This window comes from Bufo gargarizans, chromosome 1 (genome assembly GCF_014858855.1).
Source record: "Bufo gargarizans isolate SCDJY-AF-19 chromosome 1, ASM1485885v1, whole genome shotgun sequence".
NCBI classification, from domain to species: domain Eukaryota; kingdom Metazoa; phylum Chordata; class Amphibia; order Anura; family Bufonidae; genus Bufo; species Bufo gargarizans.
Window position 1 is genome coordinate 709,982,065 of NC_058080.1, and position 144,179 is coordinate 710,126,243.

The following is a 144,179-nucleotide window of genomic DNA, read 5'->3' on the forward strand; positions in this document are numbered from 1 at the left end:
GCAACTCTGCTGTCGTTGCGCAGGCACTGCAGCATGTAGTCGCTCATGTGTGCCAGGCTGCCCAGGGGTAAGGACAAGCTGTCCTCTGTGGGAGGCGTATCGTCATCGTCCTGCCTTTCCCCCCAGCCACGCACCAGTGATGGACCCGAGCTGCGTTGGGTGCCACCCCGCTGTGACCATGCTTCATCCTCATCCTCCTCCACCTCCTCCTCATCCTCGTCCTCCTCGTCCTCCAGTAGTGGGCCCTGGCTGGCCACATTTGTACCTGGCCTCTGCTGTTGCAAAAAACCTCCCTCTGAGTCACTTCGAAGAGACTGGCCTGAAAGTGCTAAAAATGACCCCTCTTCCTCATCCTCCTCCTCCTCCTCCTGGGCCACCTCCTGTTCCATCATCGCCCTAAGTGTTTTCTCAAGGAGACATAGAAGTGGTATTGTAACGCTGATAACGGTGTCATCGCCACTGGCCATGTTGGTGGAGTACTCGAAACAGCGCAACAGGGCACACAGGTCTCGCATGGAGGCCCAGTCATTGGTGGTGAAGTGGTGCTGTTCTGTAGTGCGACTGACCCGTGCGTGCTGCAGCTGAAACTCCACTATGGCCTGCTGCTGCTCGCACAGTCTGTCCAGCATGTGCAAGGTGGAGTTCCACCTGGTGGGCACGTCGCATATGAGGCGGTGAGCGGGAAGGCCGAAGTTACGCTGTAGCGCAGACAGGCGAGCAGCGGCAGGATGTGAACGCCGGAAGCGCGAACAGACGGCCCGCACTTTATGCAGCAGCTCTGACATGTCGGGGTAGTTGTGAATGAACTTCTGCACCACCAAATTCAGCACATGCGCCAAGCAAGGGATGTGCGTCAAATTGGCTAGTCCCAGAGCTGCAACGAGATTTCGCCCATTATCACACACCACCAGGCCGGGCTTGAGGCTCACCGGCAGCAACCACTCGTCGGTCTGTTGTTCAATACCCCGCCACAACTCCTGTGCGGTGTGGGGCCTGTCCCCCAAACATATGAGTTTCAGAATGGCCTGCTGACGTTTACCCCGGGCTGTGCTGAAGTTGGTGGTGAAGGTGTGTGGCTGACTGGATGAGCAGGTGGAAGAAGAGGAGGAGGAAGCCGAGAAGGAGGAGGTGGCAACAGGAGGCAAAGAATGTTGCCCTGCGATCCTTGGCGGCGGCAGGACGTGCGCCAAACAGCTCTCCGCCTGGGGCCCAGCTGCCACTACATTTACCCAGTGTGCAGTTAGGGAGATATAGCGTCCCTGGCCGTGCTTACTGGTCCACGTATCTGTGGTTAGGTGGACCTTGCTACAGATGGCGTTGCGCAGTGCACACTTGATTTTATCGGATACTTGGTTGTGCAGGGAAGGCACGGCTCTCTTGGAGAAGTAGTGCCGGCTGGGAACAACATACTGTGGGACAGCAAGCGACATGAGCTGTTTGAAGCTGTCTGTGTCCACCAGCCTAAATGACAGCATTTCATAGGCCAGTAGTTTAGAAATGCTGGCATTCAGGGCCAGGGATCGAGGGTGGCTAGGTGGGAATTTACGCTTTCTATCAAATGTTTGTGAGATGGAGAGCTGAACGCTGGCGTGTGACATGGTTGAGACGCTTGGTGACGGAGGTGGTGGTGGTGGTGTTGGTGGTACATCCCCTGTTTGCTGGGCGGCAGGTGCAAACGTTCCTCCAGAGGCGGAGGAAGAGGCCGAGGCGGCAGCAGCAGAATAGGCCGAGGCGGCAGCAGCAGAAAAGGTAGCAGGGGGAGCCTGAGTGACTTCCTTGGTTTTAAGGTGTTTACTCCACTGCAGTTCATGCTTTGCATGCAGGTGCCTGGTCATGCAGGTTGTGCTCAGGTTCAGAACGTTAATGCCTCGCTTCAGGCTCTGATGGCACAGCGTGCAAACCACTCGGGTCTTGTCGTCAGCACATTGTTTGAAGAAGTGCCATGCCAGGGAACTCCTTGAAGCTGCCTTTGGGGTGCTCGGTCCCAGATGGCGGCGGTCAGTAGCAGGCGGAGTCTCTTGGCGGCGGGTGTTCTGCTTTTGCCCACTGCTCCATCTTTTGCTACGCTGTTGGCTCGGTCTCACCACTGCCTCTTCCTCCGAACTGTGAAAGTCAGTGGCACGACCTTCATTCCATGTGGGGTCTAGGACCTCATCGTCCCCTGCATCGTCTTCCACCCAGTCTTGATCCCTGACCTCCTGTTCAGTCTGCACACTGCAGAAAGACGCAGCAGTTGGCACCTGTGTTTCGTCATCATCAGAGACATGCTGAGGTGGTATTCCCATGTCCTCATCATCAGGAAACATAAGTGGTTGTGCGTCAGTGCATTCTATGTCTTTCCACCGCTGGGGAAGGGCTAGGTGGATGCCCTTGGGAAACCCTGCCAGCGGAGTCTTCAAACAGCATAAGAGACTGCTGCATAACTTGAGGCTGAGACAGTTTCCCTGGTATGCATGGGGGTGATGTGACAGACTGATGGGGTTGGTTTTCAGGCGCCATCTGTGCGCTTTCTGCAGAAGACTGGGTGGGAGATAATGTGAACGTGCTGGATCCACTGTCGGCCACCCAATTGACTAATGCCTGTACCTGCTCAGGCCTTACCATCCTTAGAACGGCATTGGGCCCCACCATATATCGCTGTAAATTCTGGCGGCTACTGGGACCTGAGGTAGTTGGTACACTAGGACGTGTGGATGTGGCAGAACGGCCACGTCCTCTCCCAGCACCAGAGGGTCCACTAACACCACCACGACCATGTCCACGTCCGCGTCCCTTACTAGATGTTTTTCTCATTGTTATGGTTCACCACAACAACAAATATATTATTTGGCCCAATGTATTGTATTCAAATTCAGCGGGATATAAATTTGAGGCCTAGTATTTAGGCGCTGGGTGACCGGTATGGATTTAGTGACAGAATTAGACTTGGAAATGCACAGAAGCGTGTGTGTGAAGTTATTCTGAATGACCCAATGTGCACCTTGAATATTATATACCCTTTTTGGGATAGATTTCAAATAGCTCTGATATAGCAGGAACCACTAAATTATGAAATTGCTAAATTGGGAATTGTACTTCAACCCAGAACAAAAAATGTGCTTTGACGGGCACTAAATAACTTTCCCAGCTACAACAGGACAGCGGTAACGAGAGATTTAGAGGGATTTAAATTTGAGGCCTAGTATTTAGGCGCTGGGTGACAGGTATGGGTTTAGTGACAGAATTAGACTTGGAAATACACAGTAGCGGGTGTGTGTGAAGTTATTCTGAATGACCCAATGTGCACCTTCAATATTATATACCCTTTTTGGGATAGATTTCAAATAGCTCTGATATAGCAGGAACCACTAAATTATGAAATTGCTAAATTGGGAATTGTACTTCAACCCAGAACAAAAAATGTGCTTTGACGGACACTAAATATCTTGCCCAGCAACAACAGTACAGCGGTAACGAGAGATTTAGCGGGATATAAATTTGAGGCCTAGTATTTAGGCGCTGGGTCACCGGTATGGATTTAGTGACAGAATTAGACTTGGAAATGCACAGAAGCGTGTGTGTGAAGTTATTCTGAATGACCCTATGTGCACCTTCAATATTATATACCCTTTTAGGGATAGATTTCAAATAGCTCTGATATAGCAGAAACCACTAAATTATGAAATTGCTAAATTGGGAATTGTACTTCAACCCAGAACAAAAAATGTGCTTTGACGGACACTAAATATCTTGCCCAGCAACAACAGTACAGCGGTAACGAGAGATTTAGAGGGATTTAAATTTGAGGCCTAGTATTTAGGCGCTGGGTGACAGGTATGGGTTTAGTGACAGAATTAGACTTGGAAATACACAGTAGCGGGTGTGTGTGAAGTTATTCTGAATGACCCAATGTGCACCTTCAATATTATATACCCTTTTTGGGATAGATTTCAAATAGCTCTGATATAGCAGGAACCACTAAATTATGAAATTGCTAAATTGGGAATTGTATTTCAACCCAGAACAAGAAATGTGCTTGAACGGACACTAAATAACTCGCCCAGCTACAGCACTAGGGACAGATTTAGCTGGATATAAATTTGAGGCCTAGTATTTAGGCGCTGGGTGACCGGTATGGATTTAGTGACAGAATTAGACTGGGATATGGCCAAAAAATAAACAGACTATTGCTGGTTAAATGCACTTGGTGTGACAGCTTCACCCTGATGTAGGCTTTAGCCAAAAAACAACCACACCATTGAGGGTTAAATGCACTTGGTGACAGGCGCAGCTTGCCCCTGATTTTGTATATGGCCAAAAAATGAACAGACTATTGCTGGTTAAATGCACTTGGTGTGACAGCTTCACCCTGATGTAGGCTTTAGCCAAAAAACAACCACACCATTGAGGGTTAAATGCACTTGGTGACAGGCGCAGCTTGCCCCTGATTTTGTATATGGCCAAAAAATGAACAGACTATTGCTGGTTAAATGCACTTGGTGTCACAGCTTCACCCTGATGTAGGCTTTAGCCAAAAAACAACCACACCATTGAGGGTTAAATGCACTTGGTGACAGGCGCAGCTTGCCCCTGATTTTGTATATGGCCAAAAAATGAACAGACTATTGCTGGTTAAATGCACTTGGTGTGACAGCTTCACCCTGATGTAGGCTTTAGCCAAAAAACAACCACACCATTGAGGGTTAAATGCACTTGGTCGCAGCTTGTGCTGGCGCACCACAAGACACAAAATGGCCGCCGATCACCCCAGAAAAATGAGACTGACAAACGGTCTGTGCAGCCTAAAAACAGTGAGCAATTGAGGATCAGCAGCTCAATGATCCACAGCTGCAGATCGATCAGTTAATCAAGTCCTTTGGAGGAGTTAATCTGCCTAATCTCGCCCTACTGTCGCAGCCGCAACCTCTCCCTACGCTAATCAGAGCAGAGTGACGGGCGGCGCTATGTGACTCCAGCTTAAATAGAGGCTGGGTCACATGGTGCTCTGGCCAATCACAGCCATGCCAATAGTAGGCATGGCTGTGATGGCCTCTTGGGGCAAGTAGTATGACGCTTGTTGATTGGCTGCTTTGCAGCCTTTCAAAAAGCGCCAAGAAAGCGTCACAAAAGCGCCAAGAAAGCGACGAACACCGAACCCGAACCCGGACTTTTACGAAAATGTCCGGGTTCGGGTCCGTGTCACGGACACCCCAAAATTCGGTACGAACCCGAACTATACAGTTCGAGTTCGCTCATCCCTAACTTTAAAAAAAAAAAAAACCTTTGTAAAAAATCTAAATTTTTCTTTGCATTGCCATATTCTGACAGCCATAACTTTTTTATATTTCTGTCTACAGAGCTGTATGAGGGTTTGCTTTTTTTGCGTAACTAATTGTATTTTTTACTGGCACCTTTTTTGTGGTATGTACATCTTTTTGATCAATTTTATTACATTTTTTTGGGGGACAAGATGACAGAAAGATGGCAAATTGCGTGTTTTTCTTTGTTTTCCATTACGGTGTTCACCGCACACGATATTTTTTTTTAAATATTTTTATAGTTCAGTCATTTTCAGATGTGGCGATACCTAATATGTTTATTTTTTATTGTTTATATATTTTTATATGTAAAAGTGGAAAAGGAGGGCGATTTAAACTTTTAATTTATTGGTGTTTGTTTTGTTTATTTTTTTTTAACTTTTTTCACATTTTTAAAAAAAACTATTAGCCCCCATAGGGTTCTAGTACGTGGGATCTTTTGATCCTCTCTCCTGTTCACCCTGATAGATCTCTAATAGGGTGAATAGGATTTCTTCACTCTCCATTCTGAGCTAAAAGCATCTGAGACAAAAACATTGCAAGGGCAAAATAAGACGTGGGCAGGCAAACACAGACATAGGCACCACACCTTTATTGAACCACAGGAAGCGACATCACCCGATCCCATGGGGAAACAGAGGGGGCAGCCAGCCACCGCGGCAAGAGTTCCCCCCTTCTCCAGCCCCCCTTGTGGCAGCCAGGCCGCATCCACAACCAGTAGGTGTCTTTCACATCTCTCCTTTCCGCCTCTCCTGCTGAAACTCCTCCTACTCCGCTCCAATGTCAGCTATCAATAATGGAATATGTGGCCAGGAAACAACTCTACGTGCCAAGCAATCTGACGGTGCACAAAGCTAAATTCTCACCTGGCCAAGTTGCTGGCGATGCAGTTGGTGCCGTACCATTTAGTCGAGTCTGCTGCCTTTGGGGAGCTAATGGCGTACACTCAGCTCACTGGAAGATCCCTTGCAGCATTATTTCTCCCAAAAGCCTCCCCTGCCTTGTACTCCCATGTGTGGCAGACAAAGGGCCATTCCCTGTAATTCTCGCTGTGCGGTAAGGTTCCTGCCACGGTGGACACCTGGAGCAGCTACGGGCAGGAACACTAGTAGTACATATCTTTTTTCACATTCCACAGGGTCAACGTTTTTCCAGCAGCGGCGAGGCAGCACCCTGGCAACGAGGCTAGATCCTTTTAAACACCCCACACAATTTTGTCGGCCTGGCTTTCACACGAGGCACTTATCCGTCTCCTCCTCCATGGACACATTCCCGTCCCTAGCAGCAGCTTGGCACAGGGCCGCTTACACTACCACTCCTTCCTATTACGTGTGTCAGGTCAAGCATTGCCACGCCATGTTGGAGTGGATCAGCCTAAGAGAGAGTAGCCACACCAGCGAGCAGTTGCTCAGATACATCAAGCAGCAAACATCCTGCTGGCAATGGAGCAAGGTGGTCAGCGACAATGGACGCAAAATCCTGGGCTTCCTGAAGCTGGGTGAACTAACACATGCTCTCTGCATGGCGCATGTCATCAACCTATTGGTGCAGAGCAGCATTCTAAATAAGTACACTTGCGCAAGGTGTTGGCAAAGTCTAAGAGACTGTCCAAGCACTTCAGCCACTCTGACTTGGTGAGGAACTCTTGGAAACAGAATGGCCTACTGCTAAACAGCTTAATCCACGATCTGCCAACTCACTGGAATTCGACATTGCACATGCTCAAGCGTCTGTACGAGCAGCGGAAGGCTGTAAACGATTTTGTCATTCACCAGACAGCTTCAGCAGCAGGGAGGATGTGTTGCTTCGAGGTCAGGCAGTGGCAACTCATTCAAGACCTCTGTCAGGTGCTGATGTGCTTCAAAGAGGCCACTTAGTTTCTCAGCAAGGACAACTGTGGCATAAACAAGTCATTCCTCTCATTTTTATCTTAGAACAGATGCTGACGCTAATGTAGCAGAGGACCGCGGCAGAAGAAGATTAGCTGATGCATCTTACTGTCTGCCCTATAACTGTTGGGGACATACAAATGGAATATGCCATAAAGGAGGAGGATGAGGAACATGAGGATGAGAAAGATGAGGAGCTGCCACTGCAAGAGCAGGAGGAGGAGCAAGAGAATGATGATGAAGATGGCACCAGCCAAGACACCCAATCGTCTCAGTGGGGGGCGTAGGCACAAAGAAGTGGCTCCTCTGACACCTATATGCAGTGACAGATATATAGTTGACATCAAGCAGTCTGATGACTACTGGATAGCCATGCTTTTAGACCCTCGCTACCAAGGCTAAATGAAGGAATGTTTTCCTTTGGCAGAAAGGGAGGAGAAATTACATTATTACCAGGTAACACTGTCTAGCCGGCTTGCCGCAGCTTACGGCGAGTAGACACCTATCACCAGAGTGTCTGAAAGGGAGGACCCCTCAGCCTCCTGCAGAGTCATCCCCCTCCCGTTGCCATGAGCAGCAGAAGCTGCAGCAGCAGTAGCAGCATCCATTTCATTCTCCTCAACATAATGGAGAAGTTTTTCTATGTGCCACACCCAGCTATGGCCAATCAGCAAGCCGACAGCTGCCGCCGCAATGGGAGCTGTTGGCTCCGTTTCAGGTTCAGGCCTAGGCCTTCTTTAACTTTGGCCAGTCTCTGTTGCAGGCTGGAACAGTGGCCTGAACTGGCACAGTACACTCTATCTTCCTTCTTCCCCTGCCTCCAGTGTCGGTGCCCCATCTTGCCACTCTTGCTGTCTGTCTGCCTGCATACCCTCACGTTTTGTATGGCTGCTGCTGTTGCCTGCATCATGCCACTAATGCCACTTTCCAGCAATCAAGTTCCCCATGTTCACATTTTGTTTTTAATCTCATAACCGTGTGTGTTTAAACATCATCTGCCCCCAATCAGGGACAATTTTTTAATGCTTTGGAATATTAAAAGCATGAGACATGTACCGGCGTATTGTCTTTCGGTATGTTAACACCTTCAAATGTGCGTTTACCTATAGCTATGTATGTCAGTGTCACTCACACATCATTTACTATAGCTGTCATTGCGTTCCAGAGCTTGGGGAGAGGGGATGTTGGAGGGGAAAAAAATCATAAAACATTAACGAAAAGAGTTCAAACAAGTTTTCCTAAAATTATGAGTCCTAGTAGGCTAGAGAGGGTTATATATCAACTTTCAGAGCAATTGGAGCAACTTTGGTTCAGCCTGAATCGATTCGGGTCTGAACCAAACTTTTTAAAAAATTCGGCAAAATGGACCCAAAACAAATCTGGACTGGTTCGCTTATCTCTATCCTTATATGTCAAACTGTTCCTCAGGGCTGCATTTACCTGACAGACACTAAAACATTATCTTTTTGTCCTCCATCTGAGTGTCATCAAAAAGCTAAGCAGACTTCACTTTCTTATACAGCGGGCCATGGCAAATAATTCTATACCGCCTCTGAGGAAGCCACAAGTTGTGGAGATACAGTACGCGTGAGGCTTTTTAACATGGTGATCTGATTATGTTTCCCTCCATATGGGCATGCACAGAGCATTGGCCACTTTTCTTTCTGCATTAGATGCCACATTTAGAGTATTTATTAATTTTTTATTAAACTTTGATTATGTTTGAATTCATTATATTTTGATAATCCCAATACTTTTTGGCATACAGAATTTTCACCTTATTGGGGGTGATGCTATGTACAGGGACATGTTCATATTTATTGTCTCCTGAGAGTTGCTTCTTTGTTTTTAGATGTTTTAAAATTATCCATATTCATATTATCTGCTTCAATAAAGGATTATTATTATTATTTTGTATTTGGTGAGTTATGCCTCATGTATGTGCTGTCTATCTTTTGGTTCATGTACTGTGTGTTTCGAGCACATAGAGGCACCCCATAATTGATATTTAGTAAGTGGTGCCCACTTGGCTTTAATAACTAGGTTATACCGCATAGTATTTTTTTCAATTTGACTCCATGGTCAACATATGCTACTGTATGGCCATACAGTGGAATCCCTTGGAGCCTTCTCTTGGAGCTACATTAGGAAATCTTGCTGCCTGACTTCAGCCTTGAATGCAGTGCGGACAGAGCCTTAGATTCTTCTGTGGTGTGCACAAACCACAAAAGTAAGTTTTAGAATATTAGAAATTTTATCATTAATGATATACCCCATCTTTTTTTGAAATGTAGAAACTTGTTCCTCGAGGCACACACCATGTAGAGATACTGTAGCATGCTGATCTTTTATGTTTTGCACACAGATGGGTGCAGTCTTCTATTAACATTTGTAAAACTTTATAGAATAAAAAGACAAGTGTCTTGTAAAATCAATAACTGCAGAAAACAGATTCTTGAGAATTTTTATCTAAGAGAACAAATAGGCCTCAATCATTTTTTGGGCAGCACGGTGGCTCAGTGGTTAGCGTTGGTGCCTAGCAGCTCTGGGGTCCTAGGTTTAAATCCGACCAAGGGCAACATCTGCATGGAGTTTGTATGCTCTGCCCGTTTTTGCGTGGGTTTCCTCCGGGTACTCCGGTTTCCTCCCACACTCCAAAGACATACTGATAGGGACCTTAGATTGTGAGCCCTATTGGGGACAGTTGGATGCTAATGTCTGTAAAGCGCTGCGGAATATAGTAGCGTTATATACGTGCATAAATAAAAAAAAAATTTGCCCAGCACCCACTAGTGCAGTCTCCGGTCCTCAGGGCTCACCTGCCGGTCATGTTTTCAGGATTTCCTTAGTATTGAGCAGGTAATATCATTAGTGTCAGTGCCTCAGGACTTACCACAGGTGTCCATTCTGTGGAATATTCTCAAATCCTGACCAACAGGTGGGCCCTGAGGAATGGGGTTGAGGAACTCTGCACTACTTCACCCACTAGGCAGTGATATGGATAGTTCCATTGCATGCACCAAAGTATTGTTATGTGTTTATACAGCACCATTTATATAGCATTACATCATGTGTCTGTCTAGACATGGCACCTGTGCTTATAGATAGTGATGAGGGTTGGAAAGTGCAAAGAAAAGGATAGGTAAGGGAAATCACAGGCTCAAAACATTATTGAGAAACAGACATATAAAAAGGAGAGAGGATATGAAATGCAGCAAGTATAGATCTACTGTGTCACTGAATGGATTTGACTTGGGGCTACTCTAGACGCCACTGTCAAGGTGGTCCTATGGTATTCACCCTTTGTGATCAGGCTGAGGTCAGGACAGGCAGCACAAAATGAATACAGTTATCAGGCAAAGGTCAGAACACAAGATAAACTCACCTTTCCAGGACTAGACAAGCTAGGAAGGCCATATATATATATATATATATATATATATACCCCATTTAAGGCTTCCATAGACTGGGAACACATTAGTCCTTACAGACACTAGCTCATTAGGTGCTAATACAGGAGACAATATACAATATACTACTTCTGCATATTTGACAACAGTCCTGAATTTACAGGGACTGTGCCTAATTTCAGTGACACACCCTGCAAATTCCGGATGTCTCGGGCTGAAAATAGGTGGATTTTATGTAAACACTGCCCATAAATTGGCAGTCTCATCCTGTTTTGGGCGTTCCCTGGGGTCAGCATAATTCACACAATCTGGAAAAATAGGATCTACAAGTCTCCAACAATTAGCTTCTAACAAGTATTAAGGCTGATGTCAGCCTGTATTTGTGGGCAGGGCGTAAGTTCCCTATATATACCCACCACTCCTATCCACCGGTGGTGTGTCTCACTTACGTTTATAGGAGGAGCCACATCTAGCTGCCCAGCAAGCTTTATGTCTGTTTTTCTCTTCAGTGCGATTTGCTGCACAGCGCTTCATTCCTGAGAGAAGTCTTCGTTCTCAAATAAGTTCCTGGAGCACGGTGCTTCCGCATATTCACAGCCGGCAGCAGCGCTCCCCTCACGAATGTCCTGTGGTCCAAGGTGGAACGCACTCACTTCCGCCCGCCTCCCTCAGGCACTTCCAGTAGAGCACCGATCGTGTTTCCCTCCCACACATGTCCGCCGTTCCCTCCGGAGCCGCATCTGGAGACCGCACTTCAGTCGAATGAGGTATCGTGGTTCGACTGAAGTGGGTGGCTGTATGACTGCTCTGCCACACCATGATGCGTTTTGTCTGTTGCTCGCATCATGCGGATCTGGCAGACATCCAGAGGATGGGTTATAAATATCATATGTGGCGACGGTTTTACTTGTGCCTTGTCGTTGCAAGCCTGTGGACACTCACTCATATGGAACCTCACAGGCTGCGTCGCTTGGTTTTTGGTTCAGATAGATGAGGCCTCGGAGGAGTTTCTGTCACCAGCAAGATCCCAAGCACTGGGTCCCCCCCCTCCCTGCAGGTGGCCAGAACGCCCCACATGCCACTCCACACTCACCCCAAAAAAAACAAAACAAAGGCGTCACAGGGGAAGCAGGGTGTGCGCCGGGTGCCAGCAGCGAGTCGTGCGGTCGCAGCCCGGAGCTCAGCCTGTGTTGGTGGCAAGAATTAAGGGCTCATTCGGGTTGTTTTTGGGCTGGGGCTGCTCTGTGACATGGAGGCTGTGCCACGCTGGATCTGGTGGTTGTTAGGGGGGTCGCAGTGTCAACAGGTTCAGGGCTCCACTTACACGTGACTTGCTCCAGCGTTTTTTGCGGCGTGTGGCTTGCCTAAACATGAGTCAACAGTGAAGAGTGAAGGCAGTTAAATTGCTATATGCCATTTGTATTGTCACCTGGATCGCCCAGGCCGAGTTAAGTATCGTATGTCACCTGGATCGCCCAGGTTCAGCTCGCTCTTGATGCTACACTATGTCTTGTCACCTGGATGATCCAGGCCAAGTTACATGTTTGTGTGTTACCTGGATCGCCCAGGACGAGTTAAATGTTGTACGTCACCTGGATCGCCCAGGTTCAGCCATTTCAGTCACCATGCAATATGTCATTTGTCTCGTTACCTGGATCGCCCAGGTCGAATTGAATGTTGTATGTTACCTGGATCGCCCAGGATGAGTCAAATGTTATGTGTCACCTGGATCGCCCAGGTTCAGCCGCTGCTCATTCTACGCTATATGTCATGGTTTGTTATCAGGTTTATCTAGGCTAAGTCTTTTCACACGTCCCTTCAGTTTATTCAGGCTCAGTCTTTAGTTAGGAGTCTCCTGGATCGTCAGGAGATCTCGCGGTCCTCATCCTATCTCCACGGTTACAATATTGAGTCTACTTAAAAAAAAAAAAAAAGAAGAAAAACATCAGAGATGCGCAATGCAGCAGAGGCGGCACAGGTAAGAAGCAGTGGGCACATCGGGTGCCGGCAGCAAGTCAGGCAGTGGCAGCCCCCCGGCACCCAGCCTGTGTCAGGGGCAATTTTGCAGTTAAGGTTTATTTGGACCATGCAGGCCGGGGTTGCTTCATAATATGGAGGCGGAGCCTCACAATGCCAGCAGGTACCAGTGGTCCACAATTGCGCGTAATAGGCTCATCGCTTTCCAACACATGTCCTAGCCGGGAGGATTTGACAGTGACGAGCGAACAGTCTCAAACAGGCCCGTATGTTATCCGGTCCGTCCGAGTTCAGCCGCTGCAAATACCGGCTCTGTCATTTGTCTGTCGCCTGGATCGTCCAGGCCGAGTTTAATGTTGTATGTCACCTAGATCGTCCAGGCCGAGTTCAATGTTGTATGTTACCTGGATCGTCCAGGCCATATTAAAATGTTGTATGTCACCTGGATCGCCCAGGTTCAGCCGCTGCCGTTACCAGCTATGTCTTTGTCTGTTGCCTGGATCGCCCAGGCCGGATTAAATGTCATATGTCACCTGGATCGTCCAGGCCGAGTTCAATGTTGTATGTCACCTGGATCATCCAGGCCGAGTTTAATGTTGTACGTCACCTGGATCGTCCAGGCCATGTTAAATGTTGCATGTCACCTGGATCGCCCAGGTTCAGCCGCTGCCGTTACCAGCTATGTCTTTGTCTGTTACCTGGATCGTCCAGGCCGTGCTAAATGTTATATGCCACCTGGATCGTCCAGGCAGAGTTAAATGTTGTATGTCACCTGGATCGTCCAGGCCGAGTTTAATGTTGTATGTCACCTGGATCGTCCAGGCCATGTTAAATGTTGCATGTCACCTGGATCGCCCAGGTTCAGCCGCTGCCGTTACCAGCTATGTCTTTGTCTGTTGCCTGGATCGCCCAGGCCGGATTAAATGTCATATGTCAACTGAATCGTCCAGGCCGAGTTTAATGTTGTACGTCACCTGGATCGTCCAGGCCATGTTAAATGTTGCATGTCACCTGGATCGCCCAGGTTCAGCCGCTGCCGTTACCAGCTATGTCTTTGTCTGTTACCTGGATCGTCCAGGCCGTGCTAAATGTCGTATGCCACCTGGATCGCCAGGTTCAGCCGCTGCCGTTACCAGCTATGTCTTTGTCTGTTACCTGGATCGTCCAGGCCGTGCTAAATGTGGTATGTCACCAGGACCGCCCAGGTTCAGCTACTGCTGATATCATGCCATGCCATTTGTCTTGTCTCCTGGATCACCTAGGACAAGCTAAATGTTTGGGTGACAACTGGACCATCAGGCCCAGCCGCTGCTGTTACCACGCTATATGTCAAGTTAAAGCTGCCACACCCCACTTCAGTCTATCCAGGCTCGGCCTTTAGTTAGGGGGCTCCTGGACGGTCAAGGGGTCTCGTGGTCCTCATCCGATTTCCACGGTTACGTTATTCAGTCTTCTTAATATTCCCCTCAGATTCCTAGAAGTGTCTTCCGGCCACTATCGTTTTCAAATCAGACAAAGCCTCCACAAGGTAAGAAATGCGCAACAAGGGTAGAGGCCAGGGGCGTACATAGAAATCATTGGGCCCCATAGCAAAAATCTGAATTGGGCCCCCTAAATCCACCCATTACCCACACCTGGTCCCTCCCACCTCCTGCCCTGGCCACTCCCCCACCACACCCCAATTTGCCAATTCCACCCCATTTGGAATTGTTTGCCCGCTTACCACTACATTGTATGCCATATTAAAGTACAACTTGTTCTGCAAAAAATAAGCCGTCATGCAGCTATGTGAATGGAAAAATAAAAAAGTTATGGCTCAAGGAAGATAGGGAAGAAAAATGAAAATGAAAAAAATGAAAAAACCTCTGGTATCCTAAGGGTTAAAGGGGTTATCTAACCCCTATTATGCCTCCCAAAATGCCCGGGCACCGCATACAGATAATACTTATGCCTAGTGGGGGGTGCAGCCAATAGTAGGTAGTGTCGGAAATTAGCATCCCTAGTGTCACCCGCTATAGGAGGCTCGTTCCCATCGTGGCCTGCTATTGACTGCCCCCCACGTCGCTGGATGTTTTCATCCATGCGACAGTTTGGATGCAGTGGCAGCTAGGCGGGCAACAGAAGCGATGCGGGTATGTAAGGTGCCCGGGCATTTTGGGGGGCATTATAGGTGTTGGATAACCACCTTAAACGCCTTGCTGCTGATGCCACCAATCATATCCCCCCCCCCTTCCTGCAAGCTAACTGATGTGTTGGGGGGGCCCTGTAGGCTCAGAGGACTAAGGAGTACGGAGGGGGGTAAAGGGGGGATACGACACGGATACAAAATACGGTGGTGGGCATGAGGCCTTAGTATGGCTGTAATATTCAGTCACACTATGCGGTAGTAATTTGCCTGTTCTCAAATGTGGAAAAACTGGCTCTAGGTCTCACTTATCTGAGCAACGTGTTAGTGGAGGGAGAGGGGGGGGCGGTCTAGAGGAATGGCCAAAATCTAACACAGCATACACTTGCATCTTAATTTCCATTTAATTCCTTTTTCAGAAAAATTTGTGAATAGATGTAAAAACTGCACCTATGAAGCTCGCGTAGCACGGATAAAAGACCCGGACACGGTCATACCAAAGTTTCCAAAAAATTGTTGTTAAGTCCAGCTTCCCATAAAAGAAGTTCTTTATTGATATGGAATAAAATCCTGACATCAATTACATGTACAGTGTGTACAGTCTACGCGTCTCAGACCCCAAACATTTGGATCCTTCCTCATGACATGAAGAAGGATCCAAATGTTTGGGGTCTGAGACGCGTAGACTGTACACACTGTACATGTAATTGATGTCAGGATTAGAGTTGAGCGAACACCTGGATGTTCGGGTTCGAGAAGTTCGGCCGAACATCCCGGAAATGTTCGGGTTCGGGATCCGAACCCGATCCGAACTTCGTCCCGAACCCGAACCCCATTGAAGTCAATGGGGACCCGAACTTTTCGGCACTAAAAAGGCTGTAAAACAGCCCAGGAAAGAGCTAGAGGGCTGCAAAAGGCAGCAACATGTAGGTAAATCCCCTGCAAACAAATGTGGATAGGGAAATGAATTAAATTAAAAATTAAATAAATAAAAATTAACCAAAATCAATTGGAGAGAGGTTCCATAGCAGAGAATCTGGCTTCCCGTCACCCACCACTGGAACAGTCCATTCTCAGATATTTAGGCCCCGGCACCCAGGCAGAGGAGAGAGGTCCCGTAACAGAGAATCTGTCTTCATGTCAGCAGAGAATTAGTCTGCATGTCATAGCAGAGAATGAGGCTTCACGTCAGCCACCACTGCAACAGTCCATTGGCATATATTTAGGCCCAGCACACACACAGGCAGAGGAGAGAGGTCCCGTAACAGAGAATCTGGCTTCATGTCAGCAGAGAATCAGTCTGCATGTCATAGCAGAGAATGAGGCTTCACGTCAGCCACCACTGCAACAGTCCATTGGCATATATTTAGGCCCAGCACACACACAGGCAGAGGAGAGAGGTCCCGTAACAGAGGATCTGGCTTCATGTCAGCAGAGAATCAGTCTGCATGTCATAGCAGAGAATCAGGCTTCACGTCAGCCACCACTGCAACAGTCCATTGTCATAAATTTAGGCCCAGCACCCAGGCAGAGGAGAGAGGTCCCGTAACAGACAATCTGGCTTCATGTCAGCAGAGAATTTGTCTGCATGTCATAGCAGAGAATGAGGCTTCACGTCAGCCACCACTGCAACAGTCCATTGGCATATATTTAGGCCTAGCACACAGGCAGAGGAGAGAGGTCCCGTAACAGACAATCTGGCTTCATGTCAGCAGAGAATCAGTCTGCATGTCATAGCAGAGAATGAGGCTTCACGTCACCCACCACTGCAACAGTCCATTGGCATATATTTAGGCCTAGCACACAGGCAGAGCAGAGAGGTCCCGTAACAGACAATCTGGCTTCATGACAGCAGAGAATCAGTCTGCATGTCATAGCAGAGAATGAGGCTTCACGTCACCCACCACTGCAACAGTCCATTGGCATATATTTAGGCCTAGCACACAGGCAGAGCAGAGAGGTCCCGTAACAGACAATCTGGCTTCATGACAGCAGAGAATCAGTCTGCATGTCATAGCAGAGAATGAGGCTTCACGTCACCCACCACTGCAACAGTCCATTGGCATATATTTAGGCCTAGCACACAGGCAGAGCAGAGAGGTCCCGTAACAGACGATCTGGCTTCATGTCAGCAGAGAATCAGTCTGCATGTCATAGCAGAGAATGAGGCTTCACGTCAGCCACCACTGCAACAGTCCATTGGCATATATTTAGGCCCAGCACCCAGGCAGAGGAGGGAGGTCCCGTAACAGAGAATCTGTCTTCATGTCAGCAGAGAATTAGTCTGCATGTCATAGCAGAGAATGAGGCTTCACGTCAGCCACCACTGCAACAGTCCATTGGCATATATTTAGGCCCAGCACACACACAGGCAGAGGAGAGAGGTCCCGTAACAGAGAATCTGTTTTCATGTCAGCAGAGAATTAGTCTGCATGTCATAGCAGAGAATCAGGCTTCACGTCACCCACCACTGCAACAGTCCATTGGCATATATTTAGGCCCAGCACCCAGGCAGAGGAGGGAGGTCCCGTAACAGAGAATCTGTCTTCATGTCAGCAGAGAATTAGTCTGCATGTCATAGCAGAGAATGAGGCTTCACGTCAGCCACCACTGCAACAGTCCATTGGCATATATTTAGGCCCAGCACACACACAGGCAGAGGAGAGAGGTCCCGTAACAGAGAATCTGTCTTCATGTCAGCAGAGAATTAGTCTGCATGTCATAGCAGAGAATGAGGCTTCACGTCAGCCACCACTGCAACAGTCCATTGGCATATATTTAGGCCCAGCACACACACAGGCAGAGGAGAGAGGTCCCGTAACAGACAATCTGGCTTCATGTCAGCAGAGAATTAGTCTGCATGTCATAGCAGAGAATGAGGCTTCACGTCACCCACCACTGCAACAGTCCATTGGCATATATTTAGGCCCAGCACCCAGGCAGAGGAGGGAGGTCCCGTAACAGAGAATCTGTCTTCATGTCAGCAGAGAATTAGTCTGCATGTCATAGCAGAGAATGAGGCTTCACGTCAGCCACCACTGCAACAGTCCATTGGCATATATTTAGGCCCAGCACACACACAGGCAGAGGAGAGAGGTCCCGTAACAGAGGATCTGGCTTCATGTCAGCAGAGAATCAGTCTGCATGTCATAGCAGAGAATCAGGCTTCACGTCAGCCACCACTGCAACAGTCCATTGGCATATATTTAGGCCTAGCACACAGGCAGAGGAGAGAGGTCCCGTAACAGACAATCTGGCTTCATGTCAGCAGAGAATCAGTCTGCATGTCATAGCAGAGAATGAGGCTTCACGTCAGCCACCACTGCAACAGTCCATTGTCATAAATTTAGGCCCAGCACCCAGGCAGAGGAGAGAGGTCCCGTAACAGACAATCTGGCTTCATGTCAGCAGAGAATTAGTCTGCATGTCATAGCAGAGAATCAGGCTTCATGTCAGCCACCACTGCAACAGTCCATTGGCATATATTTAGGCCTAGCACACAGGCAGAGGAGAGGTTCATTCAACTTTGGGTAGCATCGCAATATAATGGTAAAATGAAAATAAAAATAGGATTGAATGAGGAAGTGCCCTGGAGTCCAATAATATATGGTTATGGGGAGGTAGTTAATGTCTAATCTGGACAAGGGACGGACAGGTCCTGTGGGATCCATGCCTGGTTCATTTTTATGAACGTCAGCTTGTCCACATTGGCTGTAGACAGGCGGCTGCGTTTGTCTGTAATGACGCCCCCTGCCGTGCTGAATACACGTTCAGACAAAACGCTGGCTGCCGGGCAGGCCAGCACCTCCAAGGCATAAAAGGCTAGCTCTGGCCACGTGGACAATTTAGAGACCCAGAAGTTGAATGGGGCCGAACCATCAGTCAGTACGTGGAGGGGTGTGCACACGTACTGTTCCACCATGTTAGTGAAATGTTGCCTCCTGCTAACACGTTGCGTATCAGGTGGTGGTGCAGTTAGCTGTGGCGTGTTGACAAAAGTTTTCCACATCTCTGCCATGCTAACCCTGCCCTCAGAGGAGCTGGCCGTGACACAGCTGCCTTGGCGACCTCTTGCTCCTCCTCTGCCTTGGCCTTGGGCTTCCACTTGTTCCCCTGTGACATTTGGGAATGCTCTCAGTAGCGCGTCTACCAACGTGCGCTTGTACTCGCGCATCTTCCTATCACGCTCCAGTGCAGGAAGTAAGGTGGGCACATTGTCTTTGTAGCGTGGATCCAGCAGGGTGGCAACCCAGTAGTCCGCACAGGTTAAAATGTGGGCAACTCTGCTGTCGTTGCGCAGGCACTGCAGCATGTAGTCGCTCATGTGTGCCAGGCTGCCCAGGGATAAGGACAAGCTGTCCTCTGTGGGAGGCGTATCGTCATCGTCCTGCCTTTCCCCCCAGCCACGCACCAGTGATGGACCCGAGCTGCGTTGGGTGCCACCCCGCTGTGACCATGCTTCATCCTCATCCTCCTCCACCTCCTCCTCATCCTCGTCCTCCTCGTCCTCCAGTAGTGGGCCCTGGCTGGCCACATTTGTACCTGGCCTCTGCTGTTGCCAAAAACCTCCCTCTGAGTCACTTCGAAGAGACTGGCCTGAAAGTGCTAAAAATGACCCCTCTTCCTCCTCCTCCTCCTCCTCCTCCTGGGCCACCTCCTCTTCCATCATCGCCCTAAGTGTTTTCTCAAGGAGACATAGAAGTGGTATTGTAACGCTGATAACGGTGTCATCGCCACTGGCCATGTTGGTGGAGTACTCGAAACAGCGCAACAGGGCACACAGGTCTCGCATGGAGGCCCAGTCATTGGTGGTGAAGTGGTGCTGTTCTGTAGTGCGACTGACCCGTGCGTGCTGCAGCTGAAACTCCACTATGGCCTGCTGCTGCTCGCACAGTCTGTCCAGCATGTGCAAGGTGGAGTTCCACCTGGTGGGCACGTCGCATATGAGGCGGTGAGCGGGAAGGCCGAAGTTACGCTGTAGCGCAGACAGGCGAGCAGCAGCAGGATGTGAACGCCGGAAGCGCGAACAGACGGCCCGCACTTTATGCAGCAGCTCTGACATGTCGGGGTAGTTGTGAATGAACTTCTGCACCACCAAATTCAGCACATGCGCCAAGCAAGGGATGTGCGTCAAATTGGCTAGTCCCAGAGCTGCAACGAGATTTCGCCCATTATCACACACCACCAGGCCGGGCTTGAGGCTCACCGGCAGCAACCACTCGTCGGTCTGTTGTTCTATACCCCGCCACAACTCCTGTGCGGTGTGGGGCCTGTCCCCCAAACATATGAGTTTCAGAATGGCCTGCTGACGTTTACCCCGGGCTGTGCTGAAGTTGGTGGTGAAGGTGTGTGGCTGACTGGATGAGCAGGTGGAAGAAGAGGAGGAGGAAGCCGAGAAGGAGGAGGTGGCAACAGGAGGCAAAAAATGTTGCCCTGCGATCCTTGGCGGCGGAAGGACGTGCGCCAAACAGCTCTCCGCCTGGGGCCCAGCTGCCACTACATTTACCCAGTGTGCAGTTAGGGAGATATAGCGTCCCTGGCCGTGCTTACTGGTCCACGTATCTGTGGTTAGGTGGACCTTGCCACAGATGGCGTTGCGCAGTGCACACTTGATTTTATCGGATACTTGGTTGTGCAGGGAAGGCACGGCTCTCTTGGAGAAGTAGTGCCGGCTGGGAACAACATACTGTGGGACAGCAAGCGACATGAGCTGTTTGAAGCTGTCTGTGTCCACCAGCCTAAATGACAGCATTTCATAGGCCAGTAGTTTAGAAATGCTGGCATTCAGGGCCAGGGATCGAGGGTGGCTAGGTGGGAATTTACGCTTTCTATCAAATGTTTGTGAGATGGAGAGCTGAACGCTGGCGTGTGACATGGTTGAGACGCTTGGTGACGGAGGTGGTGGTGGTGGTGTTGGTGGTACATCCCCTGTTTGCTGGGCGGCAGGTGCCAACGTTCCTCCAGAGGCGGAGGAAGAGGCCGAGGCGGCAGCAGCAGAATAGGCCGAGGCGGCAGCAGCAGAAGAGGTAGCAGGGGGAGCCTGAGTGACTTCCTTGGTTTTAAGGTGTTTACTCCACTGCAGTTCATGCTTTGCATGCAGGTGCCTGGTCATGCAGGTTGTGCTCAGGTTCAGAACGTTAATGCCTCGCTTCAGGCTCTGATGGCACAGCGTGCAAACCACTCGGGTCTTGTCGTCAGCACATTGTTTGAAGAAGTGCCATGCCAGGGAACTCCTTGAAGCTGCCTTTGGGGTGCTCGGTCCCAGATGGCGGCGGTCAGTAGCAGGCGGAGTCTCTTGGCGGCGGGTGTTCTGCTTTTGCCCACTGCTCCCTCTTTTGCTACGCTGTTGGCTCGGTCTCACCACTGCCTCTTCCTCCGAACTGTGAAAGTCAGTGGCACGACCTTCATTCCATGTGGGGTCTAGGACCTCATCGTCCCCTGCATCGTCTTCCACCCAGTCTTGATCCCTGACCTCCTGTTCAGTCTGCACACTGCAGAAAGACGCAGCAGTTGGCACCTGTGTTTCGTCATCATCAGAGACATGCTGAGGTGGTATTCCCATGTCCTCATCATCAGGAAACATAAGTGGTTGTGCGTCAGTGCATTCTATGTCTTTCACCGCTGGGGAAGGGCTAGGTGGATGCCCTTGGGAAACCCTGCCAGCGGAGTCTTCAAACAGCATAAGAGACTGCTGCATAACTTGAGGCTGAGACAGTTTCCCTGGTATGCATGGGGGTGATGTGACAGACTGATGGGGTTGGTTTTCAGGCGCCATCTGTGCGCTTTCTGCAGAAGACTGGGTGGGAGATAATGTGAACGTGCTGGATCCACTGTCGGCCACCCAATTGACTAATGCCTGTACCTGCTCAGGCCTTACCATCCTTAGAACGGCATTGGGCCCCACCATATATCGCTGTAAATTCTGGCGGCTACTGGGACCTGAGGTAGTTGGTACACTAGGACGTGTGGATGTGGCAGAACGGCCACGTCCTCTCCCAGCACCAGAGGGTCCACTAACACCACCACGACCATGTCCACGTCCGCGTCCCTTACTAGATGTTTTTCTCATTGTTATGGTTCACCACAACAACAAATATATTATTTGGCCCAATGTATTGTATTCAAATTCAGCGGGATATAAATTTGAGGCCTAGTATTTAGGCGCTGGGTGACCGGTATGGATTTAGTGACAGAATTAGACTTGGAAATGCACAGAAGCGTGTGTGTGAAGTTATTCTGAATGACCCTATGTGCACCTTCAATATGATCTACCCTTTTAGGGATAGATTTCAAATAGCTCTGATATAGCAGAAACGACTAAATTATGAAATTGCTAAATTGGGAATTGTATTTCAACCCAGAACAAGAAATGTGCTTGAACGGACACTAAATAACTCGCCCAGCTACAGCACTAGGGACAGATTTAGCTGGATATAAATTTGAGGCCTAGTATTTAGGCGCTGGGTGACCGGTATGGATTTAGTGACAGAATTAGACTTGGAAATGCACAGAAGCGTGTGTGTGAAGTTATTCTGAATGACCCTATGTGCACCTTGAATATTATATACCCTTTTAGGGATAGATTTCAAATAGCTCTGATATAGCAGAAACCACTAAATTATGAAATTGCTAAATTGGGAATTGTATTTCAACCCAGAACAAGAAATGTGCTTGAACGGACACTAAATAACTCGCCCAGCTACAGCACTAAGGACAGATTTAGCGGGATATAAATTTGAGGCCTAGTATTTAGGCGCTGGGTGACAGGTATGGGTTTAGTGCCAGAATTAGACTTGGAAATACACAGTAGCGGGTGTGTGTGAAGTTATTCTGAATGACCCAATGTGCACCTTGAATATTATATACCCTTTTAGGGATAGATTTCAAATAGCTCTGATATAGCAGAAACCACTAAATTATGAAATTGCTAAATTGGGAATTGTATTTCAACCCAGAACAAGAAATGTGCTTGAACGGACACTAAATAACTCGCCCAGCTACAGCACTAAGGACAGATTTAGCGGGATATAAATTTGAGACCTAGTATTTAGGCGCTGGGTGACAGGTATGGGTTTAGTGCCAGAATTAGACTTGGAAATACACAGTAGCGGGTGTGTGTGAAGTTATTCTGAATGACCCAATGTGCACCTTGAATATTATATACCCTTTTAGGGATAGATTTCAAATAGCTCTGATATAGCAGAAACCACTAAATTATGAAATTGCTAAATTGGGAATTGTATTTCAACCCAGAACAAGAAATGTGCTTGAACGGACACTAAATAACTCGCCCAGCTACAGCACTAAGGACAGATTTAGCGGGATATAAATTTGAGGCCTAGTATTTAGGCGCTGGGTGACAGGTATGGGTTTAGTGCCAGAATTAGACTTGGAAATACACAGTAGCGGGTGTGTGTGAAGTTATTCTGAATGACCCAATGTGCACCTTGAATATTATATACCCTTTTAGGGATAGATTTCAAATAGCTCTGATATAGCAGAAACCACTAAATTATGAAATTGCTAAATTGGGAATTGTATTTCAACCCAGAACAAGAAATGTGCTTGAACGGACACTAAATAACTCGCCCAGCTACAGCACTAAGGACAGATTTAGCGGGATATAAATTTGAGACCTAGTATTTAGGCGCTGGGTGACAGGTATGGGTTTAGTGCCAGAATTAGACTTGGAAATACACAGTAGCGGGTGTGTGTGAAGTTATTCTGAATGACCCAATGTGCACCTTGAATATTATATACCCTTTTAGGGATAGATTTCAAATAGCTCTGATATAGCAGAAACCACTAAATTATGAAATTGCTAAATTGGGAATTGTATTTCAACCCAGAACAAGAAATGTGCTTGAACGGACACTAAATAACTCGCCCAGCTACAGCACTAAGGACAGATTTAGCGGGATATAAATTTGAGGCCTAGTATTTAGGCGCTGGGTGACAGGTATGGGTTTAGTGCCAGAATTAGACTTGGAAATACACAGTAGCGGGTGTGTGTGAAGTTATTCTGAATGACCCAATGTGCACCTTGAATATTATATACCCTTTTAGGGATAGATTTCAAATAGCTCTGATATAGCAGAAACCACTAAATTATGAAATTGCTAAATTGGGAATTGTATTTCAACCCAGAACAAGAAATGTGCTTGAACGGACACTAAATAACTCGCCCAGCTACAGCACTAAGGACAGATTTAGCGGGATATAAATTTGAGGCCTAGTATTTAGGCGCTGGGTGACAGGTATGGGTTTAGTGCCAGAATTAGACTTGGAAATACACAGTAGCGGGTGTGTGTGAAGTTATTCTGAATGACCCAATGTGCACCTTGAATATTATATACCCTTTTAGGGATAGATTTCAAATAGCTCTGATATAGCAGAAACCACTAAATTATGAAATTGCTAAATTGGGAATTGTATTTCAACCCAGAACAAGAAATGTGCTTGAACGGACACTAAATAACTCGCCCAGCTACAGCACTAAGGACAGATTTAGCGGGATATAAATTTGAGGCCTAGTATTTAGGCGCTGGGTGACAGGTATGGGTTTAGTGCCAGAATTAGACTTGGAAATACACAGTAGCGGGTGTGTGTGAAGTTATTCTGAATGACCCAATGTGCACCTTGAATATTATATACCCTTTTAGGGATAGATTTCAAATAGCTCTGATATAGCAGAAACCACTAAATTATGAAATTGCTAAATTGGGAATTGTATTTCAACCCAGAACAAGAAATGTGCTTGAACGGACACTAAATAACTCGCCCAGCTACAGCACTAGGGACAGATTTAGCTGGATATAAATTTGAGGCCTAGTATTTAGGCGCTGGGTGACCGGTATGGATTTAGTGACAGAATTAGACTGGGATATGGCCAAAAAATAAACAGACTATTGCTGGTTAAATGCACTTGGTGTGACAGCTTCACCCTGATGTAGGCTTTAGCCAAAAAACAACCACACCATTGAGGGTTAAATGCACTTGGTGACAGGCGCAGCTTGCCCCTGATTTTGTATATGGCCAAAAAATGAACAGACTATTGCTGGTTAAATGCACTTGGTGTGACAGCTTCACCCTGATGTAGGCTTTAGCCAAAAAACAACCACACCATTGAGGGTTAAATGCACTTGGTCGCAGCTTGTGCTGGCGCACCACAAGACACAAAATGGCCGCCGATCACCCCAGAAAAATGTGACTGACAAACGGTCTGTGCAGCCTAAAAACAGTGAGCAATTGAGGATCAGCAGCTCAATGATCCACAGCTGCAGATCGATCAGTTAATCAAGTCCTTTGGAGGAGTTAATCTGCCTAATCTCGCCCTACTGTCGCAGCCGCAACCTCTCCCTACGCTAATCAGAGCAGAGTGACGGGCGGCGCTATGTGACTCCAGCTTAAATAGAGGCTGGGTCACATGGTGCTCTGGCCAATCACAGCCATGCCAATAGTAGGCATGGCTGTGATGGCCTCTTGGGGCAAGTAGTATGACGCTTGTTGATTGGCTGCTTTGCAGCCTTTCAAAAAGCGCCAAGAAAGCGTCACAAAAGCGCGAAGAAAGCGACGAACACCGAACCCGAACCCGGACTTTTACGAAAATGTCCGGGTTCGGGTCCGTGTCACGGACACCCCAAAATTCGGTACGAACCCGAACTATACAGTTCGAGTTCGCTCATCCCTAGTCAGGATTTTATTCCATATCAATAAAGAACTTCTTTTATGGGAAGCTGGACTTAACAACAATTTATTCTGAAAAATGTACAAAAAAAAACACTTTCCTATACTCACACACATCATAAGGCGTGTAAGGGGCTTAAAGGGGTATTCCAGTGATAAGTTATACCCTATTCATTGGACAGGCGATAACTGCTGGGAATGGTGTGGTCACTGATCACCAGAATAGGGTGGGGGATTAGCATGTACCCTGCAGCTAAATTCAAAGTCACCAGGACCCACATCCGGGACAATTTATTACTGGAATACCCCTTTAAGTTTAGCAAACCTCTGGGCCATGCATCTGAAGCATAAGCATACAGACTGGAGGGTGGTGGGCTGCAGGTGTCCGTGTAACACAATGCCAGTGGGCAAACACACATCTTTGGCATAGGTCTGCACTACAGAAGACTATAGTTACACTACAGTGTATGGCTGGATGCTTCCTTCTGTACACAGCGACATCCCTGAGGTAGTGACAACGCTTAGTGTGAACAAGGAATGGCCAGATATACTAGTTTCTGTTCAAATACGGCATGCAATATCCCAGAGATGTGCCCAAAGGCTTTCATAGCTATATGTGCCCAGTCAACAGGGCAGGGCCAGTTCTCCCCTGTGTACAGCCCCCTCGCCCAGACAACACTTCCTCCTATAAGCCCAACACACAGGCATACCTCTAGAACAGCCCAGCTGTCAGTCTCCCGATACCCCCTCATCATATGCAGGCTTATTCTGCAAGGCACTGTCATGATAGATGCGGCTCATCGTGACAACGACTCACCGCGCTCAGGCCGGAAATAGACAGCGGTCAGATACTGGAGGGAGCAGGGTCAGGAAGTGGCCGGGGCAGGGGCGTACATAAAAATAGTAGGGGGCGGGGCCATGAGCTCCAGGGCCGATTGCGGAAGAATAGCTGGCTCATAAAAGCAGAGCAGCCGCATAGCGCTATAGGCTGCCATGAGTGGGCGGGGCCAAATAGTGTGGGCGGGGCCTTCTCTGCGCTCCGGGCCCCCCAGTGGCGTGGGCCCCATAGCAATGGCGTGGTCTGCCTCTATGGGCGGTACGCCACTGGTAGAGGCGGTTTCAGCAGCGAAACACCTCATAAGACAGTCGTTAGCTCCAAATACGACCAGGAATTACAGAGCTGGGTTGAAAGCGTTCGATAGTTCAGACTTCTCTATACTCAGGGCGGCTGGGACGAAATATCTTACATATTGGCGTTCATAGCTTTCTGTCTCTCCCAACAGAAGCTTTCTTACAATGCCATTGGATTGTGCCTAGCAGGCCTCCAACACCCACTTCATACTTAGTAACCCAGGTCGCTCTTCCATTTTGTCCAACCAGGCCATCAAGGCGGCTCTCAGGGGAATCCCAAAAAAAAAAATGCAAAGCAGGCTTCCACCCGCAGACAGCCAGTGTCCAGCGAGTCGTTCAGGGAATTGTATTCTGCACTGGACGGCAACCCTTTTGGGCCCTTTACCAGCAGTAATTCAAGCGGCCATGTTCCTATGGCTTCCTCCGGCTAGGAGAGTTCACTAGCAGCTCTCTGGGACACGGCTGTCTCCGCATAGAACAGCTGTCTTGGCATAATAACTACTACATGCTCAGTATCCCATTGACCAAGACAAGCCAGACGGGGCCGCCCACGGAAATAAAATATTTCCCCACCCAGAATAACTGGTGCCAGTCCAGATCCTCAATAAATTAATGTCCCTGTTGCAAACAGCACCTCCTGACAGTCCTCTCCTGCCCTTCAAGAACAAGCCATTCTCTTCAAACCAATTCACATCCCATATCTGCTCCCTGGCAGCAGGTCTTGGGTACGACCCAAGAGTCATTTCGGGCCATTCATTCCACATCGGGGCAGCATCGTCAGCTTCAAAACACCAGGTCCCCGCTCATGTTATCCGATCAATGGGGCGCTGGAGATCGTCTTGATTCGGCAAGTACGTTCCCAGTCCACACAGAGAGATCTCCCAGGCTTTTCAGTTATTGGCGTTATAGGTCATGCGTGTTGGAAAAATACGAATAAATTGGTCTAGTCAACATAGTGTCCTTGACTTTTTGCCCTCTCCAGGCCTACCCACGCCCGTGGCTCCAGGCACAACTCAGCCATATAGTTCAGGTTTTGCATGCCTTACCCACGACCAATACGTGTTCAGCCCTGCCCATAAGTATTAAAGCTGATGTCAGCCTGTATTTGTGGGCAGGGCGTAAGTTCCCTATATATACGCGCCACTCCTATCCACCGGTGGTGTGTCTCACTTACCCCTCCCTCCCATCCCTTTTTTCATACACTCCAATAGGGTACGCTCTCTCCAGGCCTACCCACTCCCGTGGCTCCAGGCACAGCTCAGCCATATAGTTCAGGTTTGGCATGCCTTACCCACGACCAATACGTGTTCAGCCCTGCCCATAATTTGTATAGGCTCCAGCACTTCAGCATGTAAAAACGTATGTAGAAGGTCAACAGCTTCAGGTGTAGCTGACCAAGAAGAAAACCAAGCAAAGCTTCCACCCATGCTGTATCCACCAATGTACCGTTTCCTCTGCAGCGAGCCTTGGTCTAGATACAAAGATCCAAATGCATAGTGCAGACAGCTTCCAAATAAATTCTATTAAGGTATGACCACATGGTAAAGTTTTCTGATGCAGTTTTGGAAGCCAAAATCAGGAGTGGTTATTAAAAGAAGAGAAAGTGTAAAGGACAGATAGGCCTCCTTCTATTCACTCCTGGTTTTGGCTTCCAAGACTGCATCAGGAAACCTGAACATGTGGCTGCAAACTTAAATTGTACCTCCAGTTACAAACAAGTTTTCAGAAATGAATAGTACAGATAAATATAAGAAACTTTGTAATATATTGTATTAAAGAATTATGCTTCCCCTGCTTCTCAAGCTGCTTTCGCACTCTTTTCCCCCCATCAATCACAAGAATTAGAGTCCCTGATTCCCCTAAATAAATAGAGCCAGAGTAATGTGACTCCATTCCATTCTCTCAGGGGATTAAGGGACTCCCATTCTCATGACTGCAGGCATCCAAGCAGTCGGACCCCCACCTATATAATGCCTTTCAGCTATCCTGCAGATAGGTGATATGTTTTTATGATGGAACAACTCCTTTAAGTACCGGAAGACCCCTTTTTACCACTGTCCCTATATGTATTTTGTTCAAAGCAAAACTATTATAATGATTAGGGGAAAATGTTAAATTAACTCCAAAGAAAAGTGACAAGGGATAAAAAATAACCTTAGCTCATGTCCCATCGCTGCCTGACTGCGACCTTGAGAATAATAATGGCATCTCAGATGAAATGATCATAATCTTTAGGACAGCAGGAAAAAGGGAACGGCTAGGTACATCTGTCGTATTACTGGGCTGTCTGAACAGTCAATGAAGCAGGGCCAAGCCATAAGAGGTTCGTGCAGTTTAGCTCCAGCATCCGGCTACAAGGAGCATAACTCATTTATCTTTATTTACTAAATTCTGCATTTTGTGTTTGAGAAAGGCTGACAGGCTGACAGAGCAGAAGCTGGCCATGCCTGCTCCCCTGAAATAAATGTTCTGCCAGCACAAGGACACGGGCATGGAGTGTGTGTCCTCTCTGCGGCTCTCCATCACCATCATCGCTGCAGAATTATAAACATGAACGCTGCTGATATTTAACAGATAATTGGGGTCTTATTATAGCAAATAAAATAAGATATACTGTAAAGCTATACAATTGTGCTCAAACCTCTGCTTCCAGATTTTACTAATAATTTTATGCAGGAACAGAAAAAAATTCAAGAGAGATTTATCCAAACTGGTGTAAAGGAAAACGTACTTAGCTACCCTTAGCCAGCGGTGCACCCACGTAGTCTTTTTGCTGCCAGAGGAAAATATTGATATGGCGAATATATCCCCCTTCCCATGCCGACCTCAACCTAAGGGCTCGTGCACAAGCCCATTGCTCGGCCGTTCCGTGCATTGTAGACTGCAATTTGTGGTCCCCAATGCACAGACAACATCCGTGCGGATTCCACAGGCGGATCCAGACCCATTCAACTTAAAGGGGTCTGTGATCTGTCCGCACCGTAAAAATATAGAACATGTTCTATTTTTTTTTGTGCAGCAGAGGGACAGACAGAAACCCCATGGAAGCATTCCGTAGGACTTCCATGGGGTTCCGTGCCTCTGTTCCGCAACGCATCTTCCGGATTGCGGGTCCATTCAAGTGAATGGGTCTGCATCTGTGAACGGCCAGTGCCCACTAATTGCGGACCCGCTGTTTGTGGGCTGCAATACGGGCATGGCCGGGGAACGGCCATCTGCATGAGCACTAAACCTTTGCCTCTGTTAAAGACATACTGGGAAAACATTACAACAGTGCTACTTAACATACAGGGTAATATAGCGCCACATACCTCTTACATCCAGTGATGTCTCCTCTGATGCAAAAGTTCTCTTTCGTCATCTTCTCCATTTAGAGCAGACCGCCATCATGATTTCTTTTAGCCATCTCTTATCTCTGCAGAGTTTGACAAACAGACATCTTAGTTTACTACTTTTCCTTCATTGTCCCAACCTTCTGGAATCCCCATCCTGCCACCCCCAGTACTGTGCCCGCTGTGCTCCCCAATAGTATACTGCAGAAACAGATAATTCCTCTGAAAATATATATATATATATAAATATTGAAATATTGGCACCAGTGGCCTACAAAGAGAAGTAAGGGCCCCATAGCAAGGATCAAACCAGGCCCCCACACAGGACAGAAGGGTTTCTGCCTAAACCCTCTTCATTGACACTTGGGGCATTTTTCCACAGCCTTGTTTGCTAAAAGTTGTTCCTTTAGAGGGTAGAGTCCTGACCAAGTTTTCACCTCAAGTAGAGGAGGAGATGATCCCAACTAAGACTGGGCCCCCTCTTGCCCTGGGCCCCATAGCAGTTGCATAGTCTTCCACTATGGTAGTTATGCCCCTGATTGGCACACAGTGCCCTCAAAAATAACAGCGACCAGCAAATAGTGTCCCTCACAGTGTCATAAACCTATTGTCCCCAAAAATAATTGTGCTAAGCTGAAACTGTGCCAATGTGCCCCGCGCAATAACAGTGCTCCACACTCCCTTTGAAATCTGTCATTTCTCAGGTACAGATTTGTACTATACCACCAACGGGGATTTAAACATATGGACTGGTAGTATGTTTAAATTCCCGTTGGTGGTATAGTACAAATGTGTGGTACTGTGTCTTCTAAGGAAGGACTGACAGAAGATCTCTGAATTGAATGCAATTAAGGACTGTATGTATCAAAAATCATCAAGGACCTCTGTATATTGCATTATGCAATATAAATAGGTTGACACCATGGGCCAGAGTTAGCATTACATTGACATCTTACTCCACTTTTACATACTGTATGTCCAAAGTCACTTTTGGCTAAGTCAGATTTATTAATGGTCATTTAATACTGTTATAAATGTGGTTTGACGGTAGCAATTTATCCTTTACAAAAGTTGCACGTCTTTACGATAAAAGTTGCATTTTATATTAAAAAGTCGCATAAGATAAGCATGGTCCTCACTGGAGTAAACTGGTGGCATTTTTTGCTCAATTTTTTTGCGACTTTTTAAAAAGTCGCAATAGTAAATCTGTCTAGAGATTCATTTACATAAGAAAACACGCCCACTTTCAGAAAACTGGCGAGCATAGCGCAGAGCCAATAAAAGTCACAAATAAATTATTTAAAAATCATACAATGTGATATCCTGAATTGTTATTTTATTCTGTCTCTCGGAGTGGGAATGGACCTACAGTACAATGTGAATTTCAGACCCCTCCATGATTTCTAAGTGGGAGAACTTGCAAAATCGCGGGGTGTTCAAATACTTCTGTTCCTCACTGTAACTTAGTGAACACATAGAGACAGATTTATCATTAGCTCAAGTCAAAATAATGGAGTGAAAGTTGCAATTTTTTGCGCAGTTTTAGCGATTGTGCAGAAATTTGCGACTTTTTCATTCCATTACTTTGACTTGAGCTAATGATAAATCTGGGGCCAGATTTATCAATAAATATAACTTGGACAACCCCTTTAACACTACCCTTATAGTGCCTCCAATAGTAATAATGCCCTCATAGTGCCCATTGTAGTAATCATGTTTTCCATAGTCCCCCAGTAGTAATATAGGCCACTATAATGCTTTCTAGTAGTATTAATTCCCCTTCTAATGTGTGCCTGTAGAAAAAGAATGCCCCTTTATATGTGCCAGTACAAAAAATACCCCATTACAATGTAAGACAGTACAAAAATACCACCTTATAATGTGTGCCAGTACAAAATACCCCCTAGTAATGTGTGCCAGTACAACATATACCACCTTTTAATGTGTGCCAATACAAAAAAATACCCCCTTATAATGTTTCAGTACAAAAATACCCCCCTTATGTGTGCCATTCCAAAAATATCCCCTTAATATGTGTGCCATGCAAAAAATGCCTCCTTATAATGTGTGCCAGTACAAAATAGTCCCTTATAACCTGTGGCAGTACAGACATTGCCCCCTTATAATGTGTGCCAAAAATGCCCCTTTATGAGTGCAAGTACAGAAAAAATATGCCCCTTGTGTGTACCTGTACAGAAAAAAAATATGCCCCCTCATATGTGCCTGTACAGAAAATATATGCCCTCTTATGTGTGCCAGTAGAGAAAAAATCGGACCCCTTATGTATGCCAGTACAGATAAAATCGGACCCCTTATAGTGCACCAAGTAGAAACAATGTCCCCATAGAGAAGCTCCCCCATAGTGGCCAAATGGTATGCTGTCAAAGTAAAATAAACTGAAATACTTACCACCATGTTGCTGTCTGCGATGAGGTGCAGGACATAGGCATCTTCTGGCTTCAGTACTGAGTTGCATGCTGCCCGGCTCAGGTGGCGCGATGATAGTGATTTTTGGATGTATTGTGGATATCTATCTATTTATCTATCTATTTATTTAGGCATCTTTTGATCTCTTTACTTTAGAGAATTACTTCTTAACATTTGAAACCTATCACTCAGGGATCCATGCACACGGCATTATGGGATGCACTAACCTTGTCTTGTATGGCAACACACAGTGTCCCTACAGTCACTTATTACAAAGCCATAGACGTGGGGCTCTTGCAGGGCATCAGTGTGGGGCTCTTGCAGGGCATCAGTAACAACAATCTTGGAGGTAGAATATGGGACCGTAAAAGGATAACGGATGCCCTATTATAGATGTACATAATATAGATTTATAACATAGCAATGTACATCAGGTCTTAAAAGGGTTGTCTCCTCACAGACAATGGGGGCATATCGCTAGGATATGACCCTATTGTCTTATAGGTGCACGTCCCACCACTGGGACCCGCACCTACATCGAGAAAAGAGCCCTGAAAGTGTTGGAGGGCACAGTGCGCATCCGCAGCTGCCCTCCATTCATTTTCTATAGAGCCGCTGGAAATAGCCGCGTGCAGGCTCGGCTATTTCCATTGGGTCCATAGAAGTGAATGGAAGCGGTGACCGGTAATGCGCAGTGCGTGCCCATTCACTTCTATGGGGAGCGCGCTTGGTGGTGGCCGGACCAAAGTCCTCCAACCACCACCTTTGCGGAACTCCATTCCGGATATAGGTGCGGGTCCCAGTGGTGGGACCCACATCTATAAGACAATGGGGACATATCCTAGCGATATGTCGCCATTGTCTGTGATGAGACAACCCCTTTAAGCCATGTAACTATGTATGTGTTCTCCACAGTGAGTGGGGCTTATCCCTGCCATACCCCTCTGACAGCAGTTTATCTTGTCTGAGAGTAAAACGATTGAAATCTGTGGCCAACCTCTTTTTCCTCCAACATCTGCCATGGGGTCAAGACACCACCACACACATTACAGCAGGTCCTTCTGAAATTGCAAGGTTCATCCGGTATTTATCTAATGTGCATGACCACCGTTAGGCTAGGTTTTACCATTTTTTATTGAATATTTTTTTTATTTTTTTATTTAGTGGAGGGAATTGTAAATGTTGGGGACACAAAGTTCAAGTTTATTTTTCAAAACTTGTGATCTGAACCCATCTAAAAAAATATATTTTTATATGTCTTGAATGCTCCACATATAAACCTGCTTCTATGAGATTAAGATTCTAATACTTCTATTTTTTAATCTTTTGCCTACAGTGTATTCATCACGTCTCTCCATTACTCATAATATTGAGATGACTTTCCCTCAGAATTGAAGGATTTGGTTCTGCGGAGTAGAATAATGGCGGGTCATGAGCTGTTGCTCTGAGACAGCTTTTTTCCCCGTTAACCAATAGTTGCTTTTTATGCAAAACAACCAACTAATTACGTCGGTGTAGTTCTTCATTCTCCGCGGAAACTTTTATCCTCTTAAGCAGATTAGGTATACATGCAGAGACATTCATTTTCAGCAATTAATTTGAGCCCCAACAGTGTGAAGATAGAAAGGAAAGGACATTATCAAGACTAGATATTAACTTAATAGCTGCTGAAACCGACTTCATCAAAAAGCCTGTAGAAAACATCAAAGAGATAGATATTTCAGTTCTAGTACATTGCTCAGCTGCATATCATCAGATCTGCTTACATGGGTCATAAAGATTATTTGTACATTAGATAGAAAGTATTCATCAAATTGACTGGAAAGGGGAAGCATGCATTTATCAATTATACAAGTATTCCATATACAAGTTTCTGTGAAGTCTCCGAGCGTCTTCAAGGTAAGATTGCTGGCATGGGCCTGATTTTCAACATCATTTTGCAGGTTTAATCTACTTACAATGAGTTATAATGTGTCCTTCACTCAATTGCTGCATAAAAAAAAATATATGTTCTTTTCCTATTGACTCTGAGCTCACATCTTACCATAGCCCCTGCTGATTCGGTGTCTACATTGAACATAATCTGTTATGTTGCATTATGGAGATTTTCAGGCACGTGTTTCAATGGCATTGTCTGGATGTGTATGTAAAATTGACATTTGAGCATGCCTATGACATATCCCTTAAAATGTATCATGATGATTAATGGAAAATGTCTCGCTTACTACGAAGCTCTTGTTGCAGCAGTGGGTGTGGAACCACTGTGTCAACCAACAGATTTGACCTTTGCCTAATCCTAAGAGTGTTATCCTGGGAGTCCTCTGGTTTTCACCTTTTAACTCCTGTACAGGGATCTGGACTTCACTGCAGGGGAACCACCAGGCTGCTACCTCCTAGAGAAGTGTCTCTGATCAAACATTGACCTATGGTGGGGTCAAAAACACCAGTGCAGGGCACTGATGGATTAGGCAAAATCGTAGTCATGGACAGGCTGAGATCAGGATAGGCAGATTACGTGCTACACGATAAACAGTATAAAGTCAGGGCAGGCAATGAAGAGTCAGTATAGAGGTCAGAAACAGGTCAGACAAAATCCAGTTAATGGGCATATACTGTAGTAGGTACACAGACAGACATCTGAACATAGGTTGTCTGCACACTTGGAAACCTATTGCTCAGGCAGCCTCCCACAAGGGAAGGTGCTTAAGTACCCCAGGTTTTCTAGCCATTGGCTGTTAAAGATTAGGGTGTGTGCATGATGACCCTTTAAGGGCTGGAGGGAGTGCATGCACACCCTACAGGTAGAGGAGTAAAGGCCTTGCCGGTAAGCGAACCAGAGCCTGCATGGATGGACAGTGCGGACCCACTGGAGAAAACAGCAGGAGGATGGTCTGGAGTGCCAGGCAGAGCAAGCGGGGCAGCACCATTGCTGTAAAAACTCTAAGCCCTAATTTAAAAAAACTATTGTTTATAAATAATAAATCTAAGTCATAGATACACATACTTCTGTTTTAAAACACTTTATTAGGGGTAGCAAAGAATTAAGTCCAGCTTTAGAGGAAAATTAGAAAGGACCAAAGGAGAACAAGAAACTTCATCCTGCTTCATTAATGAAGTGGGAGGAGCGTGACTGACTGAGTGACGTCAGTCACACGCTGGCTGGACCGCACGCTGCATTCATAGTGATGACTTAATAGGATGGAAGATAATTTCAGTCATCCACTAAACCTTCCCTACTAACTACCCTTCCCCAATAAGACACAGGAATACCTACTTGGATAAAGAGGCCTACTCGGCCCAATTTATTAAACATTTACATAATTCACCAAATAATAAAACACAGAAAACATATCAAAAGCATATCAAAATACATGACAACATTCCAAACTTTGAAATACTAATAGGATCCTAGAAGGCAACAAGGCAAGCCATTCTCCTCACTCTTCCCTCCATTTTCATACCACCTTACCCTTGGCCGCGGTCACCGACCCAAGGGCACGAATCCGCCAATTCTAATTCCATCTACCCCTGTGGCCCATTTTGCCAAACAGGGGCCCCAACCACCAGCTTACCGATCCTCATGCGATGCACGCTCCAACTTGTCATGCACCTATTAAGCCTTGAATTGCCTTCCAGGACCCTCCGGTTAACCTGCCCATAAGAATACTCCCCTAACATAATAACAGGGCGGGTGGGCGGGAACCGTGACAAATCCCTGCACGCCGGTGAAAGGTGACTCCTCCCCCAGGCATATATAATGCCCGCGAAATTCCTAACCCAACCCCTAACCCACCATAAACCTTAACCCTTTGTCTGCCTTCAACTTCCCCCTAAGTCAAGTTACACTGCGCTATGCTGCGCCCCGCTCCGTTGCTCTCATGACTTAATAGGATGGAAGATAATTTCAGTCATCCACTAAACCTTCCCTACTAACTACCCTTCCCCAATAAGACACAGGAATACCTACTTGGATAAAGAGGCCTACTCGGCCCAATTTATTAAACATTTACATAATTCACCAAATAATAAAACACAGAAAACATATCAAAAGCATATCAAAATACATGACAACATTCCAAACTTTGAAATACTAATAGGATCCTAGAAGGCAACAAGGCAAGCCATTCTCCTCACTCTTCCCTCCATTTTCATACCACCTTACCCTTGGCCGCGGTCACCGACCCAAGGGCACGAATCCGCCAATTCTAATTCCATCTACCCCTGTGGCCCATTTTGCCAAACAGGGGCCCCAACCACCAGCTTACCGATCCTCATGCGATGCACGCTCCAACTTGTCATGCACCTATTAAGCCTTGAATTGCCTTCCAGGACCCTCCGGTTAACCTGCCACCAACGACCTTAGGTGAAACCTCACCTATGGGCGTCCTGCCACACCCTCAAAGCTGTCTCCAATCCCTCCTGAAGCCCCAGGGCCCACATGTCGATACCCACATCATTGAGATGAACCCCGTCATCCCTAAGGAACTGAGGCGAAGCCGCCTCCAATTCTCGGTGACGCACCACTATGCCGCCATGCCGCCGCACAAAGCGGCCCACCTCCTTATTCAGCTTCGCCCTAGCCTTATTAATCCGGACAACCGACCGCGCCAAGCGCCAAACCCTCCGAGCAACCACCTCCGACCACACCACCAACAGCCCCGGAAAATCACACCACAACCGCAACAAATCCAACTTTATATCCCGAATCACTTCCCTAGAACTACGCACCCCCAAGTCATTGCCCCCCACATGCAAAACCAAAATATCCGGTGCCCTGTCCAAAGCAACTGACGCATGGAATTCTTGAAGAACCCGTCCCCATAACAACCCCCGCAAACCAATCCACCGAATTTGCAACTCATCTGATAGAAAACCCAACTGCCTGCCGTTCCTTCTCACATCCGCACGCATGGCTCCCCAATGAACGTAGGAATGTCCAAGAATCCACGCCAAACACGGTGAAGCACCTAAAAAACAAGACGATCAGACTTGCCGACTAGAAAACAACATGACAAATGCCAACAATCACAACCACAGGTTACAACAGGTGAGGACGAATATACGAACGATAACACGCAGATTCCCACCTCCCTATCCGCTTGATAGCTTCCTCGCCCAAACCCCACCTAGCCGCCTCAGTCGCCGCGCCAATCCTGAAAGAATGAGACGCAAACTCCAGAGCAGGGAAACCCGCGGCCGACAAACATTTCCGAAAAACAGCCACAAATTGAAAACGAGACAATGCCGAACCATCCCTATGCATCAATAAAGATCCCGGAACATCAGGCCGAACCCGCAAAAATTCCTCCACACACGTCAACGGACACAAAACCGACCCCCTCAATGCACGCAACACAATCCTCACCCCTTTGCCCCCCTGGTCAGTCTTAGACCTGCGCAACACGCAACACAGCCCATCCTCACAAAAGGAAATGTCTTCGCGTAACAAACCGCCCCCTAACAACCGACTCCTAGACACCAACTCCGAGACCCGAAAAGCACCAAAAAAAGCCAAAGAAAAAGCAGCCCTAAACAAACTCACTTCAAAAACAGACGAACACACCACCCCCGCCTGTTCCCACAACTTCTGCAACACCGCAAATGAAACCGGACGACGAGCATCCAGCCTCGTAACACTACGCCGGTACCCTTTTAAAGCCTGCCGCACCAAAAAACTCCTAGACACATCCGGCTGACCCCGCAAGCGCAACCAAAAAGCCACTGCTGCCACCCGCTTAGAGGCTACCGAAAAAGACACGCCCGAACTGAACGACACCCCCACATAATACAACAATAAGGAGTGAAAATCCTCCAACTCCCCACAGCCACCCACTTGCTCGATTAACCTCTCCCACTGAGACCACACAGACGCATATGCCGACCACGTACCCCTACTCACAGACCGCCCGATCAAATCTGAGGAGACCCCAAGGCCACGCTCCAGAGCCACTGAGGACAAGAAAGACCCTCCGCCTCCGCGTCCGGCACCAGCCTGCGAAAACGATCCCACTGAAACCGAGAAAGTGAGTCAGCAATAGAATTTTCAACACCAGGAACATGCACAGCTACAAAACAGGCATTCAGCCGCAAACCCCGCAGAACCAAATGACGCAGCAAACGCAACACTGGAGGGGAATTAGCCGACTGCCTATTAACCGCCTGCACAACGCTCAAATTATCGCACCAAAATCGCACTCGTTTGTTCAAGAGCAAGCCCCCCCACAATTCCGTAGCCAACACGATTGGGAACAATTCCAACAAAGCTAAATTGCCCAATAAACCTGCCGCTCTCCACTCCTCAGGCCAAGGGCCCGCACACCACTGCCCCTGGCAAAATGCTCCATAACCACATGACCCTGACGCATCAGTAAACAGTTCCAAATCAGCATTAGACACAGGGCCTTCCATCCACACTGACCGACCATTGAACTCGCCCAAAAAACGCTCCCAAACCGCCAAATCCGCCCTCACATCAGCTGACAAACGCAAGAAATGAAAAGGCACCGAGACACCCGCCGTAGCCATGGCCAAGCGTCTACAAAAAACACGACCCATTGGTAGGATTCTACAAGCAAAGTTCAACTTGCCTAATACGGACTGCACCCGCCGCAACTGTACCTTCCTAGCCCTTCTCAGAAAAACCACCTCACACAACAAGTCCGCCACCTTATCCTCAGGCAAGCGACATTCCATTGCCACACTATCGATCACAATCCCCAAAAACTTGACCGTCGTAGCCGGCCCTTCAGTCTTTTCAGGCGCCAACGGCACACCAAACTTGGCCGCCACCCGCTCCATCGTCCGCAACAACATCGAGCAAACCCTCGACCCTGCCGGTCCCAAAAATAAAAAATCGTCAAGGTAATGCAACACCGAAGTCCAACCCGCTTCCTGCTTAACTACCCACTCCAAAAAGGAGCTAAACGTCTCAAACAGCGAACATGAAATAGCGCAACCCATCGGCAAGCAACAATCAACATAAAACTGTCCCTCCCACTTAAAACCCAGCAAATGAAAACTATCCGGATGAATGGGCAACAAACGAAACGCAGCCTCAATATCCGTTTTTGCCAACAAAGCCCCTTGACCGAAGCGACGTACCCACCGTACCGCCTCATCAAAAGACGTATACGACACCGAACATAACTCCTCGCTAATACCATCATTGACTGAACCCCCCGCGGGAAACGACAGGTGATGAATAAGCCTGAACTTGCCCGGCTCCTTCTTAGGGACCAACCCGAGAGGGGACACCCACAAATCCCGCAAAGGACATTCAGAAAACGGGCCAGCAATTCTCCCCGCAGCCACCTCCTTACCAATCTTCTCCGCAACCACCTCCGGTCGCCGCAAGGCAGAAGACAAATTGCGAGTCGCCACCTCAACCCGAACTGAAGCACACGGGATTACAAAACCGTCCCTAAAACCCCTCAACAACAACTCCGCGGCCTCCCTATTTGGGTAAATCTTTAGCCACGGGACCATCTCTGCTACCATCACGGGAGTCGCCCCCTTGTGCGCAACCTCAAACCCTCTGCCCTTCCCGCGCTTAAAACACCGAGACAGACTGTGGGACCCCCCGCAACCGGAACACTCGTGCTTGAACTTGCAATCGGCAAGGTACCTACAGAAACCTTCATTGTACTGCCAACAACACCCCTTCCTATTTCCACTGGAGACATCTGACGCCGAGGAACCCCCGGCAACGGACCGAAAGGGCTGGCCAACACCCCTTGGAGCCGACATAAGCCGCATCCACAAACCAATATCCTTATGGTCCCACCGGATACTCGTTCGCACTGCCTTTCTCTGCCTAAACTGCTCATCATAGCGGAGCCAAGCCACCCCGCCATATGTCCTATAAGCCTCCCCAATCGCATCCATGTAACAAAATAAAGCCGAACAATTCTCCGGCGCCTTCTCCCCCACCACACTCGCGAATATCGCAAAAGCCTGAAGCCAGTTCGAAAACGTCCGCGGAATCAACCTATACCGCCGCTTCTCCTCCTCCTCCTTTTTGCTTTCCTCCGGCCTACCCCTCTCCAAATTAAACTTCTCCAACGGCAGCAATGAGAATATCTCAACATACTCCCCCCGCCAGATCCTTTCCCTGACCTCAACCTTCAAATGCGCCCCCAAAGGCCCTTCAAAGCAAACATACACTTCACCTTTAGCTGAATCCGCCATCCTGACATCATCGCACGCCCGGCCCCCACCACCACCAGACACCGCCGTCTCCCCCACCAAAGCACCCGCCGTGACAGCCGGCGCGCTCTCAACGACCTCCGCCCTAGCACACACACCCCCTCCAACCACCGGCGCAGGTGACCACACCGCCGCCGGGGACGTGTCAGCACCCGAACCCAAACGCGCCACCAGCGATAGCATCCCCGACATAAAATCCCGTACTAAACCCTCAGACCCAGCCAGCCCCCCCCAATCACCCCCTGACCCCGACCCGCAAAGGGTCCGTTGCTGACACGAAATTTGCTCACCTGGCTGTCCCTGGGACGACCCCCCAGTAGCCGCCGAACGTCCTGCAGATCCTGCCGTCCACGAACCGGTCCGCGTCGATGCTGAGGAAGGACCGGCACCCGCCGGATCGTCAAGGCCGCCGTCCGCCTCCCCTTCGTCCAAACTCACTTCGCCCTCCTCAAAGGCACCATAGTCCTGGGGGCCACGACCAGCGTCCACCTGACCTGGCCGCAAGTCACCGTCCACGCAGCCGCCCGGCCCACCTCCAGATGGCCGCCTGTTCCGCGCACCTCCACCAACAGGACATAATTCTGACCGTCCAGGCCCGCCGGGAGGAAAACCGGCAGCCGCACCTAGACCTGAAGCCGCCGTCACACACCTCTGCTGCACCATGGGGGGCTCGAACCCAGAATCCACAGCCAGCGCTTGTGAAACTGCTTGACCTGCAGTACCGCCGCCGGCCACCGGTGTCGCTGTTTCTCTAACTGCTAGACCTGCAGTACCGCCGCCGGCCACCAGTGTCGCTGTTTCTCTCCTTGAACTCCTCGGCTGAGCAGACGCAGACTGCCGCCGGCCAGCCGATGCAGGCCGCGGCGCCCCCACATCCCTCACAGCAGCTGCGCTCCTGGACAGGCCCCCACCAACCGCCGATGAGGCCGCACACTCCGCTGTTCGCCCAGATCGGACCCTACCTGCGGGCCGGGAAGGTAAGATCCGACCGCCGGCTCGCTCCCCACCAGAACGCACTGGGGAGGGAGACACCGCTCTGGAACTTCTCCCCCTCTGTCGCGCCGAGGACGAGGGACACGGAGCAGCATGTCCCTCTCCCGCCAGTGCCCGGCGCCGAGCAGGATTCCTCCCGCTGCGCCGGCAAGGGGTAACAGCAGCAGCCCCAGCCAGCACCAGCGGAGGGTCCCTAACGGGGCTCCTTAAGCGCCGCCGCACACGGGGGGTAGCCTCGGGGCTCAAGCGCTCCGGAGGCGCAGATCTCCTGGCACTGAGCCTGACTGCAGGTGCCGCAGGGGGCCCGGCCGGACCCGATAAAGCCACCCTCAAACAATCCTGCAGCCAGTCATGCCCATGCCTCTCAGCCGCAGCCCTCACAGCCAAAACTAAATCCTCCACAGAAGCCATAATGCGACTAACCGTGACAAATCCCTGCACGCAGGTGAAAGGTGACTCCTCCCCCAGGCATATATAATGCCCGCGAAATTCCTAACCCAACCCCTAACCCACCATAAACCTTAACCCTTTGTCTGCCTTCAACTTCCCCCTAAGTCAAGTTACACTGCGCTATGCTGCGCCCCGCTCCGTTGCTCTCAGTACTGATGCAGGCGATTAGGCTAGTTTATCAATAGGAGAGCGATTGATTCAGGAATAAAGACAGACTTTACATACAAAGAGATTTCTGTGCGTGGGGCCCAGTGTAATACAGTGACTGCACCGGGCTCCGCTGTGAGTTGCCTCCAGCCCCTCCCCGCACTGTAACTGATGTATCGACGGCCACGCTGTGCAGCATAGCGGCCGGCGATATATCAATGTCAGCTAGTTCATAAAAAGGAGAGCAATTGATTCAGGATTAAAGAAATACTTTACATACAATAAAGTACTGTAATGCTGCGAAACATAGGGCCATGAGGAGGACCAGCATAAGATGCTATATGTGTGTCATCCACACATATAGCATCTTATGCTGGCCCCCCTCATGCCCCTATGTGTCATAGCACACATCCCCCATAACAGTGCATCATCCACAGATTCCCCCCCCCCCATAACAGTGTGTCATCCACAGATCCTCCATAACAGTGCGTCATCCACAGATCCCCCATAACAGTGTCATCCACAGATCCCCCATAACAGTCCGTCATCCACAGATCCCCCATAACAGTGCATCATCCACACACAGAGCCTCCATAACAGTGCATCATCCACAGAGCCCCATAACAGTGTCATCCGCAGATCCCCCATAACAGTGTCATCCCCAGACCATTAGTTCAAAATCCACCAAAAGCACCACTTTTGGTTCAAAAAAAAAATGTCTTATTATTTTTCTCCTCAAAAACCTAGGTGCGTCTTATAATTAGGTGCGTCTTATAAAGCGAAAAATACGGTAAATAAAAATGGAAAACATAACATAAAATAAAAAAAATTATAAAAATTACATGAACATTACTATGATTCACCTAAAAATAAGTACACACTAGGTAATTAAAAATCTTACATATATAGGAGTCCCCAAATTCTTATCTCACTACTTATTATTTTCACCTAATATAATTTATAAACACATGATCATAAATTATATTGGGTGAAAATAATGAGATAAGTAGTGAGATAAGAATTTGGGGACTCCTATATATGTAAGATTTTTAATTACCTATTGTGTACTTACTTTTGAGGAGAATCATGGTAATTTTTATGTCATTTTTATAATTTATTTATTTTATGTTATGATTTACATTTTTATTTATATGTTTCTGTATTAATAAAGTCTTTTGATCGTACATTGCCTATCCTATTTTTTTTTATATTTTACATACACTACGTACTTGGACTGGGTGATCCAGTAGATAGCGAACCCCCTACTATCCATTTCGTCTCTTCGTGAGCCCCTAAGTGCAATATAATAACTTTTTTGAATATTTCGGTTTACAGAGCTGTATGAGGGCCTGTTTTTTGCATAATAAACTGTTTTTTGGTACAATTTTTGTAGTAAATACTACTTTTTGATCACCGTTATTCAATTTTTTTGGGGAGAACGGTCACTAAAAAAGGTAAATGGCATGTTTTCCATTTTTTTTCCGTTACGGCATTCACCGGACAGGAATAAAAAAATATTTTTTTTTCAGACGCAACAATACGTAATATTTTAATATTTTTTATTCTTATTATATTTTTTTATGTAAAATTGGGATGCATAGCTTAGTATGGAGATTGCCATGACAGGCCTGGATCGCTTCAGCAGCATGTGGGCTGCCATGGCAACTGATCGGAGTTCCGATCGGAAGCAGAGGGAGCTGCACTCCTCCGCCTTCACTCACAGGTGCCACGATCAGCGTTGATTGCGGCACCTGAGGGGTTAAATGATGTATTATACAGCCGGCACCGAGCGCTTATGGAGTCAGCTACAGAGGCCCGCTCCATACATCCCCTGCACCACTGCAACGTACCGGTACATCACGGTGGTTGAAGGGGTTAACCTCCTGTCCACATTGTGAAGTGCTGTAATGTAATATATTGCCAACATCCCGCTACAACAGCCAATCAATGCCGTTCATGGCATTTACATGGTGCCTTACGCTGTCACTCCATTTGTTACCCAGCAGTGCTGTATTCCCCATGCCTGCCATGTGTATATGCCTGTGCCCTTAGGTTTACATCTAATAGATTGTCTGTCAGTATAACACTGACAGGCACAATATATACAGTGGTATTTCAATGTATTATAGAAGTGATTACAGGATCACCAGATCTTAAATACCCTAATGGGCCTAAAAAAAAAAACTAAAAAAAACTGTTTATTCAAATATAAGTGCCGGAGTAAGGATGAGTGAATCAGCTCTACCGGGAAGATACGAGATGTGCAGCACCTGAAACTACGGATACTGGAAGCCTGTGCTAGCATTTCTCCTGCGGTGTTGTGAAGAGTGGAAGAAGAGAGTTGCATTGACAATCCAACACAATGGGCAGCACATTGAACACATTTTATAAGTGGTCAGAAACTTGTAAATAACTCATGAAAGAATAAAGTTACGTTAAAACTAAGCACACTATTGTTTTTCTTGTGAAATTCCCAATAAGTTTAATTTGTCACATGACCCTCTTCCTATTGAAAAAACAATCGTTGGATTCAAAATGGCCGACTTCAAAATGGCCGCTATGGTCACCACCCATCTTGAAAAGTTTCCCCCCTCACATATACTAATGTGCCACAAGCATGAAGTTAATATCACCAACCATTCCCATTTTATTAAGGTGTATCCATATAAATGGCCCACCCTGTAGATCTGCTCACTCCTGGCCTCAAGTCTCACATCTGGCACACACGCAGTACATGGCTGGTGACTGCCGAGAAGATGCGCAGAGAAATTTCATCCAACCATGTACTGTAAGTGCGCGCCGAACGCACTGCTATGAGACCTCAGAGCCAGGTGTGAGTAGGATTACAGTGCCTGGCCGTGTCGGTCAAAGCGGTAAGGACATGTCTGGCAGGGAAAATGAGCGTAGCCTCTGGGTGCAACAAGGTGCAATGGCAATGCCCTTGTTGCACCGAGGGGCTAATTTGCATAACATAAAGATGCTTTTTTTGTCTCCGGATAAGCAGCAGTTAATGAGATGGATCAAATATAATTAGAATATGCTGACAAGCGCTCATCTACAGAGGCTGATGGCTTTAGCTACAGGTTTGTGGTGGTGAGGTGGGCGGATGCCCCTTCTGGGGAAAACTGCAATTTTTTCAAAGGTGGAGAAAAAAAAGTTGCAAATAATTTTGTAAATATGAAACGGGGCCTCCAGTCGGGGTGAAGCACACAAGCATAAAAATACTAAGCAAAGCCTAAAGATCAATGACGGTTTATTGCCGAAAGTGCTGAGCAGAAAATAGATTATTTTCTTATTATATCTCTCAACTTCTTGGAAACATGACATTTTAATAAATACAAACATCTCATGAATCATGTGCTGTCTCCCTCCCTGACCTTTTCTCCTTTCATTTGCTGTCACATATTTTAGTGTTCTGGTTTTAAAATTTGATTTTATAAACCACACTAATGCTCGCCCTCCTTCATCAGGTGCCCATCAATTTCCTTTCACCTCTGTAACCCGCATTTCTTTAGAAATTGTAGCAGCGGCCTCCATGCAGACATCCCCTCATTATTCTATGCTCCACTCTGCAAAGCACTGATCTTAATGTGTGCGCCTCACATTGCAGCATTTATCTAATTGATAATCCATGTTACAGGGAGACATCTCCCCACAACCCATTTGTTATTACTGAGATTGACAGTGTATCCTGCAGAGGCATTGCCGAAATATACAGCACAACTCATCACCGCGCCATTATCAGGAAGACGAATGCAGCTCTGGAAAATAGCATTCCTTGTGTCAAAGGTAGCAGAGATAGATAGATAGATAGATAGATAGATAGATAGATAGATAGTTAGATAGATATGAGATAGATATGAGATAGATAGATAGATAGATATGAGATAGATAGATAGATAGATAGATATGAGATAGATAGATAGATAGATAGATATGAGATAGATAGATATGAGATAGATAGATAGATAGATAGATATGAGATAGATAGATAGATAGATAGATAGATAGATATGAGATAGATAGATATGAGATAGATAGATAGATATGAGATAGATAGATAGATAGATAGATAATTGATAGATAGATAGATAGATAGATAGATAGATATGAGATAGATAGTTAGATAGATAGATAGATAGATAGATAGATAGATAGATAGATAATAGATGGACAGATAGATAGATAGATAGATAGATAGATAGATAGATAGATAGATATGAGATAGATAGTTAGATAGATAGATAGATAGATAATAGATGGACAGATAGATAGATAGATAGATAGATAGAAAGATAGATAGATAGATATGAGATAGATAGATAGATAGATAGATAGATATGAGATAGATAGATAGATAGATATGAGATAGATAGATAGATAGATATGAGATAGATAGATAGATAGTTAGAAAGATAGATAATTGATAGATAGATAGATAGATAGATAGATAGAGATCAGTGGCGTAGGGATAGCCATAGCAACCATAGCAGTGGCTATGGGGCCCTACGCCACTGGGGGCCCGTCCCGGACTGCATTATTATTATTTTTTTATTTATTTTTTTACACAGCCGGGCAGCCAGGTGGGCGGGGCTTGGGCGGGCCGCGGCTGTAGTGGGCGGGGCTTGGGCGGTCCGCGGCTCGGGCCTGGCTGGGGGGGAAGCCAAGGAAGCAGAGGAGTAGTCAGGTCAGGACTGGAGTAGGCGGGCCCGAGGCGCACTGCTGCACCAGCAGAAGATGAGGTAGGCCAGTGAAGGGGGCATCTGTGGAGGACACTGAAAGGGGGGGATCTATGGAGGACACTGAAAGGGGGGGGATCTGTGGAGGACACTGAAGGAGGGATCTGTGGAGGACACTGAAGGGGGGATCTGTGGACGACACTAAAGGGGGGATCTGTGGACGACACTAAAGGGGGGATCTGTGGACAACACTAAAGGGGGGATCTGTGGACGACACTAAAGGGGGGATCTGTGGACGACACTAAAGGGGGGATCTGTGGATGACACTAAAGGGGGGATCTGTGGACGACACTAAAGGGGGATCTGTGGACGACACTAAAGGGGGGATCTGTGGACGACACTAAAGGGGGGATCTGTGGACGACACTAAAGGGGGGATCTGTGGACGACACTAAAGGGGGGATCTGTGGACGACACTAAAGGGGGGATCTGTGAACGACACTAAAGGGGGATCTGTGGACGACACTAAAGGGGGGATCTGTGGACGACACTAAAGGGGGGATCTGTGGAGAACACTAAAGGGGGGATCTGTGGACGACACTGAAGGGGGGGAATCTGTGGACGACACTTAAGGGGGGGATCTGTGGACGACACTTGGGGGGGATGTTGGGGTGGGAGGTCCTGGAGGGGTGTTTGGGTGGGAGCTCTGGAAGGGGTGAGAGGTCCAATAGGTATGTGGGGGTGGGAGATCCGGGAGGGGGGGGGCCCATAATTTTTTTTGCTATGGGGCCCAGTCATTTCTAGCTACGCCCCTGATAGAGATATTCCGCCCAGGAGTCCCAGGAGTAAGCAGCACTAAACATGAGCTCCTGAGTTTTCACCAATTTATACCTTGTAATGAGCAACCTGTAAGACAAAAGCTGGAAAATACTGACTCCATGGATGACAGAAACAAGGAGGACTAAATATCTCCGAAAATAAGGACAAAGAAGAATAAAAACTGGATTTTATTGATCAGACAAAAACTCTACCTATAATACAGACTACAAGCAACTGGGAGCATCAGACAGAGCTGAGCATCTGAAGGCATCTAAAAGGTAAGAGCATCCAGCTCTTAGACAGGCTCCATCACCTGTCTAATAGTCCTTCTAGAGAGCACACCCCATAGAAGTAAAGAATATGGAGAGCCTCCAGTAAATGGAAAACTACAATTCAGAGAATGATAATTTAGAAAAAGAAAGCTCCAAGATTATAACTGACCATAGGATAGAGCTGGAGACTGCAGCCTCAGACAGCAGGGGGTCAGGCACCCAGGAGATTACATACTGTGAAGGCCACAGAAGCATTCAAGCGAAAAAGACAATAAAACATGCCAAAGTTAGAGAAAGACCAGAAACCCTTTTCAGTGATTTTACCTTAAAAGAAGAAGAAAAGAGAAAAACAAATGTGCTTTTCTACAGCGAGCAGCCCACCGCCTCGCACACAGCCCTGTGCAGGCATTATAAGAATATCACCAGGTGTGGCATCAACAAGGGCCGACAGATCAGGATTAGAGTTGAGCGAACACCTGGATGTTCGGGTTCGAGAAGTTCGGCCGAACATCCCGGAAATGTTCGGGTTCGGGATCCGAACCCGATCCGAACTTCGTCCCGAACCCCATTGAAGTCAATGGGGACCCGAACTTTTCGGCACTAAAACGGCTGTAAAACAGCCCAGGAAAGGGCTAGAGGGCTGCAAAAGGCAGCAACATGTAGGTAAATCCCCTGCAAACAAATGTGGATAGGGAAATTAATTAAAATAAAAATTAAATAAATAAAAATTAACCAAAATCAATTGGAGAGAGGTTCCATAGCAGAGAATCTGGCTTCCCGTCACCCACCACTGGAACAGTCCATTCTCAGATATTTAGGCCCCGGCACCCAGGCAGAGGAGAGAGGTCCCGTAACAGACAATCTGGCTTCATGTCAGCAGAGAATCAGTCTTCATGTCATAGCAGAGAATCAGGCTTCACGTCACCCACCACTGTAAGAGTCCATTTTCATAAATTTAGGCCCAGCACCCAGGCAGAGGAGAGAGGTCCCGTAACAGACAATCTGGCTTCATGTCAGCAGAGAATCAGTCTTCATATCATAGCAGAGAATCTGGCTTCCCGTTACCCACCACTGGAACAGTCCATTCTCAGATATTTAGGCCCCGGCACCCAGGCAGAGGAGAGAGGTCCCGTAACAGACAATCTGGCTTCATGTCAGCAGAGAATCAGTCTTCATATCATAGCAGAGAATCAGGCTTCACGTCAGCCACCACTGCAACAGTCCATTGTCATAAATTCAGGCCCAGCACCCAGGCAGAGGAGAGAGGTCCCGTAACAGACAATCTGGCTTCATGTCAGCAGAGAATCAGTCTGCATGTCATAGCAGAGAATGAGGCTTCACGTCACCCACCACTGCAACAGTCCATTTTCATAAATTTAGGCCCAGCACCCAGGCAGAGGAGAGAGGTCCCGTAACAGAGGATCTGGCTTCATGTCACCAGAGAATCAGTCTGCATGTCATAGCAGAGAATCAGGCTTCACGTCACCCACCACTGCAACAGTCCATTTTCATAAATTTAGGCCCAGCACCCAGGCAGAGGAGAGAGGTCCCGTAACAGAGGATCTGGCTTCATGTCACCAGAGAATCAGTCTGCATGTCATAGCAGAGAATCAGGCTTCACGTCAGCCACCACTGCAACAATCCATTGGCATATATTTAGGCCTAGCACACAGGCAGAGGAGAGAGGTCCCGTAACAGACAATCTGGCTTCATGTCAGCAGAGAATCAGTCTTCATATCATAGCAGAGAATCAGGCTTCACGTCAGCCACCAATGCAACAGTCCATTGTCAGATATTTAGGCCCAGCACCCAGGCAGAGGAGAGAGGTCCCGTAACAGAGGATCTGGCTTCATGTCAGCAGAGAATCAGTCTTCATGTCATAGCAGAGAATCAGGCTTCACGTCACCCACCACTGTAAGAGTCCATTTTCATAAATTTAGGCCCAGCACCCAGGCAGAGGAGAGAGGTCCCGTAACAGACGATCTGGCTTCATGTCAGCAGAGAATCAGTCTGCATGTCATAGCAGAGAATGAGGCTTCACGTCACCCACCACTGCAACAGTCCATTTTCATAAATTTAGGCCCAGCACCCAGGCAGAGGAGAGAGGTCCCGTAACAGAGGATCTGGCTTCATGTCACCAGAGAATCAGTCTGCATGTCATAGCAGAGAATCAGGCTTCACGTCACCCACCACTGCAACAGTCCATTTTCATAAATTTAGGCCCAGCACCCAGGCAGAGGAGAGAGGTCCCGTAACAGAGGATCTGGCTTCATGTCACCAGAGAATCAGTCTGCATGTCATAGCAGAGAATCAGGCTTCACGTCAGCCACCACTGCAACAATCCATTGGCATATATTTAGGCCTAGCACACAGGCAGAGGAGAGAGGTCCCGTAACAGACAATCTGGCTTCATGTCAGCAGAGAATCAGTCTTCATATCATAGCAGAGAATCAGGCTTCACGTCAGCCACCAATGCAACAGTCCATTGTCAGATATTTAGGCCCAGCACCCAGGCAGAGGAGAGAGGTCCCGTAACAGACAATCTGGCTTCATGTCAGCAGAGAATCAGTCTGCATGTCATAGCAGAGAATGAGGCTTCACGTCACCCACCACTGCAACAGTCCATTTTCATAAATTTAGGCCCAGCACCCAGGCAGAGGAGAGAGGTCCCGTAACAGAGGATCTGGCTTCATGTCAGCAGAGAATCAGTCTGCATGTCATAGCAGAGAATCAGGCTTCACGTCAGCCACCACTGCAACAGTCCATTGTCATAAATTCAGGCCCAGCACCCAGGCAGAGGAGAGAGGTCCCGTAACAGACAATCTGGCTTCATGTCACCAGAGAATCAGTCTGCATGTCATAGCAGAGAATGAGGCTTCACGTCAGCCACCACTGCAACAATCCATTGGCATATATTTAGGCCTAGCACACAGGCAGAGGAGAGGTTCATTCAACTTTGGGTAGCCTTGCAATATAATGGTAAAATGAAAATAAAAATAGGATTGAATGAGGAAGTGCCCTGGAGTCCAATAATATATGGTTATGGGGAGGTAGTTAATGTCTAATCTGGACAAGGGACGGACAGGTCCTGTGGGATCCATGCCTGGTTCATTTTTATGAACGTCAGCTTGTCCACATTGGCTGTAGACAGGCGGCTGCGTTTGTCTGTAATGACGCCCCCTGCCGTGCTGAATACACGTTCAGACAAAACGCTGGCTGCCGGGCAGGCCAGCACCTCCAAGGCATAAAAGGCTAGCTCTGGCCACGTGGACAATTTAGAGACCCAGAAGTTGAATGGGGCCGAACCATCAGTCAGTACGTGGAGGGGTGTGCACACGTACTGTTCCACCATGTTAGTGAAATGTTGCCTCCTGCTAACACGTTGCGTATCAGGTGGTGGTGCAGTTAGCTGTGGCGTGTTGACAAAAGTTTTCCACATCTCTGCCATGCTAACCCTGCCCTCAGAGGAGCTGGCCGTGACACAGCTGCCTTGGCGACCTCTTGCTCCTCCTCTGCCTTGGCCTTGGGCTTCCACTTGTTCCCCTGTGACATTTGGGAATGCTCTCAGTAGCGCGTCTACCAACGTGCGCTTGTACTCGCGCATCTTCCTATCACGCTCCAGTGCAGGAAGTAAGGTGGGCACATTGTCTTTGTAGCGTGGATCCAGCAGGGTGGCAACCCAGTAGTCCGCACAGGTTAAAATGTGGGCAACTCTGCTGTCGTTGCGCAGGCACTGCAGCATGTAGTCGCTCATGTGTGCCAGGCTGCCCAGGGGTAAGGACAAGCTGTCCTCTGTGGGAGGCGTATCGTCATCGTCCTGCCTTTCCCCCCAGCCACGCACCAGTGATGGACCCGAGCTGCGTTGGGTGCCACCCCGCTGTGACCATGCTTCATCCTCATCCTCCTCCACCTCCTCCTCATCCTCGTCCTCCTCGTCCTCCAGTAGTGGGCCCTGGCTGGCCACATTTGTACCTGGCCTCTGCTGTTGCCAAAAACCTCCCTCTGAGTCACTTCGAAGAGACTGGCCTGAAAGTGCTAAAAATGACCCCTCTTCCTCCTCCTCCTCCTCCTCCTGGGCCACCTCCTCTTCCATCATCGCCCTAAGTGTTTTCTCAAGGAGACATAGAAGTGGTATTGTAACGCTGATAACGGTGTCATCGCCACTGGCCATGTTGGTGGAGTACTCGAAACAGCGCAACAGGGCACACAGGTCTCGCATGGAGGCCCAGTCATTGGTGGTGAAGTGGTGCTGTTCTGTAGTGCGACTGACCCGTGCGTGCTGCAGCTGAAACTCCACTATGGCCTGCTGCTGCTCGCACAGTCTGTCCAGCATGTGCAAGGTGGAGTTCCACCTGGTGGGCACGTCGCATATGAGGCGGTGAGCGGGAAGGCCGAAGTTACGCTGTAGCGCAGACAGGCGAGCAGCGGCAGGATGTGAACGCCGGAAGCGCGAACAGACGGCCCGCACTTTATGCAGCAGCTCTGACATGTCGGGGTAGTTGTGAATGAACTTCTGCACCACCAAATTCAGCACATGCGCCAAGCAAGGGATGTGCGTCAAATTGGCTAGTCCCAGAGCTGCAACGAGATTTCGCCCATTATCACACACCACCAGGCCGGGCTTGAGGCTCACCGGCAGCAACCACTCGTCGGTCTGTTGTTCAATACCCCGCCACAACTCCTGTGCGGTGTGGGGCCTGTCCCCCAAACATATGAGTTTCAGAATGGCCTGCTGACGTTTACCCCGGGCTGTGCTGAAGTTGGTGGTGAAGGTGTGTGGCTGACTGGATGAGCAGGTGGAAGAAGAGGAGGAGGAAGCCGAGAAGGAGGAGGTGGCAACAGGAGGCAAAGAATGTTGCCCTGCGATCCTTGGCGGCGGAAGGACGTGCGCCAAACAGCTCTCCGCCTGGGGCCCAGCTGCCACTACATTTACCCAGTGTGCAGTTAGGGAGATATAGCGTCCCTGGCCGTGCTTACTGGTCCACGTATCTGTGGTTAGGTGGACCTTGCTACAGATGGCGTTGCGCAGTGCACACTTGATTTTATCGGATACTTGGTTGTGCAGGGAAGGCACGGCTCTCTTGGAGAAGTAGTGCCGGCTGGGAACAACATACTGTGGGACAGCAAGCGACATGAGCTGTTTGAAGCTGTCTGTGTCCACCAGCCTAAATGACAGCATTTCATAGGCCAGTAGTTTAGAAATGCTGGCATTCAGGGCCAGGGATCGAGGGTGGCTAGGTGGGAATTTACGCTTTCTATCAAATGTTTGTGAGATGGAGAGCTGAACGCTGGCGTGTGACATGGTTGAGACGCTTGGTGACGGAGGTGGTGGTGGTGGTGTTGGTGGTACATCCCCTGTTTGCTGGGCGGCAGGTGCCAACGTTCCTCCAGAGGCGGAGGAAGAGGCCGAGGCGGCAGCAGCAGAATAGGCCGAGGCGGCAGCAGCAGAAGAGGTAGCAGGGGGAGCCTGAGTGACTTCCTTGGTTTTAAGGTGTTTACTCCACTGCAGTTCATGCTTTGCATGCAGGTGCCTGGTCATGCAGGTTGTGCTCAGGTTCAGAACGTTAATGCCTCGCTTCAGGCTCTGATGGCACAGCGTGCAAACCACTCGGGTCTTGTCGTCAGCACATTGTTTGAAGAAGTGCCATGCCAGGGAACTCCTTGAAGCTGCCTTTAGGGGTGCTCGGTCCCAGATGGCGGCGGTCAGTAGCAGGCGGAGTCTCTTGGCGGCGGGTGTTCTGCTTTTGCCCACTGCTCCCTCTTTTGCTACGCTGTTGGCTCGGTCTCACCACTGCCTCTTCCTCCGAACTGTGAAAGTCAGTGGCACGACCTTCATTCCATGTGGGGTCTAGGACCTCATCGTCCCCTGCATCGTCTTCCACCCAGTCTTGATCCCTGACCTCCTGTTCAGTCTGCACACTGCAGAAAGACGCAGCAGTTGGCACCTGTGTTTCGTCATCATCAGAGACATGCTGAGGTGGTATTCCCATGTCCTCATCATCAGGAAACATAAGTGGTTGTGCGTCAGTGCATTCTATGTCTTTCACCGCTGGGGAAGGGCTAGGTGGATGCCCTTGGGAAACCCTGCCAGCGGAGTCTTCAAACAGCATAAGAGACTGCTGCATAACTTGAGGCTGAGACAGTTTCCCTGGTATGCATGGGGGTGATGTGACAGACTGATGGGGTTGGTTTTCAGGCGCCATCTGTGCGCTTTCTGCAGAAGACTGGGTGGGAGATAATGTGAACGTGCTGGATCCACTGTCGGCCACCCAATTGACTAATGCCTGTACCTGCTCAGGCCTTACCATCCTTAGAACGGCATTGGGCCCCACCATATATCGCTGTAAATTCTGGCGGCTACTGGGACCTGAGGTAGTTGGTACACTAGGACGTGTGGATGTGGCAGAACGGCCACGTCCTCTCCCAGCACCAGAGGGTCCACTAACACCACCACGACCATGTCCACGTCCGCGTCCCTTACTAGATGTTTTTCTCATTGTTATGGTTCACCACAACAACAAATATATTATTTGGCCCAATGTATTGTATTCAAATACAGCGGGATATAAATTTGAGGCCTAGTATTTAGGCGCTGGGTGACCGGTATGGATTTAGTGACAGAATTAGACTTGGAAATGCACAGAAGCGTGTGTGTGAAGTTATTCTGAATGACCCTATGTGCACCTTGAATATTATATACCCTTTTTGGGATAGATTTCAAATAGCTCTGATATAGCAGGAACCACTAAATTATGAAATTGCTAAATTGGGAATTGTATTTCAACCCAGAACAAAAAATGTGCTTTGACGGACACTAAATATCTTGCCCAGCAACAACAGTACAGCGGTAACGAGAGATTTAGCAGGATATAAATTTGAGGCCTAGTATTTAGGCGCTGGGTGACAGGTATGGGTTTAGTGACAGAATTAGACTTGGAAATACACAGTAGAGGGTGTGTGTGAAGTTATTCTGAATGACCCTATGTGCACCTTGAATATTATATACCCTTTTAGGGATAGATTTCAAATAGCTCTGATATAGCAGGAACCACTAAATTATGAAATTGCTAAATTGGGAATTGTATTTCAACCCAGAACAAAAAATGTGCTTTGACGGACACTAAATATCTTTCCAAGCAACAACAGTACAGCGGTAACGAGAGATTTAGCAGGATATAAATTTGAGGCCTAGTATTTAGGCGCTGGGTGACAGGTATGGGTTTAGTGACAGAATTAGACTTGGAAATACACAGTAGCGGGTGTGTGTGAAGTTATTCTGAATGACCCAATGTGCACCTTGAATATTATATACCCTTTTAGGGATAGATTTCAAATAGCTCTGATATAGCAGAAACCACTAAATTATGAAATTGCTAAATTGGGAATTGTATTTCAACCCAGAACAAAAAATGTGCTTTGACGGACACTAAATAACTTTCCCAGCTACAACAGGACAGCGGTAACGAGAGATTTAGCAGGATATAAATTTGAGGCCTAGTATTTAGGCGCTGGGTGACAGGTATGGGTTTAGTGACAGAATTAGACTTGGAAATACACAGTAGCGGGTGTGTGTGAAGTTATTCTGAATGACCCAATGTGCACCTTGAATATTATATACCCTTTTAGGGATAGATTTCAAATAGCTCTGATATAGCAGAAACCACTAAATTATGAAATTGCTAAATTGGGAATTGTATTTCAACCCAGAACAAAAAATGTGCTTTGACGGACACTAAATAACTTTCCCAGCTACAACAGGACAGCGGTAACGAGAGATTTAGCAGGATATAAATTTGAGGCCTAGTATTTAGGCGCTGGGTGACAGGTATGGGTTTAGTGACAGAATTAGACTTGGAAATACACAGTAGCGGGTGTGTGTGAAGTTATTCTGAATGACCCAATGTGCACCTTGAATATTATATACCCTTTTAGGGATAGATTTCAAATAGCTCTGATATAGCAGAAACCACTAAATTATGAAATTGCTAAATTGGGAATTGTACTTCAACCCAGAACAAAAAATGTGCTTTGACGGACACTAAATAACTTTCCCAGCTACAACAGGACAGCGGTAACGAGAGATTTAGCAGGATATAAATTTGAGGCCTAGTATTTAGGCGCTGGGTGACAGGTATGGGTTTAGTGACAGAATTAGACTTGGAAATACACAGTAGCGGGTGTGTGTGAAGTTATTCTGAATGACCCAATGTGCACCTTGAATATTATATACCCTTTTAGGGATAGATTTCAAATAGCTCTGATATAGCAGAAACCACTAAATTATGAAATTGCTAAATTGGGAATTGTACTTCAACCCAGAACAAAAAATGTGCTTTGACGGACACTAAATAACTTTCCCAGCTACAACAGGACAGCGGTAACGAGAGATTTAGCAGGATATAAATTTGAGGCCTAGTATTTAGGCGCTGGGTGACAGGTATGGGTTTAGTGACAGAATTAGACTTGAAAATACACAGTAGCGGGTGTGTGTGAAGTTATTCTGAATGACCCAATGTGCACCTTGAATATTATATACCCTTTTAGGGATAGATTTCAAATAGCTCTGATATAGCAGAAACCACTAAATTATGAAATTGCTAAATTGGGAATTGTACTTCAACCCAGAACAAAAAATGTGCTTTGACGGACACTAAATAACTTTCCCAGCTACAACAGGACAGCGGTAACGAGAGATTTAGCAGGATATAAATTTGAGGCCTAGTATTTAGGCGCTGGGTGACAGGTATGGGTTTAGTGACAGAATTAGACTTGGAAATACACAGTAGCGGGTGTGTGTGAAGTTATTCTGAATGACCCAATGTGCACCTTGAATATTATATACCCTTTTAGGGATAGATTTCAAATAGCTCTGATATAGCAGAAACCACTAAATTATGAAATTGCTAAATTGGGAATTGTACTTCAACCCAGAACAAAAAATGTGCTTTGACGGACACTAAATAACTTTCCCAGCTACAACAGGACAGCGGTAACGAGAGATTTAGCAGGATATAAATTTGAGGCCTAGTATTTAGGCGCTGGGTGACAGGTATGGGTTTAGTGACAGAATTAGACTTGAAAATACACAGTAGCGGGTGTGTGTGAAGTTATTCTGAATGACCCAATGTGCACCTTGAATATTATATACCCTTTTAGGGATAGATTTCAAATAGCTCTGATATAGCAGAAACCACTAAATTATGAAATTGCTAAATTGGGAATTGTACTTCAACCCAGAACAAAAAATGTGCTTTGACGGACACTAAATAACTTTCCCAGCTACAACAGGACAGCGGTAACGAGAGATTTAGCGGGATATAAATTTGAGGCCTAGTATTTAGGCGCTGGGTGACCGGTATGGATTTAGTGACAGAATTAGACTGGGATATGGCCAAAAAATAACCACACTATTGCTGGTTAAATGCACTTGGTGACGGGCGCAGCTTGCCCCTGATGTAGTATATGGCCAAAAAATGAACAGACTATTGCTGGTTAAATGCACTTGGTGTCACAGCTTGACCAACCACACTACTGAGGGTTAAATGCACTTGGTGACGGGCGCAGCTTGCCCCTGATGTAGTATATGGCCAAAAAATAAACAGACTATTGCTGGTTAAATGCACTTGGTGTGACAGCTTCACCCTGATGTAGGCTTTAGCCAAAAAACAACCACACCATTGAGGGTTAAATGCACTTGGTGACAGGCGCAGCTTGCCCCTGATTTTGTATATGGCCAAAAAATGAACAGACTATTGCTGGTTAAATGCACTTGGTGTGACAGCTTCACCCTGATGTAGGCTTTAGCCAAAAAACAACCACACCATTGAGGGTTAAATGCACTTGGTGACAGGCGCAGCTTGCCCCTGATTTTGTATATGGCCAAAAAATGAACAGACTATTGCTGGTTAAATGCACTTGGTGTGACAGCTTCACCCTGATGTAGGCTTTAGCCAAAAAACAACCACACCATTGAGGGTTAAATGCACTTGGTCGCAGCTTGTGCTGGCGCACCACAAGACACAAAATGGCCGCCGATCACCCCAGAAAAATGTGACTGACAAACGGTCTGGGCAGCCTAAAAACAGTGAGCAATTGAGGATCAGCAGCTCAATGATCCACAGCTGCAGATCGATCAGTTAATCAAGTCCTTTGGAGGAGTTAATCTGCCTAATCTCGCCCTACTGTCGCAGCCGCAACCTCTCCCTACGCTAATCAGAGCAGAGTGACGGGCGGCGCTATGTGACTCCAGCTTAAACACATGGTGCTCTGGCCAATCACAGCCATGCCAATAGTAGGCATGGCTGTGATGGCCTCTTGGGGCAAGTAGTATGACGCTTGTTGATTGGCTGCTTTGCAGCCTTTCAAAAAGCGCCAAGAAAGCGTCACAAAAGCGCCAAGAAAGCGACGAACACCGAACCCGAACCCGGACTTTTACGAAAATGTCCGGGTTCGGGTCCGTGTCACGGACACCCCAAAATTCGGTACGAACCCGAACTATACAGTTCGAGTTCGCTCATCCCTAATCAGGATAAAAGACCCACAAAATGACAATAACGTCACACTCACCATCAACGTGTACAATAATGGCACCATAGTCATCCAGGGCACTGAGGACAACCTTGGCCAGTTTGAAGATATCTTCCCTCATATAAAAGTCCAGGCCCAAACCTACAAAGAACTGACTAAGAGCAGTGATGGTCCTAAATCTACAGAGACAACCACCAGAGACCCCCTAACCCCTACAGAGAAAACCACCAGAGACCCCCCTTCAGCCCCATGCCCTAATTTATCACACCCCTCCCTAGAGATCCTCAGAGACTGCTTATCTCAGCTAGAAAGAGACTTTATACACTTTAAAGAGAAGCTTCAAAGAAATTCTGGTGACAAAAATGCAAAGGACCAAGTAGCTGAAGAGATAACCAGACTGAAGTGTGAACAGGCCTCAGCCCTGCAGGAAATAAGAGGTAAATTACAAGAACTGCAGCAAGAAAACACAGAGCTGAGACGAGAGATAGAAATACTGAAATCCCAGACTTATCCCCTAATCAAGGAGAGGAACCCAGGGAAAGAAGGGGGTGAGAACCAAATGAAAGCCAGCAGCCATGACACCAATACATCAATGAACTGCCAAATGGAATTAATAGAAGATGAGAGAAAAGCAAAGAACAGCAGAGTAATACAAGAGGGGCCAGAGCTGACAACCCCCAAAACACAACCACAACAGACCCCAACAACAGAGCATACCATTACCAGAATCCTAACACAGCAGCTTCCTACAAGAAGCCCGAGCAGCAGGCCGGACACGGACATGAGCAGTAAGCCACAGTGCCCTGATACTGTTCTGATTATAGACTCCAATGGTAAATACTTGAACACAAAGCGACTTTTCCCAGGAAAAAGAGTCCGTAAAATTCGCTGCTATACTATCGAACAAGCAGCAGCCATCATCAATAATCCATATTTCATCAAACCCAACCACATTATCATACACACGGGCACCAATAACCTCCAGGACCAGCACCAGCAAATAGCAGGACAACTGAGCCAGCTAGCAGGGACCGCACAGCAGAAGTTCCCCAGCTGTAAAATCATCTTGTCATCTCTGCTCCCAAGAAAGGACATCCCTGAACACATCATCCAGAGCATCAACACAGAGCTCGCAGCTAAAATCAGCGACATGCCAGACATCACCCTGGCACAACACCCCTCCATAAACCATCATCACCTATATGACAATAAACACCTCAATAACCAAGGAGTCAGCCTTCTAGCCAAAGAATTCAAAGACCTAGTGCTCAACAGAGACCCCCGGCCCAGACCCCACACAAGACAAAAGCCTATGGAAAAGTCACCAACAACAAATAGACCTGAAACCTCATACCCTCCTCAACAAACTGGAAATGGTGACCTTTACCCAAAATATGGCCATCAGAGGCACAAACCATGGAGGAATCCACCTGCCTCACATAAAGTAATGCAGAGCAAAGACATTGAGGAGATAAAGACCCTGCTCAGCACTCTGTGCAGAACACTGACTGGACCAAACTGCTAGAATATGGCCACCAGTCTATAATCCAGCTTGTCCTACACAGGGCAGCTCATTACAAGGTATACAGACAAAAAAATGACATCTCTTATTATCAGCAGCTGGAACATTCAGGGCCTGAACGCTTCAGCCTTCGGATGTAAGACACACGATCCAGACTTTACCCAAAGACTAAAAAACATTGACATACAGATCCTCCTAGAAACGTGGACTAAAACAGAGACTAATTCCATGGTGCCCACCGGATACAGGGAGATCTCTGTCCCTGCTCTAAAAAACAAAAATGTCAAGCTGGGCCGGAGCTCAGGAGGAATATTAATCTGGTATAAAGAGGAGCTCCATGAGCAGATCAGACCAGTAAAGAGAGGAGACAGACACATCTGGGTAAGGATAGCCCGCTCCATCCTCACCTCTCCGGCTGACATCTACCTCTGTGCAGCATACATAGCTCCACCAGAGTCTCCATACTTCAATCCCGACAGCTTTGAGATCCTACAGAGGGAAGCCGCCCATTTCCAGGCCCTGGGCAATGTTCTGATCTTTGGAGACCTCAATGCAAGAACAGGGAGGGAGAGAGACTACCTGACAACTGATGGAAATGTCTATATATTCGGAGCAGACACTGACTGTGACAGCTCAGTACACACCGAGAGGAACAGCTATGACAGCACAGTAAACAAAAGTGGCAGAACATTGCTGAACTTATGTCGAAGCCTTGGACTTCATATTCTCAATGGCCGCACCAAGGGAGACTCTCTTGGTAGATATACCCTAAACTCCTATGTAGGCAACAGTGTGGTAGACTATGCCATCACAGATATGGACCCCAAAAATGTTAGTAGCTTCATAGTCACCCCACAGACACACCTGTCAGACCACAACCAACTGCTCCTATACATAAAATCCACAAGTAAACTACCAGCACAAACATCTCAGCAGACCGGCCTCTTAAACCTACCTCCATCTTTTAAATGGTCCAAGATGTCAGCCCCAAAGTATATGGAGACCATAAACAGCACAGAGATCCAGGAGATGCTCCATAACTTCCATAGGAAAGTGTATGAGCTGAATCCAGAAGGAGTAAATCTCGCGGTAAGGGACTTAAATAATATACTTTGCACCATGGCGGAAATGTCTGACCTCAAAAGATGCAACAGAAGGCCAAAAAAGCAACAACCCAACAACTGGTTTGACCGGGAGTGTAAAGATATAAGGAAGGCGCTAAGAATGGCCTCAAATAGGAAACACCAAGATCCGAACAACCCCAGCCTGAGGGAAGCCTACAACAACATACAAAGGCAATACAAAAATACCCTCAGAAAGAAAAAGCAAGGCAACATCTCAACCAAGCTCCTCCAACTCCAAGACGCTCTCCAGGACAACTGCTTCTGGGAACTATGGAAGCAGATGGACAAAACCAGCAAGAACACCAACCTCCACATCCAAAACGGCAACATCTGGCTCCAGTACTTCAAGGACCTGTACAAAGCCATTTCGAGGGAGGATCAAAGCCCAGAACAAAAAGAAATCACGAAAAAGCTGAAGGATATGGAGGAAAAAATCAAAGATTTCCAAAACCCTCTAGACACACCGATCACGCTGCAGGAGATAACAGAGAGGATCTCAATGATAAAGAGTAAAAAAGCCAGCGGCCCAGATGGGATTCTTCCAGAAATGATCAAATACAGCCCGCCAGGTATCCAGGTCGCATTAGTAAAACTCTACAATGTTGTGCTGAGTGCCGGCTACTTCCCCCAGAGCTGGAACCAGGGCATCATCACCCCCATACACAAGGGCGGAGACAAGTATGACCCAGCCAACTATAGAGGGATATGTGTCAGCAGCAACCTGGGAAAACTCCTCAGCAGTATCCTGAATAAGAGGATCCTCAGCTTCCTCACCCAGCACAACATCCTCAGCAGAAGCCAAGCAGGCTTCATACCAAACCACCGCACCACGGACCACATCTACACCCTGCAGAGCCTCATCAAGAGCCATGTCCACAATACAAAGCAGGGAAAGATCTATGCCTGCTTTGTGGACTTTAAGAAGGCCTTTGACTCAGTGTGGCATCCGGGCCTATTCCTGAAACTTCTTGAAAGCGGAATAGGAGGAAAAACATATGATGTCATCAGAAGCTCCTACACTGAGAACAGATGCAGCGTGAAGGTAAATGGGAGGAGAACGGCTTATTTCCAGCAGAACCGAGGAGTCAGACAGGGCTGCAGCCTCAGTCCAACCCTGTTTAACATCTACATCAATGAGCTGGCGGCGGCTCTGGAGTCCTCCACAGCACCTGGTCTCACCCTCCATGACACCAAGGTGAAATTTCTCCTTTATGCAGATGATCTTCTGCTACTATCGCCAACTGAGAAAGGTCTACAAGATAACCTGAAAATCCTGGAGAAGTTCAGCAACACATGGGCACTGCCTATCAATCCAAAGAAAACCAACATCATGGTGTTCCAGAAAAGAAATCGAAAAGCAGCCGGGCGTCCTCCCTTCCTGCTAAACAACTGTCCAATTTCAGAAACAGACAGCTACACCTACCTGGGCCTAGAAATCAGCCAATCAGGGAATTTTAAGAAAGCCATGGAAATACTGAAAGACAAGGCGAGCAAAACCTTCTATGCCATCAGAAGGCGTCTGTATCACCTTAAAGCACCAGTGACCGTCTGGCTTAAAATCCTTGACACCATCATCGCCCCAATCCTCCTGTATGGCAGCGAAGTCTGGGGCCCAGACACATACCCAGACCGGGCAAAGTGGGACTCTGGGCCAACAGAACTATTCCACCTAGAACTCTGCAAACACTTTCTCCAGGTCCACAGGGGCACCTCAAACAGTGACTGTCGAGCAGAACTGGGCAGATTCCCACTCTACTTTGCTGTACAGAAGAGGGCGCTATCATTCAGAGCCCATCTACATAGCAGCAGTCCCAGCTCCTACCATCACAAAGCCTTGCTACACCAAGAAGCCCCAGAAAAACAAAGCACCCCGCAACAAGTCACCCAAACCCAGCCTGCCCAATCCACCAACCAATATAGCCTGACAAAGGGCGGAATCCAGAGGACGATACACAAGTACAAAGAGGAGTATATTAGCGTCTGGAAAAACGACATAAGAACATCCCAGAAGCTGACAGTATACCAGAGCCTGCAGAGGGAGTACAAACTGGCCCCATATCTGGAGAAACTCCCCAATCCAAAAGACAGACAGATCCTGAGCCGGTACAGACTGAGCGCCCACAGCCTGCTCATTGAATCCGGGCGTCATCGACAGAGGTACATGCCCAGGGAGAGCAGACTGTGCCAGCAATGCGACCAGGAGACCGTGGAGGATGAGGCTCATTTCCTGCTGCGGTGCCCCAAATACTCAGCAGTGAGAGAGACTCACTTCAGGAGACTGTCTGATCTCTGCCCAGACTTCACCTCCATGGAGGAGGAAGAGAGACTCTCCATACTGCTGGGGGAGGAGGAGAACACAGCGGCCATAGCAGCACAATATATTACTGCCTGCCATGGACTGAGAGGAGCCTGATATACTATGGACTCCTATACCCCCACCCTGGACCTGTCCCCACCCCCAACCCTACCCAATTATTTACCACTTGCTTTGGCAATGCTAAAATGTATTTAGTCCTGCCAATAAAGCTGATTTGATTTGATAGATAGATAAATAGATAAAAGAAAGATATGAGATAGATGAGATAGATAGATAGATAGATAAAAGAAAGATATGAGATAGATAGATAGATAGATAGATAGATAGATAGATAGATAGATAGATAGATAGATAGATATGAGATACAGTTGCAAGAAAAGGTATGTGAACCCTTTGGAATGATATGGATTTCTGCACAAATTGGTCATAAAATGCGATCACAACAATAGACAATCACAGTCTGCTTAAACATATAACACACAAAGAATTAAATGTTAGCATGTTTTTATTGAACACACCATGTAAACATTCACAGTGCAGGTGGAAAAAGTATGTGAACCCTTGGATTTACAAACTGGTTGAACCTCCTTTGGCAGCAATAACTTCAACCAAACGTTTCCTGTAGTTGCAGATCAGACGTGCACAACGGTCAGGAGTATTTCTTGATCATTCCTCGTTACAGAACTGTTTCAGTTCAGCAATATTCTTGGCATGTCTGGTGTGAATTGCTTTCTTGAGGTCATGCCACAGCATCTCAATCGGGTTGAGGTCAGGACTCTGACTGGGCCACTCCAGAAGGCGTATTTTCTTCTGTTTAAGCCATTCTGTTGTTGATTTACTTCTATGCTTTGGGACGTTGTCCTGTTTCAACAGCCATCTTCTGTTAAGCTTCAGCTGGTGTACAGATGGCCTTAAGTTCTCCCGCAAAATGTATTGATAAACTTGGGAATTCATTTTTCCTTTGATGATAGCAATCCGTCCAGGCCCTGACGCAGCAAAGCAGACCCAAACCATGATGCCCCCACCACCATACTTAACAGTTGGGATGAGGTTTTGATGTTGGTGTGCTGTGCCTCTTTTTCTCCACACATAGTGTTGTGTGTTTCTTCCAAACAACTAAATTTTGGTTTCATCTGTCCACAGAATATTTTGCCAGTACTGCTGTGGAACATCCAGGTGCTCTTGTGCAAACTGTAAACGAGCAGCAATGGGGTTTTTTTGGGACAGCAGTGGCTTCCTCTGTGGTATCCTCCCATGAAATCCATTCTTGTTTAGTGTTTTACGTATCGTAGATTCACTATCAGGGATGTTAGCATATGCCAGAGACTTTTGTAAGTCTTTAGCTGACACTAGGATTCTTCTTCACCTCATTGAGCAGTCTGCGTTGTGCTCTTGCAATCATCTTTACAGGACGGCCACTCCTATGGAGAGTAGAAGCAGTGCTAAACTATCTCCATTTATAGACAATTTGTCTCACCGTGGACTGATGAACAGCAAGGCTTTTGGACATACTTTTATAACCCTTTCCAGCTTTATGCAAGTCAACAAATTTTAATCGTAGGTCTTCTGAGAGCTCTTTTGTGCGAGGCATCATTTACATCAGGCAATGCTTCTTGTGAAAAAAAAAAAAACACAACTGGTGTGTGTGTGTTTTATAGGGCAGGGCAGCTGTAACCAACCCCTCCAATCTCATCTCATTGATTGGACTCCAGTTGGCTGACACCTCACTCCAATTAGCTCTTGGAGATGTCATTAGTCTAGGGGTTCACATACTTTTTCCACCTGCACTATGAATGTTTACATTGTGTGTTCAATAAAAACATGGAAACATTTAATTATTTGTGTGTTATTAGTTTAAGCAGACTGTGATTGTCTATTGTTGTGACTTAGATGAAAATCAGATCACATTTTATGACCAATTTGTGCAGAAATCCATATCATTCCAAAGGGTTCACATACTTTTTCTTGCAACTGTAGATATATATGAGGATATAGATAGATAGATAGATAGATAGATAGATATAAGATAGATAGAAAATAGATATGAGATAGAAAGATAGATAGATAGATAGATAGATAGATAGATAGATAGATAGATAGACGGAAAAATAGATCGATAGAGCGGCAGAGCCGAGGAGTCAGACAGGGCTGCAGCCTTAGTCCAACCCTGTTTAACATCTACATCAATGATCAGGCGGCGGCTCTGGAGTCCTCCACAGCACCTGGTCTCACTCTCCATGACACCAAGGTGAAATTTCTCCTTTATGCAGATGATCTTCTGCTACTATCGCCAACAGAGAAAGGTCGCCAAGATAACCTGAAAATCCTGGAGAAGTTCAGTAACACGTGAGCACTGCCCATCAATCAAAAAAAAAAACAACATCATGGTGTTCCAGAAAAGTAACCGAAAAAGCAGCCGGGCGTCCTCCCTTCCTGCTAAAAAAAATGTCCAATTTCAGAAACCGACAGCTACACCTACCTGGGCCTAGAAATCAGCCAATCAGGGAGTTTTAAGAAAGTCATGGAAACACTGAAAGACAAGGCGAGCAAAACCTTCTATGCCATCAGAAGGCGTCTGTATCACCTTAAAGCACCAGTGACCGTCTGGCTTAAAATCCTTGACACCATCATCGCCCCAATCCTCCTGTATGGCAGCGAAGTCTGGGGCCTAGACATATACCCAGATCGGGCAAAGTGTGGACTGTGGGCCAACAGAACTATTCCACCTAGAACCCTGCAAACACTTTCTCCAGGTCCACAGGAGCACCTCAAACAGCGCCTGTCGAGCAGAACTGGGCAGATTCCCACTCTACTTTGCTGTACAGAAGAGGGCACTATCATTCAGAGCCCATCTTCATAGCAGCAGTCCCAGCTCCTACCATCACAAATCCTTGCTACACCAAGAAGCCCCAGAAAAACAAAGCACCCAACCAATATAGCCTGGCAAAGGGCGAAATCCAGAGGACGATACACAAGTACAAAGAGGAATATATTAGCGTCTGGAGGAACAACATAAGAACATCCCAGAAGCTGACAGTATACTAGAGCCTGCAGAGGGAGTACAAACTGGCCCCATATCAGGAGAAACTCCCCAATCCAAGAGACCGACAGATCCAGAGCCGGTACAGACTGAGCACCCACAGCCTGCTCATTAAATCCGTGCATCACCGACAGAGGCACATGCCCAGAAAGAGCAGACTGTGCCAGCAGTGCGACCAGGAGGCCGTGGAGGATGAGGCTCATTTCCTGCTGCGGTGCCCCAGATACTCAGCAGTAAGGGAGACTCACTTCAGGAGACTGTCTGATCTCTGCCCAGACTTCATCTCCATAGAGGAGGAAGAGAGACTCTCCATACTGCTGGGGGAAGAGGAGAACACAGCGGCCACAGCAGCACAATATATTACTGCCTGCCATAGACTGAGAGGAGCCTGATATACCCCCACCCTGTATATGTCCCCATCCCCCAACCCTACCCAATTATTTCCGACTTGCTTTGGCAATGCTAAAATGTATTTAGTCCTGCCAATAAAGCTTATTTGATTTGATTGATTTGATAGATAGATAGATAGATAGATAGAGGGATGGATAGATAGATAGATAGATAGACAGATAAACAAATAGATAGATAGATAGATAGATAATAGATAGATAATACAGTCATGTGATAAAGTATTTGCCCCCTTACAGATTTCTTTTGTATTAGAACATTTGTCACACTTAAATGTTTCAGATAATCAAAACAATTTGAATATCAAAGAAAATCTGAGTACATACAAAAATGTAGTTTCTAAATGATTTAATTTATTATGGGAAATATGCTATCCAAACCAACATGGCCCTATTAATAATTGCTCCCCCATTAATTAACTGTCACCGGGATTTTGGGTATAGAGCTGACGACATGGGTTGTTAGATGGCCGATAGCACATCTGCAATACCCAGTCCCCATAGCTCTGTGTGCTTTTATTGTGTGAAAAAAACGATTTGATACATATGCAAATTAACCTGAGATATGTCCTGTCCCTGACTCATCTCATTTCTCGATCAAATGTTCACGAACCGCGCATTCGAGGTGGGCCCCATTCACTGTAATGGCAGGCGAACCTGAAAAACCTTCAGGTCATATGTGCAGCCAGCAAACACTTACTAGAAGTGCACAAATAGTCCTACAACATGGACAGTGACTATACCAGAGGGGGATCATTGGCAAAAATTCCCACCAAAAATATGTATTTTAATCAGGGGTCAGTCTTAAAGGGAAACTCTCAAAAATGTGCCCTGCTGGAGCCTAGAATTTTTTTTTTTCCTATCGGTTTGATGTATACAAATGTGCAGCCATCCACGTTTTTGTATCCTGCAGAGTCCATTAAAAAAATGCATACGTTAACGTAATTTTTTTTTTCTACCATGGAACTGTATGGTGAACGGACGCCACTGTACGGCATCAGTCTGAGGCATCCGTTAACGCATACATATGTGGTATGCATTAAATGGATGGCAAAAATAGGATGTGAACCCAGCCCTAGTGTCAGAATAAGCACCAGTACACAGCGGAGCAGCGTGGCGGAGAGGGGAGGCTGCCATGTACTGACAGAGCGCTACCTGGTCCTGGTGGTCAGGGATGAGGACTGTGTTTCCCCAGGATAATTTTCTACTGGGAAATACAGGACAAGGTATAATAGACTAGAATCTATATAATATAAAGATATTAGCCCTACCTCCGAATAATAATATAATTAAGTGGTCATTTATTATATAGAAATAAGTCTATGTTAGGCGTATTTCTGACACAGATTGTGGCACAAAGGTCCTTAGCAGCGCAATCTGCATATTTTTCCCGTTCATGCCAGATCTAAAAAAGTATGGAGTGGGCAGGGAAAGGGATACAGTTATGGCGATCCAGTTATTGGATACCACCGCCATACATTGACCGGATAACACCTCTGTACAGTGACCGGATAACACCGCCATACCGTGACCAGATAAAAGGGTATACGAGGGAACAGTACAGGGAATGACTAGGGCACTGCATAGGGTGTGGTAAGAGGGCACAATTCAGGGTATAAGGGGGCACAGTACTGGGTGAGAAGCACAGTATGCGGTGGGGGACACAGTCACATGACCCTGTGACATTAGAAGGTCCTTATTGTGAATGTGGCTCATACGCCTCTATAATGAGAGTCAGAGGAGTGAGACAAGGGTGTGATTATGTGGCTAGAGATAACATTTTTTACTGTAGGCCAGTATAGGCCCTAAAAATTAGGCAATAGGCATTCACCTGACAGCAAAGACCTTTGGATTCTGTCGCTTGAGGTGCATTAGGTGGTCTCAGGATAAATATGTAACTCTCAGCCAGTACAGGCCCCAAAAATTTGGCATTAACCTGACATAAAAGGCCTTTTATGCCGCTGTATATACATAAGGCAAGGACCATTCTTTGTTCTGGGTGGTGGCAGATATGTGTGCTGGAATGAGGACATTTAATTACACGTGGTCATCACAGGTGTTGAATTCCTCCAAGATCCTCATTAATTTTTAATGGGAAAAGTTCATTTTTGTGGAAAAAGTTATATAGCACCCCTCAATCAGTATTTGGAGGAAACAGGTATATGGCACCCCTCAATCAGTATTTGGAGGAAACAGGTATATGGCACCCCTCAATCAGTATTTTGTGGAAGCAGGTGTATCGCAGCCCTCAATCAGTATTTGGTGGAAGAAAGCACATCAGAAAGTCCACATCTGAATGGCTTAAAAAAACAAAAACAAAGTGAAGTTTTTTTTAGTGGCTTAGTCAAAATTTGAATCTAAATCCGATTTAGATGCAGTGGCAGGACCTTAAACAGGTCGTTCACGTTTAAAAACCAATGTGGCGGAATTAACACAATTCTACAAAGAACAGTGGGCATGTGAAAGACTCATTGAAAGATAGATACACACACACGTTTCATATAGACACACTTATACGTAGAGTCTGGGTTTTCCAGTGCTGACTAGTTTCCCCCCTCCCATCCCCCGCACAGGGGGGCAGCACATTCTTATTTATTGATTAATTGCGTAAAGAAAGTGGAGGTTATTAATGTGGGAGGTGGAAAAGTCTTTTATTTTTAAACCCAAGCATTAAGGAGTCAATAAATTACTGACATTTGCGCTAAATCCTCGGTGGTTCCCATAGTATGTCCTGCTTAAGACACATATAAGAAATCATTTACAGGATAATGGCCAATTATGCTACATTGTCATGTAAAATGTATCTGTGCGCATTTGACACTGGTTTTATCCCTTTTACCAATATTCAATTTTAACCCCTTAAGTACCAACCCACTTTTCACCTTAAATCCCAGGCCGATATGTGTCACTTTATATGGTAATATAAATACACTTTTTCTTACCCAAGCCATTCTGAGATTGTCAATATGTTTTACCTTTATTTATTTTAAAAAATTCTGTATTTTCTAAATACCAATTTCTCTGCTTTTATGGCAGATAGTGACACCTCACAAAATAGTTATTACTTAACATTTTCTATATGTCTACTTTATGTTGGCACTATTTTGTAAATGTCATTTAATTTTTTTAGGACGTTAGAAGGCTTAGAACTTTAGAAGCAATTTTTCTAATTTTCAACAAAAATTCAAAAAACATTTCAGTTATAAAGTGATTTTGAGAGGCTTACGTAATGGAAACCATCCATACATTACCCCATTTTAGAAATTACACCCCTCAAATTATTCCAAACTGATGTTACAATCACCATATAACCTATTTTAGTCCCTGTCTATTCCAACAGTCCCAGCCTATTTGATCTGCTGCCAGCACTGATTGTTGACAGTCCTGCTTCCCTCTACCTCCCAGCATGCCCCTGGTTAGTTTGTAAGCGCTAAGAAGATAGAGGGGAAATGGGCTTCTAGCGATCAGCGCTCACAATAAGCATATTGGGGGCCATTTATTAAGACCGGCTTTTTAGACGCCAATCTTAATAAGCCGTGCATTGGCGGTGTATCTGTCAATATTATGTAGGGGCGCCGGCCTCTATATAACTTCAGCGCTTCCACCGCCAGTCTAAATCTTCGTAGCTCTCTTTCTGGCGTAGATTTAGGACATTTTCTAAGCCTAAAATTGGCGTAGAAAATGATAACTTAGATGGGTCTGCAGGCCTGCCCATGCTATGCCGCCTTTTTTAGACCCGCCATGAGCAAATAACCTTTGAGCCGCAATCTGCGACAGATATACACCAGAAAACTGGCGCATACTGTATCTGACAGTAATTTACCCCCACTGTATTCCTGTGGGTAGCAGTACCAGTTAAATAAGTTCCATATACATAGGGAGCCGGTGATTGGGGTAGGGAGAGGAGAGGCAGACTGAGAAGCCTGGCAGGTACTTCTCTTCAGTGCACAGTACCCACTGAAGCCAGATTCTCCTTACTAATGCTCAGATGCTACTAAGGGGACACTTTTCAAGCTGTTTTTTAAATAAAAGTTTACATATTTTCCTGATAAAGTACCTTACAAAATCACTTCAATTTACTGCCCCTGCACAATAAAAAATTGCATTGACACATTAAACTTAGAAGTAGACTTTGAATATTTGTTTTCTCTTATTGTCTAATGCACACAACCATATTTTGGATCCGCATCTGTTTCACATTTCTTGTGGATTGCACTCAGACCCATTCTGCACCTGTATGTCCATTCCTCAAGTTATATAACGTGCCCTATTCTTGTCTGCTTTGTGGACAAGAATAGTCATTTCTAGTACAAAATTGTGGAATGCACATGGCCAGTATCTGTTTTTTGCGGGTCCATGGTGTCCTACCTTCATCAAATTATACATCATTAAATCAAGATGATGCTTTAGCGGGGATAAAAAACCTTAATGTCTCCCCACAAAGACAAAATAGGTCTCATAAAAACAGTTTCAGAGGATCAATTAAAAATGGTGAATTCACTATGGGCATGCCATTTCCATTTATAGGCTCAGATAAGTTGATTTTAAGAGGTCCTGTTGGGATGTTCAGGTCCTGTTGGGATGATCAGCAAAAATCCAAAGCTTCCATGTAATGCATTAATGGGAATAGTCCTTCAGTCTGGGGGTCACTTTTGTCTGTGATCTCTGTACTGGCTTATAAAGGGGTCTCACAGAGGGTCCTCTTCCAGGATTTGACTGATCTACCAGAAAAGCAGTGGATCCGCTAGTGGGCTTAGGTGTTATACAATACTGGGCCCCTAATACAACAGTGTCAAGTGTTGACGTACCAATAAGCTAATACACTTTCTTGACCATGTCCTGTGTATGCAATTATTACTAATAGAAGAAGATTATGAAAAAAAAAAAATTGGAAATGCTCAAGTTCTGTATAAATATTGGGCCCTGAAAAGGGAATGTCCAGATCCAATGACGCTGAGTGGGAGTGCCGGTAAAATCGAGTACTGCATGTTCCCTGACTCACTGTCTGACTGTGGTGTTACTTAGGACTGCATCTAACATCTACTACATTTCCTGTACTCAGAGAGTTATCACTGTGCTATCTGTGGTGTTACATAGGACTATAGGACTGCATGTAACATTACTACACTATCTGTACTCAGAAAGATATAACTGTGTTATCTGTGGTGTTGCATAGGACTGCAGGTAACATCTACTACATTATTTGTACTCAGATAGTTATCACTGTGTTATCTGTGGTGTTACATAGGACTGTAGATAACATCTACTACAGTAAATTATCTGTACTCAGAGTTATCATTGTGTTATCTTCGTATTGCCTGTGAACATAAGTATGGGAGTGCCCATGTTTGTGGTGGATGTACTGGGCTGAAGGAGGGCCCACAACTCTCATACAGCCTGGGGCCCATGGTACCCTTAATAGGCCCCTGTTTGTAAGAAACCTAGAAAGTTGTCATAGCACAGAAGAACAGCTTATTTAAAGCAGTTGTTCAGCTTTTATAAATCATTAGCTGATTGGCGGGAGTTCTAAGCCAAGCATTCCCAATGATCAACTGTTTGGGTGTAGCATCAGTACTAGAAGTCAGTGCTGTAACTGCATGGCACCATCAACTGTGTAGTGGAGGGAGCTAGTTACTACATCGTTACTCCTTCTGAAGTCAATAAGAGTTGACGGAGCTGGGTAGTTGACTTCCAGCTCTAGTACTGCACTCAAACAACTGATCGTCAAGGGTGCAAAGGGTCAGACCCCTAACGATCAGCTAGTGATGGCCTATCCTAAGGACAGGCCATCACTTAGTAAAAGCTGTCCAACCCCTTTTAAGCTTTCATTTTGTAACACACGGTAATGGGGGTAAAAGGGCATTGGGTCAACAAACTTTTTGTCTCCCTTCTAGAATTTTTTGTTAATGGACAGTTTTGTAAATGACATCATCCACTAACATTCTTTTCCTCCTTTGGATTTTCTTTGAAGACAAATAGTTAAAACTTTCGAAATGATCAATGAATAACAACTCAAGCACTAAATACCAAAAAGCCCCGTCATCATCTTCCGAAAAATGCATTCAGCTCGTGCTTCACTGTAATGCAATGTAATATGAACTCAATTCTAAATGGAGATGGTGAAGTTCATTAGGATTTTTATACTGTCACTAGACTGAATCGTTATAGCCGGCAACATTGTAATTCTTTAGTGCTTCATTTACTTATTGCTTATTAATATAAGAAACTATTATAATTTAATGTTCAAAAGGGCATTCAGTAAGTATTGTGTAATGAGTTTAGGACTATAACAATGCAGAATGCCCTTCTAGCGTATCTGTTCCAACATTAAGTTGCTACACTTCATGAATTTTACTTCAGAACAATCTCTTTTGATGTCAGAGATCCATTCGATGTATCCACATGGCTTATCAAGCATTACGATTGTATCTAAATATTTGGCGAAATTACTCTTAATCTTTTGAACATATAGTTTTTTCGGATGAACGCACCAGGCAATTATTTTAGTCTGAAAAAGTTATTATCGTTTTTTTTTTTGTTTTTTTTTAAAGAACCTGAATGTTCCAAAAACATATAAATGGCCTCTGCCTTTCATTTGATGGTTTTTTTCATTGATGTTCATTTGCTGGTAAAATGAAATTTCAGAATAAATTATAATTACGGAAAGCATTATTATCATCAACGTGATGTGAATACAGATTGATGGAGGACGAGGGTTTTTTATGAAATTGCTTGTTTGGTTGATTATTAGAACAGTGTAAATCATTTGATGTATGAAATTGTAGTATGAAGAGGTTATTGTGTTTGGTCTGGGCATTCTTCTATAAAAGGTTTTATTAGGGAGGGCAGTGTCTTGTAGACCACGAAGAACCAGGGCTTGGTGGTTTAGTAATGGAGTCTGCAAATCAACATTGCATTGCAATCTCAAACCGTGACAGATTATACCCTCCACCCCGTATTCTGCCAAAAACACTCATAAAGCTACCACAAAGTAACCCTTTTTTGCATGATATTATAGACAATTCCCCTTTTGTGGTCCAAATAATGGGGCAAATATTTGAAGCTGCTATACTGAGGCAAGGTTGGGTTTCAATTTCAACGACAGGGCCTTCAACCTGGAAGGATACGTTTTGACTATCCTAGGGTCAATTCAGTAATAGCAACAATGTGGATACCAAAGAAAATGTCCCTTCTCCCGAATTAACTAACATAATATAGATAATGAAATTATAGCTAAAAAAAGTCATGATGGCAGGATAAATAAGTGCAAGAGCATTTCTTATGATTTTTCACCCTTAGCCAGTTGGATTACCTTTGGACCATTCACTGTACTCAGTTTGCCTTGTTGTAACTGTGAACCATAAGGCAAAAACGCAGTATGCCTGCTCACTAGTGTTGATTGAGCACCAAAGTGCTTAGGTAGAACACCTTGGGATGCTCGGGTGCTCTACAGAGCACCCTGGAAGAACCCAAGCATTAAACCAGGCACCCCCTGTTCTGAAGAGAGCAGGGTGCCGGGTCCCACTGAGGTCTATACGGAAGATCGCTGTACAGTGGGGGAATCCCCCAGTGTGAGTCCGTGCTCTGACTCCATATATAGCTATGTTTGTATATGGAGTCAGTGCTTGGGTACACCCAGTGTATTTAAGTCTAATTTAGCCTCTATTTCTGGAAAGTTTCTGCCAGGATTTGAACTCACACCCTTCAACATTGGAGCCAATAATCTTAACCACTACACTATAGAGCTGCATGTTAACCTGCAGTTAAATATAACGTGATAATTCTGCTATATAGGAATACTTACTACATGAGAAACTACTATGAGGTTTTTCTAACACAGTTTATCATTCAGCTTTATAGCTGAGTGGTTAAGGTTCTTGCTTCTAATGTAGAAGGTTGTGAGTTCAAATCCTGACAGAAACTTTTCAGAAATAGAGGCTAAATTAGATTTAAATACACTGACTCGAGCATTGCACTCAAGCACACACAGTGTTCGGCCGAGCATTGCGATGCTCGAGTCAAAATAGTGTTCAGCTGAGCATGCTCGATCAACACTACTGCTCACATGAATGAATGCCATTAAATTCATAATTAATGCTCATCTTACAAATCTTTTGACAAATAAAAAAGACAAATTCTCGCAACATCTGGGGTTTGTGGATCACTCATGCACGTCCAAAAAAGCCTACGTCTCTTACGATGGGCTAACTTCTCTCCATTTTTTGTCTGTCTTTTTCTTCCCTTCTACTTTATCCCATTCTCACATTTAAAATCATTCCCATTCAATGAATATTATTATACAGTCCTGCTCAAAAGACCACTTGAAAAATGGCAAAAAATCATATTTAGCATGGCTGGATCTTAACAAGGTTCCAAGTAGAGCTTCAACAAGAATTAATGGGAGTGAGACAAAACATTTTTTGAGCATTCAATTTCCATCTAATGAAAACAGCGAATAAACTGAAACAGGCTGTTTTTCAGCTGATCAAAAGTTTAGGACCACACCTCCATAGAAAAAAAAAAAAAAAGAAATCGAACTTCCAAACATGGAACTCAGTAATAAGTAGCTACGCCGTTATTGTTGATCACTTCAAAAATTTGTTTCGGCATGCTTGATGCAAGCGTTTCCATCACGTAAGTGGGAACATTTCTCCAAGTGGCGAAGACGGCCGCACGAAGGCCATCTACTGTCTGGAACTGTTGTCCATTTTTGTAAACTTCCCTTGCCATCCATCCCCAAAGGTTCTCAATTGGATTTAGATCAGGGGAACACGCAGGATGGGCCAAAAGAGTGATGTTATTCTCCTAGAAGAAGTCCCTTGTCCTGCGGGCATTGTGTACTGTAGCGTTGTCCTGTTGAAAAACCCAGTGCTTACCCCACAGACGAGGGCCCTCAGTCATGAGGAATGCTCTCTGCAACATCTGGACATAGCCAGCGGCCGTTCGACGCCCCTGCACTTCCTGAAGCTCTATTGTTTCACTGAAGGAAAAAGCACCCCAGACCATTATGGCACCCCCTCCACTGTGGCGCGTAGAAAATGCCTCAGGTGGGATCTGCTTGTCATGCCAGTAACGTTGGAAACATCAGGACCATCAAGAATAATTTTTTTCTTATCAGAGAATAAAACTTTCTTCCACCTTTGAATGTCCCATGTTTGGTGCTCTCTTGCAAAATCCTAACAAGCAGTTCTGTGGCGTTCAAGGAGAAGAGGTCTTTGAAGACGTTTTTTTGTTTTTGAAGCCCTTCAGTCTCAGATGCCGTCTGATGGTTATGGGGCTGCAGTCAGCACCAGTAAGGGGCTTAATTTGGGTCGTGGATCGTCCAGTGTCTTGATGGACAGCCAATTAGATCCTCCGGCTCAATGTTGATGAAATTTTTTGGGGTCTTCCACTTGACTTTTTTGTTCCATAACCCTCAGGATAATTTAAGAAATTCCAAATGACTGTCTTACTGTGTCCCACCTCAGCAGCAATGGCGCGCTGTGAGAGACCCTGCTTATGCAGTTCAATAACCCGACCACGTTCAAAAAGGGAGAGTTTTTTTGCCTTTGCCATCACAACGTGTGACTACCTGACAGAAGATGACAATGAATCCACATCTTTGCACAGATTTGGCCTTTTAATGGCATGTGGTCCTAAAATTTGGACCAGCTGAAAAACAGCCTGTTTCCGTTTAATCGTTATTTTCAATAATTGAATGCTCAAAAAATGTTTTGTCTCACTCTCATTTCTTCTTGTCGCATGTTAAAGCTCTACTTGGAACCTTGTTAAGATCCAACAATATAAAATATGATTTTTTTGCCATTTTTTAAGTGGTCTTAAACTTTTGATGAGGACTGTATCATTGTGTTTAATTAATTACTGCATCAGTTGTCATTTTATTGAGAATATTTTACCTTGTATTCTAGTAAAGCATGCAATTTCTGGTTGATCCAGTTTAATTTCTACTGCAGATAGGAGCATACAATTGCACTTTATCAATTTGATATTCCGTATCATTTTGGTCCATGTATCAAAAGTTAAGAAAAGGTAAAAATAATGAAATAATTGTGATGGTAAATATGTATTGAATGTGCGATCACATCATATTTTTTAGAGCACTCCAGTCAATCAAACCACAAATGAGAGAGCTTTAGAAGGTGAGCCTTAAAATGTCCAATAATTTAAGATTAGTTGCCATGGTTAGGTATCACTTTTACAACAGGACCTTTCAGACGGGTCTCTTTTTGTTCCTCACTCAGTTTAGTAAGTTAGCAGGATACAGAGAGCTAAAGATCTTTGCAGTCACTGCGAACATGTGTTGTCTCCTAGAAGAAAAGAAGTGCTATAAAGTCAGTCATTCAACCCAGTGGCATAACTACAACTGACTGGGCCCCAAAGCAACTTTTTGAATGAGCTCTCCCATCCAGCAACTTCTCTGCAACCCCCAACTCACGTGCAACCTCCACTACAAAGCCTAGTCAAGTTTGAGCTCTTAGACAAGGCCCAGTAGCTGCTCCATCCGTTTCCTACAGTGTCACTGTATATAATGTCATTGTAAAATACTGGCGAGGGGGCTGTGACAATAAAATCTTTTGATAAGCTTTTAGTCTTCCTACTGAAGGGGCCCTTGCGGGTCGGGGCCCCAAAGCAGCCACTTCCCGTGCTTCCTCTATAGCTACGTCCCTGATTCAAACAGTTTAGCTATTCATTGTAGTTCAGACAGGGCAGTAGCCTTTACAATTAAAGAGGAGAAATTTCCACACAATGCGTGCTCCTGGCTTTGATAGACTAGAGATATGATCTCATGGATGGGCACTGTATTCTGGGGTTAACAATGTCGCCTCCTGTAGAATGCTGAATGGAGTATTTTTGTAACACCACTTCCACCCTACCTTGACAAACAAAATGGCTAACCGCAAGGGTTCACAAAAATGGGGGTTTGATTGGGTATAGGAGCATGTGTTCTGAATACTATGTTCAAATCAGCTATGCTTTGGCCAGAAAACTGTAGGTAGACATCAAACTGAAGTCTTGCCCCACATGAATGGTTGTCTATCTGGGTCGAAAAGAATTTTTTTCAAGAGTTGCTATAGCACCTACATTACTATCAGATATATAAAAGAGAAAACAATTAATATGAATCAGTAGATGGAATGTCTGACCATCACTGAATTTATAATATAAAAAAAAATCTGAAAAAAGTTTCTTCAGCAGTAGCATATTATTAGTATCTCCTAGAAGATAAATATCCGGTTTTAATATGGAGATCATGGTCTTGTCTAACTGATGCCAACCTTAGATCTTTCTGCACGCAATCTTGAATCCCAGGACAGACCATTATCTTTATTCAATCTGAATTCTGTTTCCGTCTACCCTGCTGTGATTGCCATTACCATGAAACCGTTCCTCACCAGCCACCACCAATGCCAAGGTTAACAGCAAATAAATTGTGTTTCTTTTTCTGATTGCAATGACCCTTAGTCTGCAGAAGAAGATAGAGCAAGTCATTTTTTCATAATGTCTCTAATAATGGCGTGCAGTTTTCACCTTTATTTCCAATCCTATGGGGCATCTGAGGATTTATTCAAAACCATGCAGCCCCTAAAATAATCATTATCTCCCGTATAATAGATACCATTATACTCGATGCACTTTCACTTGCAGCTATGTCTGTCACAAGCCCAATTTTCCAGCCTTGCAGCTCATATGGCTCTTTCTTACTCACAGTGACCCAAAATGGAAACGATTTTTCTTTTCATTACGAGCTGTCAGTTTTTCATCTTGGCAGAATGATGATAGACTTTCATTCATCTTCTATATTACCTTACTGGGGACTTCTGACACCGAGTGACACAATGCAAAATGCAAGACATTCCCTGGCATATGCTGACTCTCTAAAGAAGCGAGGGCTCCTGGATCCTATAGAAGAGGCTCCAAATATTTGCAGAAAAAAATGCTAATAAGATAGAACGGTCTGAAAATAGTTTTGTTACCTTATCTAAAATTGACCAGGGACCTTACAGAACTGATTCATAAAGGAAAAAAGTCTTAGCTGAGAAGCTGAGAAGGAGGTTTGTTTTTAGTCAAATTATGGGGTTTCTGGAGATTTAGAAAATTCTAAAATTACAGGATATGTATATTAGCAAATATTATATATATATATATATATATATATATATATATATATATATATATAGCATCTTAGAGGGCTTATCTATCGAATGCCATGGAAAGATGTAGCAGAGCGAATGTGATTATTGTTTTGGCTGAATTGTGATATAACACAGTAAGCTAACTTGCAGTCCTACATGGATCCATATATAACACCTAATGAGTCGTAGTTAGGCTTGGGGTCGGGGAGGGAAGGACAAACCTACCTTTTGCTCCGCTTTTGTTATCAGGAGTATTGTGAATATGAACTATTATTCTGCAGTGTTCTTCTCCTACAAGTGACCAGGAGGTGGAGCGTCACTGTGAAGTGCTCTCTACTATATACACTAAGTTGCCTCACAACCCCTCCTCTCTTCTCTGAGTACCATCCAACCAGGAGACCATTACAGCTGTCACTCAGAGCATATGGATGGGGCTTTGAATTGGCTCAAAGAAGAGAGCACTTCACAGTGAAGTGCTGCCTCCTGGGCATTTGTAGTAGAAACTAGCAGAATAAAAGTTTATATTCACACTACCCCTATTAAAGAAAACGCTACAATTGGTAAACTATGTTTGCTATTTTTGCTATTTGCTATTTCTTGCTTTGCTTTGTATGGTGAAAAATGCTGAAAAAAAAACATTTAAATGACAATCTCAGCCTCACTACAGCTATCCTATGTAACCTGTATGGACAAAGCACATAAAAAAAAGTTTTTTTAGAGAAAAACAGACTTTTAGATACTAGTAATATTGGCCCTTGAGCATTGCAGACCCATATTTTAATGCTATTTACAGTCCTTTTGGACCCTGTCTATGCTATTTTTCTCAACAGACCCTTAAACAGTCATGTCAAATTTAGAAAAACATTTAGAAAACATGTCTTGTTTTACTGTCAGACAGTAGTATAGACAGTCAGTATAGGTAATATATTTGCCATATAAATTGGGAATATTAACTGATATTCTATGCAGCTGTAAAAGCTACAGGCCTCCCTGTACTTACTACCCACTATATATATTCTACTAAATTCATACTGCCTAACTAAGCTATATAAGTGATGTAGGCGTAGGGACATGTGACCCACCACAAAGCATTCTGATTTGATTTTCTGGGTGATAAATGAATTTACACATTTATAAATCTAAAATTTTACACAACAAAGGGAAATTTAACCATTTGTGCAAATGAGAAATGTGCATACTTTCAAGGAGATCCACATTACTACGCTTAGAAATGATCACTTTCAGATTTTTGAAGGTCAGTGCTCTACTTCCCTGGTATACAGTACTGTCAACTAGTAAGAGAAAACAATTCTGTTTGTCTGCAGCTAGGGGGACCTGAATGAATTCAAGTATATACAACAAGCTGTGTACATTTTTGTAAGAAAATATCCCCCCCTAGTGGTGGTTGCGGGCAGACAGAATTGAGATAATACATTTTTTATATTGTGTTTAAAAAATTGCACTAAATTTCAGGCTAGAGGTGCACCGGGTATTGAAGTATCGATACCTAATCAATACTTTTAGACCCGGATCGATACAATACCGGGATTTACTATTTAACTATACTAGGCTGCGCTGCTGCACAGCCTAGTATTTTTTTAGAGAACATGGCACGCGCCACTCTCAGCACATGCCATGTTCTCTTCAGCAGCACAGTGGAGAAGGAGGAAGTCCCTTCCCCCCTCCCTACTGTGCCGCTGCTGCCGCTGCCACTGATGGAGACTTAATACTGAGGAGGAGGGGCTGTGGCCACTGCACCACCAATGAATGTAATTAACACATTTATTCAAGTATAGGCAGCGGGTACTGGCGGCGGTATCACATATATACTCAGCACCCAGCCTCAATAACAGGGCATAGCAATCCCGCAAACTGCGGCAATTAACCCCTCAGGTGCCACACGGGGATCGCAGCACCTTGTCATAGAGGCCGGGTGTTGAGATTGTGATACCGCCACCGACACCCACTGCCTACACTTAAATTCATGGGTTAATTATGTTCATTGGTGGAGCAAGCCATCACATATTGTACTTCATGACAGTGGTAAATTTGATTCAAAATATTTCATTTTTATTTATAAAAAATATCAAATTTACCAAGAATTTGGAAAAATTGTCAATTTTCTCAATTTCAATTTCTCTGCTTTTAAAACAGATAGTGAATTAGTGATACCTCCTAAAATAGTTATTACTTTACATTTCCCATATGTCTACTTCATGTTTGGATCATTTTGTAAATTACATTTTATTTTTTGGGGACGTTAGAAGGCTTAGAAGTTTAGAAGCAAATCTTTTCCAAAAATTTCCAAAAACCAATTTTTAAGGACCAGTTCAGGTCTGAAGTCACTTTGTGAGGCTTACATAATATAAACCACCCATAAATGGTCCCATTTTAGAAACTACACCCCTCAAGGTATTCAAAACTGAATTTACAAACTTTTTTAACCCTTTAGGTGTTCCACAAGAATTAAAGGAAAATGTAGATAAAATTTCAGAATTTATCTTTTTTGGCAGATTTTCTATTTTAATCAATTTTTTTAACCGCAAGGGTTAACAGTCAAACAAAACTCAATATTTATTACCCTGATTCTGTAGTTTACAGAAACACCCCATATGTGGTCGTAAACTGCTATACGGGCACACGGCATGACGCAGAAGGAAAGGAACGCCATATGGTTTTTGGAAGGCATATTTCACTGGGATAATTTTAAGTTGCCATGTCACATTTGAAGATCCCCTGATGCACCTCTAGAGTAGAAACTCCAAAAAAGTGACCCTATTAACTACGATAGCAGTTTTGTTGCTACTATATTATGGTACATATGATTTTTGTTTGCTCTATATTACACTTTTTGTGATGCAAGGTAACAAAAAATAGCTGTTTTGGCACTGTTTCTATTTTTTGTCACTTGTTTTATAGCGCAGGTTGTTATGGACGCGACAATACCAAATGCCTACACCTAATAACTTTCATGTGATCTATAAGTGATATGACTTGCTGTTGTGATGACCCAGCTCATGCCCAATTACCTGCCAATGCATATTTGCCAACAGTCCTGAATATCCTGTAACCGCCCCTGTTTTTAAGGGAAACCATGAAAAACATTTGCCCTACTTGCACTGGAAGCAGATTATGAAATATAATACATGCAATCATAAAAACTGTAGAGTAATATTTTGAATAAAATGTACCTTATATTCTGGCAAACCCCACCCATGGCAAGCCCCATCCTGTAACAAGCTATACCCTTATAACCATGCCTTTATATTCCAGATTTCACCCTTTGGTCCCCCCCCATCCCACACAGACACACACACAATTCTAGGTACAGTACCATAGATACTTCTTTGCCTCAGTAGAACTGTGGGGGTCCCAAATGTTATCTCTGGAGCTCTACATCTGTTTACCGGCTTATGCAATGACCATTATCAGATTGGCATGCTTTGGGCAGCCTTAAAGAGGACCTTTCATCGGTCCAAACATTGTGAACTAAGTATCCTGACATATACAGCTGCGCCCAGGGATCTCACTGCACTTACTATTATCCCTGGGCACCGCTCCGTTCTCCCGCTATGTCCTCCGGTATGTTCAGGGACTTGGTTATAGTAGGTGGAGTCTGCCCCTGTTCTGCTGGGCGTCTCCTTCTCCTAGGCTGTAGCGCTGGCCAATCGCAGAGCAGAGCTCACAGCCTGAGCGGCGCCCAGGGATAATAGTAAGTGCAGTGAGATCCCTGGGCGCCGCTGTATATGTCATGATACTTAGTTCACAATGTTTGGACCGATGAAAGGTCCTCTTTAAGAAACTGTTTGGAGGGCTGCAGTCAGTCTATAGAGAACATGTTCATGCTTAATTGTAATCTCAACTGTTATACTTGTCCTGTAATAATGTCCTGTAATAATGTATTATCTTGTAAGTTAAGTTGTCTTGTGTGACTCAACCCATAAGACCTGTTCCAAGGAGCATATAAGTTCTCCAAGCCAGCTTCACCTGGGGTTGTCCTACTGTTCCAAAACCTGGGCCAACTGGAAGATCCTCTGGTATTACGGCGGGCCTGTTAAACCCATACCTGGACAACATGATTGTTTGCCAACCAGTGCTTCAGACACTTCCTAATGACTCTGTCCATAAAGTAGTGTCTATCGATGGAACCCCAGTCTACATTCCAGTGCTGTAACACACAGGAATAGCATTTCTTTTTTTCCTTTTGCCTGCTGAAGTTAAACTAATCCTCTAAATCTTTCATAAAGAGGCTCCTTTATCCGCCTGTTAAATATTTTTACTTCCAGCTGTATCCACGAATAAAGAGACATATCAATACAGACTAAAGATGATATTGAAGGCAGAAAAACATCAGACGATACATTTCACCGTGCTCTAAAGTATGATGACTTTTTTATGCAGGACTATTTACTGTCTGTTTCTTACTCGGCAGACTTTATTACCTACTGTATATTTTTACAATGACTCAATCACGATACACTGACTTTTCCAAATCACAAGGACATTGAGAATATAACATATGCTTGCAGCATATTTCCTCGGTGGCGGGGAACTGTTGCGCTCGTCCCATAAACGCAGACGAATAAAGAGGAATCCTGTTGCCTGATGCATAGATAACATATTGTAATCAACTTGTATGTTCCTTTCACAAGCACATTAGACAGACGATTTCCTTTAACTCGCAGCATGGCGTTGTGCCCCAGTGATATATGGCTACCAATAAAATGGAAAATGTCTGCAAATGGCAAACAACATTCAAACAATAAGTTTACTTTTAAAGCATGTAAAGTGCTTAAGTGTTTCTGCTTCTCCTTCTTTATGAAGTCATTTGTACAGGGAGAATCATGGCTTCTGCTGTCTGGCTGCCTTGTTGAAAATGGACGTGCCGATATAGCAGAGCTGAATGTGTCATTTATAATGGTTTATTTTGTGCATTTCACTAAGTTAGGCTGATGTGGAAAGTTTCCTATGGAAGTCTATAATAACAATGGGGATAAACAGAGAACTTCCCAGACCTGTGAAGGTAAGCCTATCTGCTTCCTGAAGCTGACTAGCTACTCCTTGTCTTCCCGGCCTGAGTGGCTCAGTTGTGTTCACATCCAGTTTGACACCACCTGTAGCCAACCACTGGCTGCAGGGGTGACCTTCGCTCCTTACTTCACCTCAAATGGTCACATGATGCAAAGGGAGAGGTTGTCGCTGTGACCAGGGATTGGCTGTAGCTGTAGACAAACCGGATGTTTAAGGCTAGGTAGCCCAGCGGAGCAACCCAGGCTGGGAAGAGGAGCAGCAGGTATCCAGCACTGGGAAGCAGGTAAGTAGGCTTCCCTTCACAGTTCTAGCCAACAGGGAGGGTTTGCCAAACCTCTCCTCCCTCCAAACGTACACAACCCCTTTAATTCTGCTACACCTGACAGCTCGGCTCTGTTTCATTAAGAAGGTAGACTTAGATACTGTATAGTATACAGCTCCTTGGATGCTAATGCATACGCTGAAACCCTCCCAATGGCTGGACTTCTGTTCAGGAACTGTGTTTAATGGGATTGTCTAGGATTAGAAACACATGACTGCATTCTGCTAAAAACAGTACCACACTCATCCATGGGTTGCATCTGGAATTGCAACTCAACTCCATTCACCTGGTAATGAGCTGCAAAATCTGACACAGATGTGTTGCTGATTCTGAAAGAAACTAACCATGTTTTCCTTAGCATGGATAGCTCCCTTAAAACTGGCTTCTTTACCCAAGAAAAGAAGGATCAGGCATGTTGAAATCAAACTGCCCTATCTTTCACTCTTCTGACATCTGCCATAGGGTGAGAGTGAGGAGGTCCCCTATAAATTAGATGGTCAGCAGGTCCTGGCCAAATTGTAGGTTCAGCCAACAATAACCTGAATGGCTTAAAACAGACCCAACAGGTCTACATGCAATTCTGTAAGGAGGCTGTCGACCGCCTTTGCTAAGTCTGCAGATGCACAGAGACCATGCAGTTTCAGAAGTGAGATGCTGTTTGTCAGGGACAAATATATTGTTAATAGAGTAGGTAAAGTAAGGTTTAGTTTTGCCCTGCTCTCATAATTGTTTTATACACAGCATCAAATGAGTATTGTGTATATAGTTCAGGAGGCAGCCAGCATTGTTCCTGCTCCCAGCCCGACATGATCGCCAGGTGTCAGGTAAGAGCTTTTGGGTATTAGAAGACCCAGATTAAGGGTAGGGCCACATGGTCAGGTTTCTGAATCCAGTTTTGGAAACCAAAATCAGGAGTGGATCATAAAAGGAGAGAAAGTATGAAGGACAAATATGACATCGCCCATTTTATTTTTTATTTTTTTTACATTCACTTCTGGTTTGGGCTTTAAAAACTGCATTGAGAATCTTGACTGTGTGTCCGCACCCTAATCCTGCGGAGGGTCTCCAAATGCTGTATTCCTCAGTCACTGGGGCTAATATACAAAAAAAAAAGAGCAAGGATTTTTTCAAGGTTTTTGTACAAGTTGCAGTAGGTTGGGGAGAGAGGTACTGTTTTTGGGTTATTGTAGGCTCTAATTGTTTATATTGTTTCAGAAAACCCTCCATATATGGACTTTAGGAGACGTGACGCTAATTGGTTAAGCCAATTGGGATCGGTATTTGGAGATAAAACACCATCTGATGTGGAGAAACAAGATATTAAGGACTTGAAGCAAAAAATCAGAGAGTCCCTTAGGAGGCGTACTAGATTGTGGTGGAATAAAGCGGCATTAGAAAATTATTTACAAAAAAATATTATCCCGAGGGGTTTACGGATCCAAATCTTCCCGACCTTGGAGATTGAGGATCCAACATTCATAGGCAAGTGGGAGGAAACCCTGACCAGGTGTTCTCAAACCTTGGTAGAATTGCTGATTGGGGCTGACCGCAGATCCCTTGAAATTGTAGAGAGGGAGATTGACTGCCTGAAAGAGAAAATCCAACAAGCCTTAACTAAGGAGGAGCTGGATGATTTTGATAAAATAGTAGAGCAGGATTTGCTCAAATGTGAGAAAGAGATCCAAACCACCAAAGCCACAAAATTCCAGCGTGACCTAAGAGACTACCAACAAAACAAGGTCTTTAGGTGGCAGAAAACGTGGGATAGGAGACGCTCTGTATCTAGCAATTCGGTTACCTCTGAAGAAGAATGTGGACAATCTTTTTTAGGAGAGCGTCCAAAGCCTGGGCGAGGCCCAGACGTGGACAAAGAGAAGTACAACTTACGTACCCCATCTCAGAAGAGAACAAATGGGAACAACAGCGACAAGAACAAAAAATCCAAGAACTGAAGGTAATGAATTTATCTAGTATTACCCTTAGTGTTCCCCAGATACAAGTGTTACAAAAAGGCCTATCCTTTTCCCCTGTTGCGAATTTTGACTTCTTTGAGGCAGTGAAAGATTTAGAACTTTTCTCCCGTAAATTATTGTTGAAGAAATACTTCAACAAGAAGGATGATAAATCAGTACCTATGAATGTAACTGAACAACAGGCAGTTCAGGATCTCATGTCCCTCTTAGAGGAACAGGAGAGCCAGCCTGGTATGCCAGCCCCCGTGCACCTGCATCGGCGATCACAGACGTTCCCCCCTAGATCACTCTGTCCAGTGGTGGATATATTTACCAAGTTGGTGAAAGAGGATTTTAAGAAAATCTCCCCCAAAAAATACAGAGACAATCTAACTCCACCACAAAGGAAAGCTTTGAGGGAATTAAAATCTCTCAAAGAGGTGGTTATTAAACAGGCAGACAAGGGGGGTAATAGTCGTGATCTGGCCGGTGCAGATGTACGAGCGGGAGGCCTTCAGGCAACTTAATGATAAAACATGTTATATGCGCCTGGATGGCAACCCTTCAGTTAAATATCAGGCGGAATTATATATGCTACTGGAGGAGGCAGTGACCCATAATGTTATCAGCTCCAAAATGATGGAAGGGTTGATGGTGGAGTCTCCGGTCAGCCCCACATTATACTTGTTGCCCAAGGTACACAAACACGCCACCAATCCACCAGGACGACCCATCGTCTCGGGGATTGGTGGATTGTGTGCCAATATTGGGAAGTTCATTGACTTCTATCTTAAGGGCTGTGTGGAGACCCTGCCATCCTTTGTGCAGGATACATCTGATATGTTGAGGCGAATGGATGGCTTGTGCCTTGATGTTGACATGCTTTTAGTCACCTGCGACGTGGAGTCCCTGTACACGTCGATATGCCACGACCAGGGCCTGAGGGCGTCTAGGTACTTTCTTACAATGACGAATCTGGACGATGATCTAATTGAGTTAATTTTGAAGTTATTGGAATTCTTATTAACTCATAATTATTTTATTTTCAAAGATCGCTTCTTCCTACAGCTCCAGGGGACTGCAATGGGGGCGCCTTGTGCGCCCTCGTATGCAAATTTGTTCCTGGGGCTGTGGGAGGGAGAAATCGTCCAGAATTCGGTGGGTTTTGATGCGGCCCAGCTCTGGTCGAGGTATATCGACGATGTGTTTTTCATCTGGCAGGGCTCCACGTCGCGGTTGGATGACTTCCTGGCTGCCCTCAATGTTAATGAGTTTAATATCAGGCTCACTTGGAAGTACAGCCCAGTTGAGGTGGACTTCCTTGATATTATCATTAAAAAGGAGAATGGGGGGATGGTAGCGACAGATGTGCATAGAAAACCCACTTCGGTGAATGCATTGTTGCATGCCACTTCATCACACTACCCCAAGGTAATACAGGCCATACCGAAAGGCCAATTTATGAGGATGAGGCGTATATGCTCCAAGGAGGAGAGGTTTGAACAACAATCTTCAGACCTCACAAAACGCTTCCTAGACAGGGGATACCAGATAGGGGTGGTGACAAAGGGCTATGAGATGGCCAAAACCAAGACGAGGGAGGCCTTACTCTGTAGAAAACAGCCATTTGATAAACCTAAAGATGGCCCAGTTAGATTCATCACTCCCTTTAACAGTGAATGGCGTAGAATGCAGGAAATAATGAAAAGGCATTGGTCAGTGTTGATGACTGACAGGGATCTGCGGTCATCCCTACCCAATTACCCCCAAATCACTTGGAGAAGGTCTAGAACCCTGAAGGATATGCTGACAAGGAGCCATTATGTAGCAGACATTCCCAGGGGAATCTTTGGGGGCAAAGGTCCTCCATGGGGTTCGAAAGCTTGTGGGAAATGTGCCGCATGTATGTACATGGAACGTTCCACCACTTTCTATGACGTCTCTGGGGACGCAGAATTTAAGATCGTTCACTATATAACCTGCACCACTGAGAGAGTCGTATATTGGCTAACTTGTCCGTGCCGATTGATTTATATCGGCATGACAACAAGAGCTTTGAAAACTCGGATATTGGAACATGCCAGCAAAATCCGCACAGCCTCACAATGTAAAGACCAGGACGTGGACGAATTACAATCTGTTCCACGGCATTTCCTCAAGTACCATGATAGTGACCCGAGTGTCCTGAGGGTAAGAGGTATTGACAGAGTTAGGTTGGGGGTGCGAGGTGGTGACGCAAAGAAGGCGTTACTACAAAAAGAAACTAAATGGATTACTGTGCTCAATACAGTGGTTCCAAGTGGGTTAAATGAATATAATAGCTTCAAGTCCTTTTTGTAAGACGTGAATTTTACTATGGGCAAATAAGTTCGTTTATATGTATGTGTCTAATTGTGATTTTTTGTTTAGATTTAAGATGGAGTAAGATTGGATGGTAGATAACCACGAACTATAAGAAAACCTGTCAATTGCATGACGTGATTTGAGAGGGAGATATGGGGTATCTTCATATTGGACCCCCCCTTTTTGAACACTCTTCATGGGACTGTCACTCATCATCAGAGAAGAAGCAACCTGTACATTTTCTTGGCACTATCATGTTCATATGTTATATATTTTTATTTAATAATTTTTTATTTTTTGTCACATTGATGACCAACATAGATCATGTATTGTATACACTTTTGATGTTTTCACAGGACGTACGTCCCGTAAGTATGGGTGGTTCAGTCCGCCCTTAGGTGGACAGCTGACCCATACATTTGTTATTTTTCATGCGGCTGTGGTATAACCCACCCCCCACTGCGCACGGCGGACAGGTCAACTCTGGTTCGTGGATTGGCTTCTCTGCTGTGCCCACTGGGAGGTGGGTGCACCAGCAGCATTGTATTCAGCACCTGTTTGGGGAATCACAAGGCATATTGTCCATCTGATGGGGGACTGGGCCACCTTATGGGTGGGTCTGTTCCATCCTCATTTGGACATGTACCTCAATCACTTTGAGTTGGGACGGATCTGACCCACCACTGGCGGTTGCAGCGCGGCTGATTCCCAATTTTCCCTGGGATCAGTCGCCCTGCAGCCAGCTATTGGGGGTTGGATCCGCTCACTATGTAATAAATTTTTTATATTTTGGTAATAATTATTGACATCAAATGTCATTGTGATCATATAAGCTATTTGAGCACACATGCACTTTCTCTTGCACGTAGGTTTTGGCTAAATGTAAAGATTATGTATCCATTTAGTGATTTCGATTTTTGCCTTCCCTGTATGAATGGATGAGTGGATGGTCACCCTCCCCCCCCTTTCCTTCTCCCTACAATTTAATCATGGTAATTTAAAGATATATTTTACTATGAAATTGAGATTATATTTGTATTTCATGAATTTACCTATGAGCTGAAATGAAGATAATCGAGAGGTATGCTGAGTTATGGATAGCTAGCTTTAGCTCAATGACTGGTAGTTATTTACTATAGTTGTATTCAGGACCTGGGAGTACTTTTTAGCTATATCTCAAGGACCTAGGAGATGGTCACATGTCCATGATGCAGGACCATGTGACCAGTGAGCGATCATGTGATTGGGGGATGATGCGGCTGGAGCATGCTCTGTATGACTGCCACCCGGAAGTGCTGGAATCAGGTCGCATTTTGATGACCAGGGAGCGCTGAAGGAGGCAGTCTTGCAACATGGGCGGTTCGCGCCGGAACACACCCCCAGTACAGATGACCATGGTGAGTGATAATTAATCCCTCCTCTTTAGCCTTTATATGCCCAAGTTTGTCTTAGTGTGTTTATACCTCCTGACGAAGCCTACGTGGCGAAACACGTGTCGAGGTTGAAACAGTGGGGGAGTCGTGTTACCATTCTACAGCAGCAACATGGGTAGGTAACTTGGTAGCTGGATCAGGGTGGGACGAGAGGTTTGCAGTTCATTGTTATATGCCATCTTTATTAGTAGTACTGCACCGTCCATTGACACCTCACAGCATCCCCGGACAGAGGTTGTGAGCAATAGTCAGTAGTTGTTTTATACTAGGGGATCAGCATTCGCACCCGCAACTACACTTTTGCTCACGGCCTCTGGTATATTGTTGTTCTCTGCTGGGTATGGTCACATTATCCCCCATTGTGATTCTCCACATTGTATAGCCCCTTGTGGCTCAGTCTCCATGTCCTGTCCCATTTGAGCAATACCTGTAATGATCATGTGATTTATATTGAATAAAATGAGATTTTTTACCTTGAAAAAATCCTTGCTCTTTTTTTTTTGTACAAGTTGCAGTAGGTTGGGGAGTGAGGTACTGTTTTTGGGTTATTGTAGGCTCTAACTGAGGCTAATATGTCAGCCCCTGGCACAGGAGAAATCATCAATAAAAAGTCATGTAGTATTGTATTCTATGACGTCTTTCGGGACATAAAGGGTAAAATAAAAAGAAAAAAAAAGAAAACACACACAAAATTAAAATTAAAAGAACAAAAAAAACACACAATTACTACTGGACCCCATACCACAGCTTCTCACCCTGTCCCTGGCAGATGTAAAACTATATATTTAATATCTAAAAGTGACTGTAAAGAAAAGGGGACACTTGTACTTTGTGCCATTAAAAAAAGAAAATTGAAAAAATGTGAATATGGGCACTTTTCATTTTTATTTTTGACATTTTCTTGAGTATAAATAAAAATAACGAAAATAAAAATGGCATAAAAATGAGGTCCCTTGTATCACTTAAAAGATGCCGAAATTATTTAAATAATTGAACAAAAAAAAAGTTGCTTTAAAACCCACAGGTAAACAATAAAAATAAAAATAAATGTTTCTGGTCTTGAATGGTAGGTTCTAGCAATTAATTTAGGGGGAGATGTTTATTTTCCCACAAGCAACACTTATCCTGTATCCACATGATAGGGAACAAGTGCCTGATAGGAAGGAGGGGCTCCCGCTGTGTTCTCCCTTTGAATGGCAGCCCCATAGAGTTGAATGTAGGAGTAGCAGACATGCCAGACCCCTATCCCTGGGCCCCAGAGGTCAGACCCCTGTCAACACAAAATTTATGCCGTATATTGTGGATACTGGATGAGTGTTGTTGGGGAAAAGAACATTTACATGAAATCGTCCCCTTGTTATTGATCCTCTGTAACTTGATTTGACCTCATGGAGGGAATTCAACCGTAGAATGGAAATGACCTTTCAAAAATGTAGTTCATAGGTGGTCAACATCCATCGTCTTTTCACATCATTGTTAAATATGTAATTCTGCTAACTATCATTGATTTAAATGACCAACCAAGTCCGGATCGGTCTAAGCTCCTGGAGCAGAAACCTTCAATATTACAGTTATCTATCATAATGGCTTCCCAGGGACAAGTGAGCCTTAATTATAGAACTTGGAAGCGACTCAGTCAAAGACAGCCATGTTCCCCTGAGCGGCGGATTGAAGATATTTGGACCAAGTCCAAACTAGTTTTCTCATCACTATTTAATGACTCTTTTGGAGTTAAAAAAAAAGGAAGAAGAATTGATTACAAATAAATAGATCTCTCTAGAACGTATTTCTACATTGGGAAAAAAAGTTGGAGCATTCCAGATGCTTGCCTGCAGTAAGTGTTTCTGGCTGTTAGCTCGACTAGGTCATTACTGCATTAATTTGGTGTTTAATGAAATGCCTGTTCAACAGACCATTTATTTGTTATCTAATATTAGTTTTACTTCTTATCAATTAAATGCCAGCTGAGGGCTTGATTCACTTACTCTTTATGTCTTGCTAGTACATCTTCTTTATAAACAAACCTTTTCCCACGGGACGCTACAAATGATTTATAAACTATTGTTTCCCATAGTGGGCTTGTATTATGAGCAGATACGGCGGCAATGCGCGACAAGACAGAAAAGGAAACAAGATGAAAATTGCTCCGTTCTCCTTTCAGTTCTTAATCGAGTCAAAATGCCAGCCAAGTTCTGAACGGGTAGGAGCCAAGAGTTTTCAGAGAAGTCCAAGGTTAAATAACTAGTAAAAACATTGGACGTTATCATAATTGAAGCAGTCTGGTTGTCAGACAACGCTGTAGTCTGGGATCTAGTAAAGAAGGCTTAAAGGGGTAATCCCATCTTACAAACTGATGGCATATTGGTGAGGTTCTGACCACTGGAATCTTCAATGATCCTGAAAATAAAGTGGCTGAAGTGCTGAAACCGCGCTGGGGCCCAAGTCACTGGCAATGCAGTGCTGCAGGTAATGCAGCTTGCCCCATTCACTTAAATGGAGATGTGCAGTACCTCACCTGCACAGCAGGAGACTGGGGCGCCACAGCACAGGCAGAGATTGTGAAGAGACCGCAGTGCCGATTCCTCTTCATTCTCAGGACCGATAAGGGTTCCAAAAGTAGGTATTTTAGTGATTATGAGAGGACAGGACAGAGTGGCTTATTGACACCCCCAGCATCTTGTGCCCAGGGCAAAAACCTCATTAGCCAACCCCTAGCTACCTTGCTCGATGGTAAGAGACTATGATCAAACTGTGTAATTAAATCCTGCAGTCAAAGTTCCTTCCAACTCATCCTTTCTTCCTGTAAAATGCATTTTACCCCTAGGTATGAAGTAGGGGACAGATGAGAAAGATTGTGACTGCAGGATCTGACTACAAAACGTAGTCTGTTGCCATGAAGATGTATAGCTCTGCTTGGAAACTGTACATGCATAGATGTAAAAAAATTTAATCAACACTATAGGCAAAGTTTCTCCATTTTTCATTTAAGACTCTAAAGGGTTTGGTCACCTTTTGGTTTTAGCAAAGAGTTTGGCAAACTTCCCTTCTGGCCAGACCTGCAAAGGGGAAGCATACTTACCTGCAAACCTCTGCTGGCTCCGGGCTTCTTTCGTTCCCTGTCCTGGCCTGCCCTGCTCAGTTCCCCGACTGTCAACATCCACAGTCAATGATTTGCTGCATCGCTGACTTGCTCCTTTTGCATCAGGTCAATTGATGATGTAACATGATGGGAGCAGATCACCTCTGCAACCAGTGATTGGCTGCAGCGGTGTCAAAGTGGATGTTGAGAGTGGGGGACCATAGGAAGACAGCTGAGGATGGGAAGTGAAGAAGACGGTACCCAGCGGTGGGGAACAGGTAAGTATGCTTCCCTTTTGCTGGTCTGACCAGGAGGGGGTTTGCACACACACACACACACACACACATACCTCAAAAAAAAAAGCTGGACAACACAAACATTTTTTGAAGAATATGTTGAAAAGTATAAATTTATTTCAGTTGCTAATTGTATGGATTAATAATACTGACGTCACAAAAGGATATCTAATAGGAGTATATTCATTTAAGAACCCTTAAAAAACTTGAGGTCACACGACTTGCCAAATTAAAATCATAAAGCAGAATCTCAATATTTTTTTTGTTTCATCTGTGGTCTCCAAGAGAGCTGAAACAAAAAATGTCCAATTTGCATATATGTAAATCAGCCCATCTGCCTCTGTCAGTCCAGCTTACTGAAACAGTTAGAAAAAGTTTCCAGAGACTGCACAGCGCTCTGACATCTCCCCTGTAAGAGCAGACTCTGGAAGAAGAAAGTAATTGGGGAAGATTCTGCTTTAGTCTTTAAGACTTCTCCTAATGCTCAATGAAAAACGCCTTAATAAAACGTTATTACAAAGCTTCAGGCCCTTGACAGATTAAGTGCTATTAAATCACTTTGCTTTGAAAGAACTAAAAGGTCACTAGATAAATTACCTTAGTCAGTGTTTGCTTGGTCCCACTCACATAAAAAGCCCAAAAGGGAAAAAGGAGAGTAGAAATTATGGACCTGAAAATGGCTTGAAAATAAGGAGCTGTCACATGTGGGCTGATGGACAGTAGTCAGTGCTGCACACATCAACCTATTATATTTTCATTAAAAAAAATGTTTGGTTTGATTTCTGCTTTCCGAAGGATCAGAAAAACAGGGGAGGTTCACCTTGAAAACACCAACATTTCTCAACCAACAAAAATGACAAATCTCAGAAAATTTCAATTTTAATTAAATTCTTATAATTTACCACTCTCTAAACAGGTTTATTTTTTATATCTTCTCTTTTCCGTACCAGTCTCTTTATTTTCTTCAACTTTTTGGCAGGACATTTCATACATTTCTAAACCTCCTGGTCACATTGAAAAGGCCTGCATTTCCACACTAACAGAAATAATACAGCAAACACTTTAATTTTTAGAATTTACTGCTCTCTAAACTGGTTTACATTGTATGTTGGCTTTTTTTTTTTTTTTTTACCAGTATCTTTTTATTTTCTTCTCCTTTTTAGCAATTTCATACCTTTCTAAACTTCGTGACCACCTTGAAAACACCAACATTTCTCAGCAAGCAGCAACTACAATTCAAGGTAAACCACAGGTCATTAATATTTACAACATTTTTATAATCTACCATTGTCTAAATTAGCATTTGTTTGTATACAAGTCTTTTTTTAGTTTTCAACTTTTTTATTAGATATTTTGTATATCACCACCTTACTCTAATGGAGAAGTGGTAACATGTCCATGTGTCATGTTTGAATGTGGTTAATGGTTCAAATTTCTCACAAATCAAATTCAAAAGATTATAGCAACATGTCAGCAAAGCCACCAACACTGGGTGGCAGCATCAGACTATACCACCAGAGTACAAGTGGATCCTCTGGTGGGCCCAGGTTCTCATACCATACTGGGTCCCAAAAGTCCAGAAGAAAAAAACATTTGGAGCTGCCCTTGGATCCAATAAGTGACCACTAGGGTCTAGTTTATGATATGGAGTTTGAGGCCCAAAAATAATTTTCTCTGGAAAGGTCAATGAACACCAGGTGAACTCTGCCTAGTGGCCACACGTACTCATAGACATCTCTTGAGAGAGTACTGAAAAAATAATCTTTTTTTTCCACATACCTATCTTGGGATATGTTGAGTCAGGAGCCAAGGTAAGGAAAGACAATGTGTACTAACCATCAAGTTATTTTATACTTTTGACTAGACATGTCCTGTCTATACTCACTACACTCTGGTGATCTTCTTACACTTAAACCAAATGTCCAGTTTTGAGCTCTCATTACTGTTTCCGACTTCAATTATTGCCCTCCCTACTGTGGCTCTGTCTCTTCAGACTGGCTGCTGTGTATAAACACAAGCCCACCGATCTGAATTTCAGGATAAGTTTGATTCGCCTAGAAGCCAAATTTGTGTCTTTGTATCAGCGAATCGATTTAATCTGAAACAGTATAAAAAGCTAAAAAATTCTAACTTACCTGACGGCCGGCGTGATGACGTATTCTCGCACCGCACAGAATTTTGGCCGAGATTTTCAAGCAAGATGGCGGTGGCTGGCCCGTCACAAGCAAATGGAGGCGGTAAGTTTGATAGAATTTTTTTTTTATTGTTCATTTTAAACTCAGATGCCGTGATCATGTATGAACGCGGCATCTGAGAGGTACAATGACAGGGGCAGCGCTATCGCAGCTCCCTGTCATTGAACCCTCTACACACAAAAAAATGCACTTCTTGACGAAGTAATTCGTCACAAAGTGAATTTTTTTGTGAAATTCGGCAAATCAGCCGATTCGAACTTTTAAGAAATTCGCTCATCTCTAATTAAGAAGTCAGAGCAAAGAAAACTGATATGTATTACAAGAAGGACCGAAGGATTATAGTATAAGCATTGAGTGCAAAACCACCAGTGAGATGTCTTCCACATACTGGATAGTCTGCAGCACATAGTATACCCTGGACAACTGTCCAGGAGCCAGAAGTACCCATTCTCTCTATAAGGCATTGGGTACTTCCATCTTATTTGTCCCATTTTATTTTATGCACTGGAATCCCGTGTTTGCAAGTCCCCTGAAGTGTCCTGTAACTTAGGATAGAAACATGGCATGTTAGGCAGTGCTAGGGACAGATAAGGGCAGTTCTAGGTTAAGGATTCAAGCTAGGTGACCCTTGTCAGGACAGGTTCTCCATGGTCAGGCTGTCAGGGCACATCAGAAGCCTCAATTTAACAGGTACAGACCTTTGACTGCCTCAACGGAATTCTCAAGAACATCCAGGATATTCTATTTTGGACACCAACCACACCCTGAATGCAGGGGACATCCTCTGTGAATACCTAAACTGGAGCGCTTCTTTTTTACCTTATATAATTACAACTGTGTCATAACAGTTAGCACATTTAGAGATGAGCAAAGTTATAAAAAATTTAATTCAGCAAATTTCACAAATTTTTATTTTTATTTATTACGTATTACTTTGTCGTGAATCACATGCCATTGTATGTAGCGGGCACTGCTCCATTATTATGCCCCTCAGATACCACGTTCATTGCTGATTGCTGCATCTGACATTAAAATTTAGGCCTTTCAGGTGTTAATCAGGGTTAGAACTCATATCACAAGAGGATCCGTAACATGATAAATAATGGAATTAAACATAATTTTTTACTCACCTAGATTAAAATGCAAAAGTGCTCAAATAATAAGGTGAGAAAAAATATACCTATCAAAATAAATATTATTCAAGCACCTGGAGGCATAAACACCTGGAAAATGAAATGGAATGTTCTTACCAGGCCCAGGATATGGAATGTGGTTTATACCTACCAGATGCTCTTGTTTTCATCCTTCCATATAACAACAACAAAATCAGTGGAGCAGGAGCTATTGGTCTTGCCGGTCTTCTCGGGAAATAAACTAAGTGGCCCTCAGCAAATGTCCCTCATAAAATTGGGAATGGGGGCTAACAGTCCCTGCCTAGCAATTACAGAGGACCCGTCTCAATAGGGGTGACCCTGCCAGGAACCTGTCCCAAAATGTGGCCTATTCCCTACACCTGTCCCTCACTATTGTCCCAACATAACATGTTTTGTCTCAGAAAAGGAGACTCGTCAGGTGATTTGTGAGTGAAGAAAAGCAAAAGACTTGTGGAATAACAAGGACAAAAATAAATAAATAAATAAATATAAATATGACTCATTGATCTATCAGTATATAGTGTGTAGAAATGGATGTCCATAGTTTTAAAATCAGAAGACACAAAAAAAATGCCAGTCAAAAATAGCTTCAAAATCAAATCAAAGCATGGAGTAATGAATGGGAACACATGTCATAAATCCTAAAACTCATGACCAAAAAACCTAGGGCACATAGAAGACAGTGGTCTGTGTCCTGGTGGGGGTGAGGAAGTGTCCCCTACCTGATCCTAATCTCACCGCAGGTAAAGAGGTGGTGCTCTGTAAAGCGTGGATACCGCTTTTAAATGCTCCTGAAAATGGCATAGACTAGAGATGAGCGAATCGAAGCTGACGAAGTGGAATTCATTTAGAATTTCAGGGGAAAAAAATTGATTTGCAACGAATGCGAATTTCCTCATGCTTCGTGGTAACGAATCGTATTTTTCCTAAAATGGTGGCTACACGTGTGAGGACTGAGGACATAGGGCAAGGAACTCTGGGAAGGCAGGATCACCCTGATTGACATGCCTGCATGCAGCCAATCAGCAGCCAGCCAGCCATGTGATGTCACAGCCCTATAAATACGGCAGACATTTTAGATTCTGCCATTTTCCAGCGTTCAGAGTGCAGGGACAGACGTGTGAAGGCGCTAGAGACAGCTAATTGGAAAAACGATTGTGGGGGGAAAAAAAGACAGTAAAAAATTATTTATAAGTGCAGGGAAAGGATAGGGCGAAATCATTTCACAGCATCTTAGTGCAGGGAGAGATGTCAGAAGGCGCTAGGGACATTGATAGGAAAGCGATTTACGTGCACGGAAAGATTATTTGGGGATCCAAATAGTCATTAGACAGCTCTGTCATTCCAGCTTTTTGTTATTGGGCTGCAAGTCTTATGTTGAAATACCTTTAGATGCTTATGTCTTAGTATTGCAGGAAAGCGCAACGGGGCCGACATTGACAGAAGATATGTGTCACCAAAGTTCCTGGCCTCGGTGAGGTAAGAGACGGTAATTGTAAGTGTCAGCGGCCGCTAGTGCTGACTGACACTATTGATTATTTAGTGTGGCTGTAAAGTCGATCCAGGCCAGCTCTTACTGGGAGCAGCCAAAGTGCAGGGTGGGTGGCTGTTCCCACGTTCCAGGCCTGGTTTTGGTTGGGATAAAACCCCAGCCAGCAGTCTCAGATGCGTGGATTATCCTCCATCTGATAGTGGAGATTTGTTCAGTCTGGGTGTTGGAGCCTGAGCGTTTGGGCCAGGACTAAGGCCTGCTATATTGTTTGAGAAAAAGCACATGGACTTCTGCTTCACCCAAGGACTTATGTGCTGCAGCCCTGGTGTGAACAAACACCAGACTCAAGGTGACTGTTTTTCCCTGAAACTACATTTTTTGTTGTCACTTTGCGTATGTGTGAATAAAACACTGCACTGTTTAAGTTAAAGACAGTGTCATTGCCTCTGTACTGCGTCCGCAAGCCTGTCTACCAGAGCAAACCCCACAGTATCTTTTTAAGTACTACAAGAAAAATATATACACATTTCACTTCTGCAGTTATTTCTGTTGAAAGCGTATAGTGGCGTTTTTCAGTAACCAAAAAATGTACATATGCACAACACTGTTGCAGTTTTTTCTGGTGAAAGCTTATAGGGCATATTTTAGTAAAATAAGAAAAATATATACGCACAGCACTATTTAATTGTTTTCTGGTTAAAGCGTATTGTGGTCTATTTCATTCCAACAAGAGATATTCTCAGGTTACTTCTGCAGTTATATCTGGTGAAAGCGTATAGGGGCGTATTTCATTAAAAAAGATAAATATATGCGCACTGCACTGTTGCAGTTATTTCTGTTAAAAGCGTATAGGGGCGTATTTCATTAAAAAATATAAATATATGCGCACTGCACTGTTGCAGTTATTTCTGTTAAAAGCGTATAGGGGTGTATTTCAGAAAAAAATGACAAATATATACACACTGCACTGTTGCAGTTATTTCTGGTAAAAGCATACATGGGAGTATTTCAGTAAAATAAAATAAAAATATAAGCACTGCCCTATTTCATTGTTTTCTGGTTAAAGTGTATAGTGGCCTATTTCATTCCAATGAAAAAATATATATTCTCAGGTCACTTCTGCAGTTATTTCTGGTGAAAGCGTATAGGAGTGTATTACAGTAAAAAAATACAAATATATTTTCAGTGCATTTCTGCAGTTAATTCTGGTGAAAGCGTATAGGGGCGTATCTTTGTGAAATAAGAAAAATATATACGCACTACACTGTTGCAGTTATTGCTGGTGAAAGCGTATAGGGGCGTATTACAGTAAAAAAAGAAAAATATGTACGCACGGGTGCATTTTTTTCTGCTGAAAGCATTTAGTAGCCTATTTCAGTACAAGAAAAATATATTCTCAGTTCGCGTTGGCGGTCATATGTGTTGAAAGCATGGTTGGGAGTCAGCAGGGTGGCAGCAGTGGGAGGCCGGGAGCCAAACGTGCTTGGGGTAGAGCCCCTGCTTCGTAGCAGCCTACCTGCCCAGGAAGTAGTGGTGCAGAGGTTCACTGAAGTAGCGGCAGTAGAAGTCAGTCAGTGCAGGTGGTTATATGTGTTATTTTGTATTTCATTACAAAAAGAAAAATACATTGTCAGATCACTTCGGCAGCGGATAGATGTGTTGAAAGTGTTTAGTGGCCTATTTCAGTACAAACAGAAAAATGCATTCTCAGTTCACAGTCGGTAGCGGTTAAATGTGTTGAAAGTGTTTAGTAACATATTTCAGTATAAACAGAAAAATGCATTCTCAGTTCACCTCGGCGGCGATTATATGTGTTGAAGCATTTGGTGGCCTATTACAGTACAAATAGAAGAATAATCGTCAGTTCACGTCGGCGGTGGTTATATGTGTTGAAAGCGTTTAGTGGCCTATTTCAGTACAAACAGAAAAATACATTCTCAGTTCACGTTAGCGGTTATATGTGTTGAAAGCATGGCTGGGATTCAGCTGGGTGGTAGCAGTGGGATGTCCGGAGCCAAAAGTGCACGGGGTAGAGCACCTGCTTCGCAGTAGCCTACGGCTGTTATATGTGGTAAAATCTTTATTGAATTATTTCGGTCGAAAAACGAAATGTATTCAGTGGTCAGCGCTGCGGTTATATGTGGTTAAATCTCCATGATGTCACCATGATAAATCTGCAGCGTGGTGGCCCCATGTGGCTTCTATACACTTTCAAAATAATCCTTCAGCGGAGCTGAATAGATGCCGGATGACTAGGACGCTCCATGACCTTCCCAGCAGCTGCTGTCAGGAGCAGCGGTTCATTTCTGAGACGTCTGTATAGTGGGGGGAGAATCCGAAGACCCTTTCCATCTCCGTGATCCGTTATATGTGGTAAAATCTTTATTGAAGTATTTGGGTGGAAAAATAAATTTTATTCAGCGTTCAGCACTGCACTTATATGCGTTAAAATCTTTTGTGACTTATTTCGGTGGAAAAAAAACTTGTATTCAGCATTAAGAGCTGCACTTATATGCGGGAAATCATTTGTGACCTATTTTGAGGGAAAAAAAAACGAATGAAATGTCATTATTGCAGTCTGACACTTCAGCTGGTTAGTATGGCTGTAAAGCTGATCCGGGACGGCTCTTACTGGAAGTAGTCAAAGTGCTGGGTGGGTGGCTACTCACCATTTTTCAGGCCGGGTCTTGGGAGGCTTATATAAAGCAGTCAGCACTGTCAGGTGGTGTGGATTATCCTCCATCTCACAGTGGAGCTGTGTGGAGATCTGAAGATGTGTGCCATGCTAAAGGGCTGAGAGCCGCATGCTGGAAAACAGGCCCCTAAAGAATGCTGGGGACCGCTGATGAAAAACTGCTAACAAGGTGAATGTTTTGTTCTGTGGACTTTCCATGGAGTGAACAAACACCAAGACTGTGAACTGTCAATATGTTTTGCCTTCTGTGTGAATAAACACTGAACTGTTTAAGTTAAAGATTTTGTGGTTGCCTCTATACTGCATATAAGTGCAGCGCTTAACGCTGAATTAAAAAATAAAATCCCCCCAAAAAGTCACAAATGATTTTACCGCATATAAGTGCAGCTCTTAGCGCTGAATACAAGGTTTTTTTCACCAAAATAAGTCACAAAAGATTTTACCGCTAACTTAGTTTGGTGGAAAAAAAAATTGTATTCATTGTTAAGCGCTACACTTATATACAGTAACATTTTTTGTAACTTATTTTGGTGTAAAAATTTTTTTATTCAGAGTTAAGTGCTGCACTCTTCAATATATTTATTAATGATCTTGTAGAAGGCTTGCATAGTAAAATATAAATTTTCGCAGATGTCACTAAACTGTGTAAAGTAATTAACACTGAAGAGGAGAGTATACTACTACAGAGAGATCTGAATAGATTGGAGGCTTGGGCAGATAAGTGGCAGATGAGGTTTAACACTGACAAATGTAAAGTTATGCACATGGAAAGGAATAATGCAAGTCACCCGTACATACTAAATGGTAAAACACTCGGTAACACTGACATGGAAAAGGATCTAGCAATTTTAATAAACAGCAAACTAAGCTGCAAAAACCAGTGTCAGGCAGCTGCTGCCAAGGCCAATAAGATAATGGGTTGCATCAAAAGGGGCATAGATGCCCGTGATGAGAACATAGTCCCACCACTTTACAAATCGCTAGTCAGACCACACATGGAGTACTGTGTACAGTTCTGGGCTCCTGTAAACAAGGCAGATATAGCAGAGCTGGAGAGGGTCCAGAGGAGGGCAACTAAAGTAATAACTGGAATGGGGCAACTACAGTACCCTGAAAGATTATCAAAATTAGGGTTATTCACTTTAGAAAAAAGACGACTGAGGGGAGATCTAATTACTATGTATAAATATATCAGGGGTCAGTACAGAGATCTCTCCAATCATCTATTTATCCCCAGGACTGTGACGAGGGGACATCCTCTGCGTCTGGAGGAAAGAAGGTTTATACACAAACATAGAAGAGGATTCTTTACGGTAAGAGCAGTGAGACTATGGAACTCTCTGCCTGAGGAGGTGGTGATGGTGAGTACAATAAAGGAATTCAAGAGGGGTCTGGATGTATTTCTGGAGTGTAATAATATTACAGGCTGTAGCTTCTAGAGATGGGTCGTTGATCCATGGAGTTATTCTGATTGCCTGATTGGAGTCGGGAAGACATTTTTTATTCCCCTAAAGTGGGGAAAATTGGCTTCTACATCACAGTTTTTTTTTTTGCCTTCCTCTGGATCAACTTGCAGGATGACCGGCAGAACTGGAAGGACAAATGTCTTCTTTCAGCCTTTTCTACTATGTTACTATGTTACTTCTATGCGGTTAAATATTTTGTGACTTATTTAGGTGGAAAAACAAGTTTCATGCAGCGTTCAGCAAATTACCTGAGATGAGTCCTGTCCCTAGCACACGCAAGTAAGTGTACAAAAACCAAATAACATATAAAACCAGATTCAAAGCATAGATGGCAAGGCGGATTACTGTATACTGTACATAAAATGTATGGAGGTTACACCATGCCGGACAATATAACCTCTGTGCCATGCTGTACAATAAACAGTATAACCCCTGCACAGTGTAGAGGTATATGTGTATAACATAAACATACTCCACATGAAAACTTACAATTACTTGGCTTGGCCCTTGGGATCTCGGACACCACTTTAACACTTGGCTGGGGGGCACGGTAGGAGCTGATGTTGTGCTTTATCCTAATTAGAAAGATTTCATAATAAGGATTTGGATAAGGGGCAGAGGGATAGCAAAGCACAGCGAGGCTGGGGCTGCTACTAGGGGGTCATACCATGGGGGAGTAATAAAGCCCACCATAATGCCCCCCCAGTAGTAATAATTCTCATTATAATGTGCAAAACATACCCCCTTGTAATGCCCCCAGTTGAGCTAATGTTTCCATAATGTGCCAATATAAAATACCCCTTCTCAGTGCCCCCGTAGATGACCCCATAGTGCTCCTCTCCCCCTTTCCCCATAGTACCCACCATAATGTGTCCCAGTATAAAATGCCCCTATACAGAGCCCCCCATATAAAATATCCCTTCTGTTTAGCCTCTGTAGATGCCCCTATAGTGCCACCCAATAATGTGTCATTAATAAGTGCCCCAATAGATGCCCCCCAATCATGTGCCAGTAAGATGTGCCCCCATAGATGCCCCTAATCATGTGCCAGTAAGATGTGCCCCAATCATGTGCCAGTAATATGAGCCCCCATAGATTCCCCCAATCATGTGCCAGTAATAATAGCCCCCCCCACCATCATGTGCCAGTAGCCAGAGTGCCCCCCTATAATGTGCCAGTAGCCCCCTATCAAGTGCCAGTAGCCCCCCTATCAAGTGCCAGTAGCCCCCCTTATGTGCCAGTAGCCTCCTATTATGTGCCAGTAGCCCCCCTTATGTGCCAGCAGCCCCCCTTATGTCTGTGCCAGCAGCCCCCCTTATGTCTGTGCCAGTAGCCCCCCTTATGTGCCAGTAGCCCTGCCTTATGTGCCAGCATCCCCCCTTATGTGCCAGAAGCCCCTCTTATGTGCCAGAAGCCCCCCTTATCATGTGCCAGCAGCCTCCAGGATGCGATGCAGGCCTCTTCCGGCCTGTGTCCCTCGCTCGCTCAGACGGCGCGATGACGTCATTGCGCCGCTTGCACCGGCCTCTGATAGGCTGCCAGCACTAGGCCGGCAGCCTATCAAAGGAACAGGGAGGGGACACACCTCTCCCTGCCCTGCCGCATTACAGACATTTGTATCGCCGTCCTGATGACAGCGATACAGATGAGATGACTTTGGAAATGAGTGAGCGCTTCCACAATGGAAGCGCAACACTCATCTCCTGCTGTGCCCTGCCTGCGCCCCCCATCTGTCAGCGTTAAGCGATGCACTTACAGTATATGCGGTAAAATCTTTTGTGAATTATTTCGGTGGAAAAACAAATTTCATGCAGCGTTTATCGCTGCAGTTATTTGTGGTAAAATCTTTTGTGAAGTTTTTCTTCATTCTTATCCTCAACACATATACTGACTTGACCCCCCCCCCCTCACCCCCAGCTATACATATAAGAGGTGCCAGCACAACCTTGGGGCGAATAAAGGTAAATGACACTGCCTGTTAAAGGGAATTACAGCATGATACCACAATACATTTGATATGACATTTAGCAACAGTTTAAAGTGCCCACATATAGCACATAGTGGGACACTGCATCAAGATGAATCAGGCATGGATCAGCCAGGATTTCCACACACCAATGGCTGATGCATCAGACTAGATCATGGTGCCACACCAACAATTTGACAAACGAGACTGGTTTCTTCTAGCTACCTGCCTCAGCTACTATTCTGATGCTGCAACCCACCTGATACCACTTGCTCCTTCTTGCACCTACCTTTGTCAGCGGGTACTGGTATTGCCACCCACCGCCCCACTCTGTTACCGGGTCACTTTGTGGTCTCCTGATACAGCTGCTGCTGCCATCTCCAAACTATGTCACCTTGCCACTCTGTGGCCTCCTCATGCTGCTGCCATATCCACACTATTTCACCTTTCCACTCTGTAGTCTCCTGATTCTGCTGCTGCTGCTACTGCCACTGCCAACTCCACACAATGTCACCTTACCACTCTGTGACCTCCTAATGCTGCCGCCACTTCCAAACTATGTCACCTTGACACTCTGTGGTCTCCTCATGCTGCTGCCATCTCCACACTATGTCACCTTGCCAGTCTGTGGTCTCCTAATGCTGCTGCTGCCATCTCCACACTATGTCACCTTGCCACTCCGTGGTATCCTGCTGCTTCTGCCATATGCACACTATGTCACCTTCCCAGTCTGTGGTTTCCTGCTGCTGCCATATCCACACTATGTCACCTTGCCACTCTGTGGTCTCCTGTTGCTGCTTCCATATGCACACTATTTCACCTTGCCACTATGTGGTCTCCTGATGCTAATGATGATGCTACTGCAATCTCGACACTATGTCACCTTCCCACTCTGTGGTCTCCTGTTACTGCCATCTCCACACTATGTCACTTTGCCACTCTGTGTTATCCTGCTGCTGCCATCTCCACACTATGTCACCTTGCCACTCTGTGGTCTACTCATGCTGCTGCCATCTTCACACTATGTCACCTTGCCACTCTGTGGTCTCCTGATGCTGCTTCTATCTCCACACTATGTCACCTTGCCACCCTGTGGTATCCTGCTGCTGCTGCTACCATATCCACACTATGTCACCTTGCCACTCTGTGGTATCCTGATTCTGCTGCCATCTCCACACTATGTCACCTTGCCACTCTGGGTTATCCTGCTGCTGCTATATCCACACTATGTCACCTTGCCACTCTGTGGCCTGCTGATGCTGCTGCCACCTCCAAACTATGTCACCTTGCCACTCTGTGGTCTCCTCATGCTGCTGCCATCTCCACACTATGTCACCTTGCCGCGCTGTGGTCTCCTCATGCTGCTGCCATCTCCACACTATGTCACCTTGCCACTCTGTGGTCTCCTGATGCTGCTGCTGCCTTCTCCACACTACGGTATGTCACCTTGCTATTATGTGATCTGCTGATGCTGCTGCTATAGCTACTGCCATCTCCACATTATGTCACCTTTTGAGATGGCCGAACATCGGCCGGGACGGTTCGCAAATGCGAATGCGCGTTTGCGCTCAAATGCTTCCAAACCACGCGTTCGCGACGGGCCCCATTCACTTTAATGGCAGGCGAACCTGAAAAACCTTCAGGTCATATTTGCAGCCACCAAATACTTACTAGAAGTGCACAAATAGTCCCACAACATGGACAGTGACATGCCAGAGGGGGATCAATGGCAAAAATTCACACAAAAATTATGTCTTTTAATCAGGGGCTATTTTTATGCATCTTAAAGGGAAACTCTCAAAAATGTGCCCTGCTGGAGCCCAAAAAAATTTTCTTTTTTCTTTTAGGCCACGGAAGTACAGGTTCCAAAAATTAGGCATTCACCTGAAAGAACTTGTGATGATGTGGCTAGAGGTACATTAGGCGGTCACTGGCTAAAAATGTTACTGTAGGCCAGAACAGGTCCCAAAAATTAGACAGTCACCTGACAGAAAAGAACTTGTAGCTGAAGGCAGTGGAGTTGCAAGGGGGGTGCGGCTGTGCGGGCCGCACTGGGTGACACCAATCTGATGGGGTGAGTGCATAGGCATGCGCACAAGGTTGGGCTGCTGGGCACACCCTAATCAAGACTGATTAATGCTGTGACTGTGAATACTAATCAGCGCTTCCATTTTGGAAGCGCTGATTAGTACCGGAGGACCGGGAAGTGGTGAAGGATCTGTACTTACTGCTTCCTGGTCCTCGGCTGTCTGCTGTGCAGTGCTGCGCACAGCGTGCGTCGCTCTGTGATGTCACGCTGTGCACGCCAGCCGACAACAGGAGGAAGAAGATCGCAGGAGGTGAAGGGTTATAATACTATCTGCACATTGTAAAATAAAAATATAAATAACCACCACATTATTTTCTATCCGCCGCCACAAAACAATCTGAAAGTGCCCCTCCCAAGGGGTAAATTATACAGGGGGTAATATAACTAGGGATATTAGGGTACATTATTTTACGGGGGTTATATAACTTTTATTTTTGTTCATATTGATAATTATATTTGTGGTCGTGGCAACCAAGTACGTACCTATCCTACCTGGGATACCCTACCCCTAAGCGGTCAGAGTTGTGCCGTAACCGCGTCGTGGAGGGACGCCTGAAAGAGGGCAAAAGACATACTGACAGGCAAAGTAATTTATTGCAAAGTCGTTACAAAGCTAACGTTTGAAAGGCTGCCGACATTTCAGTTTCGGGGTGCGGTATGTAACGGTTGAAACAAGACGAGTGCCAACGCCCCAGTTTCTGAATGACATGCGCAGGCACTCGATTCTTGGAGGCTGCGGATGCAGCACCTATGCGGAACGAATGTCCCGAAATTGTGGCAGGGTCACCGCCCGTGCTGGCCACTAGTGACCTTACATGGGATATGAACTGGTGGGTGGTGAGCGGAACCACCCCGAAGGGTAATAATGGACTGTTCGGTCCGGCTTCGGACAAGGTGGACCGTAACTGACGGAGCACCGTGACGGGACACCATTGATGTGCTGTGGGAAAGAAGGATACCTGGACAGGGGGGCCCATCTGGGAGGTCTTAGACGTCTTGAGCAGTAGTATGAACCCGTCGGAGTTCTGGACCAGCTGGCTGACCGTGAGGAACCTGCTACTGCCTGGCGAACAGGTGAACTCCCCAGGTCTCAGGAAGCCGTAAAAGGCTAAATAGATGGCTGATTTGAGTACCAAGCTGGGCAAAACCCCGAAAGGATTACCGTCCAAGGCGTCGGACAGTTTGCGGAAAAGAGGGCCGGTGACCGCTTGCCTGCGTACTTGGCTTTGAGGCCCGTACTTGCTCAAACCCTTGAGGGCGGCTTTGACAGCATGCATGGTGAATACTGATGCTAGTTCGGGATGGCTAACGGAGAGGAAGTGTTGCACTCCCGCCAGGTACGACCTCACTGTGGCGTGGGAGAGCTTGCGCACTGAGTGGCAGTAACCAATGAACGCCAGAATGTACTCTGGAAAACTGGAGTCCCCCTGAGGACATTCCCCTCTAAACCTGCAGAACGTCTTCCACCCGGTGTTGTATGCCCTGGTTGTGTTAGGCGAGAGGGAATGGCATATTAGAGCGTGAGCCGTCTCAAGGTGGTCGGTTACATTAGCCTTAAGGACTCGTGAGGAGGGACGGTGGCGCCTGTCGCATCTGCCTCTGGCATGATCTGAAAGAAACGGGAGAAGTTAGCCCTCGACAAGGCGTCAGCAGCCCCGTTTTGCGCGCCTGGCACATGCGCACTGAAAACATGAAAGTGGTGTTGTAGGGAGAGCTGCACTAACCGTCTGAGGAAACACATGACTTGGCTAGATTTTGACAGCCCATTGTTAAGAATGTCTACTACGGCTGTGTTGTCAGTCACGAACAGAACAGACTGACGCGCCCAAAGATTGCCCCATATGTGGGCGGCCACCACGATGGGGTACAGCTCGAACAGCGCCGAGGTTTGGAGGAACCCCGGGATTTGTCCCACCTCGGCAGGCCACGCGTCTGCAACCCAGTGGGTGCCGAAAATGGCGGCAAACCCCGAGCCCGCAGCTGCATCTGAAAAGACTGTAGGCGACTGACACGACAGCTCAGGTACGAATAAGGACACCCCGTTCCACTGGCTCAGGAAATGGTCCCACATGTGGAGATCCGCTAGGGCTTGACTGTCCAGGCACACTGGGCTGTCCTGTTCTGGGGCGGAACTTAAGAGCGCCAGTAGGCGGGATATGAACGCTCTGCCCTGCGGGATGATGCGCATGGCGAAGTTTAACATGCCCAGTAGAGACTGGAGGTCAGCCCTAGTGACCACGGTTGTGACTGTAAACCTGTGGATGACTTCTCTAATCCTTGTTAACTTGTCCACAGGCAACCTAGCTAACATATGCTGGGAGTCTAACTCGATGCCCAGAAAGGTGATGACTGTGGCCGGGCCTTCCACCTTCTTGGGGGAAACCGGGACACCTAACTGGGAAAAACACCTTAGCAGCTTCCCCAGCCCTAGGGGGAGTGCCCCTGGCCTCTCAATCAGCAGGAAGTCATCCAAGTAGTGGATGACAAACTCACAGAGGACCTTGTGTACCAAGATCCAGTGGAGTGCCTGAGCCAACTGATCGAAGAGCCAGGGGCTACTCTTGGAACCGAAGGTGAGCTTGGTGGAGAAATAATACAGGCCTTTCCACTTGATGCCGTGCCACTGCCAGAGGGCTGGCATGATGGGAGGCAACTTAAAGGCATCCGATATGTCGGCTTTGGACAACATGGACCCTGGGCCCGTTTTCATGATGATGGCGATAGCCTGGTCGATCGAAGCATATCTCATGCCCACTTCCTCCGAAGGAATGAGGGAGTTAAGGCTGGGGACCTGGGAGCCGTGTGGGGCCGACAAGTCGATAATGAGTCTCTCCTTTCCGCTGAACTTGCCTGTGACTACCCCCACGGGACTGACTCTCCAGCGTTGAAAAGGGGGCACACCAAAGGGACCGATTAAGAACCCTTTGCTTAACTCGGCCTCTATTAGTGCGTCTACCGAGGCGGGATTTCTTTCGGCTGACTGAAGGTTTTTGCACTCGTGTGTAAACTCTGGAGTCGTGATCAGTCCCGTGTGGAAGCCCTCTTGGAATCCTGACACCACGAACTGTACAAACCCTGGGTTGTGGTGACCTAGCAAGTGTTCTTGTAGACGGCTAATATTGACCACACTCATGTAGTTTTTTACCGATTTTAATGAGCATGCTACTCGGGGGTGGGCCCTAAAACAATTGGTACAGATATGCAACAACCGGCATTGCCCAAAATTACAAGACGCGTAATTAAAGTTGTTGCATATCTGTGCCCTCCCTAGCTGAACGATGGGTCGGCCCAGCTTGTCTACTGAGTTGGGGGGTCTGAAGACTTCGAGTGGACCAGCTGCAGAGCTGGAAGGGTAGGACGCCGTGCTGACGGCGGATTTATCGCACCACTCGACAGAGTGGAAGATAGACTGACAGGCGGAACAGGAGGGAGCTTTCAGGCCTGCAAAGTGTCTGCAGAAAAGCTCGGTGTCCAGGTTGGACCAGTCAGTAACGTGTTGGAATTGGGAGAGAGCCGCTGCCGCCTTAGCTGCAAATGAACAGTGGTAGTCATAGAACGCGGTTCCTCCATACCTATGACCCAATTCTGTGACCCTAAAGAGATATAGGTCTAGTTCCTCCCTCCTGTCCGGCCTGGCAGTGCAAATGACATCCCTAAAAAGGCTAAACGCCATGACGAACTCCGGGATGGACAATTTGCGGTTGAGCCGGTGGTCGCGGCTTCTCAGTACCACTGACACTTCCCCGCAAGCTATGACCTTATTGTCAGATAGGTCCCTGGAGGCTATCAGTAGAGATGCAAGATTGACATCCCTACCCTCTAGGATGTCTTTCCTGATGTTGACCGGGACATAGTGGGAGGGAGTCACGTTGGGGACGGACTGGACAGAACGAATGTCTGCTATGGCAGAGGTGGAGGCGACCGGAACCTCAAGGGAGGAAACTGGTAAGACTGCGCTGCGAGCCTCGATAGACTCCAATCTCGCCTGCATGGACGTGACGGCCGACGTTAGACTGTTTAGCATGACGTGTATCTGAGTCAGTGATGTTTGCATCGTGGTTGCAGGGGGATCATTGGCACTGGGTACCAGGGAGTCTCTCCACAGCCGATATAGCTCCGCTTTTCTGGCGGTTGCCGGGAAAGGAACGCCCCGCTTTGTCAGCTCCGCCATAAGCCTGGGGATGGTCCAAGCACGTAGGGACGGTGTACTGCCCCTCTCGGATGTCTCTGCTACGATCTCGTCCACTGACGCTTCGACAATGTCTGATGCGCGTGACATTGCAGCTGTGAAAACAGTAACGTAATATGACCGACTAGCCTGGATGACCACTGGTATCCGTGCAGCTGTCTAACTATGTAATGAAAGGGTGAAGAATCCCCGTGAGGTATGCACACTAACACCAGAAGAGCTGTGAAGGAGTGGCCAGGAACCGCCACCCGGAAGTCCATGCAAGGAGACCTGACGTACTTACCAACTGAGAATTCCTATACTCTGACTACTACGGAAGTATTTAACGAAAATAGAACAACCTGTACGTAAAAAAAAACATGAGACACAAGCCTGAAGGCAGCAACTACCCGTCCCCCAACGTATACCCCCACTACCTTGGTTGACAAGGAAAATCAATTGAGATCCAACCAACTTTCTCTGACTAACAACTGTTTGAACCTGGAAAACAACAACAGAACAACACAAAAGAACCAGTCAATGCGTGAGGCTCAATACCAGGACGTGGTCGTGAGTGGAGGTATGGTCGACTGGTGAGAGTGGGTGTTTGATTGACGTTGACCACTACCTAACGTTGGTGATGAAAAACCCCTACCTATCTAGGCGGCACGGCGGCCCGTGCCAGACTTTAATGTGGGCGAGGAGCGGGCCGTTGCACCCTGGCACCATGAACCAAGTGGGGATGGGTTTTTAGGCAACGGCTGACACCCCCCGCAAACATGAAACGGGTGCCACGTGGAGAGCTAACACGTGTCCCTGACAGGGTGCTCAGTGCGGGGGCCCCCTCCGTCCCAGGATAGCGCCGTCTGCCGGCTGAGCACTTCTGCAGCGTGGGGAGCAGCGCAGCCCTCTGGCATGAAGTCGACATAGGGGGGCCCCCGTCGACGAGGGCCCTATCTTGCCGAAACTAAAATGCCGCGTGGGGGGCCTCGCCGGTCCCTGATGGAGGCTCAGTGCGGGGGTGCCCCCCTACTCCATGAGGGGCCGACCCACCGCCGGCTGAGCATCTCCACTGCGTGGGGAAACGGCGCTGCCCCCTGGCATAGGGGGAGGCTTTATCAGACATAGCCTCCCCCCTTCTTATGTGAGAACGTGCCACGTGGGGGGCCCACCGCTCCCTGATGGAGGCTCAGTGCGGGGGTGCCCCCCTACTCCATGAGGGGCCGACCCACCGCCGGCTGAGCATCTCCACCGCGTGGGGAAAACGGTGTTGCCCCCTGGCAACTCGAAATAGCGGAGCCTGTGTCGCTGTCCCCTACTCTGCTGCTGGATGGGCGGAGCCGCGTGACGCCGTCCTGCTCCCCGGCAGGGCGCCCGTCACCGGGGTGCCCCCCCTAGCTAGGGGGCCGACCCACAGCTGACTGCACTGCCTACCAGGTGGGGGAGCTGGCCAGCGCTGGCTGTGTCTGGCGAAAAGGGGCGGAAGCGGGCGGGGAGGCGGGCGGGTCGGGACTTCTCGTGACCATTGGCCCCGCCCCCCGCCAGAGAGAGATGCCATGCGCGGACCTGGGCGGCGGAGGAGGGGAGTGCAGTGGGCTCCACACCCCCCCCCCCGGCGGCTGAAGAGGTGCCGCCGTTTGAGCGGGCAGGCCCGTACTGTTGAGCCCCGTCCCCTGCTGTCTGCTGGTGACGCAGCAACCCGGCGTATGGCGGGCCCTACTCACCAAAGGGCTGACCACCGCACGCACGCACATCCACTTACCTAATCTGCCGAATGGACTGCCAGGTACGAGCGCACGCTTCCTGCGAAACTCTGCACGTCGTACGCATGTGGGAGGGCGCCGGCCGTTGAAGTAGGTGACCAAGCCCCTCCCACAAATACAGGCCAATGAATCGGCCTTTACACGAGTGCGGGCCTGTATGTATGTATGCAGAGTGTATTTGTGTATAGATATGTTTGCGTGTGTTGTGGCAGTGGAGCGAGCCAGAGGGCCAGATGACAGCCATTGAAAGGGTGTATCTCACCCAGAGGAGCCTAGGTGAGAACAGAAAAGTCCCGGCAAAGCATGTAAAGGGGGTGTTGTTTGCACCAGGAGTGTGTTACCAAGGGGCCCGGCCTTGGTGGAGTAAAGGCCCTAGATATAGGTGGCCACTAAGCTAGTTGGTGGACACCAAGCTACTTAGCTTAGCAGGCTTCAGCTAGTCCAGGGCGGGCTTTTACTGGGAACAGGCAATGTGTTGGGTGGATGCCTGTTCCCCACGCTCCACTGCGGGATTTAAGAATATGCCCATGTCCAGGGATGCTATTTAATCCTGTTGCTGGACTTAGGTGGGGCTCTTAGTCTGAGGAAGGAGCAGGCTGTGCTAAAGCCTGTGGGAGCCGGGACCCTCTGACCCTGTGTGGGGTAAGCACTGCTGTGTTTTGGAGAGCTGGGTGGTAGACCCGGATCCTGCTGGAGAGGGACTATACTGTTTAGTCAATGTCCAGACAGCTGATGATTTGTTTTGATTTAAGTTTTGGTTGCTTTTTGTGCATGAAGACTGCCAAATAAATGCACTGTTTGGACACTAAGGGTACTTTCACACTTGCGTTTTTCTTTTCCGGCATAGAGTTCCGTCACAGGGGCTCTATACCGGAAAATAACTGATCAGGCATATCCCCATGCATTCTGAATGGAGAGTAATCCGTTCAGTTTGCATCAGGATGTCTTCAGTTCAGTCGTTTTGACTGATCAGGCAAAAGAGAAAACCGTAGCATGCTACGGTTTTATCTCCGGCAAAAAAAACTGAAGACTTGCCTGAATGCCGGATCCGGCATTTTTTTCCATAGGAATGTATTAGTGCCGGATCCGGCATTCAAAATACCGGAATGCCGGATCCGTCCTTCCGGTCTGCGCATGCGCCGACCTTTAAAAATGAAAAAAAAAAAAAAAACGGATCCGTTTTGCCTGATGACACCGGAAAAACGGATCCGGTATTGCAATGTATTTTTCTGACTGATCAGGCATTTTTCTGACTGATCAGGATCCTGATCAGTCAGAAAAATGCCTGATCAGTCAGAAAAAATAACATCCGTTTGCATACAGTTTGTCTGATCAGGCAGTCAGTTCAGGCAACGGAACTGCCTGCCGGAATCAAACAACGCGAGTGTGAAAGTACCCTAAAGCCTTTGTCTGGAAGAAGTCTGTGAGAATGACCCCCGAATAAAAAGACGATCCCTTACAGTGTGTATGTGTATATAATATATTTATACATACATACATACATACGCGGCGTGTGTGTTTGTGCTTAAGGCATCTAGATCCGCCCCGGTCCCTATTATAGTCAACGGGGATGGAGAGGCGATCCGGCGGCACGGCGAAATAGCGGCAGGATGGATCCGACAGGGTGAACAGCCTGTCGGATCCGTCCTGCCGCTAGTGTGAAAGTACCCTTAGGCGGTCACTGGATAAAAATTTTACTGTAGACCAGTAAAGGCCCCAAAAATTAGGCACTTGTCTGACAGAAAAGAACTTCTGATGATGTGGCTGGAGGTACATTAGGCGGTCACTGTATAAAAGTTTTACTGTAGGCCGGTACAGGCCCCAAAAAATTTGTCATTCACCTGACAGAAAAGAACTTGTGATAATGTGGCTGGAGGTACATTAGGCGGTCATGTGGATAAAAATGTTACTGTAGGCGACTGGAGTACAGGCCCCAAAAATTAGGCATTCACATGACAATAAAAGCCCTTTTATGCTGCTGTATATACATAAGGCATGGACCATTCTTTCTTCTGAGTGGTGGTGGATATATGTGGGCTGGCATGAGGAAATTCAATTACACGTGGTCAACACAGGTGTTGAATTCCTCCGAGATCCATGCTTCATAATTTTTTTTAAATGTGAGGTAGTCCACACTGTTGTGAGCTAGGCAAATGTGCTTATCGGTCACGATCCCCCCCCTGCTGCGCTGAACGTCCTTTCGGACAGGACACTCAACAAGGAACAAGCCAAGAGTTCCATGGAAAATTGTGCCAGCTCTGGCCACAGGTTAATCTTGCACACCCGGTGGTCAAGGAGTTCAACGCTTCTCAAAGCGTATACATCGGCCGTTAGCCCGATGTATTTGGACACCTGTTGGTCTAGGCGTTCCCTGAGGCTAGATCCGGAGGGCGGCTGTCGATAGGTTGGCTGCAAGAATGATCTCATATCCGAAGTGACCAACACATCTTCAAACCGCCCTCTTTTTGCAGGCGTGGTGGGATTGGTACCCGCACCTGTTTTGCAATGGCTTGATGCCATTGTATCACAGGCAGGAGAATACACAGTGTCTTCTGTCCTGGAGACAATTGAGGAGTAGGTCAATTATCTCTCAGGACAAAGGAAAAATCGCCAATACACACGTGGGGACAATAGGACAGACATCACTACTCAAATATACAATGTCCCACCCTTTACAGTACACATAGACATTTAACATATCCCAAAATGGCACGAATTAGACCAGGGGTTCAAACGTTAGTAAAAGTCCTTTGTGAACAAAGGAAGCATGGCTGATGAGAGGGCCCATAATCCTGTGGCAAGAGGCTGGCAACCAGGCCTCTCCACCACCAAGTGGCGAGGTTGGTTTTGTCACACCACCCATGAGAATTCATTAAGTATTGCGACTTCTTCATCTTTCAGCTCCTGCTCCTTGACGGCTTGATCAATGACACAACGCAATGCATGCTCCAGAAAGAAGGCGTAAGGTACGATGTCACTGATGGCGCCCTGGATGTGACTGACCAGTTTGGTGATCTCATCAAATGGCCGCAGAAGTCTGCATTTATCGTGAATTAACAGCCACTGGCGCGGTGGGAAAAAAAAACAAGTTCCCCAGAACCTGTCCTGCCACAGAGTTCGTACAGGTAGTCGTTAACTGCACGTTTCTGCTGGAGAAGCCTATCGAGCATATACAAGGTGGAGTTCCAGCGCGTCATGCAGTCACAAATCAGACGTCTGACGGGCAAGTGGTGTCGCAGCTGAACGTCAGCAAGGCGAGCCATGGCCATGTAAGACCTTTTAAAATGGCCAGATTTTCCTGGCCTGCCGCAAGACGTCCTGGACCCCAGCGTATTTGGCAACGAATCACTGCACGACTAAGTTCAGGACGTGTCATTTTGCCCTGTTTCAGCGTGCTCAGCAGATTGACACCATTATCACACACCACTTTACCAACTGTAAAATTGAGCAGAATTAGCCACTGATCGGCCTGTGACCGCAAAGCTGAAAGCAGTGCAGGACCGGTTTAGCTCTTGGCTTCCAAGCTCAACAGCCGCAGCACAGCAACTTCTCACCTGGCACGTCAAATAGGTTCTGAGGAGCTTGGGGGGTGCAGTGGAAGAGGCAGTAGCAGTGGAAAAGGAGGAGTCAGCCGAGGAGGAGACGGAGGATGGAGTAGAAGAGGCAGGGCCGCATGCAAACCATGGCGGTAAGGCCAAATCCACATGGGTGCCACAGGTTACATGCTTGACGGCCGTCAGAAGGTTCACCTCTGGGCAGTAAAAGTCATGTACCTTTAATGTCCGTATTTTCTAGTGTCTGTGGTCAGATGTATCTTGGCACCGACACTGTGTGCCAGAGATATATTAACTTGCAGCTGAACGTGGCCGTATATTTCAGGGATGCCCTTCTGGGAGAAATATTTCCTTCCAGGGACCTTCCATTGCGGTGTGCCAATGGCCTAAATTTACTAAAGGCCACCAATTTATATGGCAGTAGTTGGCGGCTAGCAGTTCCAACAAGCCAGCGGTCAGCAGTTGTGCAAGAGTATTATCCAGCACCATCATTTTTTACGCCCAAACATTTGGGCCACGGAAGCCTGCCTTGTGCCAGATGAACCCGACAACGGCATGGTGGAAGGTGGAGGACAAATCGGAGGAGAGAGGAGAAGGAGAAGGAGAGGAGGCAGGACTCGAGTGTGGCTTTGTGGTTCTGACGGCGTTGCTCCCACTGCGCTCGGTGATATAAGGCCAGGTGCCTTCTTAAGGCAATCGTCCCTACCATTGGTGAGTGTTGGGCTTACTGCGACTAATGCGTTGACAGCACAGGCTGCAGATGGTAACACTATTATCAGCAGCTGACACGTTAAAAACAGCCAACACTGCGGAGTCACGTGCCGGCGTCTTGGGAACGCAAGATGTGACCATGCCTGATGGATGGATCGCTTTAGAAACATTTTCAGTCTGTTTGCTTTTCCTCCTCCTCCTCCCTACCGTCTCTCCCTCTGGACTCCCCTCCTCTTCCCCTCTTGTGAGCAACCACGTGACGTCCATTGACACGTCATCATCGTCACCTTTACCACCACTGACATTAGAGATCTCTGAGTAGGCAGCAACAGCAGGGACCTCCCTCCTTGGGCTGATCTGGGTACTGACGTCAGGCTGCTGGGTGGCAGCCGTTGCTACCTCCTCTTCCTCATCCGATGCCAAGAATGGCTGCGCATCGGTAATGTCTGGTATTAGATGGGAAAATAATTCATCTGACATGAGTGGAGGGGCTATGGTGGTGGTGGTGTCTTTGGGGGTGCACAGAGCAGAGAGTGAGGAGGGTGCAGATACAGAGGATGAGGATGGTGCAGAAGCGGAAGGGTGAGTGAGTCACCTTTGAAGTTATCTCAAGCGCCTTCTCCAACTTGCTACTTGGTGCACCTGCCCGACCCCTACCATCCCTGTGGACCGGTCTGCCTCTTCCTCTGCCTGTGATTTTCAAAAACGACCCTCCGTAGAGAAGAGCAGTATTTGTGGAATAAGGTATATAGCAGCCCTCAATCAGTATTTGGTGGAAGAATATATATAGCAATAGCACCCCTCAATCACTATTTAGTGGAAGAAGGTATATGGCACCCCCTCAATCAGTATTTAGCAGAAACAGGTAAATGGCACCCCTTAATCAGTATTTTGTGGAAGAAGGTATATGGCAGAAACAGGTATATGGCACCCCTCAATCAATATTTTGAGGAAGCAGGTGTATTACAGCCCTCAATCAGTATTTGGTGGAAGAATGTAGAAAGCAATAGCACCCCTCAATAAGTATTTTGTGGAAGAAGGTATATGGCACCCCTTAATCAGTATTTGGCGGAAAGAGGTATATAGCACCCCTCAATCAGTATTTGGCAGAAACTGGTATATAGCACCCCTCAATCAGTATTTGGCGGAAACAGGCATATGGCACCCCTCAATCAGTATTTTGTGGAAGCAGGTGTATCGCAGCCCTCAATAAGTATTTGGTGGAAGAAGGTATATAGCAATAGCACCCCTAAATCAGTTTTTTGTGGAAGAAGGTATATGGCACCCCTCAATCAGTATTTGGCAGAAACAGGTATATAGCACCTCTCAATCAGTATTTGGTGGAAACTGGTATATAGCACCCCTCAATGAGTATTTGGCAGAAACAGGTATATAGCCCCCCTCAATCAGGATTTTGTGGAAAAAGGCATATCGCAGCCCTCAAGCAGTTTTTTGGGGGGCAATAGGTATATCACACCTGGTGCAATTAACTATTCCAATAGCGTTTGTCCCTCTATCTAGCTGTGGTATCGCAGCAGAACCGCACACAACTGCTGCAAAATACAAATACACTATAATATAATTTCTATGTTAGAAAGTATATTATAAGTATATTATACCCCTCAGTATGTCACACCTATCGATAGCACACCTATACCAGTCCTTAAAAGGACTTTTGTGACCTTATTAACTAGTGTTTGGTGTCCCTAACTGTCCCTGTTACAAAATGCAACCTCTCCTTACACTGGCAAAACACATAATGTAAAATTGCTGCCAGATCGGGTTCTGTTATAGGGTTGTGGGTGTGTCCATGTGCTGAAGCATCTCAATTGGCTGTCCTGTCCCACCTGATGGATGTGTCATGGGTCAAAGTTCGGCACTATGCAAAAAAATATAGCTCATGCAAATATCGCCATTTGTTTGAGCAAAGTTCGCCGCTAAACGACCACCAGGCAAACCGCAAAGCCATCTCTAGTGCACACAGCAGAGAGTAAGGGTGCATACACAGAGGATGAGGAGGGTGCAGAAGCGGAAGGCTTAGTGAGCCACTCAACCAACTCTTGTGCATCCCTTGACATAATCACACGCACCTTCTCCAACTTCCCACTTAGGCTCCGACCTGGTGCACCTGCCCGACCCTCTGCCTGTCATTTTCAAAATTAACCTGTGCCAAAGTGCCTAGAGAAGAGCAGTATTTGTGGAAACAGGTATATTGCAGGCCTCAATCAGTTGTTAGTTGAAGCAGGTATATCACTCTCAAGCAGTCATTTTGTGGATGCAGCTATATGGAAAAACTCAATCACTATTTTGTGGAAGCTGATATATGGCAGGCCTCAATCAGTTGTTAGTTGAAGCAGGTATTACACCCTCAAACAGTAATTTTTGTGGACGCATGTATATGGAAAACCTCAATCACTATTTTGTGGAAGCTGATATATGAAAGGCCTCAATCAGTTGTTAGTTGAAGGAGGTGTATCACCCTCAGGCAGTAATTTTGTGGACGCAGGTATATGGAAAACCTCAATCACTATTTTGTGGAAGCTGATAGATCACAGCCCTCAATCAGTATTTTCTGGAAGCATACAAATGCACTATAATATACTTTCTATGTTAGAAAGTATATTATAAGTATATCACACCCCTCTATGTATCACACCTATCGATAGCACAACGTTACCAGTCCTTAAAAGGACTTTTGTGGCCCTATTAGCTAGCATTTGGTGTCCTTAAGTTCCTAAAAGACTGTCCCTGCTCCAAAATGCAACCTCTCCTTACACTGGCAAGACACATAATGCAAAATGGCTGCCAGATCGGTTTCTGTTATAGAATTAGGGGTGTGTCCTTGTGCTGAAACGTCTCAATTGGCTGTCCTGTCCCACCTGATGGATGTGTCATGGGTCAAAGTTCGTCGCAATGCAGAAGAATATGGCGCCGGTGGACATCGCCATATGTTCGCATGTTCGGCGAATCGCGAACCGCAAGACCATCTCTAGTACTGGACGCCAGGGTATTTGGCAACAAATCGCTGCACCACTAAGTTCAGTATGTGTTCCATGCACTGCGCGTGTATCACTTTGCCCAGTTTCAGCGCGCTCAGCAGACTGGCACCATTGTCGCACACAACTTTACCAACTGCCAAATTGATTGGGATTAGCCACTGATCAGCCTGTGACCGCAGAGCTGAAAGCAGTGCAGGACCGGTGTGGCTCTTTGCTTCCAGGCTCAACAGCCGCAGCATAGCATGGCATAGTCTCACCTGGCACGTCAAATAGGTTCTGGGGAGCTTGGGGGACTCAGCATAAAAGGCGGTAGCAGTGGAAAAGGAGGAGTCAGCTGAGGAGGAGACGGAGGATGGAGGAGGAGGAGGAGGAGAAGAAGAGGCAGGCCTGCATGCAATCCTTGACAGTACAACAAATCCACATGGGTACCACGGGTTACATGCTTGATGCCTTCACAAGGTTCACCCAGTGGGCAGTAAAAGTTATGTACCTTCCCTGCCCGTGTTTGCTAGACTACGTGTCTGTGGTCAGATGTATCTTGGCTCCGCACGTGAGCCAGTTTCTTTGTAGCGCTTGATGGTTTTTGTGACTGCACTTTGGACACTTTCAAAGTTTTCCCAATTTTTCGGAATGACTGGCCTTCATTTCTTAAGTAATGATGGCCACTCGTTTTTCTTTACTTAGATGCTTTTTTTCTTGCCATAATACAAATTCTAACAGTATATTCAGTAGGACTATCAGCTGTGTATCCACCTGACTTCTCCACAAGGCAACTGATGGTCCCAACCCCATTTATAAGGCAAGAAATCCCACTTATTAAACCTGACAGGGCACACCTGTGAAGTGAAAACCATTTCAAGTGACTACCTCTTGAAGCTCAACAAGAGAATGCCAAGAGTGTGCAAAGCAGTAATCAAAGCAAAAGGTGGCTACTTTGAAGAACCTAGAATATGACATATTTTCAGTTGTTTCACACTTTTTTGTTATGTATATAATTCCACATGTGCTAATTCATAGTTTTGATGCCTTCAGTGTGAATCTACAATTTTCAGAGTCATGAAAATAAAGAAAACTCTTTGAATGAGAAGGTGTGTCCAAACTTTTGGTCTGTACTGTATGGTAGAAAAAGGTAAATCAAACCCATTAATCAGTACTTTGTGGAAGCAAGTATATAGCAGGCCTCAATCAGTATTGTGTGGAAGCAGGTATATCAAACCCCTTAGTCAGTATTTTGTGGAAGCAGGTATATCGTAGCACTCAATCAATATTTGGTGCAAACAGGGATATCAAACCCCTTAACCAGTATTTTGTGGAAGCAGGTATATCTGAGGCCTCAATTAATAACTGGTTGAAACAGGGATATCGAACCCCTCAATCAGTACTTTGTGGAAATAGGTATATCAAACCCCTTAATCAATATTTTTTGGAAGCAGGTATATCGCAGGCCTCAACCAGTATTTTGTGGAAGCAGGTATATCAAACCCCTTAATCAGTATTTTGCGGAAGCAGGTATATCGTAGGCCTCAATCTATATTTGGTGGAAACAGGTATATTGAACTCCTTAATTAGTATTTTGTGGAAACAGGTATATTGCAGCCTTTAATCAGTATTTTATAGATGCAGGTATATCATAGCCCTCAATCATTATTTAGTGGAAGCAGGTATATTAAACCACTTAATCAGTATTTTGTGGAAGCAGGTATATTGCCTGCCTCAATCAGTATTTTGTGGAAGCAGGTATATCAAACCCCTTAATCACTATTTTGTGGAAGCAGGTATATCGCAGGCCTCATTCAATATTTGGTGGAAACAGGTATATCGAACCCCTTAATCAGTATTTTGTGGAAGCAGGTATATCGTAGCCCTTAATCAGTATTTTGTGGAAGGAGGCATATCAAACCCCTCAATCATTATTTTGTGGAAGAGGATATATCCAACTGCGTAATCAGTTTTTTTGTGATAACAGGTATATTGCAGGCCTCAATCAATATTTGGTGGAAACAGGTGTATCGAACCTGTTTATCAGTATTTTGTGGAAGCAGGTATACAGCAACCCTCAATCAGTATTTTGTGTTAGAAGGCATATCAAAACCCTTAATTAATATTTTGTGGAAGCAGTTAAATCGTAGCCCTCAGTCAATATTTTGTGGAAGCAGGTATATCAAACCCCTTAATCAGTATTTTGTGGAAGCAGGTATATCCTACCCCTTAATCAGCATTTTGCGGAAGCAGATAACTCATAGACCTCAATCAATATTTGTTGGAAACAGGTACAAACCCCTTACCCCTTAATCATTATTTTGTAGAAGCAGGCATATCGTAGCCCTCAATCAGTATTTTCTGGAAGCAGGTATATCAAACCCTTTAATCAGTATTTTGTGGAAGCAGGTATAACGTAGGCCTCAATCATTATTTGGTGGAAACAGGTATGTCGAACTCCTTAATCAGTTTATTGTGGAAGCAGGTATATCGTAACCCTCAATCAGTATTTTGTGGAAGCATATATATCAAACCCCTTAATCAGTATTTAGTGGAAGCAGTTATATCGTAGGCCTCAATCAATATTTGGTGGAAACAGGTATATAGAACCCCTCAATCAGTATTTTGTGGAAGCAGGTATATCAAAACCTTAAATTAGCATTTTGTGGAAGCAGGTATATCGCAGGCCTCAACCAATATTTGGTGGAAACAGGTATATCAAACCCCTTAATCAGTATTTTGTGGAAGCAGGTATATCGTAGGCCTCAATTAATATTTAGTGGAAACAGGTATATCGAACCCATTAATCGTTTTTTTGTGGAAGCAGGTATATCGCAGCCCTCAATCAATATTTGGTGGAAACAGGTATATCGAACCCCTTAATCAGTATTTTGTTGAAGCAGGAATATTGTAGGCCTCAATCAATATTTGGTGGAAACAGGTATATCGAACCCATTAATCTGTTTTTTGTGGAAGCAGGTATATCGCAGCCTTCAATCAGTATTTTGTGGAAGCAGGTATATCAAACCCCTTAATCAGCATTTTGTGGGAGCAGGTATATCAATAAATATTTGGTCGAAATAGGTATATTGAACTCCTTTGTCACAATGCGATCTGTGCGTGGTTCCAGGAGGCGTGGACAGCTGAGGCGCGCTTGCGTCATTATTACGCACGTCGTCGCCCATTCCCGTGGTAACCACTCTGGGGCTGAGTGCCAAGCTGATCACTCGGCGCTCAGCTGTATTGGAACTCAGGAGTCATGTGACGCTGGCCACGTCACATGACTCCACTAGCGCCCTATTTAAACAGGCAATCTGCTGGCCACAGATTGCCTGTTATTGAGGTCCTTCCTGCATTATACTTACCTGGTTTGTTGTTCCTGCTTGGCTTCTGATTACCTGTCCGTCTCATCCCTTGGTCTTGGCGTTCCCTCCGGGTTCTGACTTCGGCTTCTCCTGACGATCCGCTGCTTGCTCACCCGGTACCTTATTTCTCTCTTAATTTTTTGACTCAGCTTGTTTTGACTTTTCTGTTGCAGGTGTTGTCTGTCTTCTCTGCACTTTCCAAGCTAAGGGCTTGTCGACCAGTTGTCCCTTGTCGCTAGGACTTGCGAGGCAAGTAGGCAGGGACAGGGGTGCGGGGGGAGCTCAGTGGTCACTTCCCCACCCCATGTGTGTGTGACACACTTGATCAGTATTTTGTGGAAGTAGTTATATCGTAGCCCTCAATCAGTATTTTGTAGAAGCATGTATATCAAACCCCTTAATCAATATTTTGTGGAAGCAGGTATATCTGAGGCCTCAATCAATTTTTGGTGGAAAAGGGTATATCAAACCCCTTAATCAGTATTTTGTGGAAGCAGGTATATTGTAGGCCTCAATCAATATTTGGTGGAAAAGGTATATTGAACCCCTTAATCAGTTTATTGTGGAAGCAGGTATATCGTAACCCTCAATCAGTATTTTGTGGAAACATTTATATCAAACCTCTTAATCAGTATTTTGTGGAAGCAGGTATATTGCAGGCCTCAAACATCATTTGGTGGAAACAGGTATATTGAACCCCTTAACCAGTATTTTGTGGAAGCAGGTATATCGCAGGCCTCAAACAATATTTAGTTGAAACAGGTATATTGAACCCCTTAACCAGTATTTTGTTGAAGCAGGTATATCAAACCCCTTAATCAGCATTTTGTGGAAGCAGGTATATCAAAGGCTTCAATCAGTATTTTGTGGAAGCGGATGTATGAAAACCCTTAATCAGTATTTTGTCTAAGCAGTTATATCGCAACCCTCAATTAGTATTTTGCGAAAGCACATATATCAAACCCCTAATCAGTATTTTTTTAAAGCAGGTATATCGCATGCCTCTATCAATATTTGTTTGAAACAGGTATATCAAACCCCTTAATCAGTATTTTGTGGAAGCAGGTATATCGCAGCCCAAAATCAGTATTTTGTGGAAGCAGGTATATCAAACCCCTTAATCAGTATTTTGTGGAAGCAGGCATATCGCAGCCCTCATTCAATATTTTGTGGAAGCATGTATATCAAACCCCTTAATCAGTATTTTGTTGAAGCAGATACTGTATATTGTAGGCCTCAATCTATATTTGGTAAAAACAGGTATATCGAACCTCTTAATTAGTATTTTGTGGAAGCAGGTATATCGCAGCCCTTAATCAGTATTTTATAGATGCAGGTATATCGTAGCCCTCAATCAGTATTGGCTGTCCTGTCCCACCTGATGGATGTGTTATGGGTCAAAGTTTGGCGCAATGCAAAAAAATATGGCGCCATATTTTCACATGTTCGTCGAATCGCGAATGTGAAAATTTTGCTGCGAAACAACCCCTGGGCGAACCGCAAGTCCATCTCAAGTCACCTTGCCACCCTGTGGCATCCTGCTGCTGTTGCCATATCCACATTATGTCACCTTCGCACTCTGTGGTGTCCTCATGCTGCTGCCATCTCCACACTATGTCACTTTGCCACTCTGTGGTCTCCTCCTGCTGCTGATGCCATCTGCACATACATTCCCCCCCCCCCCCGAGGAAGCTTACGCAAAACATGCGTTGGGGCTCATTTGATCACAATTAGGTATCTATTTATGGCATTACTTATCCAATCTACTATTTATTGTCCATGTACATGGTACTTTTTGCACTTTGCACTTTACTAAATATGTACTGTACAGGGAGTGCAGAATTATTAGGCAAGTTGTATTTTTGAGGATTAATTTTATTATTGAACAACAACCATGTTCTCAATGAACCCAAAAAACTCAATAATATCAAAGCTGAATATTTTTGGAAGTAGTTTTTAGTTTGTTTTTAGTTTTAGCTATTTTAGGGGGATATCTGTGTGTGCAGGTGACTATTACTGTGCATAATTATTAGGCAACTTAACAAAAAACAATTATATACCAATTTCAATTATTTATTTTTACCAGTGAAACCAATATAACATCTCAACATTCACAAATATACATTTCTGACATTCAAAAACAAAACAAAAACAAATCAGTGACCAATATAGCCACCTTTCTTTGCAAGGACACTCAAAAGCCTGCCATCCATGGATTCTGTCAGTGTTTTGATCTGTTCACCATCAACATTGCGTGCAGCAGCAACCACAGCCTCCCAGACACTGTTCAGAGAGGTGTACTGTTTTCCCTCCTTATAAATCTTACATTTGATGATGGACCACAGGTTCTCAATGGGGTTCAGATCAGGTGAACAAGGAGGCCATGTCATTAGATTTTCTTCTTTTATACCCTTTCTTGCCAGCCACGCTGTGGAGTACTTGGACGCGTGTGATGGAGCATTGTCCTGCATGAAAATCATGTTTTTCTTGAAGGATGCAGACTTCTTCCTGTACCACTGCTTGAAGAAGGTGTCTTCCAGAAACTGGCAGTAGGACTGGGAGTTGAGCTTGACTCCATCCTCAACCCGAAAAGGCCCCACAAGCTCATCTTTGATGATACCAGCCCAAACCAGTACTCCACCTCCACCTTGCTGGCGTCTGAGTCGGACTGGAGCTCTCTGCCCTTTACCAATCCAGCCACGGGCCCATCCATCTGGCCCATCAAGACTCACTCTCATTTCATCAGTCCATAAAACCTTAGAAAAATCAGTCTTGAGATATTTCTTGGCCCAGTCTTGACATTTCAGCTTGTGTGTCTTGTTCAGTGGTGGTCGTCTTTCAGCCTTTCTTACCTTGGCCATGTCTCTGAGTATTGCACACCTTGTGCTTTTGGGCACTCCAGTGATGTTGCAGCTCTGAAATATGGCCAAACTGGTGGCAAGTGGCATCTTGGCAGCTGCACGCTTGACTTTTCTCAGTTCATGGGCAGTTATTTTGCGCCTTTGTTTTTCCACACGCTTCTTGCGACCCTGTTGACTATTTTGAATGAAACGCTTGATTGTTCGATGATCACGCTTCAGAAGCTTTGCGATTTTAAGAGTGCTGCATCCCTCTGCAAGATATCTCACTATTTTTGACTTTTCTGAGCCTGTCAAGTCCTTCTTTTGACCCATTTTGCCAAAGGAAAGGAAGTTGCCTAATAATTATGCACACCTGATATAGGGTGTTGATGTCATTAGACCACACCCCTTCTCATTACAGAGATGCACATCACCTAATATGCTTAATTGGTAGTAGGCTTTCGAGCCTATACAGCTTGGAGTAAGACAACATGCATAAAGAGGATGATGTGGTCAAAATACTCATTTGCCTAATAATTCTGCACTCCCTGTATTTGGCTGCTATTTTCGTCTAGGCTGGTGAGGTCATGCATATATGTTCTCCACTAGGGTATCTTTTCTTCATTTAAATACCTCACTAGCCTTTCCCAACTTTGGTCCATGCTATAGTTTGTCCATTTGTGATCCCTTCACCCTGTGTGTCACCCACCATTGTTTTGTATTGTTTGTCATTGTTTTTATTGTATTTCTCCCTTTTTGGGTATTATAATAAAGTCTATATATTTTGTTAGTCGTGCTGTGCCTGTTCTCTCTTTTGGAGTTGTTACTTGGTATGAGGCCTAGTACGCATACTCACTTTGTGAGTTACTTACGATTGGTGTTTATTCATCTCCACACTATGTTACCTTGCCACTCTGTGGTCTCCGGATGCTGCAGCCACCTCCAAACTATGTCACCTTGCCATCCGGTGGCCTTATCATACTGCTACCATCTACAGACTTTGTCATTGTGCCTCTAAAATTTTATTTTATTTTTTCTGAAAAATGATGGGTGACTGCAAAACTCCTTTTGCTGTATGGACCGAATGACGTCATGTGAGGTTGTGTGATGTCTGAAAGTGTGAGGAAAATGTCACGGTGGGGAGTGGGGGAAACTCCCCACCGTACGATAATGGGTAAGTGGGGAAGCAGCTAGGCCAGGATGCCAGGATAAGCGAGCAGGTCACCTCCTACAGCATCCCTAATCCTCACCCTAACTCCTCACCGTATGAGTGGACCTGAATGGTAGGACAGCTCATACCCAGTATACCTAGGACCCTGAGTCGCCCTGATAGTCTCTCTCATAGGAGCAGGGGAGAGACGACCTGATCTTCCAAGACACGGATGAACCAGAGTCTCCCGCAGGCCTAGCAACAAAGGTAAAGGACACCAAGTAGAATGAAAGGTAAGTAACCAGTGGCCAAAGACAACTGAACCAAGAACAACAGTAAACCTGGTCACTTACCTGCCGCAGCTGCTGGAAGGCACCAAAGAAGAACACACAGTAGAAAACTGGAATCCATACAAACGCACTGCAATCCAAAACCATAAGGATGCAGTACATACAGACACACAGTGTTCTGGTTCTGATCAATGGTCAGGTAGGTTTATACACTGCTCCAAATTAGATAGATAGATATTTGCATGCACGGTGAGAGAAATAACACTGACACTCTGTATAAGGTCAAAGCATAACTTTAATTTATTAGGTGGGGGCTTCACATTATATACCCTCCATATTAGTGGGAGGAGTAGGCTTACATGATTGGTCTTTTATCTAGAATGAATGTAAACGGGAAATAAGTTTAAGGCATATGTATGACAGTTTCAAGTTTTTGCTGCAAATAGTTTCAATCATAGAATGCATACTGGGGGTTGTCTCTCGGACAGACACCATTTTGTAAGTGCCAAGCAAGTGTCCATTATATTCCATAACAGTCCCCCCCTTGGATTCTTGATTGTAGAACTTTCCCTGCCTAGTGAACCCCTGGGAATACCATTCGCAATCCTCTTCACCCACAGTGGCGACAACCTACCCCTTTTGGGTAGACTCCCGGTTATTGGACTTATGATAGTACCCTGGGATTCATCTTTCCCTATCTCGGTACGACATAGTAATTGGTGGGGGAACTTGTGTTAAATTCTTTGGTTTCCATTTCTTCTTCACCATATAGCAGCATGATTGGCTGTTCAGTAGTTAAAATCACAATTTTTTCACATATTTTTCGAACACAGGGTACAATGCAACATAACACTACTGACATTAATACTAGCATCAAGACTATCACCATACCTATCTGGGTGAGGAAGGATTTCCAATTTTTGAACCATCCAAAGTACTCATCCCATGGGTCTGTTATCCTTGAGTTGCGTTTTAATTCCTCTGAGAGGTTAGTAAGCTTGTTTATTGCTTCAGTTACCTTCCCTTTGGGGCCAGTGTTATCTGGGATGTAGGTGCAGCAAGTTTCCCCAATCATTTTACAATCTCCACCAGTCTCTGCTAGGATCATATCTAGGGCCATCCTTTTCTAAAAGGCCACAGCAGAAGTAGCCTCTAATTGTTCTGCAATTCCTTTTAGGGCATCACGGGTGTAGTTTACAAATCTTTGCTGATTATAATATATGTAGTTTATCCAGTCAACGTTCTTGTTGATTGTCACCATTGGGAGTAGAGATTCAAATCCAGCTGCCACCTGATCTCTGACCTTAAATGCGTTGGGTACCCCCCTTGCGTCTATATACACATGTAGGTCAAAGCTCCCCTTTGGGGAGGCCTCCCTTTTTGACCTCCCTAAATAGGTTTTTTGAGTATACCCTCTAGCTGTGGCGTCATCTTCTAGTATGTGAAGGGGCATTATGGCTTTCGCTAGGGCGCATTCACCCGACCAATTGCCTTCTAACCTAGTTCTTTTTTTTCTGTCTCCACAGATCCAATAGATGTTCCCCCAAGATACCCTCTGATTCTATGTTTCTGTGGACAGATTGCTGTAGGATGAGCAGTATCCCTCTGTGAAGTTACCCAAGAATCTCTGACTGCCAGGGTTGAAGTAACAGGTGTAGTTACCGAGGTATATGGTTATGCCTTCACCTGGTTTGGGGGTTTTTAATACCAGAGGGTATTTTCTCTTCCACTTTTTACAGCTGCTGCATCCGCCATCTCCAGACTCTGTCATTGTGCTACTCGGTGGCCTCCTCATTCTGCTGCCAAATCCAGACCCTGTCATTGGGCCACTCTGTGGTCTCCTTATTCTGTTTCCACCTCACCACTATGTCAGAGGTCCACTCTGTGGACTTCTCATGCTGTTCCCACCCTCCTCACTTCATGACTGGTCCACTATTTTGGCTTTCGGCCTGGCTGACATCATCATTTGTTTGACCTTTCTTCTGATCTGTCAGAAGGAAGGAAAAATGAGACGCGCAACGGACCCTGTCTGTTAAGCAGCTGTAAGGCCTGTATGGTCCCATCAGAATTGGCTTGTGATTTGGTAGTCAAAAGCAGGAGTGGGTAGAAAACACAGAAGACATGCAAATATTCCATTCACGTGTCATCTCTGTTTTACATCCACTCTTGTTTTTTTGGGCATTAGCAATACTGATAGATTATTTAGAAAATGTTGCCCGAGTGAAGGTGTATGCTCCACAGACAGGATACATTTTTTGTGGGTTATTGTTCTGACGGATCAGAGGAAGGGCAAATTAATCAGTGACTCTGTCCTGGAGGCTCTACTTGTATACGTGTTTAATAGAACAGGTTCTGATAACATCTATGTGGAATCATCTGACGATGGTGTAAAAGGAATGTGCTTCTTCTTGGCGCTAACATCGACCTGTTATGTCTCTCACACAACCATATGGCTTTTTTTGTGTTTTGTTGTCCGTTTTCTTCACGGATACGTTGTTCCGTTTTTTGCTTCAATTGTTTTTCCGATTCTGTTCTGTTTTTCCGTTCCGTTTTTCCGTATGGCATATACAGTATACAGTAATTATATAGAAAAAATTGGGCTGGGCATAAAATTATCAATAGATGGTTTCGCAAAAGCAGAACGGATACGGAAGACATACGGATGCATTTCCGTATGTGTTCCTTTTTTGTGGACCCATTGACTTGAATGGAGCCACAGAACGTGATTTGCGTCTAATAATAGGACATGTTTTATCTTTCAACGGAAAAATACGGAAACGGAATGCATACGGAGTACATTCATTTTTTTTTGCTGAACCATAGAAATGAATAGTTCCATATACGGACCATATATGGACCGTATACGGAACGCAAAAAACGACCCGTAAACTAAAAGAGGCTTAAGGCTGAGTTCAAACTTGAGTTATTTAGTCAGTTTTGGCCCCGTGACTGCCCTAATAAGTGAAGTGTGCAGTGATTCTAAGTGTGACGCCTGTCATCTGCGCATAGTACTGACTCACAGTTTTATTTCACTACCAAAGCAGACCCCCTATGCATGTTACTTTAAGGCACAGTGTTCTACACCACTATAAAGGCTCTCAGCAGCCAGAAAATAGACATTTTTTAACGCGATTCACCGCGAATAAATTAGGATCAAAGCAAGTTTTTCCAGAAAATAGAAAAATTTGCTCATCTCTAGCCCAGTCCTATCCCCTCCTACCTGCTCTGTGCGTTGGCACTCGCGTGGAACGCATGCCCACTGCACGTGCTTCCCTGGAGCACTCGAAGAGGGAGGTCACATGGTACATAGGGCAGCCAGAAGGAGTGTGACATGACAACCAAGCATTTTGCGCAGCTAAGGGCTCTTTCACACTTGCGTTCTTTTCTTCCGGTATAGAGTTTCGTCGTCGGGGCTCTATGCCGGAAGAATCCTGATCAGTTTTATCCTAATGCATTCTGAATGGAGAGAAATCCGTTCAGGATGCATCAGGATGTCTTCAGTTCAGGACCGGAATGTTTTTTGGCCTGAGAAAATACTGCAGCATGCTGCGCTTTTTGCTCCGGCCAAAAATCCTGAAGACTTGCCGCAAGGGTGGATCCGGAATTAATGCCTATTGAAAGGCATTAATCCGGATCCGGCCTTAAGCTAAACGTCGTTTCGGCGCATTGCCGTATCCGACGTTTAGCTTTTTCTGAATGGTTACCATGGCTGCCGGGACGCTAAAGTCCTGGCAGCCATGGTAAAGTGTAGCGGGGAGCGGGGGAGCAGTATACTTACCATCCGTGCGGCTCCCGGGGCGATCCAGAGTGACATCAGGGCGCCCCACGCGCATGGATGACGTGATCGCATGGCACGTCATCCATGCGCATGGGGCACTCTGACGTCATTCTGGAGAGCCCCGGGAGCCGCACGGATGGTAAGTATACCGCTCCCCACTACTACTTTGGCAACCAGGACTTTAATAGCGTCCTGGCTGCCATAGTAACACTAAACGCATTTTGAAGACGGATCCGTCTTCAAATGCTTTCAGTTCACTTGCGTTTTTCCGGATCCGGCGTGTAATTCCGGCAAGTGGAGTGCACGCCAGATCCGGACAACGCAAGTGTGAAAGAGCCCTAAGCAACCTGACAGCGCCTGGCCCCTCATCTCCCCATGTTGTTACTTATACTGGACAACTGTTTACAAGTAAAGGAGTAATGGTACTCCAACCAGATTTAGGCAGTACCCAGTAAGGGAATCTATATGTATTTAGAAAGCAATAAAAAGCAGGCCAAATGATAAAGAAAAATAATAATAAAAAAAAAGGTGATGATACTTAAATAATATATGGCCTGGGATCAGAATAAGGTAACAGGTCTAGTGTAGATCTGTTTTTTAAATGTGAACTTTGCAGGAAGCCAACCATGTCGCTACCTCCAGGAGAATTCTAAGTGTAGTTGAGGAGGGTGCCTTAAGTACCCAGGGATAGCCAGCTATCAGATGGTCTCATTTGCATGTGCCCATGCTGTGCCCATGCTGGACCTTTAAAGGGAGAGAATTAGCACACTTGCACCCCAGTAAACAGGCCAGAAAGCTTTCAGCAGTATTCACCGGCTCAGGCTAGAGAGGGCACAGTCTGCGGCCATCTCCAGCTAGAAGGAGATGGAGGAGAGAATGGCAGCATATGGGGATCAGTAGGGTAAAATATGCCGTGTCTGTGCCCCCAGGAGGGAGCAGGAGCATGGCAGGCATGGACCGCCAGCATAATAACAATTTCAAAGATACCAATAGGTAGGTACATGTCAAAGAGCTAAAGATTTTTGGGACTTTTTAATATTCTTAATGTACGGTAATATTCTTAATGTTTATTAAATTATTTTAAAAAAGATCTAATGTTACCAATCAAGTACCACAACATTTTTTACTTCCCTTTTTTGATATTTTTGTAAGGCTACATTCACACGAATGTTCATGTCTATTGGGCCGCAAAAGATGCGGACAGCACATTTAACTTGAATGGGTCCGTGATCTATCTGTTCCACAAAAAGATCGAACAGGTTTTTTTTTTTTTTGCGTAACGGAAGCACAGATCGGAACCCCACGGTTCCGCACCGCACCTCCGGATTTGCGGACCCATTCAAGTGAATGGTTCTGCATCCGTGATGCGGAAATGCACATGACCGGAGCCTCCCTTGTATGCGGCCCGCAATACGGCCACGGGAGCACTATGGCCGCGTAAAAGAGGCCTAAGGCATTTACTTGAATGGGTCCGCAAATCCGGAGATGCAGTGCGGAACAGAAGCACGGTACGGAACCCCATGGAAGCACTACGGAGTGCTTCCGTGGGGTTCCGATCTCTCCCTCCGTTCCACACAAAAATAGAACTTGTTCTATTTTTTTTTTTTGCGGAACTGACGGATCATGGACCCATCCAAGTTGATACGTGCGTGTGAAAGGGGCCTTAGTCCTCACATATCTTGATTTAAAATATCCAGAGTCCTGACTGTACATTTCTGCATTTACCATTTTTGCCCTTGCACTGAAGGACAACATGGATGGTTATGACATAATATAAAATACAGTGGAAACAAATATAACTAATATCTATAGCAAAGGAAATAGGAGTCGATGTGAACCAACTGAATGCAAATATTTATAAAGCCTACGGGGGGAGTAAGTGCCCCTTTGAGGATATGAGTCATCTCTGCTCTCTTCAACTGGCACAAAAGTTTATGGAAGGAAAGTGCTGTTGGCCTAAGTTTGATGGTGACATATGTCACGTTGATCCTTGGTGTATGCGACTTCCAGCTGATTTGGCTGACAGGACACAAAATAACGCTGAATAGAAGAATGCAGGGGATGAGGAAAACACGGCTCCTCACACTTATTTGGAGACAGATGCTCAAAGTAACACATCACCATTCGGTGACTCAACCCGTCCAAACTTTTCAGAAGCAGTTAAATCTCCGCTATTTGTATCTCTGCATTGGCAATCTGTGGTTTTTTTCCATTTTATTATTCTATTTTTGATACATTGCATTCAGTTTCGTAAAGTGAAGACATTTCATGGCTAAAGAAAAAAGAAATGTTCATATTGTTTTGCTTCCGTATTTTTTTATGTGCGAGTTATATTTTTATATTTTATACATTTATATATATTTTTTTTTATTTTACATAAAATCTTCTACATTATTTTATATTAAAACTCATTTTAGATATTTAATCGTTATTATACCTTTATATTTTATTACATTTATACTGTAGATAGGCACCATATTTTTCACCTTATAAAATGCACTGGCCCTTAACATACACCTAGGTTTTACAGGAGTACAATAAGAAAAAACATTTTTTTTTCTAATTTCATTAGACCTCAGATCAGACCCGCAATCAGACCCCCAATGTGAATAAGACCTCAGCTCAGACCATAATGTGAATGACCCCCAATCAGACCTCAGATAAGAGTCTCATGCCTCTTATCTGCTCCATTGCCTCATATCTGCCCCCATGTCACAGAGAACATAAAAAAAAACGTAGCTCTCCTGCTCCGGACGCGGCAGCTCCTCACCTCCAGCGCTCTCTCTTGTTCCTGTCGGTTGTGCTGTGACCTGATGCGCACAGCATGAGGTCACAGAGCGCCTTCACGCTGTGTACAGCCACAGCACAGTCGACAGCCGAGGACCAGGAAGCGGTGAGTACAGAGCCTTCACCGCTACCCGGTCCTCCAGTACTAATGAGCGCTTCCATAATGGAACCATCATTGGAACCATCAGTGTGTGATCAGTTCAGGGGTCTGACACAGGAACCCATAAATCTGCAGTACTAAATGGCAGTGGCGCCATCACTGTTTGTCAGGACACACGGAGTGCTGTCCACATCTTTTGCGGCCCCATTGAAGTGAATGGGTCCGCATCTGAGCCGCTAAAACGGCTGCTCGGATGCGGAACCAAACAACGGTCCTGTGCATGAGGCCTTAGTCCATAAAATGCATCTTTATAGCGCCATCTGCTGTTGCGTCTTGAAGGGGGGGTCGCACATGCTGAGTGCTATCCTTTGCCAACAGCCATAACTACTGTTAGAAGCTGTGACGGTTACAGGAAGAGAGTAGTAGCAGAAAGGACATGCCCCCTGAGAAAGGAAATGCTCCCTGAGCTGTAATAGGGAGAGAGCTACAGCAGAAAGTACACTCCTCCTGAGCTGTGATATGGAGAGAGCTGCAGCAGAAAGGGCACACAACCTGAGCTGTAATAAGGAGAGAGCTGCAGCAGAAAGTACACTCCTCCTGAGCTGTGATAGGAAGAGAGCTGCAGCAGAAAGGACACACAACCTGAGCTGTAATAAGAAGAGAACTGCAGCAGAAAGGACACACATCCTGCGCTGTGATATGGAGAGAGCTGCAGCAGAAAGGGCACACTCCCTGAGCTGTAATAAGGAGAGAGCTGCAGCGGAAAGGACACACACCCTGCACTGTGATATGGAAAGAGCTGCAGCAGAAAGGGCACACAACCTGAGCTGTGATAAGAAGAGAGCTGCAGCAGAAAGGACACACACCCTGCACTGTGATATGGAGAGAGCTGCAGCAGAAAGGGCACAAACCCTGAGCTGTAATAATGAGAGAGCTGCAGCGGAAAGGACACACACCCTGCGCTGTGATATAGAAAGAGCTGCAGCATAAATGGCAAACAACCTGAGCTGTAATAAGGAGAGAGCTGCAGCAGAAAGGACACACACCCTGCGCTGTGATATGGAGAGAGCTGCAGCAGAAAGGACACACACCCTGAGCTGTAATAAGGAGAGAGCTGCAGCAGAAAGTACACTCCTCCTGCGCTGTGATAGGAAGAGAGCTGCAGCAGAAAGGACACACACCCTGCGCTGTGATATGGAGAGAGCTGCAGCAGAAAGGGCACACACCCTGCGCTGTGATATGGAGAGAGCTGCAGCAGAAAGGACACACACCATGTGCTGTGATATGGAGAGAGCTGCAGCAGAAAGGACACACCCCTAAGCCAGCCTGAAGTCAATCTAGCAAATGAATTCAAGCAATGAATTGGGTGAGTTCTGGATCCATGTGAGGTACAGGGCTGGTTCTATTTTTGTTACAATGAGATGGTCATGTTCTATAGGATCTCAGAATTTTATTTTTAACATTAACCATGGAAAAACCCTTTAAAGAGGCATGAGTGTCACTCCTGGGTCCTAATTATAAGGCCTCATGCACAAGGCCGTTGCTCAGCCATTCGGTGCATTGGGGGCTGCAGTTTGCAGTCCCAATGCATGGACAACATCCGTGCGTTTTCCACAAACAGATTCAGACCCATTTAACTTGAATGAATCCCTCATCCGTCCGCACCGCAATAAAAACATGTTTCAATGGGCACACGGCCGCTTCCCGCATATTGCGGACCCGCTGTTTGCGGGCCGCAATACGGGCACGGCCGAACAACTGATGTGTGCATGACGCCGAAATCTGTAACAGGGACCCCATCTTCCATGTGCCATTTATAATACTGGTGTCTGCTTTAGTGTTGAGCGAATCAACATCAGGAAAAATGTGATTTGTCATAAATCCGAATTTCCACGTACTTCGTACTGACGAATTGCATTTATTCTAAAATGGCTGCTGCACATGTTACAAAGTGAAAGTAAGAAGCCTGGGAACGAGGGATCACCCATAATGCCATGCAGACAGCCAATCAGTAGATAGCAAGCCCCTGTGATGTCACAGCCCTATCAAAATGCCTCCTCATGCCCGGTCTCTGCCATTTTACGGTGAACTTAGTCCAGGGAGAGACGTTACAGGCACTAGGGACAGTGTTTAGAAAAGACTTTATAAAAAAAAAAAAAACGATTGAGCTGTTCAGGGAAAGATTATTCAAGGGGCAGAATGTGGCTGACTGAGGGGGAGAGAAGCGCCCCGGCTGCCCACAGCTCACCTTCCCCTCAGAAACTTCTTCGCTCTCCTTCCCCTGTTTTTTTCCAGCCAGTGATTTGTAACAAAGTACATAAGGCCAAAAAAAGACATTTGTCCATCCAGTTCGGCCTGTTATCCTCCAAGTTGATCCAGAGGAAGGCAAAAAAACTGTGAGGTAGAAGCCAATTTTCCCCACTTTAGGGGAATAAAAAATTCCTTCCCGACTCCAATCAGGCATCAGAATAACTCCCTGGATTAACGACCCCTCTCTAGAAGCTATAGCCTGTAATATTATTACACTCCAGAAATACACCCAGGCCCCTCTTGAACTCTTTTAATAAACTCACCATCACCACCTCCTCAGGCAGAGAGTTCCATAGTCTCACTGCTCTCACCATAAAGAATCCTCTTCTATGACCCCTCCTCACAGTCCTGGGGATAAATAGATGATGGGAGAGATCTCTGTACTGACCCCTGATATATTTATACATAGTTATTAAATCTCCCTTTAGTCATCTTTTTCTAAAGTGAATAACCGTAATTTTGATAATCTTTCAGGGTACTGTAGCTGCCCCATTCCAGTTATTACTTTAGTTGCCCTCCTCTGGACCCTCTCCAGCTCTGCTATGTCTGCCTTGTTCACAGGAGCCCAGAACTGTACACAGTACTCCATGTGTGGTCTGACTAGTGATTTGTAAAGTAGTAGGACTATGTTCTCATCACGGGCATCTATGCCCCTTTTGATGCAACCCATTATCTTATTTGCCTTGGCAGCAGCTGCCTGACACTGGTTTTTGCAGCATAGTTTGCTGTTTATTAAAATTCCTAGATCCTTTTTCATGTCAGTGTTACCCAGTGTGTGACCATTTAGTATGTACGGGTGACTTGCATTATTCCTTCCCATGTGCATAACTTTACATTTGTCAGTGTTTAACCTCATCTGCCACTTATCTGCCCAAGACTCCAATCTATCCAGATCCCTCCTCAGTAGTATACTGTCCTCTGTAGTATATATACAGTATACTGTCCTCTTCAGTGTAAGGCTTCTTTCACACTTGCGTTGTCCGGATCTGGCGTGCACTCCACTTGCCGGAATTACACGCCGGATCCGGAAAAACGCAAGTGAACTGAAAGCATTTGAAGACAGATCCGTCTTCAAAATGTGTTCAGTGTTACTATGGCAGCCAGGACGCTATTAAAGTCCTGGTTGCCATAGTAGTAGTGGGGAGCAGGGGAGCGGTATACTTACCGTCCGTGCGGCTCCCGGGCCGCTCCAGAATGATGTCAGAGCGCCCCATGCGCATGGATGACGTGCCATGTGATCACGTCATCCATGCGCGTGGGGCGCCCTGACGTCACTCTGAAGCGCCCCGGGAGCCGCACGGACGGTAAGTATACTGCTCCCCCGCTCCCCACTACACTTTACCATGGCTGCCAGGACTTTAGTGTCCCGGCAGCCATGGTAACCATTCAGAAAAAGCTAAACGTCGGATCCGGCAATGCGGCAAAACAACGTTTAGCTTAAGGCCGGATCCGGATCAATGCCTTTCAATGGGCATTAATTCCGGATCCGGCCTTGCGGCAAGTCTTCAGGATTTTTGGTCGGAGCAAAAAGTACAGCATGCTGCGGTATTTTCTACGGCCCAAAAAACGTTCCGGTCCGGAACTGAAAACATCCTGATGCATCCTGAACGGATTTCTCTCCATTCAGAATGCATTAGGATAAAACTGATCAGGATTCTTCCGGCATAGAGCCCCGACGACGGAACTCTATACCGGAAGAAAAGAACGCAGATGTGAAAGAGCCCTTAATTACTTTACACAGTTTAGTGTCATCTGCGAAAATTGATATTTTACTATGCAAGCCTTCTACAAGATAATTAATAAATATATTGAAGAGAATAGGGCCCAATACTGACCCCTGAGGTACTCCACTAGTGACAGTGACTAGAGTTGAGCGAACACCTGGATGTTCGGGTTCGAGAAGTTCGGCCGAACATCCCGGAAATGTTCGGGTTCGGGATCCGAACCCGATCCGAACTTCGTCCCGAACCCGAACCCCATTGAAGTCAATGGGGACCCGAACTTTTCGGCACTAAAAAGGCTGTAAAACAGCCCAGGAAAGAGCTAGAGGGCTGCAAAAGGCAGCAACATGTAGGTAAATCCCCTGCAAACAAATGTGGATAGGGAAATGAATTAAAATAAAAATTAAATAAATAAAAATTAACCAAAATCAATTGGAGAGAGGTTCCATAGCAGAGAATCTGGCTTCCCGTCACCCACCACTGGAACAGTCCATTCTCAGATATTTAGGCCCCGGCACCCAGGCAGAGGAGAGAGGTCCCGTAACAGAGAATCTGTCTTCATGTCAGCAGAGAATTAGTCTGCATGTCATAGCAGAGAATGAGGCTTCACGTCAGCCACCACTGCAACAGTCCATTGGCATATATTTAGGCCCAGCACCCAGGCAGAGGAGGGAGGTCCCGTAACAGAGAATCTGTCTTCATGTCAGCAGAGAATTAGTCTGCATGTCATAGCAGAGAATGAGGCTTCACGTCAGCCACCACTGCAACAGTCCATTGGCATATATTTAGGCCCAGCACACACACAGGCAGAGGAGAGAGGTCCCGTAACAGAGAATCTGGCTTCATGTCAGCAGAGAATCAGTCTGCATGTCATAGCAGAGAATGAGGCTTCACGTCAGCCACCACTGCAACAGTCCATTGGCATATATTTAGGCCCAGCACACACACAGGCAGAGGAGAGAGGTCCCGTAACAGAGGATCTGGCTTCATGTCAGCAGAGAATCAGTCTGCATGTCATAGCAGAGAATCAGGCTTCACGTCAGCCACCACTGCAACAGTCCATTGTCATAAATTTAGGCCCAGCACCCAGGCAGAGGAGAGAGGTCCCGTAACAGAGAATCTGGCTTCATGTCAGCAGAGAATTAGTCTGCATTTCATAGCAGAGAATGAGGCTTCACGTCAGCCACCACTGCAACAGTCCATTGGCATATATTTAGGCCTAGCACACAGGCAGAGGAGAGAGGTCCCGTAACAGACAATCTGGCTTCATGTCAGCAGAGAATCAGTCTGCATGTCATAGCAGAGAATGAGGCTTCACGTCACCCACCACTGCAACAGTCCATTGGCATATATTTAGGCCTAGCACACAGGCAGAGCAGAGAGGTCCCGTAACAGACAATCTGGCTTCATGACAGCAGAGAATCAGTCTGCATGTCATAGCAGAGAATGAGGCTTCACGTCACCCACCACTGCAACAGTCCATTGGCATATATTTAGGCCTAGCACACAGGCAGAGCAGAGAGGTCCCGTAACAGACGATCTGGCTTCATGTCAGCAGAGAATCAGTCTGCATGTCATAGCAGAGAATGAGGCTTCACGTCACCCACCACTGCAACAGTCCATTGGCATATATTTAGGCCTAGCACACAGGCAGAGCAGAGAGGTCCCGTAACAGACAATCTGGCTTCATGTCAGCAGAGAATCAGTCTGCATGTCATAGCAGAGAATCAGGCTTCACGTCAGCCACCACTGCAACAGTCCATTGTCATAAATTTAGGCCCAGCACCCAGGCAGAGGAGAGAGGTCCCGTAACAGACAATCTGGCTTCATGTCAGCAGAGAATTAGTCTGCATGTCATAGCAGAGAATCAGGCTTCATGTCAGCCACCACTGCAACAGTCCATTGGCATATATTTAGGCCTAGCACACAGGCAGAGGAGAGGTTCATTCAACTTTGGGTAGCCTCGCAATATAATGGTAAAATGAAAATAAAAATAGGATTGAATGAGGAAGTGCCCTGGAGTCCAATAATATATGGTTATGGGGAGGTAGTTAATGTCTAATCTGGACAAGGGACGGACAGGTCCCGTGGGATCCATGCCTGGTTCATTTTTATGAACGTCAGCTTGTCCACATTGGCTGTAGACAGGCGGCTGCGTTTGTCTGTAATGACGCCCCCTGCCGTGCTGAATACACGTTCAGACAAAACGCTGGCTGCCGGGCAGGCCAGCACCTCCAAGGCATAAAAGGCTAGCTCTGGCCACGTGGACAATTTAGAGACCCAGAAGTTGAATGGGGCCGAACCATCAGTCAGTACGTGGATTGGTGTGCACATGTACTGTTCCACCATGTTAGTGAAATGTTGCCTCCTGCTAACACGTTGCGTATCAGGTGGTGGTGCAGTTAGCTGTGGCGTGTTGACAAAAGTTTTCCACATCTCTGCCATGCTAACCCTGCCCTCAGAGGAGCTGGCCGTGACACAGCTGCCTTGGCGACCTCTTGCTCCTCCTCTGCCTTGGCCTTGGGCTTCCACTTGTTCCCCTGTGACATTTGGGAATGCTCTCAGTAGCGCGTCTACCAACGTGCGCTTGTACTCGCGCATCTTCCTATCACGCTCCAGTGCAGGAAGTAAGGTGGGCACATTGTCTTTGTAGCGTGGATCCAGCAGGGTGGCAACCCAGTAGTCCGCACAGGTTAAAATGTGGGCAACTCTGCTGTCGTTGCGCAGGCACTGCAGCATGTAGTCGCTCATGTGTGCCAGGCTGCCCAGGGGTAAGGACAAGCTGTCCTCTGTGGGAGGCGTATCGTCATCGTCCTGCCTTTCCCCCCAGCCACGCACCAGTGATGGACCCGAGCTGCGTTGGGTGCCACCCCGCTGTGACCATGCTTCATCCTCATCCTCCTCCACCTCCTCCTCATCCTCGTCCTCCTCGTCCTCCAGTAGTGGGCCCTGGCTGGCCACATTTGTACCTGGCCTCTGCTGTTGCCAAAAACCTCCCTCTGAGTCACTTCGAAGAGACTGGCCTGAAAGTGCTAAAAATGACCCCTCTTCCTCCTCCTCCTCCTCCTCCTGGGCCACCTCCTCTTCCATCATCGCCCTAAGTGTTTTCTCAAGGAGACATAGAAGTGGTATTGTAACGCTGATAACGGTGTCATCGCCACTGGCCATGTTGGTGGAGTACTCGAAACAGCGCAACAGGGCACACAGGTCTCGCATGGAGGCCCAGTCATTGGTGGTGAAGTGGTGCTGTTCTGTAGTGCGACTGACCCGTGCGTGCTGCAGCTGAAACTCCACTATGGCCTGCTGCTGCTCGCACAGTCTGTCCAGCATGTGCAAGGTGGAGTTCCACCTGGTGGGCACGTCGCATATGAGGCGGTGAGCGGGAAGGCCGAAGTTACGCTGTAGCGCAGACAGGCGAGCAGCAGCAGGATGTGAACGCCGGAAGCGCGAACAGACGGCCCGCACTTTATGCAGCAGCTCTGACACGTCGGGGTAGTTGTGAATGAACTTCTGCACCACCAAATTCAGCACATGCGCCAAGCAAGGGATGTGCGTCAAATTGGCTAGTCCCAGAGCTGCAACGAGATTTCGCCCATTATCACACACCACCAGGCCGGGCTTGAGGCTCACCGGCAGCAACCACTCGTCGGTCTGTTGTTCAATACCCCGCCACAACTCCTGTGCGGTGTGGGGCCTGTCCCCCAAACATATGAGTTTCAGAATGGCCTGCTGACGTTTACCCCGGGCTGTGCTGAAGTTGGTGGTGAAGGTGTGTGGCTGACTGGATGAGCAGGTGGAAGAAGAGGAGGAGGAAGCCGAGAAGGAGGAGGTGGCAACAGGAGGCAAAGAATGTTGCCCTGCGATCCTTGGCGGCGGAAGGACGTGCGCCAAACAGCTCTCCGCCTGGGGCCCAGCTGCCACTACATTTACCCAGTGTGCAGTTAGGGAGATATAGCGTCCCTGGCCGTGCTTACTGGTCCACGTATCTGTGGTTAGGTGGACCTTGCTACAGATGGCGTTGCGCAGTGCACACTTGATTTTATCGGATACTTGGTTGTGCAGGGAAGGCACGGCTCTCTTGGAGAAGTAGTGCCGGCTGGGAACAACATACTGTGGGACAGCAAGCGACATGAGCTGTTTGAAGCTGTCTGTGTCCACCAGCCTAAATGACAGCATTTCATAGGCCAGTAGTTTAGAAATGCTGGCATTCAGGGCCAGGGATCGAGGGTGGCTAGGTGGGAATTTACGCTTTCTATCAAATGTTTGTGAGATGGAGAGCTGAACGCTGGCGTGTGACATGGTTGAGACGCTTGGTGACGGAGGTGGTGGTGGTGGTGTTGGTGGTACATCCCCTGTTTGCTGGGCGGCAGGTGCCAACGTTCCTCCAGAGGCGGAGGAAGAGGCCGAGGCGGCAGCAGCAGAATAGGCCGAGGCGGCAGCAGCAGAAGAGGTAGCAGGGGGAGCCTGAGTGACTTCCTTGGTTTTAAGGTGTTTACTCCACTGCAGTTCATGCTTTGCATGCAGGTGCCTGGTCATGCAGGTTGTGCTCAGGTTCAGAACGTTAATGCCTCGCTTCAGGCTCTGATGGCACAGCGTGCAAACCACTCGGGTCTTGTCGTCAGCACATTGTTTGAAGAAGTGCCATGCCAGGGAACTCCTTGAAGCTGCCTTTGGGGTGCTCGGTCCCAGATGGCGGCGGTCAGTAGCAGGCGGAGTCTCTTGGCGGCGGGTGTTCTGCTTTTGCCCACTGCTCCCTCTTTTGCTACGCTGTTGGCTCGGTCTCACCACTGCCTCTTCCTCCGAACTGTGAAAGTCAGTGGCACGACCTTCATTCCATGTGGGGTCTAGGACCTCATCGTCCCCTGCATCGTCTTCCACCCAGTCTTGATCCCTGACCTCCTGTTCAGTCTGCACACTGCAGAAAGACGCAGCAGTTGGCACCTGTGTTTCGTCATCATCAGAGACATGCTGAGGTGGTATTCCCATGTCCTCATCATCAGGAAACATAAGTGGTTGTGCGTCAGTGCATTCTATGTCTTTCACCGCTGGGGAAGGGCTAGGTGGATGCCCTTGGGAAACCCTGCCAGCGGAGTCTTCAAACAGCATAAGAGACTGCTGCATAACTTGAGGCTGAGACAGTTTCCCTGGTATGCATGGGGGTGATGTGACAGACTGATGGGGTTGGTTTTCAGGCGCCATCTGTGCGCTTTCTGCAGAAGACTGGGTGGGAGATAATGTGAACGTGCTGGATCCACTGTCGGCCACCCAATTGACTAATGCCTGTACCTGCTCAGGCCTTACCATCCTTAGAACGGCATTGGGCCCCACCATATATCGCTGTAAATTCTGGCGGCTACTGGGACCTGAGGTAGTTGGTACACTAGGACGTGTGGATGTGGCAGAACGGCCACGTCCTCTCCCAGCACCAGAGGGTCCACTAACACCACCACGACCATGTCCACGTCCGCGTCCCTTACTAGATGTTTTTCTCATTGTTATGGTTCACCACAACAACAAATATATTATTTGGCCCAATGTATTGTATTCAAATTCAGCGGGATATAAATTTGAGGCCTAGTATTTAGGCGCTGGGTGACCGGTATGGATTTAGTGACAGAATTAGACTTGGAAATGCACAGAAGCGTGTGTGTGTGAAGTTATTCTGAATGACCCAATGTGCACCTTGAATATTATATACCCTTTTAGGGATAGATTTCAAATAGCTCTGATATAGCAGAAACCACTAAATTATGAAATTGCTAAATTGGGAATTGTATTTCAACCCAGAACAAAAAATGTGCTTTGACGGACACTAAATAACTTTCCCAGCCACAACAGGACAGCGTTAACGAGAGATTTAGCAGGATATAAATTTGAGGCCTAGTATTTAGGCGCTGGGTGACAGGTATGGGTTTAGTGACAGAATTAGACTTAGAAATACACAGTAGCGGGTGTGTGTGAAGTTATTCTGAATGACCCAATGTGCACCTTGAATATTATATACCCTTTTAGGGATAGATTTCAAATAGCTCTGATATAGCAGAAACCACTAAATTATGAAATTGCTAAATTGGGAATTGTATTTCAACCCAGAACAAAAAATGTGCTTTGACGGACACTAAATAACTTTCCCAGCCACAACAGGACAGCGTTAACGAGAGATTTAGCAGGATATAAATTTGAGGCCTAGTATTTAGGCGCTGGGTGACAGGTATGGGTTTAGTGACAGAATTAGACTTAGA